General features: G+C 36.9%; 11 protein-coding genes and 1 long non-coding RNA gene across 19 annotated transcripts; 6 read left to right on the forward strand and 6 right to left on the reverse strand.

Moving 5' to 3' along the window:
• Window positions 1-24,646: 24,646 nt before the first annotated feature.
• On the forward strand, window positions 24,647-72,895 carry LOC6644861 (microtubule-associated protein futsch). 8 transcript variants are annotated; one of them, XM_023177097.2, is made up of 8 exons: window positions 24,647-25,639; window positions 47,770-47,868; window positions 55,793-56,188; window positions 56,253-56,411; window positions 56,473-61,646; window positions 62,385-70,800; window positions 70,858-72,303; window positions 72,368-72,895. In XM_023177097.2, the coding sequence occupies exons 1-8, from the start codon at window positions 25,180-25,182 to the stop codon at window positions 72,535-72,537; spliced, it is 16,320 nt and encodes a 5,439-aa protein (XP_023032865.1). In that variant the 5' UTR covers window positions 24,647-25,179; the 3' UTR covers window positions 72,538-72,895. The 8 variants fall into 8 exon arrangements, with proteins under 8 accessions (XP_023032865.1, XP_023032866.1, XP_023032867.1 ...); XM_023177098.2 differs by having other exon boundaries at window positions 70,876-72,303; XM_023177099.2 differs by having other exon boundaries at window positions 62,385-64,638; window positions 64,954-72,303.
• Window positions 72,896-78,479: 5,584 nt separating this feature from the next.
• LOC6644751 (putative gustatory receptor 2a) lies at window positions 78,480-80,629 on the forward strand. Its single transcript, XM_002067221.2, has 4 exons — window positions 78,480-79,481; window positions 80,231-80,299; window positions 80,356-80,445; window positions 80,520-80,629. The coding sequence occupies exons 1-4, from the start codon at window positions 78,480-78,482 to the stop codon at window positions 80,613-80,615; spliced, it is 1,257 nt and encodes a 418-aa protein (XP_002067257.1). The 3' UTR covers window positions 80,616-80,629.
• A 325-nt stretch (window positions 80,630-80,954) lies between these two features.
• Window positions 80,955-82,437, reverse strand: LOC111518893. Its single transcript, XM_023177023.2, has 3 exons — window positions 82,006-82,437; window positions 81,562-81,933; window positions 80,955-81,502 (listed from the first exon to the last, which is right to left on the reverse strand). Exons 1-3 carry the CDS (start codon window positions 82,168-82,170, stop codon window positions 81,098-81,100), a joined length of 942 nt encoding a protein of 313 aa, XP_023032791.2. The 5' UTR covers window positions 82,171-82,437; the 3' UTR covers window positions 80,955-81,097.
• Window positions 82,438-82,610: 173 nt separating this feature from the next.
• On the reverse strand, window positions 82,611-86,049 carry LOC6644750 (leucine-rich PPR motif-containing protein, mitochondrial). The gene is made up of 2 exons (XM_002067220.4): window positions 83,633-86,049; window positions 82,611-83,565 (listed from the first exon to the last, which is right to left on the reverse strand). Exons 1-2 carry the CDS (start codon window positions 85,938-85,940, stop codon window positions 82,661-82,663), a joined length of 3,213 nt encoding a protein of 1,070 aa, XP_002067256.1. The 5' UTR covers window positions 85,941-86,049; the 3' UTR covers window positions 82,611-82,660.
• A 398-nt stretch (window positions 86,050-86,447) lies between these two features.
• On the forward strand, window positions 86,448-87,594 carry LOC6644749. The gene is made up of 2 exons (XM_002067219.4): window positions 86,448-87,207; window positions 87,268-87,594. The coding sequence occupies exons 1-2, from the start codon at window positions 86,507-86,509 to the stop codon at window positions 87,473-87,475; spliced, it is 909 nt and encodes a 302-aa protein (XP_002067255.1). The 5' UTR covers window positions 86,448-86,506; the 3' UTR covers window positions 87,476-87,594.
• Window positions 87,568-90,947, reverse strand: LOC6644748 (solute carrier family 35 member E1 homolog). The gene is made up of 4 exons (XM_002067218.4): window positions 90,402-90,947; window positions 90,052-90,260; window positions 89,854-89,979; window positions 87,568-89,513 (listed from the first exon to the last, which is right to left on the reverse strand). Exons 1-4 carry the CDS (start codon window positions 90,733-90,735, stop codon window positions 89,013-89,015), a joined length of 1,170 nt encoding a protein of 389 aa, XP_002067254.1. The 5' UTR covers window positions 90,736-90,947; the 3' UTR covers window positions 87,568-89,012.
• A 338-nt stretch (window positions 90,948-91,285) lies between these two features.
• LOC6644747 (ADP,ATP carrier protein) lies at window positions 91,286-96,736 on the forward strand. The gene is made up of 4 exons (XM_015177919.3): window positions 91,286-91,402; window positions 95,421-95,721; window positions 95,860-95,987; window positions 96,060-96,736. Exons 2-4 carry the CDS (start codon window positions 95,425-95,427, stop codon window positions 96,532-96,534), a joined length of 900 nt encoding a protein of 299 aa, XP_015033405.1. The 5' UTR covers window positions 91,286-91,402; window positions 95,421-95,424; the 3' UTR covers window positions 96,535-96,736.
• Window positions 96,737-99,805: 3,069 nt separating this feature from the next.
• On the forward strand, window positions 99,806-101,447 carry LOC6644746 (ADP,ATP carrier protein 2). Its single transcript, XM_002067216.4, has 3 exons — window positions 99,806-100,246; window positions 100,342-100,469; window positions 100,533-101,447. The coding sequence occupies exons 1-3, from the start codon at window positions 99,926-99,928 to the stop codon at window positions 101,005-101,007; spliced, it is 924 nt and encodes a 307-aa protein (XP_002067252.1). The 5' UTR covers window positions 99,806-99,925; the 3' UTR covers window positions 101,008-101,447.
• A 217-nt stretch (window positions 101,448-101,664) lies between these two features.
• LOC6644745 lies at window positions 101,665-110,605 on the reverse strand. Its single transcript, XM_002067215.4, has 3 exons — window positions 109,958-110,605; window positions 102,538-102,705; window positions 101,665-102,457 (listed from the first exon to the last, which is right to left on the reverse strand). The coding sequence occupies exons 1-3, from the start codon at window positions 110,114-110,116 to the stop codon at window positions 102,260-102,262; spliced, it is 525 nt and encodes a 174-aa protein (XP_002067251.1). The 5' UTR covers window positions 110,117-110,605; the 3' UTR covers window positions 101,665-102,259.
• On the forward strand, window positions 102,699-108,382 carry LOC124460522. The gene is made up of 2 exons (XR_006954435.1): window positions 102,699-103,373; window positions 108,003-108,382. It is a non-coding gene; the product is annotated as an uncharacterized LOC124460522 (long non-coding RNA).
• A 1,987-nt stretch (window positions 110,606-112,592) lies between the features above and the next one.
• On the reverse strand, window positions 112,593-115,577 carry LOC6644631 (BTB/POZ domain-containing protein 9). Its single transcript, XM_002067214.4, has 4 exons — window positions 114,889-115,577; window positions 114,186-114,824; window positions 113,673-114,119; window positions 112,593-113,612 (listed from the first exon to the last, which is right to left on the reverse strand). The coding sequence occupies exons 1-4, from the start codon at window positions 115,510-115,512 to the stop codon at window positions 113,094-113,096; spliced, it is 2,229 nt and encodes a 742-aa protein (XP_002067250.1). The 5' UTR covers window positions 115,513-115,577; the 3' UTR covers window positions 112,593-113,093.
• A 440-nt stretch (window positions 115,578-116,017) lies between these two features.
• On the reverse strand, window positions 116,018-119,357 carry LOC6644630. The gene is made up of 3 exons (XM_002067213.4): window positions 119,077-119,357; window positions 116,565-116,702; window positions 116,018-116,507 (listed from the first exon to the last, which is right to left on the reverse strand). The coding sequence occupies exons 1-3, from the start codon at window positions 119,212-119,214 to the stop codon at window positions 116,034-116,036; spliced, it is 750 nt and encodes a 249-aa protein (XP_002067249.3). The 5' UTR covers window positions 119,215-119,357; the 3' UTR covers window positions 116,018-116,033.
• Between the last annotated feature and the right edge of the window lie 1,243 nt (window positions 119,358-120,600).

Below are 120,600 nucleotides of genomic sequence, written 5' to 3' on the forward strand. Positions count from 1 at the left end.
TTGCCATCGGAACCCAAATCACTAATGTGAGGCTCCTTTTGTAATCCAGTGGAAAGGAAACTTTTAATTAGAAAGCCAATTAAGATGATCCCAAAGAAGACATAAGAACATCGGTCAAGTGACCTCAATTATGATGTCCAAGAAAGTGACCAATTAGTATAGTTGGTCAGTTCGTATTGCAGTTGTAGGTAGATGATAGATTTAAAATAAGGAGAAAGAAAAGACCATCATCAGCAGATCGAGAATACTACAAATATTTGATAAGGATTGTAATTAATAAGGAAAATAATGCTATTTAAACAGCACAAGTTATGAGATGTTTTTAAATAGGGAAAAATAAGTTTTTAAATAATAAGGAAAAAATGATTCAGTTATTATCCGAACAGAAGGAAGTGAGTGAATGAGAAAACCTGTGAGTCGCTCCAGTATTTATGCCATTGACGAGACAGATTTCACCATGGCTACTTGATGAAAATGAAAATTTTTAATATTGTGCAACACTGACTTTTCTATCGATAACTGTAATCGATTGTGTTTGTATCTTCACTGTTCTTACTTACAGGTGTCATAAATGAGGCGATCCTCCCATCGGCATTTCTTTTAATTTGGTCCTTGTATGTAAAATATCTGTTTTCCCGAATGCACAATTTTACTATTTCCATAAATAAAGATTTTGGTATTCTTGTGTGCTCCAGTATCCTAGTCCATTTATTTCTGATTGTATTCAAGCATTTTATGCTAAATTTATGATATAATTAGCCACAAGCCGCTTAAAATTACAAGGAAAGAATCGTTTTCGTTTTTCTGGTCTTTTTCATTTATTCCTCCAAATAAATGTTTGGTAAGAGTTTACATTTTTAAACGAAATCACAAGGTGGCCCAAAGGCAGGACCCAAATGTGGCCCACAACCGAGCACTATATCTATACAGTATGAATATAGTAAATACATAATGGATTACACTTTATGCATATATGTATTACACTATAAATATTTTAAATTAATGACTACTAATCCGAAAAAAGCCTATAATAAAACTTAATAACTTAAGAAATTGAATAATGTTAAAAATAAACATACGAAAATATTTCAATAGTCTAAGCAAATAACTGCCTCGAATCACCTCAAAGTGCTAGACGGGTTAAATAGAATATCTAGATGGATAAATGATAGTTCTTTCTGTCGACTAAGAACTCGGGAATACACAATAATTTTGGAGTTTGAAAATTTAAGTGCATATGCAAATATTCGACATTAAAAATTCCAGTAAAGTCAATAAGTCATGAATTGCTCTTTCAATACCTATCAAAATATTATGCCAACTTATTGAAGCTTTGACAAGGAATGAAGCTAATTGTGTGTGTTTAAAGAGTGTGTTTATTTAAAGAGATTTTGAGTATATCTAAACATAATCGTATGATAATATTGTTTGGGTAATTTTGAAACAACTTGGACATAAGATTTTAGCAAAGATTTATCGGTTCCTTTTAAGTACTCGCAAGGACCTTCGACATTTGCATAAACACAGCAAACTAAAGAACATACACCCACCCGCACTCACACAAACACACACCCGTATATTATATTCCATTTACCCAAGGGACATCCACATCCACCCAATTAACATGTCCAAAAGGACTAGTAAAAACTTTCAACTACAGGACAAACAACAAAGCGTTCAAGCACTTGGCTCTTGCAGGACAATGCAGGACAAAGACGGGCAGTGTCAAGTGTTGATATTTAAGCTTCAATGCACCTCCAGCACCAGCTCATACTTTTTGTATACCTCCACCTCCACCTCCCGCTCCCGCATTACCACCTCTTCTACCACCTTCTTCCTTGCTATCTCTATTCCTTTTGCTGTAGCCCAGGCCCGACCATATTGGCCAACCCCTACTAAAATGCAATAAAATAAAATTTGGTCACCAGTGTTGAACGTTTTTCTTTATTTTTTTTTTTTTTTTCTTGTCTGTGTTTGGGGAGGGGGTGTCAACAACATGGTATGAAAATATGGCAACTGCATTGCAGCTGGCTCCCAGGGCGAAGGTGGAGATGGCCTCTGGTGGGGCCTGATGGAGGCATATGCCATACAAAAGATATAAACTCGACTCGAGCTCCTTGGATAGTTGTCGTAAAGGACATTAATACGACTGGTGAATTGCCGACGGGTTCTTGCAATTGCTTTCAATGCTCGTCATCCGGCTAAAACGCGCCAAAGTAGGCAACACTTCTTCATTCATTTTATTATTATTTTGTTTTTTTTTTTTCTTTTTTGGGTACAGGAAGTGGCATTTAAGAGGATTCGGTTAAGTAGTCACTGAACCATTTTAGCTCTCTCTTTTACCCCCTCTACATGCCAATTAAAGCAAATTATGCAATGCGATTTAAAACTAATTTGGGATGCTGAATTAAATTATATTTTATTAATAGTTTGGCCGGTTTTTGTTGGACTGTTTTTTTGGTGACCTTTTTAAATGATATCAAATATAGTTTGTTTGCAGTTGCTAGTTCTGCCCTCACGAAGAAGACGTTAAATTTGTAAATATATTTCTGAAGATGATCTTGGAAAGAGATGGAAATGGGCTTGAAAAAATGAGAGAAAACCCTGTGATTTTAGTATGAATAACAAATATTTCATTTCAAATTGTTAAAAATTAACATGAATACCTAAATTTGTATTAATACCATATTAGAATACTACTCATTAGAATTAAGATCTCCAACTAGTTTTAATTGAGTTCACAAACTTCGTGAAGTTGCTTTAAAATTGCATGTATGTATATTTCCAAAAATGTTTTTTGGGTTGACTTTTAATTTTCAAGAAAAAAATTTCTATATATATTTTGAATATATTTGTATGGAATTAGTACCTTAACAAACGTTTCTCTGTCTAGGGGCTTTATAGATTCGTACTCCTTTCGCGATGTGGTAGATAAACTGAACAAAAACAAGTCTTTAAGGTTATTTGGAGGAAAACTTTGCAAAGACTAACATACAATTCGATCTGCTTGTCCTAGAGAGAAACATACTTTGCACTTACTATGTGGGATGTCAATCTGTAATAGCTCTAGCTTTTAGACACTCTGGGATCTAGGTATTTATAAGACGGACGGAAAGCATGATCAAGAATCTTGTCTTATTTAAAAGGTTCAGAAACACATTTTTCTGCCATTAACATACATTTTGGCGTCCTAAATAGACCAATTTAGAAATTGTTTTAGAAACTTATAAATTTTGAATGAATTATGAAATATTGTATAATGCAAATCTTAAATCCGTTAGCCTCTAAAATTTGAGTGTAGATTAGAATTAAAATAAAGCTAAAAATACTAAATCTGATTATGTTTTAGTTCTACAAACTCTATTCTCGACCTATATAAAACCATATAATTGTTCGTTCGTCCCTACAGTTGTTTTATATTAATTATATGTATGCCAACTAGTTAGTTGTTTGTCCATTCTGTAGCAAATAATAGACTTAAACTAGACATATAACTCGCAATTATTATATAGCAGACATTTTATGCCTAGCCTTAAATAAATGAACCAGGAAATCGATTTCTATTTACGTTAAATTTTGAGCTAAATTTAGACACGAACCTTTAAGTAACTAACATTAAAGACTCCCTACAGGTTAAACCATTAAGGCAAAAACATAAAAATATAAAAGCCGTACGCCGAGACACTTACTATGTTATTTGGCTATACTAAGTTATGTATATGTATGTAGTTAACCCTTAGTCAAAGTCCATAAATGTTTTTTCCCTGATTTCATTACCAAAACGCCAACAACGGTGACAGGGACAAGGACATCAAATTTACATTGATGCCTATGAGGATGACGATGATGAGAATGAGGATGACGATGAGGCTGAGGATGAAAATGGCTATGATGATAATGATGAGTTGACAGGAGAGACAAAGATTTATCCATCTAAAGCATAATTCATAATTTTATGCGATAACTTAATGACATCAAATCCTCTTTTTGTTTTTTTATACCATACACCCATAGGGTGAAATGGTATATTAAAGTCGCCAAAATGTATGTAACAGGCAGAAGGAAGCATCTCCGACCCCACAAAGTATATATATTCTTGATCAGGATCAAAAACCGAGTCGATCTAGCCATGTCCGTCTGTCCGTCCGTCCGTCCGTCCGTCCGTCCGTCCGTCCGTCCGTCCGTCCGTATGAACACCTAGATCTCGGAGACTATAAGAGCTAGAGCCACCAAATTTGGTATGCAGTCTCGTGTAGTATGTACGCTTATCGAGTTTGTTTCAAATTTTTGCCACGCCCCCTTCCGCCCCCAGAATTTACATAAAACTGTTTTTCTTAAAAAGTATAGCAGATAGAAACATCAAATTTGGTTTATATACTCGTTTAGTTAGCGCGCAGAAAATAATTGTTCAAACTTTTTGCCACGCCCCCTACCGCCCCCGGAATTTACATAACTCTGATTTTCTTAAAAACTATGAAAGCTACCGACATTAAATTTGGTATGTAAGTTAGCTTAATAGACGCGCAGATATTGACTATTTAAAAATTTTGCCACGCCCATTTCCGCCCCCGAAAATTAAACAAAACTGATTTTCTCGAAAACTAACAAAGCTAAAGACACCAAATTTAGTATGTATATTGGCTTAGTATGCGCGCAGAATACATATATTTTAATATGTTGCCACGCCCACTTCCGCCTCCATAATTTAGAAAAAACCGATTAGCTCTTGCAATTTTTTGACCATCGCGATCAAATTTGGCAAACTAATAAATCTTATCTATTTCTATCAAACTACCAAATTTGATTGAAATCGGACTAGAAACATACAAAATATACGTATGAACGTATTTTGCTACGCGATCCATAAGGGCAGAATTGGCCGTTGGCTAGTGGCGGCGCTAGAGTGCTTGTGTGTTTGTAGAGTGAGCGAGATAGCAAATGGTATGAGGCATGTTAAAACAATTTAGTAGACATACATTTGGTTTTCGAAATTTTAAATATTTGTTTCACCTGGTGTATGGTATACCCAAGTCGGCGAGACGACTTACTTACTTCATTTCTTTTTGTTGTCTCTCTCATAGTCTGGTTACATATTAGAAGTGTCCACAGACAAAGGGGGGCAAGTGTGTTTGGGCTATGACATAATGTTACATCGCTGCAAGCAAGCTGCTGACTAAAGAGACATCCAAGAGAGCAGGAATGGATGGTCTGAGTTGGAGTCAGAGTGAAAGTCAGAGTCAGATTCGTCCTGCACACACACACACACAGACACACACATACTCTCATGTATGGTTGTCTTGCGCCTGCTCTGCCGGCATTTTTGATTTCCCAAAACGCCAAAATTTCCATAGCTTTTGTCTGTGGTTTTCCATTGGACAAGTGCCAATTTCCAATGCTATTAAAACAAGCCATGGGAAGTGCTTTTATATTTCCAACAAAAACAAAACATATGGGCAAAAGCTTAATGAAAACCAAACGGAATAACGGTGAAGGAGCAAAATATCCATAGACAACGGCAGGAATTCCTTTAGACAATGACGCCATGACTTGGTTGCGAATGGAGACAATACATTGAAATGTATGGCATACAAATAGGGAGGACAATAATATATTGTCTATACTATATACAATAGATAGATATCTCTTGTTTGTATGTATGTGAAGTACTTATACAAACATACATATATCACCATTCGGAAGTCTTCCTAGGCTAGACAAATAAGTTGTTGGCATTTGGAATGTTTAAAATTGAAAAAAAAGAACATACATACATATGTATGCACTCTTTCAATACATAATCCTGAAATAAAAAACCAATTAATCAATCAATTAAAAGTTGCTCAATACACTGAGAGAAAGAACCTGTTGAATTTCACTTTTAATTTTCAACAAAGATCTAACAAATGTTACTCATTCCTGAGATGAGAGAAATAAAATACAATCTGTCTTCCTGGTTATTTACCCTGTTTGTCCCATTTCTAGATTTAGTAATTTATCTAGACTTTGTTACTTTATTAACAATTTAATACTTGAAAAAGTAGGAAAATCATTTTATTCAAATGATAATAAATGTCTAGGAAACCAAAGAAGAATCTTTTATTATTCGTCATTTAGAGATTCAAAGAATGTCTTAACTTTGATTATTTTATATTTTTCCTCACTTTGTTATTTGTTAAGTTAATCTATTTCATTTGTTGATTGAAATATCAAAGAAGGTAACTTTTACTCACAAACAAGATATGTTATATAGCAATCGAGAAAGCATGCCGATTATATATATCTCGTCAAATATCTCGACGAAATTGGCTTTCTGAGAGACTAGCTAGCTTCCATCTAAAGATACACTTCTAATTTTAAATATTTACGAAATCTGTTACTGTTATTGCTAATTCAAAAAGGTATAATTTGATTTAATTCAACTTTTATTTTGGAATTTCATACACTTTTTCACTTGGCACAATTTCGTCTTTGTATTACATTTCTATTCAAAAAGGCTTTTCTAACAATCACAATACAAAAATTTGTTTTTAAATTAGATAAATATTTTCCATAAGAGTTAAAGCTGTAAAGGCAAAAAGTAGCTCGTAATGAAGTTGATTTGACAAATAGAACAATATTAATTGTTATCATCTATGGCAAATGACGATGAATACCATATTAAAGTATCAGAAGATGATTATACCATGCACCCTTAGGGTGAAATTGTATATTTAAATCGCCAAAATGTATGTAACAGGCAGAAGGAAGCTTTTCCGATACATATTCTTGATTAACATTAACAACCGAGTCGATCTAGCCTGTTTAATATACATTATCTTTACACGTTGATGACTGTTTCAGATCCGATCTATAGTGTAATAAGAAAATTTTCTTAAATATGCTTCGATTTCATAAGCCTTTTCTATATTATGAGTATTTCTTTATTTATTATTATTATTATTATTATTATTAAAGTTGTTAGGATATATCACTATATATATATTCTATCAACCTAACTATATTTTAGAAGCAATGGCAACTAACTAAGGCCTTCGGCTTAGACGAAACTACATCCATACACTAGCCTGGGATTCCAACCCAGATCCTCATATACCGAGGACTGCGAGTATTTTTTTATTAAGCCTATTCTAATAAGATTTTTTCATATTTCTGCATTATGAAACATAGAAATTTAGTGATGATTTGGACGTCTGCTGTATGTGAATTGTCATACTCTATCTTTATAAAAAGCTGTTGTTAGATTGGAAATATCGACACGGCTTCTCATGTTGATGAAGAACATTTATACTTCAGGGGTTTAGGAATGTCACTCACTTATTTTATAATATCCTGTACAAGGGTATAAAATGTATTGCACTAGAATCTTTACAAAAACCGCAAGGTTAGCTAAGTTAATTGCTAAACAAATTGTTGGCAGATAGAGAAATAGTTTTCTCAATTTAAAGAGAATAAAAAGGATAATAATAGTTATTTCTCTATGCCTTTATTCTCTTACTGGTCGACTGCCTGATCGATAGGTAGATGAAAATGAACCAAGGGCCATTCTGGCTCCTATTTGATATGCCTTTCTACTTCTGCTCTCGTCGTAGCCATAGTGTAGTTTTATTTATTCTTTTTTTTTTACTTTTCTTGTTGTTGTTGTCATGGGCGCCATATTAAGTGTGGTGTATATATGCTTTTACTACCCCCACTTTTTTGTTTCGCTTTTATTTTGCTGTAGTTTTTTGTAGTGCACTTGGTGAGTTGTTGGGGCGTTGCAATCATACATTTCTATGTAATACCCATGCTTGTAAATACATATATATATACATGTGTGTGTGTGTGTGTGTGTGTGTGTGTGTGTGAGTGTGTGTGTATAGTATATTTTTAATGGCTCCCATCATATTTTTACCTTTACATTAATATGGTCTTTGATTTCTGCGACCCCAACAAGGTGCTTTTCTATTTTCCGCTTTTCATTTTGAGTGCCACACAGAAATGAGTGAGAAAAAAAAGGAGAAAAAAAAAGAAATGTGTAAACACATTCCAGAAATGCGTTCATGGTTAGCAAAATCAACCCAATTTTTTGTCTGGAACACATTTTGGCATAAACATAAATATTTGTTAGCCTTTTTTTTTCTCCCCCAGGTTCTCCATGTACAACGGGGCGTAAAGTGACCAACAGGCCGTTAAATACGTCGTCACCATTCCTCTCTAAATTTTACTTCATGTATACTTGGTACTCAAACAAACTCATACACATACCTCCAACTCATATAGCCCTACTTTAACCCTTCATGGCAAAAGGTTTTAATTTTTAAATTAATATAAATTTCAACTACGAATGTACACAGAAAGCTTAAAAAGGCGCCACCATTAGGTTGAAAAGGGAAGAATAATCACAAGTTTAACTTTATGGGTATACACAAATGGGTATAAGGGTTATACTCATATTTATTGCGTATTTGCTTATCAAAATATGTCAAAAGTTTCTAAATAATGTCAAAAACTTAAGTCAAACGATCTTTATCTTACCTGTAAACAAAAACTTTTTATACAACCCTCTTAGTTATGCTGCAGTTGGGCTAAAATCATCGTTACCTGACCTTCTTACCTCACAATTCTCCATTCTCTGCCCTAAGCAAACTGTGTCTTAGCCATCATTTGAGAATACTGCCAAACAGCAATTTACCTAATGATTGATTTTCCGTTTTTGCCGCATTGCAATTGCAATTTTGAACCGTAAGCTTTGTAATTTGATCTAATTAATCAAGAAATCGTTAGATCCATTTCCCAATCAATCAATTGACTCAATTGAATTCTCAAAACTTGGCCATGTTTGACCAACCAGGCAAACAATCCTAAAGGGTGAAATGTTAAAATTAACTTTCTAATTGACTTTATGCATCATCAATCAACAGTTATTCGTATATAACATTTTCCATTCGTTAGCTATTTTTTCTTTTTCAAGGTATTTAAATGTTTCTTTTTATGTGAAAATCAATGGTAATATGATGTGAGATTCATTAGTCATAATTTAAGGTAAGGTTGAAACCTTTTTAGTTCGTTCGACTATGCACCTTAGTCATAATTTGATCTCGTGATTTCAAACTTTGTGACTTTTTTATGGAAATATTATATTTTCAGAAAACCAGCATAAAATTTGAACATTGCTGATATATTATTCCAAGTAAATCGATAGTAATCTCAACCGTTTTGAAAATATTCTTCTCACTTTTCATTCCAAATGTTTTGGTAATCGATTTGTATCTTGTTTGTAAATATCAATATATAATGAATATATAATTTGATAATTATTTTCAAACAAATTTTCAAGCAAACAATAAATTGTAAACCATTATTGGTATACAAGTTTAATATCTCATTTATATAATGACCATTTCGATTGAGAACATTTTCAAATTAACAGCAGGCCGATTTTATGTTCATTACTGTCAACACTTTTCTATCCTTAGGAATAATTATTGTAAATTAAAAACTACACTAAATTTAGCAAGAACTTTTAATTTCACTGAGTACATAACATTTAAAATTGTTTAATATAAAATATGACATATTAAATGGGGGGAAATAAATTTAAAAGTCGTCAAGCAAATGCAAATATTGATATTTAGTCTGATTAGGAATATGGGTTCAATGTAGTATTTTCAGTGATGTTTCTTTTTGCTCCCCTCCCCCATCTTAGATCCGCCACTGTGTGTTATATGTACATCGAAAGGACTGAATTTCTATCTCTTGATATATTTTATGTATAGTGTATTATGGGGATTTTGTTGCTGTGTGCCATTGATTTGGCTTTCTATTTTCTTCTGGCATTTCTCTGTGTGGCCTCTTGATCCATTCATATGCAAATGACTGCGAGGGAGGTGTGGGAATGCCCCAAGAGAGCGTAAGAGAGAGAGGGTGCTTGGGGGGGTTCAACAGGGGCATAAAATGTCAAGCATATTGCCAGGATAACCGCAGGCTCTAGCAATGTCTGTCGCAGTCTCGCAATTGTCTCTGAGCCAAAAAGCGAGTTCAAGCAAAATTCAATAAAGTCCAAGTCGCAAATTTTTGTGCAGCATTGTTAGTTGCCAAATGGCTCATGGTGATGGAGAGGCAGAGAGCGGAATGTTGAGGGGCGGCTAAGACCAAGAAAGATAGAAAGAGAATGGTTGATGGGCTGCCGTTTAGGAGCGGGTTGTACTGCCAGTCAAGCCGGTCGGTTGGCCAATTAAAGAGCAACCCAAATGGGTTGGCCAAACTAAAAACGAGGACGCACATTAGAGGGCCCTGGCCAAAAAGGATTTATGTAGTGCGACACACACACAGACACACACATACTTACACGCACTCTCACACATACTTACAAAGTGACTGGGTCATCAGTTGGCTAGCAATTGTGTCTTCTACTGTGCGTGTCTGTCCTGTGAGTGTCCTTAATATTTATTAGCAAAACCCATCAATAAATAAGCCATAAAACGCGAACAAACAAAACGTACGACATTGCAAGTGCAGTTAAAAACGTGAATATTGGTTATAACAAATGAATATGATCCAACTAAATATTCCTAATTGGTTAAGCAGTCATAGCCTTTAAATTGTAATAAAAACCAATCTTAAGGTTCATTGCTATAAAAGAAAACTATAAATAGATAAATGTTTCATTATATATTCGTTAGAAATTGGCACAAATTGTGTGTTTGTAACATATTTTTATAAAGAGAATACATACAATAAAATTTCAATTTCTGTCTGCATTTTTATTGCAATCAATCTTCAATGGCCAAAAATAATTCACTGACTTGAATGGATTAAGACAAAAAAGGAATTTGCCTACCTTTATCTTGCATTTCGCATAAAGCATTCAGCATACTTTTAGGCTTTCGCTTTAAATGTTAGAAAATAGATTTTAGCTACTAATTACGTTGCACCACAAGGATTGATATCACTTGATCTTTAATAATTTGACAAAGCTGAATCTAGAAACAACAGCATTTTTGTTTTGTAGGAGGTTTTGTTTATATAGTAGTAGATTTCTCTTTCAAATTGAATGTCCTTTAGTCGCGATTTGTCGATCATTATTGTTAAGTGGGTCTCTCATAAGAAAAGAGAATAAATATGCATTATATGCAATTAATTTTTAACTTTTTGTATGCAGGATTTTAGACAATTACTTTTTAATCTACAGGATCTTTCAAATCATCTTCATATGCATCAAAAAACGAATACTTGTAGTGCCTATTGCATTGGGAGTAAATTTTCCTTATTCTCCCCGCCAGATCTGCCATTGAAAGTATAAAACAAATACCTCATCAAAAAGAATTTTCAATGTTATGCCAATTGCGCAAGGGTATAAAAAGAGCTTCATATCTTTAATGCAGTTTGGTAGTATTATATAATTAAAATTTAGTTTCAACTTCCCCTAAAGTAGGCACCACAAAGCTCTCATAGACAAATTGGTCTTAAAATTCAATTTTTGCTAACATTTAATATGCCAAAATTCAAGGAAATCAACTTTAGTCAATTTTATTTAAGTGAGCCATTGCATTTCTTTATTAAAACAGCAGGTGACATTCCGTTCAATTTTTACCTTCCTCTCTCCCCCTGCCTGGCCAGTCGTCATCTAAATTTCCCACTCCATTCTCCAACGACAACTCTTTTTGCCCCGCAGGGGGCAGGGGGCAGGGTGGGAGGTGGGACCCATCGTTTGCTGCTAAGTGCCGCCTTGGGCGTAAGTCGCTCGCTCTCTCCGTCTCTGGGCCTAATAGATATGTACGGAGCGTTGTCGGCAGCATTTCAATTTACGTTACCACGTGTCAAAGCCGCTCAACCAACCAAAAAGTGACACTTGAAATTCTCAGCAAAACTGGCAACAGACAGACAAGCAGAGCCTGTCTTTCCTTTTTTCTCCGTTCTGGTTTTTTTATTTGCTACTCCACCCCATTGCCCCCCTCTTGTCCTTTTTCTATACTTATATATATATATGTATGGGTTGCCTTTTACTTAATGTCCGCTGTGGCTGGCGCATCGATTTACGTTCAAAAAAAAAAAAGGGAAGAAAAAAGAAGAGAAATGTACAACTGTGGGGGGACGAGAATGGTGAATAAAGGAAACTTGCGGCACAATGAGGGTTCTCAGGCTTTAGGCACACACCATACGATGTATATACATGTATACATATATATATATATATACTCAGCATGTGGCGTTTTAATGGCAACAAAAACCGGCAACAAACAACAACAGCAGCAAAGACATACCTTCAAACACGCTTGGCCCTAATACTGTCCGATGTGGTAAATGCCAGCAAGCCAGATTTTAAAATAAAAATGAGAGAGAGAGCTTAAGCCAACCAGATCGCTAGATTTCAGAATTCGAAAAAATAATGAAGCAAGGAAAGCACACAGATAGATTAATTTCTTTAAGCCTAGAGAAAATTTAAAGAAACTGAAAAGAAAATAGAAATTTCAAATTAAATTATCTAAAATAAATTTACACTGATTTCTTCTACTATACGTAAGTAAGTACTTTATCTCGACTCAATAAATTTTGTATATTTCAAAACGACATAAAGAAAAAGAGAGAAAGTGGGAGAGATAGATAGATAGAGAGAGAGAGAGAGAGAGGGGGAGAGAGAAGAGAGATCAATCATTTACATACTATGTACAATTGCATGAACTCATTTTTGGAAATGCTTTCTTGGGAGCGGTTAGGAAATGCAAACGAACTAAAATATTATATATATAAATTACCATTATGAGAATCCTTACTCGAGGTCCTTCCAAATGACACTCAGCTGACACATTTGTTGACCTGCAAATGCCATTTAACAGGGCAATTAGTTGGCATTAAAGACTCGAGAAAACAACAAAGAGGAAAAATAATTTAGAAAAGGAAAATGACAGACAAAAAAAAAAAAAGAAAATGTAATATAAGCAAAAAAAGGAAAACCCAGAAAGAAAAGGAGATGTAGATGGCATTTAGCTTTGCGTGCTGTCCGAAGAACCACAATAACCACATGAACAAGGATGGCTTGTAACCGGCTTGTGGCAGCTTGTAGCATGTTTTGTGATGCCTGACCTTGAAATTTATAACTTAATATAATAAAATACCCCAAAAAGGCAAAACAAAAAACAAAAATGTTAAAGGAAACGAAACGACGTAATATTGGTTAACAAAAATAAAACGCAATTCTGTTTTTAGTCTGAATGGATGGAGGCGGTGAAAGGAAATGAAATATTAATAACAATAAAAGCAACAAGAAGCCAACAAACAAAACAACAACAACAACGACAGCAACACCAACAAGAACAAGAACAACAAATCAAGGCATTATGACAAAGGAGAAGAAGCAGAAACAGAGCGAGGATACTAATATGATGGGAGGGTCTGTAGACAAGAGCCTTTTGTTTATCATAGAAATGACTGCAAATGAATATGAGATAGTGCCTTTGTATAAGAGGGTATATTAGTTGCCACAAGATTTTGAAAACACTTGAAAATGAAACGTTTTAAACATGAAATGACATTAGATGACCTTAGCTGACTGAAATTAAGCTAATTAACAATTGTGACTAAATACAGAGAGGGTATAGAAACTGTCCTAGTCGGGACACTCATTGAATGTTCCTCTTTGGTTTAGCTTATTGTTTGGCCATTTCATGGTCATATTGGTATAAGAGAGAAATCTTTATCCTAACATGGAAATGTACGACCTCGAGCTTTTCTATTAGTTTTAAGTGGCTTCAAGTATGTAGCTGAAGTTAATTGTAGATGTTGGCCAAGAAGTGGGTCAATATTGATTATTTGTAAATATGTGAAACTAATTACAATTGAAATCTTAACCATATTTTTATTTGTTCAATTTGCATTAACATCAAAATATTGTCAAAAAGGTTTATTAAATTCAATTTGAATGTTTGAAGATCTTTTATAAAATAATTATAAAACAGAAAAGACAAGATACAAATTGGAATGTCTTAAAGAACCCCACAAAGTCTAAAGGAAATGTGAGTGGTTTATGTCCGACTCAATAAGCTCTTAATGGATTTCAATTTTTGGTTTTCAATGTGTGAACTAAAAATAATGTAAAATATAGTTAAGGGAGGCCATGGTTTGTTTTTTTGTTTGTTTTTAGATGTTTATATGTTATTTATATGTATTTATTGTATGTTTTTAACATAATACTATACTATATTTATATTAATAAGTCTTCAAGTTTATATTCGCTTTTGTCCGGTTTTAGTAGCACCATTAATTAGAAGGTACAAGCAAATACATTATTACGTATACGCAATGTGGGTGGTTTCTTGCCAATTTCTTAATTATTTATTAGTCATATACATTTCAAGTCTTAGCTATTAAACAAAGTGGACTTAATGATATGAATGTGGGGTTGGGTTGGTGTGAAGACGAATGAGAAACGACGCTCTTATTAAAAACCTAAAGACGAAACAATTACCCTTCAATTCAATCATTTTTATAGTTACTAAAACCAATTATAATCTAAAATAAAACCTATTACCATATAACTAAATATAAATCTAAACGGGACTACTTATTTCTACGGAATCGGAACCCAGTCCCACATGAATTCAGAAATCGGGTAGTTGTAGAATTGATATTACAAATATATCCCAGGATAAAATGGCGATTTTAGAATTATTGAGCATGCAATATGTATACATTTTCCTATGTCATCAAAAAGAATATGTAAAAATGTGTTTCTGTGACTAATTAAGGCTATAAAAATATTCTGTTTTTGCGACTTACACATCAATTTACCAAAAAAAAAAGAAGTAGTTTTTGTTAACAAGAATTTGATAACAACATGGCTTAGAATCATTAAATATACATTTTTTGAATATATATTATCTTGCTGATGCCTTACTTTAATTCTCCATGCTGCAACAAGCGTATTAAGAGAGAAACATCGACATCAATTTCGAACACTCGTTCAAGCCAGTGTTAATGTTAAACCTGTCAAGTTCCAAGTGTATATGAAACAGATGATAAACAAACTTATATTTCTAGGATATCGGGCTAAAGCATTTCAATTTCATTTTATTCTTAGGTTGCACCAAAATGTATGCAACACATTTTTCCTCTAATACAAAAACCCACGTAGCGTATGCGCAATATCTTGTCTCGAGGGCGAAATATCGGTTTGTAGGCTGCAGTCATTGGTTCTTTGACTATTTCGCACAAACACTCAGACACCGCACACGACTTGCATCATAGTCACCTTGTTCCTGTATGTATGTGTGTGCAGCTCGTTTTAAAGGCGACTGGGACGCAATGCAACTTGCAACTTCCGTTTCCGATGGCATGCCAGAGTCAGCAGGGAAAAATCGATGGCGCAAAATGATCTGAAATTACTACAAAATGTTGCTTGTATTTTGCTTGAAATTTATTATAGTACCTAACGAAAAAAAAACACCTAGAAACAAAAAAAAAAAAAAAAAAACGACACCAGCAACAAAACAGAAAAGGACAAAGGTCCTAAATAGCTGGCAGGTGTATAGGCAAACGAAAGTACACGAAAAACGTTGCAAGGATACGGCTGAAATTAATCTAATACTCATTCTGAGTTTCTTTTTTTTGTTTTTTTGCTTTTGGTTTTTGTCATTTTGCTTTCAGCTTTTTCTAATTAATAAAATGTAATTAGTTTTCTTAACGCCAGGTGGCGCCAAAAACAGGAAATGAGCAAAGCATTGGACATTTTTGGCCAGAGCTGTTTACTTTCTAATTAAAACCAGGGACCATAACGATTAAGCCTTAAACCAGGCCGATGCCGAAGGAAAATAACAGAAATAAAAATTCAAAAGATCGAAGACCGGAAAATATGATTTTATTATGAATATTACAGAAAAAATAATATTTATGTACAATACACACAACAGAGATCGATCGTGTGAATGGAGAAAGACAGTTGTTGACTCGACATTTTGACTCAATTAGATTGATCCAGGCAAAATAGTTAACTAAACAATAAAATTATTTCTTTGTTTATCCTTTAATATTTTATGAACAATTTCTTGTCAATCGACTTGGTTTTTTATTGCATTTTAATATATCTTCTATATGTAGGCCCTATACACATAAATACATACATAATATGTATTACATATGTATGTACAATGTACATACATGCAAAGAATTTGTATCCCCCCAAAGTATGCAACGGCATTTCGTGTTAAGTCATAATTAAATGAAACTCAACTGGAAATTTACCTAGTCATAGAGGACTGCGTTTGCATGGGGTGTAGGGCAGAGGCAACAAGAAGAATAGAGAAAGAGGGAGAGACTACAAAAAGGAGAGTAAGAAAAAAAGAAAAAGAGTTTATATTGTTTCGATTTAATTAAGGCTGGGCGTGGTCTAGTCTAAAGAAAGAATATCTAAATTGGCTTTTTGTTAGGTTATTTTTGTCTCAATTTTTTCAATTGTTTGCAGGTTTAAATACAAAAAATGGCGCAACATTGGAAGAGGAATAAATCTCTTGAATAGTGAGTAGCCATACTACAGAAATTTGAATGTCTAGCATATTATAATATACATAAGTATCTGAACGATCATATACACCATATCATTTTGTATCAAAGTATTTAGGTCTGACTATTTTCAGGGATAGAACCAATTTGAATGTAGATAGTAAATGTTGGATCTACATGTACACATGATGCATTTGTGATGAGCCGACGGCAAAGCATTAGCCAAGCCAGCATATACAGCGGCATATTCATTTCATTTGATGGCATATCCTCTCGTCCATCAGCTGTTCGGTTTCAATGGCTTTTGGTGTCCTGATGTTCGGCTCCGGCTGATAATTGTTGTTGGCTTCGCCTACGCCTGCGCCACTGGAAGCTCTGTCACATGTTTTGCTGTTGGGAACGGAACGACCGACAAAAAAAAAAAACAGAAAAAAACATCGCCTGATGTTTCCAATGTGCCACAAAAACAAAAAGAAAGAAAGATAATAAATGTGTTAGTGTGTTTGTGAATTGGAAAAATTGTGCACGCCACACACACACACACACGCACGCACACAAATACAAAAAACATACGGACGAAGAGCACAGTAACCAACAGAGCCACAGACAGAGCCAGAGTTCAGAGTCAGCCAAGACCAAGACCAGTCAACGAGTCAGCCAAAAAATTACAAAAAAAAAAGAAAGAAAATAATTAAATAAAACGTACATACAATATATATCAAATATATATTAAACAATTGCCTAACAAACTAATTAATTTGTGCAACTGCCATTACTCAAGAGGAATAAGTGTGAAAATCGCTGGGGAAAAATTTGTAATGGCAATCAATCAATCAATTAACTAAGGGCTATACCCCAAAAAAAAGGGAGACGTCCCACAGACGACGACGACGACGACGACAAGCAGTTAAAAATCAATATCCGTCTAAAGTTTATTTCCCAAAATTAAAGTTGCTATGAAACAGTAACCCAAAAACCAAAAAACAAAGTCACATAACAAAAACTCAAGGAAGAAAAAATTACAAAAATACAATTTTTGCATAAAATTAAATCAACTGCTTCAACAATTAATCAATTTCGAATAAATATTTATTAAATACTTACAAAAACAAATTGTAACATTTTTTTTGTTGTGCTGCTTGCCAGATTGTATCCGCATTGTTCTATATATACAATTGATAATATATGATAAGTATATATATATACATATATATACATATATACATATAGATATATAAGCATAGATATGCAATAATGTCTGAAACAACAAATTACATACACACACACACAAGTCCATTTTGTGCTAATCCTATTTAAAAAAAAAAAAAAAAAAAAACGGAATTAAAACTTAAATTTACAAAACAAAACAAATATATAAGATTAAACTTGGAAAGCTTTAATAAAAACAAAAATTAACAAAATTAACTTGCTCCATCCAATAGTGCAATGCCAATGTGAAGTTAATTATACATAAACAACAACAATACAAATACAAAAAAGAAAAGAATAAAATTAACAAGAAATTATTAATCATCATCAAGAAAAAAAACCAAAAAGGTAAGCCATATTTGATAATGTTTATCACATTCTTCTATGGATTAAACCAATTAAATCAAATGTTTTATTTATTGTGTAAACGATAGATTCATATATAGTATAATTAAAAATTAAGACATATTTTTGGATTAGGTTCTTTGTTCAATATAAATTTAGAGATTTAATTCTGTTAGATCTCTAAAAAGGACTTACATATAGATGAGTGTTTAGATATTCGCTTCATTTAATTATAATTCTCAACTAGTTTTAGCATGATGCCTAAATTTGGTGGTTTTTGAAATGCAAATGCAGACAATTTGCTAATCTTTTTTGAAAAAAAAAAACCATTACAAAATGTCATTGACATTTAGACGGCTTATATTCCAAGTTGGCTTATATTCATCAACAGTTTAAAACAAAAATATCTTAAATTTCTTCAAAATTTGTTATTGTTCTGACTTGGATTCTAAATCTAACACATAGACCATATGATTTTTAAAAGTATTTCCTATGATGTACAAAGCAGATTGCTAAACACTTTTAATTTATGCGGCATCTTGTCGGTTGAAACTTTCCAACATGACCTTAGACAAGTTTGATTGCATTGCCAATTAAAGATCATACATATTTGTGCCATAAAAAGAAAATCTCTGCGTTTTTGAACGTACATGCAACTTATGGCGGGTGGCGTCCGGGGAGGTCACAACTCAGCATGTTGTCGCACATGCCATTTGGCATCCCGACTTCAAATCCAACGGCTGAATTGGCTCACAGCTGAGCGCCATACACGTACACACACACTGACAGAGCAGCAGCAGCTGTTTTTGGCACACATCCGTTTCAACGTTTCATTTTCTCACTGTCTATTCGATATACGGGACGGGTCGGTTGGTTGGTTGGGCCAATATCGTCACCACACACACGTCCACATCAAGTGGGAACAGCCGGCATCAAGAAGTAGCGGCAAAATCAATACTTCATTCTGTTAGCAGGCAGCTGTTTGTCAGATGATGGTTAAGGGGGAGTCGAGTTGGGTTAGTTGATGCCAGACTTTCCAGTCGATGTCTTTATTCCATTCAAATCTTCTATAAGACGAAATTGTCATGTAAAGGGATTTACATACATCATTGCAAATAAATTGGTGAAATATGTTTTCAAAATAATGTTTGGCTAGCTGAAGCAGGACAACTCCTTTTGGAATCCCAACTTAACATTATTGTAGTGTATTGAACGATCCGCCTCCCCAATGTTGTTGCATTTAACTGGAAATTGCGTAATTTCATTTGTATTGGCACATCTTACAACATTGGTAAAGAGAACGAGAGAGAACAAACCGTTTGGTTTGGCTCTGATAGACAGTCGGCCTCTCGCTTCTGGCCTTCCAGTCGTTGTGGAGGCGACGCCAAATTACCGAGCCTGCCAGCCGGACTGTCTCTCTCCTCTCGTTGTGCCTGTCAGTTTTTCAGTTGTATTCCGAGTGTCTAGTGCAATCCAACACTACTAGTGACAATTGCCGGCCCAAAATAACAACAATTTATTGTAAGATTGTATTATTATGTTTTTAAGACTAAATGGCAGAGGTAGTCGAGAGCAGGGTATATAAATGTGCATAAAACCATAAGAAATCAAGGGAAACATAGTACTTATTGAATGGTATCTATAATAACTCGTCTTTATAAACTTTATAAACTATTAACTTTGATCCTTTAGATCCTTGAATCTATAGCAGATTAGATCCCCAAAATGGTAACCAGATAATTTTATATGTATATCTGCAATTATCTAAAAATTGGATCAAGCCAAGTATATTTGAAACTGGTTATGAAAAATGTTTAATGTAAATCTGTTTCTGAAATAAATGCAATATTAAAATTTAATATTGGATGTAAAACAAAGGATTATAAAAAAAATAGAAGACTTTAGACGAATAATATACCCAACATACCTTCAGCGTAAAAACTGGTTGAGAATTACAACTAAATGATGTGAAAAAGTCAGACAAAGTTAACAACACTGGAGTTTACGTTTTTCTGTATAAGAGTTTTATTTTCTTTTTGAAATTCTAAAATATTCTCACTCTTGCAATGGTCAAAACTTTTCTGGTAACCAAATAATGTGACTTGGCTAAAATGGATGTGACTTAAGAGATTTATTTTGTTGATTTTTTGAATTCGAAATGAAGTTCGGTCTGTTGAGATATTGTTCTTGTTGAAAATGTAGATTGCGAATTAGGTTTCAAGTATTGTATCACAGAATTTTTGCAGTTAGTTAACTTTTATTGAGAATCTAAGTATTAGGTACATATGTTTGGCAAAATGCCCAAAAAATTTGCTTTTTCTTAATGCGGAGTACGAGGTCCTCCGTGGCACCAAACTTCTTGTCGGTTTCCTTACATATTTTGTTCCTTTTTGTTGTATTTCGTCTTTGGTTTTTGATTTCTCACATTTTGTTGATTTTTAAATGCCAAAGCGCCACATTGTCAGTTACAATGACTGGGCATAAAACAGTAAGTTAACGGTGGTGCCGGCGGTGCCGGTGCGGAACGAAACGAAATGAAATGAAATGAAACGAATTGAACTGAATTGAAAATGAAATGAAACGCATTTAACTGGAAGCCGGTCGAATAAAAAGCGTCGTCGCCGTGCTACAATTACGCAGTACCGAAGTCCTGAAGGTATCGGCTATAGAAAACGAGCACGACTACGACCACGAGGAGGAGTCCGACTAGGGACGACGACTAAGACGCGAGGCAAGACGAGGACGAGCCTTCCTTTGGCGCCAGCTGTGTTAAGGAAAGCTTCGCTTAGCGTCGCATTGCCAGGCAATTGGAAAATTGCTTCCAACAGCTTTGCCTTGCCACTGGACTGGCGAGTTTTGTCGGCGTTGTGGATGCCGCAAAAATGCTGCCACCGCCGCCGCTTGCCGCCGTTGCTATCCATGCCACTGCCACTGCCACTGCCGCTTCGTGTTGCGAGTTGTTCCGGCCAAAGATTCAGTCGTCGTCGAGCTTTCAAAACGTTAGCAACAAACTCAAAAGCGAATAAAATACAAGAAATTGTAAAGAAACCAAAGAAAAGAAAAATGAAATAAATAAACAAATTGAAAGCCCCCAAAGAAAAAAAGATTTAAAAGTAACAAAAATAAAAATTTTAATAATTGTCAAAAAAAAACAATGTTTGCTTTTTTTTTTTATAAATTAATAGAATTCCCTTTTTTTTTGTAATATTTTTTTTTGTGGTGTTGCTTCCTGCGGTGATATCATACAAATGTATCAAAGGGAAAGAACTCTTGTTCGCTACTTTTGTTCCTGCGTGTGTGTGTGTGTGAGTGTGTGTGTGTGTGTGTGTGCATGTGCGAGTGTGTGTGTGTGTGTGACCTATTGATTCCTCAACTTCCTTTGACAGTTTCAAGTTTGCTTATGACTTCAAGCTACTTATCCAGTTTTAGTCTAATTTGGCCATTCATAACGAGTGTTCTTCTGCCTTATCTTCTTCTTGCACTCATAAACACTTGTTTTTTTTTTTTAGTTGTGTGATCGATATAAGTGATTTCAGAGATTACTTTTTTCCTTTTTTCGTTTGTTGTTTCCAGTCAATTATCCAGTAATTGCTTAATACAAATTGTTAAAACTCTGAAACTGAAACGAAGATCTACGCTGTTCGTTTTCAGTTATTGATTTTCAACTTTCACTCAGTGAGATGAGAAAAATTAATGACAACCAACTATTGGCATATATCTTGTAAACTGTTATAGCAGATACTTATTCTAGTCAGTTTATTTTAAACAGTGATAATGGTAACAATTTAGTACATTTGGATGGACTAGTGAAACAAATATCAATATATATATATACATATATATACATATGTATGTGTTGAATTGATGTTAAATGGGGTTTAATACTTAATTATTCTAATGGACTATTTGGGTTATTTCTATTTGCATATTTTCAATATAAAATTTGATTTAATGTTGTTTCCCTCTTTATGGAACTCTTTGCTCTTGACTTTAGCATCATACAGCAGTCTAGAATCCGAAGCCGAAAATAGCAAATATCTACCATATATGTAAATACATACATACATATGTATCTGTCTACTAAATATCCATCATTATCCCCTTGCATGAAAGGCATATTGGTTTTGAATAATAAATCAAAATGTTTAATGGCATTTTTATATTTCTTATTTCCATTTTTGCAAAAACTTTTAAACAAATTTGCTGTGAATTGTGTAGGATTGTAGATCTCAAAAACTTATATTGCCACTAGGAGGAGGATTGGGGCAAAAAATTGGCAAGGGTATATGATTTTCGCTATATCCCAAGATAGCCGGGCCGTTCTGTCTTTTGCAAGGCGTGGCCAAGACCCCCAAAAGCAGATGTAGAAACAGCCATCGGGGCACTACTATTTTTACCATATATGCTGAGAGAAAGGCAGGCGAAAGAAATGAGAAAAAAAAACTAACTAAATGCAAGCCGGGTACTGCAGCAGCAGCAGCAGCAGCAACAGCAACAACAACAACAAATACAAAAAGAAATAACACTTCGGGTGAATCATGCAAACGCCAGCGGACCGAAACCCCCAAAAGCTGCCCGCCGTGTTCAAGGCACGCGACCAAAACACATTTGAAGGATTACAACAGCAATGAGGTGGGCCATGGGCTGGACGGGTGGGGAGTGTATAGAGCAATAGTGCAGTGAAATATGTGCATACATATGTACATATGTACATATACATCTATATAATATATATATCAAAAAAGGAGTTGCTTTTTATAGTTCCCACATGCAGTCAGTCCATGCCCCCGGAGCTGATGACGTCGCCTTCGATGTTGTTGTTGATGTTGCCGCCGCCGTCGCCGTCACTGCTGATGTTGTTGCCGTCTTCGTCGTGGTTGTCGTCGTTGCCATGGAGCGATGACGACATCTTTTTGGGGCGGATTGCAGTAGTCGGTATCGCACTTTGCCGCCTGCTGTTCTTTCAGTCGGTGGTGCATATATGTACATATATCCCTGCTATCCCTGCTACTTCTGATACTGGCTCTGTGCCTATTTCATCCACAAGACCAAAGTTCAATGCATTTTCATGTACTCAAAAATGGACTGTCTTTTTATAGCTCCCAAAGAGACACCGAAGGCATATATGATATGATAACTTACTTATTTTGAAATCAAACTTCAACTACCTTTACACAATATAAAGTTAACCAAATCATGTACTTACTTTACTTAAGATTTGTCAGAGTTCCAGATTGTCTTGTCTAAAGTGCTAGGCCAGTGAAATAAAAGTCTGAAATTATAAAATAATTTACAAAACAGAGCTTATTTTGCAATTTTATGAATGCTCTTGCAAACGCTTCTATCTTTGAAATCCATCTTCTTGATTATGAACAGGCATTAGTTTTCTTAGGCAGTCCTCGATAGATGAGTTGTCTAAATGGGCCAGTCGTGAAGGCAACTGAACTACAAGGATCCAGGCTCGAATATTTGGATATAGTTTTTGTCCAAGTTCAAGCCCAAAGACTTAAAAGCAGTAGTAATTGTTTCTCAGTATCGATTTATGTTTTATTTTGGACTGCTCTTTGTTTGACTTGTAAAATTTAATAATCCTCGTGGTGAGATTTCGAAAATAAAATTAAGTGAAGTAATTTGGTATTGCTTTCAAGTTCTGTTACCCTTTGCAAATTTTATTAAACATTTGCTGTTTGATGGGTCCTTTGATAGAGTTTAAAAAATGTTGGGAAACTTAAAAACCGAGTCTGGAAATTTTTGTAATATTCGACATGGATCGTATAAAGATTTTGGGGTCTCAAATGGGTAATTTCTTTTCGATTTTAAAGATTTTTAGCAGTTTAACAGGATAAAATCCTCCTTTTAACCAATTTTTAATAGCAGAAATAACTTCCAGATGTCTTTTTTAATTCCATTGAATTTCATGATTTGTATTTAGAATTGATTTTGGTTCGAAACTTTTTAATAAACACATTAAAATTAATCTTTTTCATGTTTAAAATTTTATTTGTTGCAGATCTGTTGCCCAGCAAAACGTAAATAGAGCTAAAAAAGAAAACCAAATCGAGTCACAAGAAACATTTCATAAATCAAGACTAAAAATTGAACAAAAAAGAAAGACACAACACATTAAATATTAAAAAAAAAGGAGGAAAAAAAACCAAAAACGAATTTTCATGTTAAAAACAAAAATCCAAAGACAATTATTATAAATTTAATTAAAGCTAAAAAGTAAACTTAAAAGTAAAAGCTAGTCCAAATCTACAGTAAAAAACCAAATCAACAACACTAAAAAAAAAATATATATACATATATATATATACCTATATATATATTTAATTATTAAACAAAAAACAACAACAGAACACGCTGCAATATATATATATATATATATACATATATATATGTATAGATAAATAATAAACACACATTTAAATTAAAAAAAAACTAAAAACAAAATTGAAGAATCCAAAAAGAGAAAAACAATCCAAACACAGCTTCAAAGTGTGCACAACAACGTAAAAATTAATTGCTAAAGAAAAACCAAATAACAGCAACAACAATTAACAAACAAACAAAAACCACAAAAGAAACAACAAAAACTATTCAGCAAACAAACTGTTTTTTTTTTGTCCAATTTTTGCAAATCTAAAAATAAAGAGCCAAAGTCACGGCCAGCAAACAAAAAGTACAACAACTGCAGCAAAAGAAGCGCCAGAAAGTGTGAATTGAAGCGGGGCAAGATTTGCAACGTGCCACACCCACACACACACACGACTGCACACCCCGCCCCATCCACTTCTTGGCCCCCAAAACAGTTCCTCAACGACCCCGCGCTCGCGTTAACGCTCCCCCGATTTTTTGAAGACTGATCGTTCCAACGTTTTGCCGCAACATTTTCCAAGAAAATTTGCGTGTGCCACGAAAGAAACGTCCGAAACGCAGCAAGAGAAACGAACATAAAGTGAGTGATAGACACAGAGAGAGAGAGAGAGATAGACAAATAGAGAGTGAGTGTGAGAGAGTGAGAGAGTGATAGCAAGTGAGCGAGTTTGAAAAACTCTGCAAATAAGCCAAGTCCAAAAAAACAAATAAGATAAAAACCAAACAAAACTAAAAACCAAAACCAACCTTATAACAACAACAACAACAACTGTGATGGGAGATCAGCCAAAAGTAACAACAACATCGACAACTTCAGCTGCCGCCGCTGTTGCAACTGCAAACGAAGGCATCGGCATGGCTGGCACTACCCAAGATGTCCCTGCTCCACCGCCAACTGAGCAATTGCCGGCCACTTCCACTGATCTAGCCAGTGGTCCTGATGCTAATGCCGATGCGGATGCGGATGGCGGTGCTGCTGCAGCAACGGCCGACGGTGGCATTGATGATGCGGCCACCGATGCTGGGGCAAGCTCATTGCCACCATCCGAAATTGGTGGCGGGGGACGTGCCACCTTGGATACTGCCTGTTCAGAGGGCGGTGGGCCAGCCTCTAGCTTGGCCGGCGGCATGGTGGGTCCGCCAAGTCCATTAACTGGCTGTTATTTGCTCATCATTTTGGGTGAACCGCATTCCGATGAGCACAAGGACAACATTTTGCAGCATCTGCTCAAAGGTGAGTAAATTACAAAACCAAAAATATACATTTTCTTACATGTCTTAAGTATTTCTCAATATTACTTAGTCTAATTTAAAAGATAGGTCGACTTCTATAGAAATTAAAGGGGCCAAAATCAAATGACTATATCATGTAACAAGGTCTAAAGACCGTTCTGGTCTATAAATATTTTTTTATTTTAATACCTTTTGTATTGAAAGATTATCACAAAAACTATATACAAACATTTCCCTTTACCTTCAACTTAAAATCACTATTATTTTCTTTCTCTATGTGAGTTCGCTTTAAGTTAATGCCCAATTAATAACTTATTATTGCACCGAAAGATGCAGATGAATGCAAATGAATAACAAAGTTAACCAACCAGTAAAAAGAAAGTCAATCACTTGTCTGCTAATCAGCATTCATAATTATTAGAAAGTCAAATCACATGCAAATATTTTCAATTGAAATGCTTCATGTTGCACGTCGTCCATTCAAGCATTGCAATCTCAATCACAATCGCAATCAAATCGCCGCCAGCAAATTCCTCGAAATTGAAACAACAATATTTTGTTTTTCTTCATATGCTCCAACTAGCTGCAATTAGCTCCAAATAGATTCAGCTGTCTAATTAGACAGTCATTAGTTCAATTTTTACCATTTTGATTTCAATTTTCGATTTATAAACCACAATTACAACACATTTGTTATCAGATTGTTCTAAAATTGAAATGTTATCTATGATTACCTCATTTCTGAGTCGTTTTCAATTGAATTTTAATTTAGTCAAAGCTAAGTTCAAATTATATTAAATTTGTCTAATAAGTAATATCTTAAACAGAAGTTTAGATACATAATTATTTATCAATTTGTGGATCAATTTCTAAACTGTTTTTAAATTAATTTGTTTTTTAATAAGGTATTAGGTAGGTATTTAGGTATTAAAAACAAGAACAGGTTAATTTCACATAGATTGTTGTGATTTGTTATTTAGACACAATATTCTGATGGCTTTAATGACATATCAAAAAACAGTTTAAAATTCATTGAAAAGTTCGAGAAGAAAATGAAAAATTTCTTTTCATTCCACTGATGATAAGAGAAATGATGCAAGTCCAAGAAGTTTGGCTTGGAACTAAAGCAAGAGCAAGTCTCAAATCCGATTTATTCGAAATCGGAAGCAAAAATTATTAAATTAATTTAATTCTGAACATTTATAGCAATGAAAAATTGGCATTTTAAGATTTTTTGTTTTTCAAGAACTATCTGAATGGTGTTAAAAATCAGGAAAATAAACCTGCATAGAAAAGCAAATTTAAATGTTACCTTGTGTCATAATCAAAAACCCTTTTGTATATAATAAAAATAATAAATTTGTAGGTAATCAAATAGAAAAATGATTTTTTGCATTATTATATTTCATTTTAGTCTAACTAGTTTATTTTTTTCTTTTTTTGCATAAACTGGAAAGTATATTTGAAATTTAAGTTAATTCTTAATAAGTGCATACTTTTAGGGGCAACGGTGTAGTTTAAACGCGCTTACATAGTGAAATATTTGATGAACTATTTGTTTTGTAAAAATTTCTACTCAACTTTGCGTTTTTGTGGTAACAACACCGACAAATCCTTGTTAACAAAATGGAAAATAAAATTGGAATCGATAAAAATCAGAATGAAGCTGATTTTTTACTAGATTATTAATCAACTGCATTGAATTGATACATAAATTGACCTTTAAGCTAAAAGATTCCAGAAAATATAAAACTCATTTATTTATAGTTCAAAAAACTTTTTCAAAAGTTTAAATACAAACAAAATGAAGCCTAAGAGTATGCAAAAAGACAGCAAAATTATAGTTTTGAATCAATAGGAATAAAAATGTTTATCCGATTTAAAAACCAAAATTCTATTTTAGTCTTACTAACTTGCTTAGACAATTTCAGATCTCTAGTATTAAAATTTTTGCCAAATAGATAACGATTCTTGTCCAATATGGCATAAATTCTCAGATTTTAGCATCATTTGATCCATAATAATATTTCAGCAGTCAACAAATTAGTGAATTCATGAATATGATTCACAAATCAAATTAGGAGTGTCTCTATTTAATTATGACAGGTTTTTTGGTTTTCTGTTTTCTAAATTGCAAATTATTTGCACTCATTGTCCTGGCACGAATTTGGGACCTGTAAGCAAAAACTCGAAAAAAGAGTATATTCGACATTTTCCGTTTTCATTTTGAAATGTAAATCAAATGGATTATATCACTGGGTATTTGATAGTCAATTTCCTTCTTTTGCACTTTTTGCCGCAAAATAATTTCAATTCAAATGCCGGTTGCTTGTAATTCGATTTAAGTAAATTGCGCGCATAAAAGTATGCAGCAGTCGTTGAAAGTTGAGGACGAGAACGGTAACGGGAACGGAAATGAGAACGAGGACTACATCGAGGACGATGCCCAGTCATTTAATTAAAATTGAAAACACACACACACACACACAGACACACAGAGAAACCACACAGACACAGTCGGCTTGTTTACTTTTAATTGTATTAATTATTTTCATGTTGATTGCATTACGGGGGCAGCAAAAAAAAAAAGGCAACTGGGTAGAAGATCATTTCGCTGGACAACACATACCGCCAGTTATACGGTAGGAAATAAATATTTGCTGCCGACCAGCAACCAATTTGGGGCGCGACTCTTCGCCTGACCGCGCCCTTAACTATGCTATGAAAAGAAACAAAAAAAAAAAAAAGAAATGGCGCCGGTGCGCCAAACAAATTAGTCGCTTAGCCGGAGGCATCTGAAGAAGCAACTAAATACTAGTGAACATAGTGAGACAGAGCATTGCACCATTCTGTTTTCACAAAAAATAGAAAAACGAATATTGCGAATTTGCAAATTTACTTTGGGCAAACAAAAAAGAGAAAAGTTTGCGAAAATGAAGCAGGTGAGGCCGCAAAATAGGTTAATAGCAACAGGACCGGATGAGTTCGATTACCTTAGAAGAAGATAGATTATATTTCTCTTTCTTGTTTCCTATTGTATTACTTTTCGTTCGATCGTTGTCTCTATTCCAACAACTTTATAATATCGTTTAAACGGGTTAATCTGCTATAACTTTTCCATAGCCTTTCGTTTTATTTTATTTATTTTTTAGTACCAATAATTGCATTTTATTGTATTCAGTACTTTGAAATTTTAGACCAATTTTGGGTGTGACTCAAACAGCTGACCCAACTTCCGCACAACCCAAACAAAAAAGTCTCCACTCATCTCATTTGGCTTATGCCTAGGCGCCGGTTTGGAAGAAATAAATTAATTAACTTAAAAACAAATCAATAGTAAGAGCAAGAGCAATATTCAAGGTCAGTCAATTGAGTGGAAAAAAAGGTGGTGCCGGCATGCAAGGGTAAGAGTAGACAGAGAGTCGCATAACATTATTATGACACCTGCAATGGGCGTGGCCACTGGGCCATAAGAAGCATACAATAGGAAAATGTGTAAAAATTAGAAAACACAACAAAAACTAAATGATAAAGTAAAGTCGTTGGGCCGACTTTGGTATACCATGTATCAAACATTTTAAATTCTGAAACTGTAAACTAAATTTTCAATATTTTTCTTCTTTTTAAAAGGGACCAAACTTGATATTTTTAGCCTAGTTATGGTTGGCTATTTTTAGCCCAATTTCAATCAAATTAAGTAAGTTGATAGATTAATTGCGTTAGCTTTTTTGAATAGACAGGGATGAAGAGGGGCGTGGCTCTAGCTTTTATATACCCTTTATAAAGTCGAAAAGGTTTTCTTCTGCCTATTGTATACATTTTGTTGCCTTTAATATACTATTGTGCTTTCTCGGTGCACGATATAAAAATCGATCAAATAACTAAACGAAAGAAAAAAGAACAAAAACAAAAAAGGCCTAACTAGCAAAGAAGGAAGGGCAAGAGAAGCAGAGGAACAAAATGCGTGACGTGCTTCGATTTTCTGCTTATTTTTAGCCAGACAGTTCCAAGGGATATACGAGATGCAGGTGGGTGATGGGAGGTTCGGGAGAGAGAGAGAGAAATGCTGATTGCGTGATAATGTTAAGCAGATATGACAGCTGAACGCTAACTGACCACAATACAGGATACAGACCAGGACATCTGTCCCTCAAACTGGCAACTGGGACGACACTGCAGCGTGCCACGTCAATGGCACTGACTACGTGACGGCTTCCAAAAAAAAAAAAAAAACGAAGAAAAAAAAGGGGGAAGCAAAACAACAACAAAAAACAGACAAGCGCACACAAACACCAGAAAATCCTTACTCCATCGTCCTTAGCCACCAAAAATTTAAAAAAGCCAACCCCATTTCTATGCTCCAAAGTCAGTTCCTCGAACCGGCACGTTTCTTGCCTAGTAGCAAAATCTTTTGACAATGCTCTGACATGATTGCAAGTTGCAGTTTCGTGGCATAGCCATCATCACCATTACCACAAGCACCACTATCACCACCTCCGCCACCACCAGAACCACCTCGAAAACATGACACTGTTCGCTCCTGATGACAAGGCAGAAAAACTTACTGATTTTGCAAACAACACGATATCAGGTAGGCAGGGACAGGGACATGGACATCACCTGAACAGAGAGCAGCCACCGACCACCGTCAGACCGGACCGGACCATCTATGTAAATTTAATGTATAGTAAAACTATTTTTGGTACTTGGCCAAATTGAATGCAATCCACTCTAACCACATGCCGAGCCTATTCAGACCCACTTAGTTGAATGTAAAACCAGAAAAAAAACAACAAATTGTTTTACGAACTTTCAATATTTGTTTTAGAAAGATGCGACTAAGAGATAAACACAGAGAGAAAGATTTAGCGTGAGAGAGACAGAGAAATTTCGTGAGTTCCCTTTAAACTTTTTTTTGAAAGGGTATCAGAGCTGTTCTTATTGCTAATGTTTTTAGTTAAGAGACTTTAAACGTTATTGAAATTTTTCTAATTCAAAGACAATTTTCACTAGTAATAGCAAATAAAATTCATTAATCTGCTTAGATTACTTTTTGCAATCTCGAGATCAATCTTTAAAAGAAAATTATTTTATTTACGATTTTGTTAGGCAGAACCATTATTTAAAATATTTATCTGAAAAAAATTCAAAAAAATTCATTTAATTAATCGATTTTTTAAAGTTTTGTTCAATTTCTTTCATTTTTATAATGCATTTAATGCATCACAATTAATTTCTTTTATCAAAATTAGCAAAGATATTAGTTTTTAGACCACTTTTCAATAACAAAGTAAAGCCATAAACTTTAAAAATTGGTTAAGAAATTAAAGAATTAAAAATTAATCAAAGTTAAGGGTCTTAAAGAATTATTATTTAGGAAATTTGGGAAATAATTTTTGGTGATTATTATCATGAGACTGTACTTTGACAAATTTGTTAACGATTTTAAAAAGTTTTAAATGTATCTAAATCAATTCAAAATTTATACTATTATAAATTTTATAATGACATCAAACACCTCATAATGCATATTTATCATCATTAATTTGAAGTTTTTCTACATTAAAATATAACTCGTCTCGTTTTTTCTAAATTATAGAGGAGTAAGTGCTTTCCTACCAAATTTTTAAACAAATGCCAAATTTAATGTGTCTAGTTGTTATAGCTTTTAAGAAAATCAGTTTTATCTACTAGATCGACTCGTCTGTTGATCCTAATCATGAATATATAGACTTTATAGAGGACGAAAAAGCTTTCCTCTGCATGTTTCATACTTTTTGGCACCCTGTGGGTGCATGGCATAATGAAACCACATCAATTGATCGATTTCACCGCACAAAACATATCTTTTTTTTCTAAAAAATTTGTATATTTGGTTTAAACTAGTTTGCTGATACCTTCAGTGGCAACTTAACCTAGCTTTACATTAAAGGGAAAATACAATAGATCACAGGTGATATTTACATACGATGAACAACGTTACATTCAAAATTTACAATATTACATTTTTACAAAATTTACAAGGCAGATTATTTCATTAGTCATGGGACCTATTAGGGAGATCCGTTGGGTGGTATCGCTTCAGTCTTCTCTTCCTTGGTTTGGCAGTGAGACGTCTGGCTAGGCTGTTTAAGTGACCACCGAGGCGTTGCAGATACTTTTCTGCATATTGCTTCATAGCATCACCCACCTTAGGGACGCCCAGGTCCCTTTCAATATCCTTGTTTCGTATATACCAAGGTACGTTGGATATACGCCTTAGAATTTTTGACTGCGTCACAACTATTTTCTTTAAATTGGATGTAGCTGCAATTCCGTATATTTGTACTCCGTATTTCCAAATGGGGCTTAGTATGGCTTTGTAGATTGTCACTTTGTTGTGCAATGACAATTTATTTGTAGGTGCGAGCAACCAAGCCATTTTCCTTGTTTTCGCCATTATAGACTGCTTGACCATGGTAATGTGGGATTTGAACTTTAACTTCCTGTCCAAAATGACACCCAGATATTTATAGGAGCTCTTGTGCTGAATTGTAGAACCCATCATTGTGATGCCTCCGCAGGACAAGGGTCTCGTTGTAAAAGTAACGGTTGCACACTTGCTGCTATTTACACCTATGTTCCATTTTGAAGCCCAGTCTTCAAAACTGGACACATATTGTTGTAGAGCTTCAGTGGCACAGGTGATGCTTGGGCTTCTGGTCAGCACTGCAGTGTCGTCCGCATACGTAGCTATCAGCACATTATTCTCGCCCAACCTGGTTATTTCTGTACTGGTGGGCATATCAGCTGTGTATAACATATATAGCGTAGGGCCAAGAACGCTGCCTTGCGGTACGCCTGCACATATAGGGCGCTTTGAGGATTTGACTCCATCAACAACAACTCTGAAATTTCTACCTTCTAGGAAACTGCGAACTAGTTGGAAAAGCTGCGGCGTTAATATAGATTTCACTTTAGATAGGAGGCCATCATGCCACACCCTATCAAAAGCTTGCTGAATATCCATAAAAATGGCAACTGTGTACATTTTGTGCTCCATAGCATCCAGGGCGAAATTTACGACACGATGAAGCTGTTCAGGGGTTCCGTGTCCTTGCCTAAATCCAAACTGCCACTTTGGAATGGTTTCAGTTACAGGCTTTAAATTCAAAATTCGGTTGAGGATCACCCTTTCTGTCATTTTGCCCAACGCTGAGAGCAGACTAATTGGTCTGTATCCATTGACTTCGGAGTGCGGCTTTTCCGGCTTTGGGATCATGGTGATTAGAGCAGTCTTCCAACAGTTTGGGAAGTGACCAATCCTTAAGATACTGTTTAATAGCAAGACTATAAACAGTAGAGCTCTTTTTGGTAAAAGCTTCAGGGTCTTGTTGTCAAGTTGATCCTCTCCAGGGGACTTCTTGACCTTGAGATTCTTAATTTGTTGCTCGACCTCTTGCAGCGTCACTGGATTTGCTGGTAAAGACATCTGAAACGGGATTTCTTGACTCTTCTCTACAGCCGCTCGCGTCTCTGTAGATGTAAAGTTAAAAGGCTTAAATCTTTCCTCTAGACTGTTTGCAAATACTTCAGCTTTCTGCTGACTGGAGTAACACCATCCTCCTGCTGGATCTTTGATTGGAATTTTCGGGATAACAACTCGCTTAAAGCGGCTCGTAAGCTTCCAAAGAGTATAGTTAAAGGATGCATCTGGCCCAGCAGCTTCTAAGATGTCATCTATATTTCTCTGTTTGATTTTCGCGAGAACCTTTTGCAAACGGTTTGACAATCTTGTGTAGATCTGATGGAAGCGATCATCACCGGTTCTCGCATATTCCTTTCTGACTCGTCTTTTCAGGCGTAAGAGCGCATCAGCACTTGCCGGGAGAGAAGCGTTTCGTTGTCTTGGTGGGCATGGATTGGGTGGTGTAGCATTGGAAGCAGCGCATTTTATGTTTCTCATGAACATTGAGACTGCATCTTCTATGTCGTCTGGGCTGTTGATGTCAATGTTAAGGTTAATTTTGCGTTCCAACTCATCTTTAAATGCTTCAAGGCATGCACCTCGAGGGAGCAGATTTTGCTTTCTGGCTGTAGCTTGAGGTTTGTGATGCACTGTTGCTATGATCGGTAGGTGATCCGAAGAGAGCTCATACTTGGTTTCAATCCCGAGCGTATTTAACGAAACTCCGTTTACTATAAAGAAATCTAGAGCGGATGGTGTAAGCCTTGTATTGTACGAGAAGAAAGTTGGCTCGCCAGTGGCTAAAATTTGGCATGTGGAACTAGCAATGGCTTCTTGCAATCGCTTTCCTCGGCTGCATGTTCTTGTGTTACCCCACCAGGGGACAAAACATATCAAAAATATCGATTGGAGTTCCATTGAAATTGTGGTTTTGTGGCCATCAGGCAATGTTCACATTGCGTCATCAATCAACGCGACAGATGAACAGAAATGCGTATACACACACACACACACACACACACACACACACAGCTGAATGTCATACACCTGGATGTCAACACACACACACACACACACACATACACACCGCCGACACACACGCATACTGACTAAAAAAAACATTAAAAATGGTTTTATTGCAAATTAATTGCTGTAAAGTGCATAAATGTTTTAGGCCAAGCAAACACACACACACACACACACGCACACACAACGCACGCACACGAAAAAAAGAAAGGAAACCTTACCTATACCTACCTATATGTATACAGATCATGTGACACAGATGTCCTTTCCCACCTCATCCCTAATCTGGTCAGCCTGACCAGTTCTCAGGTTTCGTGGTAAGGACTTTTTAATTTTAGCATTTGGCGTGTCATTAGGCTATTGCAATTATTTTAATTATGTCATTCCCTCAAGAGAGAGAGAGAGAGAGAGAGAGAGAGAGAGAGAGACAACAAAGAAAATCCATCCCAAAACTTGACTCAACCAAAAAAAATAATAAAACTGACAAAATGTTAATGATGAAAATAAAAGCACAAAATTCAATTTTCAAAACTAAGTTTCCAAGTTGAATGCGTGAATGAATTTCAAAAGGATTTGTTTAGACAAACATTCATCTAATTGATTGTTTAGCTGATAAACTCAATTGGGTGTAGAACGAAAAGTTAAATTCAAGTGCTCACGTATTCATCAGCACTTCAAAGTTTTTGCCCCCAAGGTCCTGGCTGATTGTAGGGATTACATGTGAGCGAAAAAAGGTACCAAATTATCATACATACATATACATATAATCATGCAGTACTATATCTCTTACGATTAATCGATTTCTTGTGTCGTAGTTTGTTTTACAAATAAAAATGAAATTTCGATTTAAGACCATTTCAACAGACTTGGAAAATTACTAAAAAAAATGTTCAGGACTTTCCTCAAAAATATCGTTTGTTGTTATTTTTTCACTTAGCAAACAGTGTCTGTATCTAGATTCATAATATCAACCACAAAATGAGAAAATTAATAATAATCAAACTTTCATTTAACAATTAATAATTATAATTGCTTTCCTAGCAATTGAGTTATTACCTTGATTGGTCATTTGTTGTATCTGATTTAAACAATTCAAACGCATCTGAGTGGTTGTGATTTTGTGCACTGATTCTGATTACTTGTCATCAACTTTTTTGAAGAGTCTTCACTTTAAATCAAGCCAAATGAATTTCTTTTCCATCTCTCAAAGTTTTTCAGTCAGCCATGGGAATTGTTCAAGTTTATGTGAACATTTGTAAAGATAAAGTTTATTGGCTACTCAACATATCTACATACGTGCATTACGTTTTGGCCTACAACAGAAGATGAAATTGAATAAACTCAAAGGGAAATAAGTTGCAACCAACCAAGAAAATCTACTTCTACTACTCAACCTCACTATATCCTTTTTTCTAGCTATGGATTGGCGCTCCCAAAACAAATTTAGTATCCATAAAAATGGTTTAACTCGTTACATTTAAACTGAAATACAATTCGGCTAATGCAATTGGCATACTTACATATGTGTGTGGGGATACACATACTTTCCCTGTCGAATTTTCCTGCACGTGCTAGTATCCTGCCAGAGTTCTGTCTGCATGACCAAATCGATAACCTTTTCCTTTTGATTAATATTGTAAAATGGGTTTTTATTGGTCTTGGCCGGCAATGCAAGAAAGAGAGATGATAGAGGAAGAGAGAGAGAGAGAGAGAGAGGAGAAACAACCCAAAAAAAATGTACAAGTAAATGAAGAAAAACTGCTAGCTGATGCATATTTGTAAATGGCGTTTGGCGCCCCTCATAAAAGTCATGGAAAAAATTAATTGCCAATCTCAGCTCACAAAGACTTCAGCTTGAATTTTCTTCCACGTTTCGTGGGGATTTTTGCTGAGCTCTACAGGAATTAATGTGCCGCCATTTTGTTTGTTTTCCCCCCACTCCTTTGGCGTTCACTTAAAGTTCACTTGCATAATTAGTTGCGCCTGTCCTGGCCAAATATGCAAATATTAAGAACGTTTTTTGTTGGAGTTAGTGGGCATGTCAGGAAAATCGGTCAAACGGAAGTTTGATATGAATGTGTGTGTTTTTTCCCTATTTCCTATTTGAAAAGTTTCTGATTGATTCGCTCATTGGGTTCAAATAGAAGAAAAAACTTTGTTGTTTCACTTTTTCTTACATGTACAGAATATTAACAAGTATAAGCTTTTACATATGTAAGACTAAATCAACTTGAAACTTTATGAGTCACATTTCAAAAGAAATAATAGAAAGTAAGCTTTAACTTAAAGCCTGAATTGTATGTGATTTCAAGTCTTAATTCGATCTATTTTACACAAATGGAAAAAGAGCTTTAGTTCAAAGTTCAAATTGGGTTTAAAAAACGAGTGCCAGATAAATTATGATTTTCTGTATCATCAATATAAGCTCAAAGAGAGATCATAATAATGTTTGATTGTTTTTATACCCCTGTTTGCATATCCTTTTGTTATGCATATATTGAAACAAATTTGCCTGCGAATCATTTAAGGAATTAGAAATTTGAGTTTTTTTTTAAGTTCTATACTGACAAAAATGAAAACAATTTTTGAAGCAATTCAAAAAATCAAAATTGACAGCTGATCCAAATATGAATAAGAATCCTATTATTAACTTTTTATGCAAGTCATAAAGTTTGAAAGAAAACCAAGAAAAACATTACCTTTTTTTTGGTGTAGAGAAGGTAAAAATGTCTATATACTTATATCCGTCCGAGAAGTCAAATTGTTATGTGTAAATCGTAAATAAAAATCAAGAAAAGCACTTAAAACCAGATGTAAAAACTAAAGTAAATTCTATTCGATTGCGAAATATCGGGTTTGTATAATAATATTGTAAAGTATGGCTTAGCTGATATCTGATTGAAACCCATTAAATGTAACCCTATGTGGGTGGGGCACAAGCCCATAAATTATTAAACAAAATGTTGAAACATTACATATGTCTGCTTTATGTGTAAGGAAATTGGTAATTGGCAGACAATTAGGACATACAAATGAAATTATTTTGAATCTTTAACTGCGGGGAAAGAGAAACGGAGAAATTATATGCTACACGTGAATTATTCAATTCCATTTTCGTGAGACGCGGAGGCGTGCGGAGGGGGTGTGGGATCCACAGTATTTGATTGGTTTTCCGTGTTTTGTTGTTTTGTATATTTTCACTTGGCAACGTAATTAATTGCCAGCTGACGTGAATCTCATAAATTCTCTTGACTCTCACCATTCGCCGTCAGTGCACGTTTTGCTATTGAGTTGCTGTTTGCCATATCGAGTTGAGAGTTTGATGTCAATAAGAATTGAGCTAACGACAAACAAACAAACTATAGCATACATTTGTGGGCTGCGTCAGCTGCAGCAACCACAAAATTCAGGTACATATGCCGATATGTATGTATATCTCGATATGTATGTATGTACATATTTTGTACTTTGTTCATGCTTTATGCCTAACCTTGCCTAACCAAATCAATTGAAATTCAATCAGTGGCCATAAATTCGTTTTTCTGTTCAGTTCCTTTGCATAACATTCATAAGATACATTTTTTGCCATTCGCTGCGCATAAAATTGCAATTTTTATGATGTTTTGTAATTTTTATGGCAGCTGCTGCCGCTTGCTTGCTGGCTTGCTTCCTTGCGTTGTGGCAGAAAGAACTTGGTAATATGGTGAAATAAAAAATGGGTTGGGTTGGGTTGGTTGGTAAGGACCTGGCCCTTCTGACTGGTAATGTTGAGGGTGTTGGACAGGCATTTTTATGCTGGGCGCATTTGCAAAATTAAAATTCTGCTTTGCATAATCATCAACATCAAATGATTTTTTCGAGTTTTTTTTTCCTTTTTTTTTTTTTGGTGTCTTGCCAAATGCGAACTACTAACCAAGTGAAGGGCGAGCAAGATACCCCTGCATGTGTGTGTGGGTGTGTGTGTGTCTGTATACAGTTGCCATTGACCAGTCCTGACTTTCAGATGCTTAGCGAAGGCTAATTTCAAAATTGTTCGCAGGACTTAGCCATGTAATATGGCTCATTATTATTATATGTATGCCAAATACTTATACATTTTGTAAATTTATATTAAAAATACCCATTTGTATTTAAAAATCTATGTTAAATTTTCATTTTCCAACTATACTCATGTCTTTTTTGTCTATTGTAACTAAGATAAGTAAAGCCTTCTTCGGAGAGAAGAAGAATTTCGATTTTTATTTTTTAAAACCAAAAAGACCTGCGAAAATTTTATACAGTAGACTCAATAGGGAAATCAGCAGAATCCTGATATATGCTATATATACTTATATATATATTATAAATATATATTTTAGTTACTTAGCAAAACCAATGCTAAGTAAAATTTATGGCAAGAATCTTTTGCAACTAACAATCTCATGGAAAGGCCACAGCGTTGCTTATGCCCCAGAGAGAAAGGGGGAGAGAGAGAGAGAGATAGAGAGAGAGAGAGACAGAAAGAGAGTGTGTAACTCAGTATGCCATAACCACACCCATAAAACATTTTCTTCGTCTAACCTTCTTTGCGCCCTCATCTGCCATTGTTAGATGCAGTTTTCCCATTTCGATTGCTTTTGCCCAAGAAAAAGTTTTTGGCCAACAATTCTCTTTGAACTGAAGCAAAAGATTTATAGAAATTTTTTTATATTATTTTATTTGTGATGATGATGATGTTGATGCCTTTGTCGGCTTCCGTTGGTTTGTAAATTTTTTTTAAGTCTTCTGGGAGTAAAACCATTATGGATATATCTTTTTGATGGAATTGATTGAGTTTATTTATTAGTTTTAGCCAGAGCACCAAAATCGCCTATTAATTTTGCAATTAAAAACCTAATTTTTGTTTTTTGTATGCTCAATTTCCTCTGTGTGGAGAGCAGTGATAGAGAAGAGAGGGGAAAGGGCACAAAAGGTGAATTGAAAATATGCAGGTCATGTTCGTGTGAATTCAATTTTGTCGCCTGTCAGGAAAAATTGCGCAAAATCGTTGACAAATTGCATTGGAGACGCCTGCCTGACTTTGCCTTCTGACTATATGCCTTCCTACTCTTGTTTCTGTCTCTTTTTCGTCTTATATCTCTTTCACCCTCTCTCTTCTTCTCGTTTGGTGTTGACTATCTACATAGCTTCTCAATCAGTTGCCAAGCAATCAATACAAATTCATTTCAATTCAATCTTAAATCACCTGAAAGCTGGCGAAAAAAAGACATTTGAAAAGCACTTTTATTACCTTCATTGCTAACGCTCTGGCACATTGCATTCTGTCTCTTTCGCTCTCTATATCTTCCTTGCTTTTCCATTTTGTATGTATGTATGCATGTGAGCTCGTCTCATAGATAAGACCGCAAAAGCCAACCACAGAAACGCCTTATTGTTGTGTCCTTACACTTGCTCCTTTTGCTCTGTCGTTGCATAACCCTTGACATTTCTCGTTTAACCGCTAGTCAGGCATGAAATTGAAATTTATAAGGCCAGAGCGTGAACATGTCTCCACCCCTTGATGGGCATAGACATAGGAAATAGAATATAAGAGCTGCCTAATAAAAATAAATTATGATCATGCCCCACATTATTAGAACTGCGATCGATAAACCCTTACTCAAATACTAAGATTTGCTTGGTTTCATTATAACATTCGTTTACCACTCGACGACATAGCATATTATGAAGTAAGTGAGTCGTTCTAACGACTTCGGTACACCCTGTATGAAAAGTGAGATTTACTCTCCATTCTGGGGATTCTTCTCTTACAAAATATATAACTTACAATTAGACATTTCAATACGACTAGTTATTGAAATGTTTTAGTACCTAAATAAATCTAGGAAAGATCGAAGAGAGATCTAAGAAACAGAGATTTAATTTGGTCTATCTAACATCTTAAGGGTCATAGGAAGGGCAGACAGCTGTTGATATATACTATACAGTTTGGAAAGCACTACCTTTTACCATTTCCCATGTCCTCCCATGCCCTCTAAGACTTAAAAGTGCTTCAAGGCACATGTTTTATAATGATTAATACGAACCATTTTTTGCTTCATTTGTTTATTTCCAACTCAAAAAAACGTTCATAATTTTCAAAAAAGTAAGAGATTTGATTTTCTATAATTCTATATGACAATCGATTAAAAACTCACCAGGATTAGAGAGATAATTTAAAGGTTTTTGTATAAGATTTTATAGAGAAAGTATAGAGTATATATATCGATTTAAAATATTGAATTCATGTGGCCATATTATATGATCCCATTTATCGGCTCTAAGAGATTGAATGGAACTTTAATGATTTTTACAGCCACTCAATTTGTTCTACAGATAATGGGCCTGGGCGTGGGAGATAGAAAGGCAAAAGAGATATAAAATGGAACGGTAATTATGCAATTAGTGATTAGTGGAAATTGCACTTGCCGTCTGTGTATGTATATGCACATGAACATACATGTGTGTGTGTGTGTGTGGGTGGGTGGTTGTGTTTCTGAGGGTGAAAGGCGTTGTGCTTAATTAGTAGTTACAATTTCAAATTGCAATTATAGAAACTTGTAAACTGAATTAAATTGTCCTTCAACAGGTAATATGACTCTCAGAAAGCATAGATAACTGACCTATAGACATCAACTTAGAAAGAGAGTGAGGAAAGGGAAAAATATGAGATAGATCTTTCTCTCTATTAAACACTTCAAAATAATGCCAAAATTAGTCCGTTTATTTTCAAAACTAATGCCTTAATCGAAAGTTATAGAAATTACTGAGCCGAACATTTGGATTATTTGATCGGACCCCCCTAAAGACATAGATCCGTCTATGGCTGTAATAATTATCAAGAATTTATTTATGATGATTTTTGTTATTTAAATTTTGTGGCTGAAACAAATTTAAAATGAATTCTTGCAGCTCAGAGTTGTAACTTTGTTGCCTTGTTGCCGACCAGATAAAATTCACTTTACCGCCATATGGGACTGAAAAGATATAGATATATATATACATATATATATGTGTGTGTGTGTATTTTTAAAACGTATCTGGAGATTTGCAGCTCCCTCTTGTCATACACAAAAGTTCCATTGCGTTCGTACAAAGACAAGAAAAGAGACAAAAAACAAAAACAAAATGCAAATTTATTTTTAGTAAGTTTTACGCTAGTGCAGTAGCAGGAACAACAAAATACACTACTGCAGCTGGTGGCGTTGATGAGATACACACACACATACACACACACAGACGCACAACCAGGCAGGTCGTTGTGACAGGCGCAAGTCTGTGTGTCAGAAATATCTCACACAAAAAAAAAAGGAGACAACAAAAAAAAAAGGACAGTAAAAAGTGTTGTTTCTCTTGACAGCAAAATCGAACGAATATAAACAAAATGTATATAGAGAAGAAGGGTAAACGGAGCTGTAGTAGGGGGCGTGGAGGCGGGGTGGGGAGCAGTAAGCGAAGTAAATGCACACGTGACAAGCGGCAGGAGATAGTAAAGGGATTGTATGCCATGCCCGATGCCGGTCTGTCCATGTCCATTTCCATTTCATTTTTCTCCTTCCCTTACCCTTAGTCTCATGTGGCTCTCTCTCTCTCTCCCTCTCCCTCTTCCTCTCCCTCTCCCTCTCCCTCTCCCTCTCTTCTCTCTCTTACTCTTACTCGTGTTCTCCCTCTGTCTGTGATTTATGCGCGAAGGCAATCCCCACAATCAAATTGCATGCGGAATGAGAAAGGTGAACTGCTAGGCGAATGCTATGAACTACTTTTAGGCCTGGGCCAGAGTGTCATAGACATGGTAATACTCAGCTCTCCACACATCTACCCCCTCACCAGGTACACACACACACACACACACATCATTCCCCCCTGTCACAAACAGTCAAAATTCTCGACATCATGGTACTATAGCTTTTGATGGGCTGAAGCTTTCCTATGACCCTGGAGACTTCAAATTCTCAACCATATTCAAAACGAAAATTTGAATACAAATTGGTGAAATTTGGAAACACTATAGAGATATTAGATGTGTATGAACTCAACTAGTTCATTTATTATTCACTTTTCTTTCTCATTTTCAGGATTTGTAATTTCATCTTATTTCCATCATAATTAGGAACTTTCAATCTGACTTATTCGCAATAAAATGGAAATAAAAGTCGAGGGTGAATCAATAAAAAAAATATATATAGAGGATTTATATATTATGAAAAACTTTGTCCACACACGTTGCCCCACTCTTCCTCTCTCTCTCTTATTTTTACTGGCATTCTTTTTGGTGGGTTTTGTCAGCTACTGAAATATTTACACAAATTTCCACTACCGCAGCCCTTATGTGCAATATTCTTGGTTCATTTCTATTTTACGTTTCTTTAGATCTGGCAATAACATTTTGCGGTTTACTTGCCTGTCCCTCACATTTCGTATTCTCATTTTTATGTCATATTTCTAGGTTGGCAGTGGGGTGGTTCTGTTATGTGGATGTCGGCCAGTCGGCAGGGAAAGTGCCATTTGAAGTTATTTTAAAGCAAGAAATAAAGAAAATACTATAAACATTGATTAGCTATTAGCCAGTTTAGTTGAGAACCCAAAAAACAAAAACAAAAAAGAAACGAAACAAAAAAAAATAACAGTTTTGACCAAAATATAACGCATACGTCATGTAGGACAAACAGGCGAATAGGCAAACACAATAAAGCACATCATCCAAATGACTCAACTCAAGCGAAATTGACACCATGACGCATAAAGCTGACGCAATTAACGATTCTCAAGATACTACCTAAGGATAGAAAGTATTTTCATACCTCTCTACGGATGAGATTGAAATATAATCGATAAGTTCACCATCGTCTATAAGGATACATATTGGATAATATATATATTTAATTAAGAGCTCAATTTATTGAAAACGAAATGAATGAATTGAACATTTTTAAAACTCGATTGCGATTGAATGAATGGGCTGATATAGAACTCAGTCAAACAAAACAAAAACGGATTGAATGAGTTTTAATGTAAGAGACTGAATCCAATGTATGCAAATCCCAATTCTGATTTTAGTATTTTTTTATACTGTATGCTAGAAATGTTTTAGTCAGTAGCTCAGTGGAGACCTATTCAAACTATCAGGCCTGATCTAGTTTCCGATTCGATTTCAAACTCAAATCGAGAGCAATTCCGCACCGTCCTCAGATCTACTGAAGCCTAGTTCGAAACATTTTAAATTTAAATTTACCATTTCAATTATTTTTACTAAAAAGCGTTGATTAATCGATAGCATGAATTTGAGTTGAATGTTTTTATAATTCATATTTGGGCCATTTAATTTGATTGAGCTGAGCTGAGCTAAGTTAATGAGATTGCTGTGCGTCATAATTCGAGGCATGTGGAAAATAAATTAAATTTCTTATCAACGAATTCGTATCGCTGGGCACACAGCGCTCAATCTGTCACTCTCGCACTTTATCTCCCTCTCTCTCTGTCAGTTCTGCGTTTGTCTCGTACAACCACTTTTAATTGTGTTTGTCACTCTTCCTCTGGCTTTGTTCTTGTATTTAGTTAGCTTATCCTCATCTCAGTTGGCTGCTTATCAACAGTGGCCAATCAAGCGCAGCATTGTTTCCGCTTTCGTTTTCATTTTTATATTGCTTCATGTTGCATGTTGCCCTATCTTGTGTGTCGAGTGTACAAATATGTTGCAACAATAGATTTTGCCATGTCCTTTGGCTTTGAGGCTTGAGGGCGAATTCAACATTTCAGTTTAAGAAAGTCTAAAATAACATAATCAAACCAGTAAAAAATTCTAAAGAACTGATACTTAAAGCAGCAAGAAATACTTAGAATCATATCAAAAGTACTTTTTTTTTTTAAGATTACATTAAGTAGGACATTTGAGATGCAAATTTGTTTAACTGTCAATTGAATGTAATGAAGTTTTTGTTCTTTTCTTATATTTTTTTTTTTTTTTGCATTTCTTTTTTTTTGTACTTGAATTAATATGCAATTAATGCAACAGCCAAGAGCCAAGAGTGTTTAATTTCTTTTTAATGTGTTTATTTATGCATTGCCAAGCATTTAGCTGAGGAGAGCAGAGTGGATGCGGAACTCAAGAGAAGACCACAGTGGAAAGAGCCGCATTCATTTGCCTGTGCAAACTTTTTCAACGCGCACAGAGTTGCTTTCGAGAGTTGCCAAACGACAAGTGCCATTTTAGCTACATCAAAATCAACACAGCAGCCACGCCCCCCCCCCATGCCTCATGCCTGATGCCTGTCCTGCCCTGCCCTGCCCTGCCCTGCCCTGCCCTATCCCACACCATCCGCTCTTTGCATCCGCTTTCATTCGAGTAGCTTTTAGCAAAAGGGTTGAGTGAAAATTATGCAACTATTTTAGTACAAACAAGTGCAACTCAATCAGTACAGAGATGCCTTCACTTGCATCCATTTGTTTGGTGAGGGATTGAGAAAAGAGAGAGAGAGAGGGGTTAGCAAGCCGATGGAACAGAGCAGAGAAAAGCGGGAAATGATAATTGTGATGAATCCGAGGCGTATGGCCATGGGGCGTCACTCATATCAGTAACTGACATTGCTTGATGCGATGCCTGGCTGATGTCTGATGGCAGCGGCATACTGCAATGACAATATATAGAGGGAATATAATCGAAAGCCTATGTCGGTGCACTATTTCCAATTTCCTTCTTCCAATTATCGACACTGGCAGTGTGTGCCTTTAAGGCTAAACATTCATAGTCCTATAATTGAGCAATCTGGCTTTACAACACCCATTTGACTTGAACACACCCAATAATTAATTGGTTTGTATTCCAACACTACTCAAATTGGATTTGCCAACACTGAAAACTAAGAAGGCATTTCTCAGCCCAGTCATATTATATTAGTCTAATGCCGCAAAATTCCTGATCAAAATTGAGTCTCAGGGTATTAAAGTATGTTTTCATGTGGTTGGAAGTTTTCAAACTCAAGTCGAGTTTATATAATAAATTAATATTTTATACACAATTTCAGAACACACAGGCAAAAATCCAAAGAGAAAAAAAGTTTAATTTTGTTTATTTTACATTTATCCAAAAAAAGAATCAGATTGTGCTGCTGATACTGATTTTGAATACACAATTCTATGTTCTTTGTTGCTTTATCGTCATTTATTTGTACTCTCTTCTTTGGTATATGAAAAAGACGTTTTTCTCAAAGTGTATGATTTGATATACAAACATACATACTTATTTATGTATGTATGTGTACGTGTGTGGCTGGCAAATTGAAGTCTCACTTGCAGATATCAACGCATAAATATTATATGAACATAAACATACACACACACACACACACATATACACCTACACCTATACAATGACGCCTTCTGACTGGCCTGAGGACTTAGAGGCGAAAAATTTCGACGGCGACATGGCCTCGACCAGGACCAAGCCCAAACAGAGGCCCAGGACCGGGCCATGTCTGAGTGGCTTCATTCGCCCAATGATTGCTCAAGAGAGCGCGTCCTATACATACACACACACACATTCACTCTCACACACACACAGATTTCCTGCGCGTTTCCTCATTATTTTTGTGCAATCGCTAAAGGCAGGACCTTTTCCATCTTAACGTTGCTTTTTTTCGCTGCCTTTTTTGTTGGTATATGTATTTTTTTTTTCCGCCCACACAATCCCTTCCCGAAAAGTGTTAAGATTTTACATTTTTATGCCGGTTTTTCATTTTTTCTTTTTTTTACTTTCCCTCTCATTTTTTTGTTTTTTTGTTTTGTTTTGTTGAGCTGGCAGCCATTTGTGCAAATTGTTCAACAGAACCAAAAGTAGGTGGTAGGTTCCTCCAGAAGTCAGCAGAAAAGAAAGCGAAAAATTAAATGTATGTAAAAAATTGTGAAAACGCAATTAAGCATGTCGACTCGTCCATACCCTATACAAGTTGTGTATAATTTTTACATCTTTTTTTTAACAGATTTTTCTACTCAAACTACTCTACTCTATTACTTCTACTCAAAGTCAACTTAACCAAATTTTTATCCAAAATTTCTGAATGTTGGAGCTTCTAATATGCTCGTTGTCCTACTGAATGAAGGGTATACAAAAAAGAAGAATCCTTGAAGCGCCGAGTCAGTGCTAAAACCGACAGTTTCCCTTCTTTAGGGATTTGGCAAAAAAAATTAAATAAAATAAATTTTTCAACACAAATGCACTTGAATTAAAATGTTGGTGGAACCTGGAAATCACTTAATTTGTCATTTAGCTTGATCCAATATTTAAGAATCACTCTCTGTCTCTCTTTTCCTCTCTCTCTCTCTCTCCCTCTCTCTCTCTCTCTCTCTCTCTCTCTCTCTCTCTCTCTCTCTCTCTCTCTCTCTCTCTCTGTCACTGTCATTGTATCCGCTTTCTTTTAGACTTTCCATGGCGGTAACTGTCAAGTTGACAGTCTCATTTTCATGAAAATCTTATGTACCAACATTAATGTGAGAACCGCATAAAAATGAAATTGAAGCACTCATTAAGGACATCATTATTATAAGTTATTCATGCCATTCAAGGAGTCCATGTTTCTCATTACACACCATGAGACGCCCTACACACACAATGAAAATGAAACGTCAAAAGACAAAAAAGCACCCAAAAAGTTATGCAGATAAATACGAAGAAATTTCCAAATTATAAATATTTAATTATTTGTGTAGCACTTATTCCAAATCTAATACAAAAATTTATATAATTTCAATATATAAATTTTAACTCCATTCTAATAGACTTCTAGGATCAAAAATGGAAGCAACAAATTGGTAAAAATTCTGAACCGCGCTGACTACTTTTCTGTATGATTTACTAATAATTATTAGTAAAAATTATAATTTTTAACAAAATCATACAAATGAATTGTTTTGCTTAGGTGAATTGATAGATAAAAGACATATAAAATAAAAATTGAATGTTGGCTTAAAATTCTAAAAGTCTTGATACTTAATCATTATTGTTTACTAACAGAATGCCCTAGCGATGTGTGTGTCAGATCCTATTTACAAACACTTATTTTAATTTGTTGACCAAATGACATAATATTTTATCTTGAGGGTTGGCTATTTATCAAATTACAAATACAAATTATTTATATTCTATTTTTTTGTGTTTCATTATAAAAATTAATGAAAATTATGCACGAGCCAAGAGAAAACTGTCCGCAACCCACACATACAATTTACATACACCTACATACATATGTGTTTATGTATGTGTATGTGTGTGCATGTAGGTGCATCGTTTAAATGTATGTACATATATATAAATTTCCCTATAGAGTTTGATAAATGAGCTAAATGTGTAAACATGTCACAGTGTTTACCACAAACTAGAAAAATATTATAGTATATGACAACCTTATTTTACCTCCCTTCGCTCAAATGCATAAAAAATATATATTAAGGCTAAATTTTTGAAATTTAAATTCTTTACTTAAGCATAGAGAAGACTCATTTAATCATTAATTCACGATCAAAAATGAATTTTAATCCATATTTAATATATGACCTATTTAAAGTCTTTATAATTGTGATTTTTCAACTTATATGTATGTGTAATATTTCATTTTATAATCCTTTTATATGTTATGTGTCATTGACAGGTTTTCTATCCTGGGATGTATCCGATTGTCATGTTGACTTGGAAGAGGAGCTTAATACAATTACACAACATGCACCAGAGGGCGAGGAGGCACGTCATGGTAAGTCATTAAAGAAGATCAAACAAATGGCACAACTTTACGAAAATTGCAAAAAAAAACCCACGAAATTGTAACAGAGGCAAAAGTTGGCAAATGAAGAAAATTGATTTCAGTTTGCTTCATAGTTCGAGTTCATCAAAAGTCAAACAACCAAAGCAAACAAACAAACAAAAAAGAAAAAGTACTAACTATACATAGTAAGGCGAAACGAACATAAAACACAAACAAGAAGAGCGGCCATGCAAATTACCAAGTTAGACTAACAAATTATGACAATTGTCTTTTCAGATGAAACAAAGCTGTAAATCTGAAAAGCTAAAATGCTTTTGTTCTGTTTTTTTCTCCTATGCGTATAGTTGGCATTAATACCCTGCTACTGTCATAGGCTTGAAGGCTTGATCGAGAGGCATTCTAAATATTTTCCAAAACCCTTTCAAACTCGAAAAACTTTTATACTCTATAAATTTACATTGAATGAGTTACAGCATCTATTCTACATAAGTTAAACGGATTAGATCTGTAATCTTATTTAACGTTTTATAATTTCAGTTCTTTTCTTGTCCATTTTCAAAAGTTTGCTTTAATATACATATCAAGTCAAAGAATACTATTCACAGTTTCTCAACCAAAAATTGAAATTAGAAGAAACAAAATAATGTCCTAATTAAGTTTGCTAATATTTCCCATGGCGTTTTCAAAATTACTTTTGAAATAAGATAATATGTTAAATTTTTAATGAAATTTCATATGTTGTTGATATCAATGGTTATTATTATGTTAATATCATATATTTAAAAGTTTGAGCACAGCCCTGAGATGGACCTATTTATTTGAAATCGGATATATAATAGGATACAGACATATAGACAGATATACAGTGAAAATCTAAAGAGACGAATATCGTCGAAATTTTGTCCTTTAAATAGAATTATTTGTCCAGGAGATAGTTAATTGTCTCAAGCACAAATTGACTATGACAGAAACATTGACAAGATGCTTTTGGCTAAAAGTTGTCTCTATTAAGATAGTTTCCATTGTATATGTACTAGATTTCAAAAGGTTTTTTCGAAATTTCGTTAGTATTTATCAATAACTGACTTGTTTCTAAATGTAGGGCACAATGTGAAGTAAAGCAAAATATTGTTAAAAATTGTTCGGGAATCTTAACTTAAGAGGGTATTTACAGCATCGATGCTTTAACTTTTTGCAACAACTTTTTTACAGTAATAAGTCAGGGAACGAAAGCAAGCAATGCACTATAAAAGCAGAATTTTCATTTGGCCAACACAAGCAGCGAGCGAACAGCGAGCAGCCAACTGCATTGGCAGGCAAAAAACAATAAGCCAACCAAGTGTCGACTCCTGCTCCCCCGCTGTTTTTTTTTTTGTTTTTTGTGTTACCACGCCACCTTTACCCGTATTCCCGTGCCTATTCCTTTTGCCCGCTCCCGCTCCCTCTCCCTCTCTCCATTGCCGGTCTGTTGTGTTGTCTTTGCGGATTAGAGACTAAAACGCTGTTGAAATGCATTCAAGTGGCTGCCGGCACAGTGCATCGAGCGAACAGATTTCTGTATTGTTGTGTGCGCACTTCGTTGGCTTACTTTTGATTGGTGATTGTTTGGTTGTCTCTGTGTGTGTGTGTGTGTGAGTGTGAGAGTATGCTTTCTTCAGTTATTGTTGTTTCAAGGCATTACTAAGTTTAGATAGAAATTTAGTTAATTTCACACTGATTGTGAGATACATTTACCTACATAAATAAAGTTATGTCTTGTTTCTGACAGCCAGAAACTTACTGCCAAAAGTATGCAATAAGCAGTTCAAGAATTCTCATTCGTTTGCTGGTTTACTTACTGAAAGCTTTCTATACCCTACATCTGCCCTTGGACATAAGATGTTTTTGATGATTTCAGAAATGGAAATCGGTTTTTTTTAAATTGTCACATAAGTAAAAGAAAATAAGTAATTAAATTAATGTGGTAATACTTTTCTGAAGAGAGGCAATCTCATATCAATCTGTATTTCAAAAACAAAGTCTTTATACCTTCTTTTAGCATTATTAACAGATGTACAGAATCTTTCCTTGTAGTTCACATAATAACTCAGTTAGGATACTATTTTATTTGAAAATCGTAATGAAGACATTCAAAATCCAATAAAATTTGAACTACAAATGATTGTCGAGATTAAATCATAAAACTAAAAATTTTCTCTCGCTTAAGTATTTATTGAAGATGAACAAAAAAAAAACCTAAAAGTATTTGAATGATGCTTGAAAATCTGTTCACATGGCAGCATTTCTAAAAGTTTAGTGAGCTTTTTCTGCAAAAAGCAGAACAAAACAAAAAATGTTAATTGCACATTGCATTCACAGGAGTGAGAAATACAAAAAGAAATATATAAAACACTTTAGCAATGCGTTTCAATGATATTATAGTATGCTGCCCTTGGAGAACCTGGTAAGTGCAACACCTGCGCTCAATGCCTTTTCTGTTTATTCTCTCGGTTTTGTTCTTTCGTACTTACCATTGTCCAGATGGCAAGAAAGTTGGCATCAACTATGGCATTCTCTCTTTTTCGTTTGCATTCGGCACATTTTTGTTGATTGTTCACTTTTCAACTGGCGAGGACTTCCGAACGCAAGTAAGTCCCAAACCGAAAAAAAAAAGTTTTCAGATAAAGCCATGAAAAATGAAAAAGAATAAAACACACCCAATAGGTAGGTACAAAAAAATCATACATCCTTTGCCGCCTCTAGCCTCTAGTTTCCTTCGTTCTTCGTCTCAATGAACGCCGCGAGAAGGCTCTTGTAATGCAATTGAAAGTACACAACATTTTGTAAATAAAATTCGCCTTGCTGGTTATCCATTGTGCTTGAGCGGTGAGTCGTTTGCTTCTCTCTGTGATCTAACCGAATCCACTAACCCACTGGCCAACGACAAAGACATCTTTAAGGTTTGTTTTCTTTTTTATTCAGTACTTATCTTTTCTTTATGCTTGTGCCAAAGTTCTCAAAATTTACAAGGTTTGTCGTGAACAAGCACATAATTCATATTTTATGGCTTACTTCTTCACTTCTTTCTTCTTCTTTGTGTTCATTTCCTTTAACTTTTACTCATCAAGCAAGCACAACGGTAAAGTTATGCCTGAATTGGCTTCCCACATTTTGGTTAAAAATTGAATTCAATGCAGTTTACTTAAGTGTTCTTGTGGGGCTTCAATAACCAAATTTTAGCCTTAAGAGATGAAAACTTTCTACTAAATGTCTGTCATGCTCCTTGGTATAGAGAGCATCGAAGACATAAAGGTAACAAAAGCACTTGTGTGCCATTAAATTTGACAAACTTGTGGTCTTGTTAAGATCTCGTGTATCCACTACATTCATTGTGTCTCGTACATGTTAAGCTATACATATTTAAGTTTTATTTTGAAAAATGTTGACTTCATATACTAATCAGAATCAACAATAAGTTTTCTAGATATCTAAGCCATTTCAAAGTCTATATTTTTGAAATATCGAATAGCAGTAAGGCTTTTTGAAATCGTCTAGAGAAAAAAAATTTCATATCAATGGCACCCCAGAAGTATGCTACAAAAAAGTTGATTTGCTTAAATATCTGCCGAACGTTTAATATGTACTTTACCTGGAAGGTAGTGTATTTTGCTGAAAGAAACACTATGACTTAGAGAGAGTTTTGCCAAGAGTAAGAGAGCGGAGAGTGTTAGTGGTTCTCGATAATGCGAGATGATTGATCAAACACATTGCAACCTTAACGTGATTACTTGGGGGCAATCTCGCATTACAAACCTACACACATTATCGTACTATTATGGACTTTTCACACACACACACACAAAGACCTTTACTCATCATGTGGCTTAGCCGGAGCCCTTATATACACACACAGACTTAGACCAAGTCGTTAGCTAACATAACCTTAAAAGCCATACAAATTCTTGAGATAAAACGTATGCAAAATTGATAGATAGAGTCCGGGCCATATACCCACACACAAGGTCGTATTGACAAAGTCTTTCTCTCTCTTTCACACACACACACTCTTTCACAATGCTTGTGTGAGTGTGTGTGTGTGTGTGTGTAAAGCTCATGCATAATTCAAGCACTGGTGAATGGCAAGAAAGAGAGACAATAAGCTGAAAACGCCTCACGCAGACAAAGAAATAAAATGTATGGAGAAAAAAAAACATACGAATAGAAAAGTTGAGCAAATACCAGATAGACAGACATGATTTGCATATGTAGTATGTATGCACTATACATATGTGCATATGTATATGTATTCAAATGTATGTAGTATGTAGGTGAATGACGCCTGCGACACCCCAGATAAGCAAATAAACTATGAAAGCAAGCAATAGAAGACGACGACGAAGAAGAGAAGAAGAAGAGCTTTGACACTTTTCAAAAAGATGGAGATGATGGTGGCGGTAGAAATCCTGATGTCGATACCAATGTCGGTGACAGTGACGATGACTGTGTCGTTGTTGGTGTCGGTTTCAGTGTCCATGTCACTGTCGGTATGTAAAATGCGTGGGCTGTTCGCATCGGCATCAATTAATAAATTTCAGCTGACGTGGGCCATTTACTTGAGGATTCCTTGTCATTCTTTTAGTTAATTATGCACAGGGCCAAAGCAGTGATGAGAGATGAGAAACTGCCTCTTTTGACACATACATGATGTTATTGGCTTTGCCCCGACACAAGGACATAGGTACCACTCATCGACATCATCATCATCATCATCCATTTATGTAACCTGTGCCACATTCTCCCACCGCTGAACTTTTGATTAATGACATTACTAAGCTCACGGCTTTAGGATTTGCTTCCATAAAAGACCAAAAACTCATATAAAGTAAGTTGTCGAGCCGGCTTTGGTATACCATGTACCTAATGAAACTTGGCTTACTTTGATCTATCAACTCGCATAATTAATAGGGAATAAAAAAAACGCTTCCTATCCTTTCTTTTTGTAGAATTTGGTGCCTTTAATATACAATGCAATCCAATAAAAGCATGGTATAAAAGCACACACAAAATGTCGAGTTGGAAGCATTAAGCTTAATAAAAAATTAATTCGATTGGTCTAATTAAAAACATAATGCCATAAATCGAGGGATTTATTTATATACATGCTGGCATTAAACAAATGAATACAAAGCCTATGGAAAGGTTAACCTAATATTATGATTATTTGCCAAATAAATTCAAAGAACTTTTAATCACTCACTAATCTGGATCCAATTGTTTTGTAGAAAAAATACTGTCGAAGATTTCTAAATTCAATTAGTCCCAATCTTAAATGTAAATCTATTCAGTTTAACTTTTCTCTTCTACTGCAATTTTTACAATTTTCCACAAAGGTTTGACAGGAAACTTTTTTCTGTGCCCGCCAGTGAGTGGGGTCAGATCGGAGTGAATGGAAAATTGAGGGTCTGACCGGCGCCAAACTGTAATTACTTTGCAGTCAAGCCAACACAGAAAAAGAAAAAAAAAACGAAAATAATAACAAAAAAGTTTGCGCCTGTTGGTATGCATTATATATATATATATGTATATATTTTTTCGGACTTTTATTTTGCCCTCTCTTAGGCATTTACCAGAGTTATTAACGGTTAATCTAGGTGAGGCTTAGGTGTGGGACCAAAGTTGCAAACTTTTAAGTGCACCTGAATGGCGCCCATTATTTGTTTCTGTTGCTTCTACCCTGTCTACGTAGCATTATGGGTTTAAAAGAGTCGAGTACATTAAATTCAACTTAATATATGCATATAAAAGAGACAGTTGGGACAATATCCTTTCGGTCAAACACTTAGATCTTGGAAATAAAAAGCTACCAGAATAGAGGCAGTTTAATTAAAGATTTCTAGTATTCACTTGGAAAGGGTACAATTGTGTCGGCATCTTGGCTCTTTTTGGTTTCTTACATTTTTGTGCGCTTTTCTGTTTCAAAGTTCCAAATTTTTTGTCAAGTGCTTTGTGTGGCTTTTAAAACTTTGACCATTTTGAGTGTTCATTCCGATTGTTTTCACCATATATAGATGTGGATTCGATTACATGCGGCTTTTGAGGCATATAAGCTTCTTATGTAACATTCCTAATCGATTTTCAATAGAAAAGTGGTGTAAGATTTTTTGGTAACTGACATTTGGCATTGACATATTGATGTCGATGTTTAATAGGTGTAAACTCGTATATTATTTAGAGAACTGTTCTGAATAAGAGCAACAAATTCCTGAGTTCGTTGAATTATTTTCCATTTCTTTTCAAGTCAATGACACACATTCTTTTTAATTACCAAATCAAATTCAACTGATTGCCCTTATGCAAAGAATAATATATTTTCACTTGACAACGAATTATTTCAATTGATTCAATTTCATTTTGACATTTTTGACTAATGTTGAAATTCAATTGATATGGTTAGATGGATCTTATGGGCACGTCTTACCTACCCTTCGGCGAACATGTTTCGCGTTTTGCGGTAATGAAATGCTAATACCTCTCATTTACCTAGACATACACATGCAAACATCTATATATATGGATTTATGTGTATGCATTGCATATATAGTGTGTTGTGTGTAATAAGTAGGTAGTAAAATATGTAGAACATGCGACAGTTGTCAGGCTAAATTTTTGCACAAAATTGCGTATACGCACGGTTGCCTTAGTCTGGGCCATGGGGTAGTGGGTGTAATATATGTCAACGCGTTTCATGTGCCAAGCAATAAATATAAGGCACACGTAGGTTCATATTCCATAGGGGAGTGGTGGTGGTGGAGTAGTAGTCTTCTGTTGGAGCGGTCTACGGTTCGGGGGCAGAGCTCGCAACGATTATCATTTATAAAAAGCACAAGGGGATACATGAGACTGACAGAGAACGAGCAACGAGCAAGAGACCGAGAGACCAACAGACCAACAGACAGCCAGCTGGACGAAGCCATAGGAAGTGGTTGGTCTTTGCCTCCATTCCCTCTACTCCCTCTGCCAGCCCTTTTACTTGTCTTTTTTACGCGTACGTGCGCATATTTGACCAGCACGGACCTAAAATACATACTCGTACGTAGTACATGTGCACATAACATGTGTGATGGGAGTGTACACGGTATGAAACCTAGGGTGTTCTTCTTCTTAGTTTTTTTTTTTCTCGTTACTCGGCCTTTGTCAACGACTATTTAGTGCAGAAAATGCAAAAAAAAACAATAGTTTTTTTTTTTTACTTACGCATGGTTATAAAAGCATTCAGTGCAGGGAGCAGCAACGCAAAAGCCATCGCCATTATTGTAGTTATCATGACAAGGTCATCGTCAAGGACGCTGACCAAAAATTACCCAAAAAGATGTGCATGCTATGGGGCACTTAATGAAGCCATCTAAATTAAAGATTTATGAAATAATTTCCAGCCGGGCCAACTAACAAATGTTAGTTCTTCTCCTTCTTCATTCTTATATTTTTCCACCTCCTGGCATCGTCTCTGGCAGGGTTTACCACCTATTCCACTTCCGCACTATCCCCATTGGAGACAATAAAACCAACTTAACTTAACCATGTCTGACAATTTAAATCCACTTGATTTCGTGTGCGTGCTCAACGCTTCAAATTCTATGGCCCGAGCAGGATGCTTTAACCAATAGTCTAGCCTTTGCAAGCCCCTTAAGCGCCTCTCGGACACTCGACACTTTAGTTTTCTATTCATTTGTGTGCCAGATGGTTTAGCCAAAATGGTCGGGATCAGGCTTGGGTTAGTCGTCGATAATATAATATAATGGCCGTTTGCTTTTAGAAAAGTTACACACAATGTAGTTTACATGAAGTAATAATTATGAGATGGGACGATAAAAATTCAACTGAAATAAACTTTTTGATGTGGAATTTATTCTGGTTTTTGTTCGTTTATTTTTAGGTGAACGTCTCATACAATATGCCAGCGAGAACTTAGTGACAGAGGTGCTCATCCATCCGCAATACAATACGCTCATACAATGTATGCGCAATCTGCTCAGCAGTTTTACGCGTCATCGTCATATAATACACGCTGGCTATACGTTCACCGGTAACGGTTCCTGGATATTGCAGGACGGTACCTTTTCGGTATCCGATTTTGCAGAGGCATTTCAAGAGCACGATGTACAAAGAGTTATTCGCGCCTATGCGGATACCATAACAATGAATATACACTGCGCAGATGCTGGTCTCTGGCATACATTACCGGATAAAGGTTTTGCACGGCAATGCAGGATCAGAATCAATCCGGTCGATGTCTTGGATACCAGTAGTGAGAGCATTAATGGCTTCTTAGGTAAGCTTGGATATGTTATTTGAAGTGAATTTTGATTGACTGTGTTTTGTTATTGGCATTACAGACTATTTAGCGCCCATGGTAGTGCCAACATCATTGCGGGAATTGCTAGAGACGTCAGATGTTGTGGGAAATATACGTTTTACCCATCCAACTCTATATGTCTTTCCTGGTGGTCAGGGTGATGCTGCTCTGTTTGGCATTAATGGCTTTAATATGCTAGGTAAGTTTTGGATTGCATTTGATCTTGCACATTGATACTATTGCTTATGTTTATCTTATAGTTGATGGCGGCTTTAATCGCAAGGCATGCTTTTGGGATTTTGCCCGACATCTAGACCGTCTGGATGCGGTGCTAATGACACGCCTTAACAACAGTAATGTCCAGGGCCTTGGCGCAGTAGTTGGGCGAAAACGTGAGTCACATGTTTATCCCCAGATTGGACACTTTTTTGGAAATGTACCTGATCGCAAGGGTTTGCCGAGTCCCGATGGCGACAAGGACCGCAATCCATTGCTGATTGACCTCTTTGAACGTGGCCATAGCTTGGTCAGCGATCTTAAATCTTTAGATCTGAAACCACAGAGTTGCTATCGCAATCAAGATCCAATTAATCTATATCACAAGGTAGGCCATGGCACCCTAGACATGTATGTGATTAGTCCGGCTCGGGACTCGAAGGAGGTCAAGGAATTTATGCAAAAATGGCATGCCGGCGATCAGCGACTTTTCGCTTCGCGGGACACCAAAGAGTTTAACTTTCCATTGCAGAATTTAGTCTCAATTTGCGCACTGTTGGTATGGCAACCGGCCAATCCGGATGACACCATTACGCGTATTCTCTTCCCGGGAAGTACTCCAGACTTTAAGATCCAAGAGGGTCTAGAGAAGCTTAAGCATTTGGAGTTTATGAAGCACTCGACATGTACGGCCAAGTCAATTGCGCCTGCCATTCAGACAGTAAGCAGTACCCGCAAGACGCTTAAGTCAGCCATCGAAGCAGCTCCAGCTCCACCAAGTGCAAGTTATAAACCTGTCAAATTTGGTCCCGTACCGAGTGCAGCAGTTGCCGTGCAGCATCAGCAAGACAATAAGGCTAAGGAGGCAGCTGCTGCGGCTGCTGCTGCCGCAGAGGAAGCAGCAGTTCCGCAAAGTCTTGGAATAAAGGTTGACTCGATTGATACAGATGAGCCAGAGCCGGAACCTGCAGTAGATACAGGCGATGAGGCTGTGCACGTTGAACCGGAAGCGGATACCGAAGCTGAATTGGAAGCAGAAACCGTTCCAGACACTGAAGCGGACAATAAGGATGCCGGTGAAGAGAAAAAGGTGGAAGTCATTATAATCAAACCCACAACTGGACAAAAAGACGCCGTCGACGCCGCGCATATTGAAGCTGCTGCACCTGGAAAGTCAGGCAAACCGCCTAAAGGTAAAACGGAGAAACCCCGCGCCGAAGTGAAGCCTGTAGTTCGTTCCCGGATCGACACCAAGCCACCGAAATCTATGGATCGCAAGCTGGTTAAGCGGGATGACAAGAAGAGTTCACCGACCGCTACGCCGGCCGCTTCACGCACTCCCGGTGGCCGTGATGTCAAACCTAAATTAATGACTCGCACCGCCGCCACCAGGTCTAGTCCAAGTAGCACGCCGGCGAAAAGCGCCAAGGAGGCCAACAATCGCAAGGTACTTGAATCAAAGCAGCAGGCAGCAGCGGCAGCCTCAGCTCGTCAGACAGCTGCATCTACAAAGCGGATTGCAGCCAGCTCTGCCACTTCTAGTTCAGGAGAAAGAAAATTCCAGCAAGCGGAAACAAAGACTTCAACCCACACAACAGTTGCACAGCGAAAGCCGATATCGCGACGTCCTCGTGGTGTATCGCCGTCAAAGCGTGCGCCAGCACCTGGTAGTCCCATCAAGTCGGCTAAACCAAAAGCGGAAATCAAAAAATCACGGTTAGACAAAGGGGGCACAACCGATTCAAGTCTAGTGTCCACACCCTCAGCAGACGATGCAACCGCTGCCAAAAAATTGCAGGAGCTGACCGCTTCCCAGGAACTGGAACTTGCGGAAAAGCAGCGCGAGCTAGACGATCTTAAAGAAGAGCAGGAAGTAGTGCGTGAGATAGAAGCTGTTTTCAGCCGCGACGAGATGAAACGTCAGCAACAGATTAAGGCCGAGCTCAGAGAAATGGCCAAGCAGGACAGTACAACAGAGGCCGACGAAGAAGAGGAATACTTGATTATCGAAAAAGAAGAGGTGGAACAATATACCGAGGACTCTATTATAGAGCAAGAGAGCAGCATGACTAAAGAAGAGGAGATCCAAAAACATCAGCGTGACTCTCAAGAGTCGGAGAAGAAGCGCAAGAAGAGCGCTGAAGAGGAGATTGAAGCAGCTATTGCCAAAGTGGAGGCAGCTGAGCGAAAAGCTCGTTTGGAAGACAGTCATGACCACCAAACAGTCTCTACGCCTGAGAAGTCGGAAATTAAAGCTGAACTACAGGAAATTATAGCCACTGCCAAAGATATTATAGTCAAATCCCGGACCGACGAGCAATTGGCTAAACCTACTGAGGAAGAATACTCCTCTCCAACCCCTGAGGAGAAGATAAGCAAGAGAACCTCTGATACAAAAGATGAACCGATTGAAATCCCGGAGGCACTGCCCGTTAACCTGCAAGAAAGTCTTCCAGAGGAAAAGTTCTCGGCAACAATCGAGTCAGGTGCTACAACGGCACCCACACTTCCTGAGGATGAGCGCATACCTTTGGATCAGATCAAAGAAGACTTGGTGATTGAGGAGAAATATGTTAAGGAAGAGACCAAAGAGGTGGAAGCCATTGTAACGGTAGCAAATGCTGAAGTGCCAGTACCAGCTTTAGCAGCTTCTATTGCCGCTGCGGACGTTGCCTTTGTCCCAATAGTGGCCACCAAGATACCCGTTCTTGCCGAGCCCCAGGACGCTGGAGATCGCGTGTTGCCAAAGAAAATGACATTTGAAGCTCAACAGAACCTAATGCGCGATGTCATCAAGACACCTGATGAAGTAGCCGATTTACCTGTCCATGAGGAAGCCGATTTATGTCTTTACGAGAAGGACAGTCATATTTCGCACAAAGAGGAAGCTGCCAAAGAAGAAAAAGAAACTGACGATGAAAAGGATGCCAAGGAACCAGAATTGGAGGTACAACCCCATTTCGAAGATGTAGCAACGCCCAAAACCGAACCCCCTAAACCAACTCAGGAAAATGCACAGCAAAGCACAATTTTAACGAATATTACCGAAACGAAGGAATTGACCGTTGAAACTGAACAGTCTATTCAAACGGCTGTGGTCACAAACACTGAAGCCAGACCCCAAGAAAAGGCAGCAGAGAAAGATTTAAAGAAATCGGTCAGTACTCCTGAGGAAAAAGAAGCCAGCGATATCACTTCCGAAGATGAGCTACCAGCCCAACTTGTTCAACCATCTGCATTGCCCACAAAGGTTAAGGAACGCGAAGACACTACTTCACTAGAGAGCCCGGATACAATTGAAGAAGCAATTGAAGTTGAGATGCAGGTAACTGAAACAGAGATCCAAAAAGAACAACCAGTTGCCCTAACGGAATCGGCCACCCCACAAACATCCATCCACGCCGAAAGTTCAAAAATTACCCAAGAAAAGAGTGTCAAGGACCAGACAAGCAACGAAAAAGTAACGGAAGACTCTCAGCCAGAGAGTGACAAGGACGAAAAGTCACCGTTTGCATCAAAAGAAGCTTCACGTCCTCTATCTGTGGCCGACAGTGTTAAAGATGAAGCCGTGAAACCGGAGAGCACACCTGCTGACAAATCCAAAGATCCGTCCAGAAGAGAATCGGTTGCTGAAAGCATACAAGATGAAAAGTCTCCACTTGCTTCTAAAGTTGCTTCACGCCCTCAATCTGTGGCTGACAGCAATAAAGAAGAAGCTGAAAAATCAGAGAGCACACCTGCTGACAAATCCAAGGATCCATCTCGCCGTGAATCAGTGGTTGAAAGTGTTAAAGATGAAAAGTCTCCAATTGCTTCTAAAGATACTTCACGTCCTCAATCTGTGGCTGACAGCATTAAAGATGAAACTGAAAAACCAGAACGCACACCTGCTGACAAATCCAAGGATGCATCTCGCCGTGCATCAGTGGCTGAAAGTGTTAAGGCAGAAAGTGTAAAGGATGAAAAGTCTCCACTTGCTTCTAAAGATGCTTCACGTCCTCAATCTGTGGCCGACAGCATTAAAGATGAAACTGAAAAATCAGATGGCAAACCTGCTGACAAATCCAAGGATACATCTCGCCGTGAATCAGTGGCTGAAAGTGTTAAGGTAGAAAGTGTAAAGGATGAAAAGTCTCCACTTGCTTCTAAAGATGCTTCACGTCCTCAATCTGTGACTGAAAGCATTAAAGATGAAACTGTAAAAGCAACGGGCACACCTGCCGACAAATCCAAGGAACCATCTCGCAGGGAATCGGTCGCTGAGAGTGTTAAGGCAGAAGGTATTAAAGATGAAAAGTCTCCACTTGCTTCTAAGGAGGTCTCACGTCCTGAGTCTGTGGCTGACAGCGTTAAAGATGAAGCTGAAAAACCAGAGAGCACAATAGCTGAAAAGTCCAAGGATCCATCTCGCCGTGAATCAGTGGCTGAAAGTGTTAAAGATGAAAAGTCTCCAATTGCTTCTAAAGATACTTCACGTCCTCAATCTGTGGCCGAAAGCATTAAAGATGAAGCTGAAAAACCAGAGAGCACAACTGCTGACAAATCCAAGGAACCATCTCGCCGGGAATCAGTGGCTGAGAGTGTTAAGGCTGAAAGTGTAAAGGATGAAAAGTCTACATTTGCTTCTATGGAGGTCTCACGTCCTGAGTCTGTGGCTGACAGCGTTAAAGCTGAAGCTGAAAAATCAGAGAGCACTATAGCCGACAAATCCAAGGATCCATCTCGCCGTGAATCATTGGTTGAAAGTGTTCAAGATGAAAAGTCTCCAATTGCTTCTAAATATACTTCACGTCCTCAATCTGTGGCTGACAGCATTAAAGATGAAACTGAAAAACCAGAGAGCACACCTGATGATAAATCCAAGGAACCATCTCGACGAGAATCAGTGGCTGAAAGCGTCAAGGCAGAAAGTGTTAAAGATGAAAAGTCTCCACCTGCTTCTAAGGAGGTCTCACGTCCTGAGTCTGTGGCTGACAGCGCTAAAGCTGAAGCTGAAAAACCAGAGAAAACAACTGCTGACAAATCAAAGGATCCCTCTCGCCGGGAGTCGGTCGCTGAGAGTGTTAAGGCAGAAAGTGTTCAAGATGAAAAGTCTCCACTTGCTTCTAAAGAGATGTCACGTCCTGAGTCTGTGGCTGACAGCGTTAAAGCTGAAGCAGAAAAACCAGAGAGCACTATAGCTGACAAATCCAAGGATCCATCTCGCCGTGAATCAGTGGTTGAAAGTGTAAAAGATGAAAAGTCTCCAATTGCTTCTAAAGATACTTCACGTCCTCAATCTGTGGCTGACAGCATTAAAGATGAAACTGAAAAACCAGAGAGCACACCTGATGATAAATCCAAGGAACCATCTCGACGAGAGTCAGTGGCTGAAAGCGTCAAGGCAGAAAGTGTTAAAGATGAAAAGTCTCCACCTGCTTCTAAGGAGGTCTCACGTCCTGAGTCTGTGGCTGACAGCGTTAAAGCTGAAGCTGAAAAACCAGAGAGCACAATAGCTGACAAATCCAAGGAACCATCTCGACGGGAATCTGTGGCTGAAAGTGTTAAAGATAAAAAGTCTCCACTTGGTTCTAAAGATGCTTCACGCCCTCAATCTGTAGCTGACAGCATTAAAGATGAAATTGAAAAACCAGAGGGCACACATGCTGACAAATCCAAGGAACCATCTAGACGAGAATCAGTGGCTGAAAGTGTCAAGGCAGAAAGTGTCAAGGCAGAAAGTGTTAAAGATGAAAAATCTCCACCTGCTTCTAAGGAGGTCTCACGACCTGAGTCTGTGGCTGACAGCGTTAAAGCTGAAGCTGAAGCAGAAAGTGTTAAGGATGAAAAGTCTCCAATTGCTTCTAAAGATGTTTCACGTCCTCAATCTGTGGCTGACATCATTAAAGATGAAGTTGAAAAACCAGAGGGCACACCTGTTGACAAATCCAAGGATCCATCTCGCCGTGAATCAGTGGCAGAGGATGAAAAACCAGTAAGCCTTAAGGATGAAAAGTCTCCACTTGCTTCTAAAGATGCTTCACGTCCTCAATCTGTGGCTGACAGCATTAAAAATGAAACTGAACAACCAGAGGGCACACCTGCTGACAAATCCAAGGAACCATCTCGCCGCGAATCAATATCTGAAACTGTTAAGCTAGAAAGTGTTAAGGATGAAAAGTCTCCACTTGCTTCTAAAGATGCTTCACGTCCTCAATCAGTGGCTGACAGCATTAAAGATGAAACTGAAAAACCAGAGGGCACACCTGTTGACAAATCCAAGGATCCATCTCGCCGTGAATCAGTGGCAGAGGATGAAAAACCAGTAAGCCTTAAGGATGTAAAGTCTCCACTTGCTTCTAAAGATGCTTCACGTCCTCAATCTGTGGCTGACAGCATTAAAGATGAAACTGAAAAACCAGAGGGCACACCTGCTGACAAATCCAAGGAACCATCTCGCCGCGAATCAGTATCTGAAACTGTTAAGCTAGAAAGTGTTAAGGATGAAAAGTCTCCACTTGCTTCTAAAGATGCTTCACGTCCTCAATCAGTGGCTGACAGCATTAAAGATGAAACTGAAAAACCAGAGGGCACACCTGTTGACAAATCCAAGGATCCATCTCGCCGTGAATCAGTGGCAGAGGATGAAAAACCAGTAAGCCTTAAGGATGAAAAGTCTCCACTTGCTTCTAAAGATGCTTCACGTCCTCAATCTGTGGCTGACAGCATTAAAGATGAAACTGAAAAACCAGAGGGCACACCTGCCGACAAATCCAAGGATCCATCTCGCCGGGAATCAGTGGCTGAAAGTATTAAGGCAGAGAGTGTTCAAGATGAAAAGTCTCCACTTGCTTCTAAGGAGGTCTCACGTCCTGAGTCTGTGGCTGACAGTGCTCAAGCTGAAGCTGGAAAACCAGAGAGCACACCTGCTGACGAGTCCAAAGAACCATCTTGTGGTGAATCAGTGGCTGAAAGTGTTAAGGCAGAAAGTGTTAAGGAAGAAAAGTCTCCACTTGCTTCTAAAGATGCTTCACGTCCTCAATCAGTGGCTGACAGCATTAAAGATGAAGTTGAAAAACCAGAGGGCACACCTGTTGACAAATCCAAGGATACATCTCGCCGTGAATCAGTGGCAGAGGATGAAAAACCAGTAAGCCTTAAGGATGAAAAGTCTCCACTTGCTTCTAAAGATGCTTCACGTCCTCAATCTGTGGCTGACAGCATTAAAGATGATGCTGAAAAACCAGAGAGCACATCTGCCGACAAATCCAAGGAACCATCTCGCCGGGAATCAGTGGCTGAAAGTGTCAAGGCAGAAAGTGTTAAAGATGAACAATCTTCACCTGCTTCTAAGGAGGTCTCACGTCCTGAGTCTGTCGCTGACAGCGTTAAAGCTGAAGCTAAAAAACCAGAGAGCACATCTGCTGACAAATCCAAGGAACCATCTCGCCGTGAATCAGTGGCTGAAAGTGTTAAAGATGAAAAGTCTTTACCTGCTTCTAAAAATGCTTCACGTCCTCAGTCTGTGGCCGAATGCATTATAGATGAAACTGAAAAACCAGAGAGCACACCTGCTGACAAATCCAAGGAACCTTCACGCCGCGAATCAGTGGCTGACAGTTTTCACGCAGAAAGCGTTACGGATGAAAAGTTTCCACTTGCTTCACGTCCTCATTCTGTGGCTGACAGCATTAAAGATGAAACTGAAAAACCAGAGGGCACACCTGCTGAAAAATCCAAGGATCCATCTCGCCGTGAATCTGTAGCTGAAAGTGTCAAGGCAGAAAGTGTAAAGGATGAAAAGTCTCAACTTGCTTCTAGAGATGCTTCACGTCCTGAGTCTGTGGCTGACAGCGTTAAAGCTGATGCTGAAAAACCAGAGAGCACATTTGCTGACAAGTCCAAAGAACCATCTCGCCGTGAATCTGTAGCTGAAAGTCTTAAGGATGAAAAGTCTCCACGCCCTCAATCTGTGGCTGACAGCGTTAAAGATGAAGGTGAAAAACTAGAGGGCACACCTGCTGACAAATCCAAGGATCCGTCTCGCCGTGAGTCAGTGGCTGAAAGTGTCCAGGCGGAAAGTGACAGAGATGAAAAGTCTCCACTTGTTTCTAAAGATGTTTCACGTCCTGAGTCTGTGGCTGACAGCGTTAAAGCTGATGCTGAAAAACCGGAGAGCACACCTGCTGACAAGTCCAAAGAACCATCTCGCCGTGAATCTGTAGCTGAAAGTGTTAAAGATGAAAAGTCTCCGCTTGCTTCTAAAGATGCTTCACGCCCTCAATCTGTAGCTGACAGTATTAAAGATGAAATTGAAAAACCAGAGGGCACACCTGCTGACAAATGCAAGGAACCATCTCGCCGGGAATCAGTGTCTGAAAGTATTCAGGCAGAAAGCGTTAAGGATGAAAAGTCTCCACATGCTTCTAAAGATGCTTCACGTCCTGAGTCTGTGTCTGACAGCGTTAAAACTGATGCTGAAAAACCAGAGAGCACATCTGCTGACAAGTCCAAAGAACCATCTCGCCGTGAATCTGTAGCTGAAAGTGTTAAGGATGAAAAGTCTCCACGCCCTCCATCTGTGGCTGACAGCGTTAAAGATGAAGGTGAAAAACCAGAGGGCACACCTGCTGACAAATCCAAGGAACCATCTCGCCGGGAATCAGTGTCTGAAAGTATTCAGGCAGAAAGCGTTAAGGATGAAAAGTCTCCACATGCTTCTAAAGATGCTTCACGTCCTCAATCTGTAGCTGACAGCATTAAAGATGAAGCTGAAAAACTAGGGAGCACACCTGCTGACAAATCCAAGGATCCATCTCGCCGTGAATCTCTAGCTGAAAGTGTTAAGGCAGAAAGCTTTAAGGATGAAAAGTCTCCACTTGCTTCTAAAGATGTTTCACGTCCTGAATCAGTGGCTGACAGCGCTCAAGCTGAAGCTGGAAAACCAGAGAGCACATCTGCTGACAAGTCCAAGGAACCATCTCGTCGTGAATCGGTGGCTGAAAGTGTTCGGGCAGAAAGCGTTAAGGATGAAAAGTCTCCACTTGCTTCTAAAGATGCTTCACGCCCTCAATCTGTAGCTGACAGTATTAAAGATGAAATTGAAAAACCAGATTGCACACCTGCTGACAAATCCAAGGAACCATCTCGCCGGGAATCAGTGTCTGAAAGTATTAAGGCAGAAAGCGTTAAGGATGAAAAGTCTCCACATGCTTCTAAAGATGCCTCACGTCCTCAATCTGTAGCTGACAGCATTAAAGATGAAGCTGAAAAACTAGGGAGCACACCTGCTGACAAATCCAAGGATCCATCTCGCCGTGAATCTCTAGCTGAAAGTGTTAAGGCAGAAAGCTTCAAGGATGAAAAGTCTCCACTTGCTTCTAAAGATGTTTCACGTCCTGAATCAGTGGCTGACAGCGCTCAAGCTGAAGCTGGAAAACCAGAGAGCACATCTGCTGACAAGTCCAAGGAACCATCTCGTCGTGAATCGGTGGCTGAAAGTGTTCGGGCAGAAAGCGTTAAGGATGAAAAGTCTCCACTTGCTTCTAAAGATGCTTCACGTCCTCAATCTGTGGCTGACAGCATTAAAGATGAAACTGAAAAACCAGAGGGCACACCTGCTGACAAATCCAAGGATCCATCTCGCCGTGAATCAGTAGCAGAGGATGTAAAACCAGAAAGCGTTAAGGATGAAAAGTCTCCACTTGCTTCTAAAGATGCTTCACGTCCTCAATCAGTGGCTGACAGCGTTAAAGATGAAGCTGAAAAACTAGAGAGCATACCTGCTGACAAATCCAAGGATCCATCTCGCCGTGAATCAGTAGCAGAGGATGTAAAACCAGAAAGCGTTAAGGATGAAAAGTCTCCACTTGCTTCTAAAGATGTTTCACGTCCTGAATCAGTGGCTGACAGCGCTCAAGCTGAAGCTGGAAAACCAGAGAGCACATCTGCTGACAAGTCCAAGGAACCATCTCGTCGTGAATCGGTGGCTGAAAGTGTTCGGGCAGAAAGCGTTAAGGATGAAAAGTCTCCACTTGCTTCTAAAGATGCTTCACGTCCTCAATCTGTGGCTGACAGCATTAAAGATGAAATTGAAAAACCAGAGGGCACACCTGCTGACAAATCCAAGGATCCATCTCGCCGTGAATCAGTAGCAGAGGATGTAAAACCAGAAAGCGTTAAGGATGAAAAGTCTCCACTTGCTTCTAAAGATGCTTCACGTCCTCAATCAGTGGCTGACAGCGTTAAAGATGATGCTGAAAAACCAGAAAGCACATCTGCTGACAAATCCAAGGAACCGTCTCGCCGGGAATCAGTGTCTGAAAGTATTAAGGCAGAAAGCGTTAAGGATGAAAAGTCTCCACTTGCTTCTAAAGATGCTTCACGTCCTCAATCAGTTGCTGACAGCGTTAAAGATGATGCTGAAAAACCAGAAAGCACATCTGCTGACAAATCCAAAGAACCGTCACGCCGTGAATCAATTGTTGAAAGCGTTAAGGATGAAAAGTCTTCATTAGCTTCAAATAAAGTTTCGCGTTCTCAATCTGTGGCTGACACTGGCGAAGATGAAACAGAGAAGCTGGAGATCTCGCGTGCTGACGAATCAAGCTCTAACCTCAGTGGTGCTACAGAAGAAATATCTAGGGTTTGGGTTGAAAAAACAACAAGTTCCGGTCCAGTCGATCCAATAGTATCGTCTTCAATGGAGAAGTCTGTTACTGAGTTTTCAGATTTTGAACTAATTGAAAAGTCCAGCCTTACACTCAGCCTAGAAGCAACTCAATTAAAGGGTAGTTTGTCACAACCAGAATGTTCAGAAGATTTGAGTGGAGATTTGGGAACAGCTTCTTCTCCCATAGAAGAGGCTCCCAAAGATTTTAATGACGTCGAGCTTGGACCAAGTTCAGGCCTAGCTTTGAGTTTAAAAGAAGCTAAAGGAAATCTTCCAACATTATCCAGTCCGGTAGATGTAGCAGACGGGGACTTTTCGCAGCAATTGATTTTAGATACTACAACAGAAAAAGTGTTAACTAGCCAGCCAGCGGAGCACTCAAAGGTTACCACAACGACTACCGTGTCTAGCCCAGTTGATGAGGCACCAGAATCTGCTTTGTGGAGTGAGGAAATATTTGGAACAGCCTCTTCTCCTCATCGTGAATCATCTGAAAGTACAAAGCCAGAAAGTGTCAAGGATGAGAACTCTCCGCTGCGTCCTCAATCTGTGGCCGATAGCGCTAAAGATGAAGCTGAAAAACCAGAGAGCACATCTGCTGACAAATCCAAGGATCCGTCTCGCCGTGAATCAAATGTTGAAAGTGTTACGGCAGAAAGTGTCAAGGATGAAAAGTCTCCACTTGCTTCTAAAGATGTCTCACGTCCTCAATCTGTGGCTGACATTGTTAAAGATGAAACTGAAATCCCAAAGACCACACCTGCAGAAAAGTCCAAGGAACCATCTCGCCCTGAATCAGTGGCTGAAAGTGTTAAGTCCGAAAATGTCAAGGAAGAAGAATGTCCACTGGAATCTAAGGAGATTTCTCGTTCAGGATCTGCAGTGGAAAGTATAACTGTTGGATCCAAGGAACAATCCCGACGTGAATCCATTAACGAAGCCTGTAAACAGGAGGATGCAAAAGATGCCCCTATGGAAGTTTCGCGACCCGAATCTGTACTTGAGAGTATAAAGGATAAATCAGAAAAACCCGAAAGTATCAGGGATGAAAAATCCCAAGAGACCTCTCGTCGTGAATCCACATCTGATATTATTCATCCCCCCATCCTTTCACCTCAATTATCAGTGGCGGCAAGTGCTACGGATAAGCAGTCTAAGGAATCCTCAAGACCTGAGAGCATTAAAGATGACAAATCTCCTACCGCCTCGCGACCGCAATCGGTAACAGAAACAGTCTCCTCGCCCATTGAAGAGGGTCCAAAAGATATTTCCAGTTTAAATTTGAACCTATCTGCCGGCGAAGATAAAGGAAAACTTCCGACACTATCAAGTCCCGTAGATGTAGCAGAGGGTGATTTTTCACAGAGTGGAGTGGCACAATCTTCTCCTAAATCTCCGAGTCTTTCACAACCTGCGGAGCTCTCCAAAGCAGGAGCATCGCTTACAGTATCAAGTCCAGTAGATGAGGCCCCGAAATTATTAGAATCAGATAGCGTGAAAGAACATATCATATCAACAGCGGTAACTGGTTCGTCAGATATAAGTGAAGCGAATCAAACAATCACTTCAATATTAGAAACATCGTCCAAAAAGTCAGAAACTTCTGTTGAGAGTCTATTAAATCAAATTTCAAAGAAAACTGAAGAGACACTTGTATCCTTGGAGAAAAAAACAGAAAGCACCGTAGAATCTGTGCAACAGTTTACCAAAGAAAGTAGCGAGCAATTAACAGAGTTAATGTCATTGGTCGACAACAAAGTCAGTAAAACGACTGAGACGATTGCATCCAAAATCATTGACACAAAAGAAGCGATCTCTGAAAATATTACCGAACTGGTCTCTAAGACCGAAACAACCACTGAAAGTACACAAGGATTGGATCTCAGTGGTTTCTCAGAACTGCGTGAGACTCACATAACTACAGTGGGTTCTCCGGAATTCACAGTTACTATTTGTGAACGCGATGAAACTATTTTACACGATATTAAAGAAGAAGATGAAGAGCATAGGTTTTCACCCCCGACAGATTTGGGAAGCACACTACCTCAGCAGCCAGTACGTCCATTATCGCCACGTGAAGAAGAAGTCGCCAAAATTGTAGCTGATGTCGCCAAGGTTCTGAAGTCCGATAAGGATATAACTGATATAATACCAGACTTTAATGAAAAGGAATTGGAAGAAAAGCTTAAAGGGTCAGAAGATATATGCTCAAGTGGAGAGTTTGATAAGACTTTGGAAATCGACACCATAAAAGTAGATATCGAGTCCGAGAAATCATCTCCTGATCAAAAGTCGGGACCTGTTTCTATAGAAGAAAAGGATAAAATTGAACAGTCTGAAAAGGCTCAACTGCAAGCTGCCGGTAATAAAATCACAACTGAATTCGTTGGCATAGAATCTTCATTAGCCTCCCGTCCAGAATCCGTGGTGGATCAGATTGAGGAAGTTTGCAAGTCATCCAAGGAACAATCGCGATCAACCTCTCAGACGAGTATTAGAGAAGAAACTAAATCAGTTGATTCCAAGGATATATCTCTTTCTGGCCCTGTAGCCAACGAGAAGGAGATTAAGACCTCTCGTCCCACTTCAAGCGCCAGTCAAGAAGAGACTTCGGGATCGCACTGTGCTGATTCCATTCTCTCATCTTGCCATGAGAGCAAAAAGGAAGAAAAGTCAACTGATTCAACAACAACCTTTTCAAAGACAGTTGTGAGTCAAACGCACCTTAAAGAAGAATCTCTCAGCGAATCGTTAAGCAGCAGCCTCAAAGTGGAGGACAGTTCACGTCGTGAGTCTCTTAGCAGTTTGTTAACCGAAAAGGAGCTAATCTCAAAAACAAGCAGCAAAGTAGCAGAGAAGGTCACCACTTCGTCAACCGTGCAACATGAGGAATTACTTACACAATCTGAGGAGTGTTCTTCTGAGTCGATAGTAAGTGAGATTCAAACGACAAGTACTCAAAAAGGAACCACTACTGGCATCACCAGCACAACTGATACCACCAACACCAGCACCAGCACAATTGAAACAGATGAAACTGTCAAAGATAACCTAAAAGAAACCGTGGCCGAGTTTCTTGCCACCGAAAAAATAGTTTCGGCAAAGGAATCATTTATTGCTGAAGCCACGAAATCAACCGAAGAGTCCATAAAGAAAGGTATTAGTATTGGCACCTCCCAGAAGCCCATGTTTGTTGGCACAGACGAATCCAGACGTGAGTCTCTGCTAAGTCACACGAGTGATAGTCGGCACACACATAGCGATCCCGAAGATGACGGCGGTGAAGATGAGGGCATTAATCTGAAAGAAGGTCGGTCCAAATCCATAGCTACCATTATGATGACAAGCATCTACAAGCCCTCCGAAGAGATAAGCAATGTTGCCACGCTTCAAGAGGAAGAATATGAGCAAGAGCAGGAGATAACCAAAACTCAAACCCAAACTCAAACTCAGACCCAGACAACAACTCTGCTAGAGTCGAATAAGCAGACAAGCTCCAAATCAAAAGTGGAGTCAATTACACTCACTCAAGTAGACATCCAATCTGAAGCAGAAGGCGAGTCTGAGAGTGAAGTCGCAGATCGCAAAACTCCGCCCACTGCACCAGTCAGTCCCAGTGTAAAGCCATCGACAGCATCAGCACCAACTTCAGTTGCAGTTTCCGCCAAGAGCGAATCCATTGCCTCCACCTCGGGTCCGTTGTCGCCCAAGGATATAAGTGGTAAGTCTAGTCCTGGTGCTTTAACTTCTGAAAGTCAATCCATACCAACACCGTTAGGACGGGAATCCCATACAGAATCGACATCCGAATCATCGCCGAAGCCCACATCTCCCTTCCCCCGTGTTAGCAAAGATGAGCTTAAATCGCTGACTGGTGGCGATAGCGATACCATTATTGAGGCAAGTGCTCCACGTGATCTAGAGAGCAGCAGTGCAGCTTTGGGTGGTAGCACCGAGAAGATCATTACCACAACCATAACGACAGTGACAAAAGTCATATCATCTGATGGAAAAGAGATAGTGACGGAACAGAAGACGGTAACCACCACAGACAGTTCCGAGCCAGATGGGGAGAAAGTTGTTGTTACTACTACACGCACCACCAGCGAGAGTGAGCGCGATCAGATTCTGCCTAAAGAAGTGGCCTTGCTGCGTGGTATCTACCGATCTAGCACTCCAGGCAGTGAAGATGATGAAGAGCTACCTGGTTCCCCGCGAAGTGCTAGCTATGAACTGCAGCACTCCAGCTCTGGCATTAGCAAGCGTTCAGATTTAGATGCGGACGACAGTCAGGATGATATAATTCCTCCACTATATGGCAGCGAAGAACACTCTACAGCACGGGCTCTACCAGTACGAACCGCCGATCCCATGGCCACTTCCTTCTATGGCGCACTACCCGATAGCTTTGAGTGTGCTAAGCTACCAAGTGAACCCATTCCCATACGTGGAAATTTATTGACAGACTCACCACCTGCGAGCCAATCATCCGAGAGTGTAGAGAGCTCTAGTCAAACCTGGGCGGGACACAAGTTCCTTGACGAAGCTGATAACGATTTCCAGAAGGCACTCGATGAGCATGTGCAAGCCCGTGGGGTTGAGGTAATGTCTTCCGTAACGGCTAAGTACTCATATTCGCCATCAAAGGCCGAGGAGGTAGAGCAAATTGTAAGCAGCACCGCGGAACGTCAACGTTTTCCACTTAGCGACGTTCAGCGAGTGCGGACAGGTGAAACCAGTTTCAGCAGTACGTCCGCTAGCGAAACTACCGGAATCACAACTGAGAGTGGCATCGTTACAACAACGACAACAACAACAACAGCAGCAACAACAACAACCACTTCAACAACCGGAACTTTACCAAAGGATCGGCTAGAAGAATGGGGCAAGCCACTGGGCCTACCCTCACCTGCACCAATTGAGGGAGGCTCTGATATACGCACCACCCCAAAGAAAGAACGTCGATTGGTGGCAACCAAGACACGTTTGAATAATGAAAAGAATTTACGCAAACGCAGCGAATCGCCAAACAAGGCCAAGAAACCGGCTCCAGTCTACGTGGACTTAACCTATGTTCCGCACAACGGCAACTCCTACTATGCCCATGTGGACTTCTTTAAACGGGTGCGTGCCCGCTACTATGTATTCTCGGGCACTGAACCCAGTCGCCAAGTATACGATGCCTTGTTGGAAGCAAAACAAACCTGGGAGGACAAGGAACTAGGTGAGTAATATACAATTATGCCGTTTAACATTTAAACACTCAACGAATCCCATTTTGCTTACAGAGGTCACCATTATACCAACTTATGACACAGACGTACTTGGCTATTGGGTAGCGGAGAACGAGGAGCTATTGGCTAAACATCGTATTGATTTATCGCCATCAGCTTCGCGTTGCACAATTAATTTGCAGGATCATGAGACCTCATGCTCTGCCTATCGCTTAGAATTCTAGGCCACGGGCTTGTTTATTGCATTTGACCACGACGACGACGACGACTAAATGAGTGGATCACTTGACCCCGACTTTTCCGACTCGAAACCCACAACAACAGCAACAACAACAACAACAGCCTATACCAACTAAACTATGTGTATTTTGGACTAAATGTATTTGGACAGCAACAGAAAAAATGCAATATCTCAAGCTTCGTGCGCTGAAATGGTAAAAAGATAAGAGAAATATGGCGGATTATTGGCTCATTGATGCCATTTTGTTTTGCAAATTGCCGCCTATTTATGCTTTCATTCTTTTTTGCCAAAAAAATAAAAAAAAAAAACATCAAAAATTGAACTCAAATTAGGTAATTAATTGTTATTTATTTTCAAAAAATTAATTACCAAAAACCAAAACAAACCAAAGCAAACGCTAAACGAAGCCAAAAGAATACAAATACAAATTATATGTTGCTTTTCCAAAATAAACAAAAAAAAAACCAAAGAACATAATTTAAATTAAAAAAAAAACATCAAGCTACCTTGCCTAGTAATCCAAAGATCAAAAAGAAAAAAAAATAGTAAAAATATACAAAGAAAAAAAATGAGAAAAAAGTTCTATACCTATAAAAAAAATGAAAGAAAATATTAATCATGTTTATTGTATTAGTAAAACTTTTACAAACAAAACAAAATATAAAATTTTTAATAAACAAAAAGAAAGAAACACGTATACATACATATACACACATATATTATATATTTATATATATATATATAAATATAAATTTGTGTAATCCGCAAAGCATTAGTATAAAATTCAGGAAAACCAAAAAAACAAAATCAAAGCATTTTCCATAATTACTGAAAACCAAACCAGCACCTTTCAAATAACAAATAATAAAAAATAAATTTGAAATGCAAAATATTTTTAACTTGACAATTCGTATAAACATAATTAATATATACACGAGATAAAAAACAAGAAAAATAAAAAAAAAACCTTACAATAAATGTGCCTCCTCCATTGTACCCCCAAAAACAAACAAAACCAAATGAAGATAATGAAACCATTTATATAATTCAAAACACAAAACTATCATCATTGCTAAAAAATGGAATGTCTATGATTTTCTTATAGTTTTTGAGTGTCATTTTCTTAGTTTAAATTATTTGAAATTGTTTTTGTTCTTTTTGATTTTGTTGTGGGAAGACTTGCTATACCTATTTAAACTATAATTAATGTTGAGAAACATTTAAGGAAATAGAAATACATAGCTTTTTCATGGGGTTTTTTTTTAAACCATGGACAAGTTTTTCATATTTTTTTAACATTTTTTGTTCACATTGCATAAACTGAAATGATTTTTTATATGTCTTTATAAACAGTCTGATCTAAAGGCAGATGTTTGAAATAATTGTTAGGAAAAATATTTCAAGATAATTCCTACAATTGTCCATATACATATAAAACTCAAAAGTTATAACCATTTTCTCCATTTCATGAGCTTCCATTTTGTTAGGTCCAAGGCAGAAAGATGGGTTAGGCGAAAAACTGAAATTCGAAATCCGATATTCTCACCTGAGTTTTAATTCAATCTTTTGTTTTTCAATAAAAAGAAACCCCATGGAAAAAGTATATACAAGTATATCAGATGATCGTACCATTTAAATGCAAAAACGATAAATAAGAAAAAACAATACAATATATAAAAACCAAAAAAACTAAACAAAAGTCTGGAAAAATAAAATGGAATGTGGAAAAGTATGGTTAGTAACTGTAGCTAGCAAAAAGAGGAAAGTCTTGATGAATAGATATTTAAGCGAGAAGACATGATGATGATAATAATAATGATGAGGCAGAGGAAAAGAGAGAAGAGCAGCAGCGGGAGTAATGACTAGAAGACTAGAAAGAGGATAAGGAAGAAAGAATATGTGTAGAAATGATAATAGAAATGCTGATTTTCCTTTTGTTGTTAGTGGTGATAAAGTTATATGCTGATGTTACTATATAAGGTTTTCGTGGGTCTGAGTGGGTTAAGTTGGGATCGGGTTTTTGGGTTGATTGAAATAGAAACATTGTGACAGCAACCAAAATATAAAAACCAAAAAAAAAAACAAAACAAAAATATACATACATATATATATGTTTCAAAGCAAAGCAAAATATAAAAAAAATATAAAAAAACAAAACAAAGAAACAAAGACAAACAATAAATGAGGAAAATGATACACAAAGTGAATGAGGGTTATTTTTCTATATTTTTTTTACTTTTTCATAGTCATAGAATAACAAATTTTGCAAAGATAAACATAAGAAAACAAAAAAAAAAACACATGAACGGAGAAACAAGAATATGAAATACTAACCAAAAGCAAAAATATTAATAAACAACAACAATTTTAAGAGGCCACTGGAAAAAAAAACTAATTAATAAAAACAAAGTCCATAAATCTAATATTTGACAAACAAATTTAAGAACAAAACAATTTTTTCGGCTAAACAGATCGTTTTTAGAATATGCACTCAAACAAACACACACACACACACACTATACACACTCATAAATATACACATACATACATAAATGAAGATTTTTTAGAGCAGCATTAAAAATATTGTTTAATTATTCAGAAACGATTTGATAATGTTGTTTCTGCTAGCAGTAACTTGGAAAACTATTCTCCAAAATACTGAAATTAAGAAAATTTCCTTAAATATATTTTGGTTTCGCTTTTTATACAAAACAAAAAAAAAACAACATAAAAACAAGCATTAAGACCGATAACTGGCTACCGTCCAGTCTACAAAATAAAACAAAAAACAAAAAAAGTGAAGTAATCAATCAATTTATTAAGCAACCGAAAACATTTACGATCTAAATATAATACAGCAATAACAACAACAGCAGCAACAACAAACAAAAAATAAAATGAAACATATACTAAGCGCGCAAGAAATGAAAATTTCTTTAATTTGATTTTTTTTTTTTTTGAAAGCGAACATTTTCCACATAATATCACATTTCCAATCAGTGATAAGGAAAAGGATGAAAAGTTTTTAAAACAAAAAAAAAAAAGAACCAAAAAAACAACTATAAAAATTTTAAAATTTTTGAACAGAATAACAAAACAACGGAAAATACACAAAAAGTTACACTTACACTCCACACATACATACGTACATATATTGAAATATATGTATATACAAACATCTGAAGAATATATAAATTAAAATTTAAAAAGAAATATGCAAATTTTGCTTACATGTATAATGTATACATACATACATTTACATATGTACATCATTATATGCAGGTAGCATGCGTACATTTTTCAAAAATCTCCCAAACAAAAAGAAAACAAAAACAAAGTAAATTTATGAAATTTTCGAAAGTATGTTAAATGGATATATATATATATGTATAATGATATATATATTTATATATATGTGACACAATGGTAAAAGGACAGTAATAAAGAAAGATGATCCTGTTTAAAATCAGTTCGATCAATAATAACTCTTAACTTGTTGCAAGGAAGTTATGAATACCTTAAAGGGCATTAAATTATCTGTGTCTTTGGCATATATACATACATATATTTACATACTTAGATTTATCTAAATTTGTTTGAAATGTTTGCGTTTATTGATTTTTATTGTTACATTCTTCGTTTCTTTTTTGTGGTCTCCCCCCATTGCCTTATCCAATACAAAAAGAAAAACAAAACAAACAAAAGAAACTAATATTATTGAGCATACCTTATATACTTACACACATATATAAAAATAAAAAAAAAAACAACAACACAGTATGTATGTATGTATATCTAAGAGAAACAAAATGAAAAATTGATATAACAACAAAAACAAAACCAAAAAAAAAAAAAAGAAAAATTGTCTGTTGAATTTGCTATATGAATTTGCTTTTACTTATTAGCAGCTTCGATTTAAATCAAATATACATATTACAAAATATAATGGATAAATATATATGTACATATATACATACACACATATGTATGTATATACATACATATATAAATATTTATTTGCATATATCTATATATATGACCACTATATAATCATTAGTAAAACCAAAGAAGAGATAAAAAAAACCCCCAAGAGAAGAAAAGCAAACTTCATTGGACATGAGCAAACAAAGAAAAAAGCTTGGGAAAAAATCGAAAATCGAAAAACGGAATACGTATGCTAGCACAAAGAGAAATCTTTAAACAATTGCAAACAAAAACTATACAAAAAATGCAACAAAAACAAAAAAAAATCAGTATATATATATATATATATATCTCTATGTGTATTACAATTTTACGAAAAACAAAAAATGAAAATCGTCAAATCAAGCTTATCTCCAGAACTATTTCCGAAAAGAAACAAAAAATCTGAAAAATTATAATAAAAATATTTATGTGAAACACTAAATAAAACAATTGACTTTTATTACACCCTAAGCGAATCCAAGCGAATAAATAAAAGTATAAAATTGGGTGAAGTATGCCCCTTAAATTATGCAACAGGCAGGCCAAGAACTTAATTAACGATCCTTTAATTCATGAAGCTCTATTCTATGTCAAATTTGGTAGTATTCAAAAAATTGATGTCTTTATTTGCCATTTAGAGTAATGTCTTTAAATCTGCATTAAAATCTCGAAAGCGAAACTAGGAATTTTCTTTGGGAATCATTTTTGACCAATTTTGACTCATGTTCTAACGTTTACATTGAAAAGTAACTCTTTATTTGCATTATGAACCCCAAAATTTGTTTATATTTAGGTTGTTGGATTCCAATAGGCCCGGTGCCGGGTGAATCTGGCACTGGTGACTTTTCCCCTTGTGTCTATTGCTAAGATCAGGTCACTTTTAATTCACTTTTAATACTTTTAACCACTGCATATTTACATACTTACATATTTTCATTTTTAAGGAAGTTAATTTACACACAAATTCTCTACACATTTTTGAGCAAGGCAATGGATGATGTGTTTATTTATCCTTCTATTAATATCATCTACAAGGCTAGACGTACCATCTGCTACTACTTCTAAGGAAAACCAAAAGGTATTTGCCGCCGCACCTTTTGTTGGCCTTGTCACCGAAAGATGTATGTACCGACTTAGTGCCAAGTCAGCATTGCTTGTTGACCTTGACGTTTACACTAAATGGAATTAATTAATAATGATTGATGTGTGGTTATTAATGCTAAAGTCCTTGGTGTCCTGCTGCCGCCTTAGCTACCGCCAGCTAACAGTTATCGGCCAACACTTGGTAAGTCGGAACCGGGAACCTGGTCACCGTTCGCACTTTTTTTGGTCAACAATTTGGCATCTCAGCATTTATGCTCACACCAAATGTATTATATCAGTTATAGATTATGATAATTGAGCTAATTGGCAATTATCTAGATTTTGATCAATGCAGATAACATTATCAGAGTGTGTACACAGTGAACTATGTGAAAAGTCGTTTCTTCTTCATAAATTCACTTCAGTTGTAATAATTACTTTTCTAACCCAATGCGTATTATATAAATACTTGATTCCGGTTTTAACAATCTTAGCACTTACAATATAATTGCAAATTCGTTTAAAACGAGTGTCTACTGTGCCATAACTCAGACTATTCTCTGAATATTCAGGAAGATAATGCTCTAATTTGTTATATAGTTACACATATATAATATTATTATAGATTAAGACCTACTAAGTGCATATGTTCTTAATCAAATAACCAACTAATAATACAAGAAATGTTTAAAGAAGAAAGACAAAATCAGCTACAACATATTTACACAATTTTTGAATCATAGCTACAGAAGGGTATTGCTGTAGAAGGGTATTTGAAAGTCCTTATTCCACATATCTATGTCAAATTTCCTCTCTCTAATCCGCAAATGAATATATATTTGTCTATTTCCCATTAAATTCAGTTTGCCATTCAACATGGACATATTGGAGGCATTAAGGCCAGTGCATCGGGTCTATCAGGTATGCAATTTGTGGCACTGGCATCTAAATTCCCATGACGGTCAATTGCAACACTTTCGCTGGCTGGAGATTTACAGTTGGACGGTTCTTGTGGCGGCCACTAGTTTCGCCGCCTACGGGCTCTTTGATAACACCCAGCTGACCAAGGTTATGGAAGTGGGCACTGCAGCCAGTATATCGAATATCGGGCACACTGTTGACTATATACAGCTGGTGGGCATACGTGTGGCCCACGCCGGAGCACTACTAGAGACACTGTGGCAACGACAGGCCCAACAAAATTTCTACACAGAACTGCATGAAATTGACCATCAGTTCAGCAAAGCTCTTAACATCAATGTTGTTAATAATCAGTTCAGGCGTTGCTCAATTCGTCGAGCCATGTGGATGTTGGCTGGCTATATGCTAAGTCAAAGTTTCATTTTGGTTACCAAAATGTTGGGATCGGACCATCAATTTCCCATATATTGGCTGTATTATCTATTGCCCCTGCTTATATGCGGCATGAGATATTATCAAATATTTACAGCAGTTTTGATTATACGCGAACGACTTGAACTTTTGCTGCAAGTCCTTCAGACATTACGTTTGAGTGGCTCGAGCGATCCTTTCGGAGTGGATTCAGATATTGGCAAACAGTGTATTGCGACCGAGATGAATATGCGAGCGGTGTCAGCTTCGTCTCTCAATCAATTGGTGGCTGTTCGACAACTCTATCAGCGCTTATGGACATTGGCAACATATTTGAATCGCTCCCATGGTCTATCCATGCTGCTGCAAGTGGGCAATGACTTCTTGGCTATTACCTCGAACTGTTATTGGATATTTCTAAATTTTCGCCAATTCGTTGCCTCGCCGTACGATTTCCTACAGATTGTGGCAAGCATTGTATGGTCGGCTCCCCATTTGGGCAACGTTTTGATATTGGCATTGATCTGCGAAAGAACCACACATTGTGTAAGTTTTGAGAAAATTATTGGTATCCTAAAGAGTTGGCTTTTTTCGTCAGTGTCGTGTCTGTCTATCTGTTTCTATGCAAACTATGCTCTCAGTGTTTAAGCTTTTGAAATTGAACCAGGAACCAGAACCTCTAGACATATATTTCGGATAAGGTCCAATCGAGAAATCAAAATAGCCCATTTATAATGTGAGAAAGCTTTTTTGCTATAAAGGAGAAACTGTAGAAATTTGTCAGCTAAACGATTTAGTCTAAAATAACGAGTCCTGCACGGAGTCTAAAGTTTGAAATTTCGTAGAGGGTCTGGAACACCTAGACCACCTGAATCGAACCGATCAAACAACTAAAGTTCGATCAACAATCAAAAATTCCGAGAGACATAGCTTACGTTTTTAGAAAGAACTTCTCTTTCTCGCAGTCTTATAGAGAAACCAAGCAACATAAAAGGCACAGCAAAAGTTTGCAATAATAATTTAAAATATGATAAAAAATATGTTTACTTATACATATGTGTACATATCTACCTTAAATACATAAAATACCAAAAAAAATATTCCTCAACCCAAAAACTTCAGGCTTCTCAGCGCGAGCTAGGAATTCGTTTTCCTATTGATAATTCTTGGTAGAATCCGAATATGGTGGACAATTTTTTGTCCCTCCCTAATATAAATATTCGAATCACCGAAAAAGTGCAAAGTTTGGCGTAGCCAAATTTGAATAATTTTATGTTTTCTTGGTTTTTTTTCAGGCAACACGTTTAGCCCTAAGTCTTCATCAGATTAACGTTGACTTGCACAATGAAAGTCACAATGCATTGGTAGGTGGAGCCCGTCTTATAATAATTTGTTATATAATTATAAATTATTTGTTCAGATCACACAATTCTCGCTACAATTGCTACATCAGAGATTGCGTTTTAGTGCCGCTGGCTTCTTTAATGTCGACTGCACATTACTCTACACGGTGAGTCTAAAATGAATGCAAAGGAATTTATTCGAAACTATTCTAGAACCATTGGGATTTCATTTTTTTTGCAGATTGTGGGAGCCACAACCACATATTTAATCATATTGATACAATTTCATATGAGCGAAACTAATTTAGAGAACGAGCGATCATTGAATGGTGATTAATTTGTGAATATTTCTATGAATATCGACTTATATTTTAACATAAACATTTAATGTGCTATTAAAACCATGGCATGTGCTATATATAATTTCCAATTTTCTTCCACATTTTATTTTTACAAGTGACAAGTTTCTCTTAAAAATTTTCCTGAATTTCGCGTCACGATTAATGAAACACAACACAGTCCGTATACGTAATTTTTGAAGAAGTAATTGGAGCTAATGCGACATACCGTGCGTATACGTAATTTTTGAAAAAGTAATGGGAGTTAATGCGACATAGAGTTTCATTGCTTCAAGTAATTATAAATAATATACGCCAATTTCGAGACTATACAAATGTCAATCGAAGAAATAAACAATTTTATTAAAATCTGTTAAGAGAAATGTATTTACTTACAACTAGTTATGTACGTACATATTGATATGTATACATACATCCATTTAAATTTTAACTAGTCATAAGAGTCATTTTTCGATTTCATTCATTTTATACGTATATCGGAGAGAACGCAGTACTTTATACAATCATCAAACGGCTGACCTTGAGCATCACGACAGACCAGACACCACTGAATACCATGTGCATCTAAATAATCCAATGAAGTTAGCAACTTTTTTGCAGCATAGCGAGCCCTTTGTAAAGCGCCCGGACGACGCAATGCGAACTCTTCCAAGGCATTCTTGACCCAGTCAATCAATTTTTGGACATCCTGTGGCAGAATACGAAAAAAACTAGCCGGATATCCATGAGTGAGAAAATCCCTTAGACCCTGTCCGCAAAGCAAAAGATGCAACAGAGTGCCTATGGAGCGAAGGAGGATACCAAAACTTGTAACATTCATCCTGGATACACAGACTTCGTTTAAAATGTTGCACAAGGTGGAGAGCTAACACATTAAGCAATTATTAAAACAGTTTTGTTTGTGTATAATTTTGATTGACTTACTTCACGATACTGATGGATGAGTATTTCAGTTTCTCCGCATTCATAAATTATGCTCCATAACAGGCAAACCGCTACTGCCTTTCCGATGGCACATTTGGTTGCTATATAGTTGGCAATGCCTAGCAAATGACTCGAATTCAAATGGTGTCCTGGTTGGAAATATTTTAATAGATTCTCTGTAAAATAATGCACCATCATGGGCTCTACGGTGGGCGCCAATTGGAATGATCGTCGCAGAAGAGTTGCTCTAGCCTTTTGTGTATGTTGGGTCTCATCGGGCAGTAGAAACAGCATGCTGCTCAATACTTGCATGGCAGCTAGCTCCTCGGTATTTAACAAATTACAGCTCAAAGTATAAAAAAATTCACAGCACTACAATGAGAATCACATGAAACACTCTTAACAATCCACTAAGAAAACTCTAAATGCATAGCATTGACTTACCTGACTTACTGGTAATTTTCCTAGTTGAGAGTGAACACGTTGATTTAATGGTGATTTCATTAAAATGCCCCAAAAACATCGCCAAGACAATAAACGGCTGCGTCCACGCATAAATAATTGCTCCATGGTCTTGATTTGAACGGGCTTCGCAGTGGTTAGAGACATTTGTATGAATCTTCAAGGGACCTCCGTCTAGTATAAACTTTCAATTTCGAATAGCGGAATCGTTTTGACATTTGTAGACATATACAAATCTCTATATATATTCGTTTGATCAGTGTTGTAAAATAAGCAAGGGTACGAAATGCACTTAAAGGCAACCTGAAACCTAGAGACGTCTTGACGTCGATTGGATCAACTCGAACGGATTGGCACCATAAACATAAATGTGACACCTATTATGTTTATATTATAGGAAATCAGAGAAATGAAAAGTATACAATACTGAAAAGAACTTTAGACTGAAATGCTTAAACCTAATACAACATGCTTTCTAATCTCCCAATCATCTAAAACAAAGTTGGCTTTAAAGTTTACAATTTCACTCAATTCGAAGGCATAAGACAAAAAAAATTCAAATGGTTAATAAAAATTTGATTTAAATTTATCTCAAACAAAACATAATTTTAAAAATAACTATATATGTACATAGTAATCATCTTATTTGGGCACGTAACGCTATATTGCTAGGAATCTCGATATTGTTGAGCCTCAGCAGTTTGACTAGATTACGCAGAAAGTCCTGCGAAACCTTGAGCTCATCGTCGGCCTCGAGTCGTTCAAACATATCCAAAGCGGCCTCATAGTTGTTTGACTTTACAAACTGGGACAGGAGCATATCATAGATGCGTTGTTCGTCAATTGTACGTTGGACACCACGAACACCTCGCGCCAAACGGAGAAGAGTACGCACTGCTCCCTCCTGGCCCAAGTGTTCACAGTTCTTTACCAATAGATCGTGATTAATGCGAAACTCTGGATTGATAACCAAGCGACGCAATTGATTCTCTGTACCGGATTCGGCCAAAGCCAAGAGTAATGCACTATTCATATTCGAAGCGCCATGAACTCGGCTAACTGTTGACGTGACCGCAGCCAAATGCTTTTGTGCCTGTTCTGCTGTTAGCCCTGGATAGCGAGCAAGTTCCTCGGCATTGCCATTGCCCAGGCGGACGAGCAGTGACAGCAACTCATACTGCAATGGTGTATGCTTGTGGTGGGTGGCCAAACGTTGAAATTCCGCCACAGCTGCATCCATATTTTTTCGGATTAGCCATTCGCGCACCACGGGACCCAATAGAGCATTGTGGGCCTGACAATAGCCAAGTTTCCGCATGAAATTGAATATCTCATATGTTAGATTTGGTTCCGATTCATTCGCATGGGGCAACTGAGCTACATTGTTTAGCAATTGCCAGACATTTTTGAGTACATAATCGCCCCCATTGATCTTATGTTGTTCGGCTCGTTGCTGGAGCAGCTCTTTGGCGACCTCCAACTGCTGGCCATGTACCAGAAGAGCAGCATAATCAATCAACTTATGCTCGTCGATTTGAAAGCCTGCATAGGGAAATAAGAATTGAAAAATGTTCGAAATATATTAAGCAGATTTTATGCTGATTCTTACCAGGATAGGTGGTCTGCAGTTGGTTGAGGCTTTTTTGGGCCTTCTGGAGATCTTTCCGCTTAATGTTTAAATCAAAAATGGACGCCAACATGCCAGGACTGGTCTGGACACCCAGAGCTTGACATTTAATTAATAGCTCTTGAGCTCGCTCCAGGCGATTATCTCTGACCGAAAGCTGCAGCAGGCGACGTAAGACGCCACGAGTATTCATCTGTTTGGCCTCCAATTCAATAAGATGGCATTCCAACTCATCGAGAGTCATGTCACGGGGATGTTTAATGAAACCACCAAGATGGATTGACGAATCTGCTGGCAACGACAATTGACTATTTTTCATCTTGTTTAATGTTTTGCCAAGGCTTTCCAATGATTGAGGATTCTTCTTAGAGCATTGTCGGGCAATGGCCATCAGAGATTCGGCTGCTGATGGCGATATTTGTAACTCCAGCCTTTGCATTTCATGTAAAAATCGCTGCAGCGAATCAAGATCCTGACGCAAACGTGACTGGGGTGAGCACATTTGCAGAAGAAGTAGTCCAACGAAATCCCCACTCCGTTCCGAAGAATGCTGTTGTAGAGCCTGGATCAATTTCGCAAAGATTTGAAAGCGTTTAGTTGCTCGAGCATGAACAGCCAAATTGGCCAAAGGTTGGAGTATTGGAACCAAATCTAGGCGGGTTGGATACAGCTCCAGCATATTTATGGTTGCATCAAACTCTTGTCTTTGGATAACTTGGGCCAACAGCGGACCCAAAACCTGAGATGGTTTCAGGCCCACTTCATTAAGCATTTGGATGCCCTCCACTGGCTGCTGGAGTGTCTGACAGAGATGCGGGAACACATATTGGTTAACTGTATCCTCATTACATTCCACTTTCATTAGCTGCATCTCTTTGAGAAGACTCAAGACCCCTTGCTCTCCCTGACTGCGATGCTGGCTGATTATCAATGGCCAAAAATAGTGTGGACGCAATTCCTCTCCCTCTGCACTTAACGCTTTCAGGCATTGCAAGGCCCATGCCGGTTGATGTGGACGACGCAAAGCCAACTCTGTGACCAAATGTAAAGCTCGAGGATTTTGACCCCGTTGTTTCAATTGCAATGCAAATTCCAAAGTCTTCTCCAATGGTATTCCCGAACGGAAACATTCTTGCAATATTAGAGCCGCATAGCCATCGACATTCTGATTCTCATTGAACTTGGGTGAGGGTAGCAGAGCCACAATTTCCATGACAACTTCGATTTCATTCTGATAGATCAATTGGATGCTTAGGCTACGCAATGCCTGGGGCATATCCAGACCATTTACATAATCACGTGGCAATAATTTAATCAATTGCTGTACAATATCTAAATTGATTTCCTTTGCCTTCAAAGCGCCCCGCAGCATCTGGACTATTTGTGGAGCAGTAAAATTCGTATTCTGCCTGAGAAGTTCTTTGGACTTGGCTGTTTCACCATTCTCGGCATAGCCCACAAACCGAATGGACTGCGTGATTGGATTATCTGTTGCTATGCCGGCGGCTCGCATGCTGGCCACTACGGATTCTGCTCCAGCTAGATTCCTTTGTCTGGCATTGCCCAAGAGAAGGGCATGGAAGTTCTTCTCAGTCAAGGGGAAATTTTTTTCTCTCATTTCGGTGAGTAGTTCGGTGGCCTGTCGCATATTTCCACTAGCACAAGCCACATCCAGTAGGGCGCTATAGAGGGCGGCATCCGGCGGGCCATTGAACACAGCAATTTCGGCCAGCAGAGATCGATGATCTGCTAGCTTAAGTTGGTTCTGTTGTCTAACTTGCAACTGGGTATGGTAATGGCTGAGAGTCGGTTGGGACACTTTTACTAATTGCTTCCAAATGCGCTGATAGAGCTCCATTCGCTCTTGGGCACTCTGGGCGGGCATTAGTTCAGGCACACAGGCGCCTAGCAGGAAATGCAACTGGCCTGCATTAAGTGATGACTGCTGCGAGGTGGTGGTGGACTCCAATTGTTCGAGCAATCGCACGCACTGATCATAATTCAGCAAACTGTGCTGCTGATAGTAGGCCTCCAATTTGGTCCATTGCTCCTCAAGACTAATCGGTGTCGCGGAAGAATTGTTACTGGCGGTAGGACGGGTTCTCTTCTCCCTTGTGCTAGCTGTGCCAGATCTCGCCGAGCTACTAAGCTGCAGCTGTTGAGGCAACGGACTTGGCTTAATTGCATAACGCCAACGAGAACTTGGAACAGGCCATGTTACAGCCGCATTTCGAAGATTCCGGCCTGACCAATGTACACATAAAGCTTGTAATAGACGAGCCCGCTGCATCGGATCTTATGGAATTGATGATGAAACCAAGTGGAAGAAGGGCGGGCTGGTTCCAGTTGAAGCAAAATAAGAACAATCACAACAACAACGCAACACGAGCCGGCAAAAGAACAGCTGATTAGCGATGGTAAAGAACGTGCACCAATATCGATAACTCTACCAAAAACAAAACAAAAAAACCTATCGATACGTTATTCATTTTAAATAAATATTTATTTATTTTAGAATTTAAAAAGTAACAAACTAACTAACTAACTAACTACAAACTAAGTAGCTAGACCCGGAATTCGTTGGGGTTAATCTGGGGAATAACCCAAAACACATTGAACATATAGTTTTTCAATTGCTTTAGCAACGCGCCCCTGTCTCGGTGGCAGAGAAATCTAATCAGGTGAATTAGCATTAAACTAGCAATACATATGTATTAATGTATATACATATATGTACATATCTGCATATGTATTTCTTCTAAATGCGACTCAATGTAAACTCACAATTATTAAACGGCGCACAGCCCAGACATACAGACCTAAGAATCCAGTAGTTTGTGATCGAGATTGAGAATAATGGCCGATAAGCAAGATAAGGATATATTGCGGCCATTAAACGACAGCGAAGTGGATGAGCTGCTACAGCTTTATCTATCAAAATACGGTCCACTCAATTTTCATTATCTTCTCTTTTACAATCAACGGAAGTGGGATAGACAGCTAGAAAAGGCGGGTATATCTGCAACCGATCCATCGTTTATATCATTAAGGAAAACATTTTACACACATCGCAACGGGGATTTTCGTCAATACGGCACCTACGTGAGCTTACATCGCGACGTAGTTCAAAGCGTTTCCTTCTTCACATGGCAACCAAATGAAATCGAGCTCTTTGAATGTCTGCAGCAGACGCAGCGCATCGAATGGCGTCAGGGCGCTTTGCTAACGAACGTGGATCCTGACTATTGTGATCGCATCAAATCCCTGGCATTGCAGCGTGGTGCTCCGGTATTACATCCACGGCAATGCTATGGAATGGTATTGGACCACCAGCAAGCTGTGGCAGTCCAGGTGCCAGAACTTTTAACCGACTTTGAATTGCGGCCCCTAGTCGATGAGGATGCCCAAGCGGTGCACAGCATTTGGCCCAATAAGGGCGAAGGATCTCTCGACTATCTCAAGGCTCTAATCAAATTTAATCGCACACTCGGCGCCTGTCGCAGTGACACGGGCGAACTTATCGCTTGGATCTTTCAAAACGATTTCTCTGGCCTGGGGTAGGTCTTATCATTCATTTCAAATTTAACTTAATCTCACCTGGATGTACATATATTTAGCATGCTTCAGGTATTACCAAAGGCGGAGAGACGTGGTCTGGGTGGTCTACTGGCAGCAGCTATGACCCGATTAATAGCCAAAACTGAGAAGGTAACCGTAACCGCATGGATTGTATCGAATAATTTTCGTTCTGAGGCATTGCTCCGGCGTATTGGCTATCGGCAGTCAATTATGAATGAATGGATCAAACTAGAACCGGCTAGTTAGTTAAAAATGAAGCCTTAATAACATATTTGGCATTTTGGATTTGGTTTGTTTTAAGTGAATAGTTCTTATGTGGTAACAAAAATACAAATGGATTTCAATTGGTCGAGTACATCTGCAAATTCCTCTAGTACATACAATTTATTTAATATTATTTTATCCCTCGATTTACACGGTAATAGATTTGGAAAACAACACGTTGTATCTGCATCAAATTCCATTTCAAAAAAGCAAAAAATTTATGTTAGAATTATAAAATTAATGAGATTAGATAACTAACTTTGTTGTTTCTTATAAATATTTTTAAAAATATGCATAAATTCTTGAATTTATATAATTTTTCGTCCGAAACGCATTTGCCATGTATATGGTGGAAAAAGGTTTGATTCTTATATCATGAAAATGAAATAATAAATTGGGCAATATTTTCAAAAAAAAAAAATAAAGAACACTAATATCCATCAAATAGATATAGTTTCGTTGGGCAATTGCATGATCTACTTGTAGAATTAGAATGTTGATTAAAAGTAATTTGGTATTAAAAAATTCTTTTGTATGCGAACCGATGACTTCAAAAACTAGACTTCGAAAACTGAAAATTGAATTTTCTTTTCTAGAAATCAGACTTGATTACCATTTATGTGAACGTAATTTAGTCTAGGGTTAGACAAAGGTCGTAAGTACAAGTATTTTGTGAAGTTGTGATTTTCATTTGCTTTTATTTCTATGTATATACACATGGTCAACAGTTTTCGTTTTTTTGGGACAATTTGTGTTCTGATTTCCTACATACATTTCTATATATATATATTATGTGTGTGTGTGTTTGAATACAATCTGCGGCTTAAAATATTAAACAAAATTATGCCTGCAATTATACTTATTTACAAAAAACACACACAAGTCACGCCACAAAACTAGAAACAAACAATTTTAAACAAAACTTAGACCAAAAAGGAAAAAAGGGTCGGAGAAACCGCAGTTAATAGTAATAATAATACCCCTGATATTTAAACGGGATTGATTCGAACTGAGTTAATTTGAAAAAGATGATGTGCCAACTAAATAAAATATGCATCTGATGCTTCTATTTGCCTTTTGTTTTGTTGTTATTTTTCTGCTGTATATAGTCGTCCACTTAAAAAAATAGCGTGAAGCTATATAAAACATATATACGTATATATATACAATTTGGCAGACAGATGGACTTTACAGATGCTAATCAAGAACATTTACATATATATATATAAATTATATATACAATTTGCTTACAAATACAGGGGTACAGAAGTGAAAAAAAGAACATTAACTAATTTACAAAACGAATTACATAGTAAATTTAGGGGCAGGCAACAAATAGGACCATGGAATTCAAAAAATATACTGAAGAGAGATTTAGAGAGCACAAAGCAAGGCAATAGATGTAAAAAGAACGCTACAAAACTTAATATCAATTGATAACACAATCCTAAATGAGACAGATACATATAGAAACTGTCTCTTTCGCTCGCTTGCATGTACATTTCGCTAACTAAATTAACTAAACAAAAAGAAGCCTTGTGGCTGCTGTTCCATTTGGCAAACTGCTACCATTAGCCAAAAGGCTGTTTGTGCCTCCATTTGACATTTTGTTGGTTGTTGTTGTAACGCTCGTGTTACCATTTCCTCCATTCATTACGCCACGATAATAGGAGTCCATCTTAGTGTGCTGCTGCTGCTGTAGCGGCGTATACTTAATATTATTGCTTTTCGCTGATAACGGCAACGTTGGTGGATCCCTTTGCCTTGTGATCTGTTTCGCTCGATTGTAGCACAGCACTCCGACAATTGCTAACGTCATGCCAACACAATTTACCCAGGTTACGGGATTGCCCAATATTAGCAACGAGACGGCTATCACAAAGATGCGTTTCGATGCACTGGCTACCGCATAGGTGAGCGGTGTCACCAGCGATAAGACACTGAAGGCAATTATATTTTGTAACCAATTTAGTACACCATCGGTGAACAGCAGGGCAATCACACGATAGTCAAGATTTTTCTGCAAACCAAATGAGAATTGAGATCTTATCAGTATGTATCATAGATGTAATCAATACACAAAACACTTAGCTAATTAATATTTAATAACAAAAAAAAAAAGAATTTTTAAAGGCAAAGAATTTTCTATTAGTTGGTAAGAGAGAGATTATAACTAATTGTATTTTATAGAATATATCTATCCGCTGCCAATCAGTTTGTTTGGTAGCACTTTGTTTATTACGAAACAAAGATAAAGTTTTAAATTAAACCGCATTCCCGTTTGGCGATTAAAAAACAACCCGACTAATACCCATAAGATAGCGATTGATGCATACTAGTCTAATGATTTGTCTACTTACTATAGCGGTATGGCGAAAGACAGCTAAGCTATCCATATATAGCCAAATGGGCAAGAATATGATGAGTGATAAACGTCCAAGCAAATGTAGCAAACGTAAATGATGGATATTTGTGTCCTTGAGAACCTAGAAATGATAAGACGAAATTAGATACAGATAAAAGATCTGGAGGAAAGAAAGGGGGGGAAAGAGACGAACCTTCTTAGAGAAAATATTCTGCATGGAGAAGCCCATGGTGGAGATAAGGGCACTGATCAGGCCCATCATATCGAATGAGATTTCCGTTACGGTAGCAATGCCAACTCCCGTTATAATGGGCAGCAAACTCAGGTACACAAGTGTTGGCTGTCTTTCGCCAAAAAATAGACGGGTCAATATAACCGTAAATAGTGGCATTGTGGCCTTAACTGCAACAGAGAGAAAGAGATGGAGAGAAACAAGAAGAAAAAAATTTAACAATAGTTAACTTTATTTGGGCTTGCTGACGTGTTGCAAAGACACGGATCAACTTTTTGTTGACACAAGTGCGTCGATTTTGAGAGACTTGCCTGTATGAGCATATGACACTGGAACCTTCCACAATGATATATGTGATGTTACAGATGCCAGCAACTTGCCAATGGCCAATGGTACGATCAGGCGCCAATAATAGTCTCTTGGTATATCCTGATATTTACGTATGCGCCACAAATTGAAAAATGGCCCACTGTATAGGGTGATGCTGGTTAACTGCACCAGGGTGACGGTCATCGGGAAGGGGAATTCGTTGAGCACCATTTTACCAATTACATTGTTGCTGGACGAGATCACGTACCAGAATAGGCACATAAGCAAGACGACAGCAACATGCCGAGAGCCAGTTCGTTTGCCGCTTCCCAGCATATTGGCGTTCCTTGTCCTTGTTGATCTGGCCCTTTTTATGCTGTTTGGCAGTCGTCAGCGGGATGACACGCTTGCGTTATTGTTGACCTTTATGTTTTATTGCATCGCGTTCAGGTTGTTTTGCCCTGTTTGTGTTTCTTCGTATTTTAAAACAACACAACGTCGCGACGTTGCCCGTTTCCCCCTGTTTGTTTTCTACGTGTACGCACAGTGTGACCAAGTGCAGGTGCCCCGACTTATCGGTGATATCGATATGTCGATAAATGAGCAAATTGACTAAGCGAATTCATCGACTTATCGGGCCTATCCCACCTCTAGATAGGCGGTTGTGTCGCCGTGGTTTGAAGCGAATATTTTGGTCAGGGCGAATTGGTGAGTGCAACTCAAGCATTCATTTTGGCTGGGCGAATTCGGTTTGTGGTTGTTAGAGTTGCAATATATATCGTTATCGTTATCAAAGGTATTGTTACCGACGTTATCGGAGCAGAGTTAGTGACGTTATCGGAGCAGACCTATCGTTATCGACACTATCGGAACCAATTTTTTTTCTCACTTCACGAATTTCATTTGTCAAGTGAGCACGCGGCAACGCCAAGTGGGAAATTTCTAATTCTGCAAAAGAAGTTTTTATTCTGTGACTTTTGTAAGAAGTTTAACAACTAAAAAGGTATTGTGCACATTTTTTTTTGTTTCGAAATACATTTGTGAATGCTGTAATAATTGCTAAGAAAATAAAAGGGAAACCTTGGATGAACAGTGCCCGCATTTGCCATTGAATTGATTTTTTTTTCCTTTTCACATTCACCTTGCGCTACTTAATTTTTTTTTAGTTATGTAATGTGCTAAATTTCTCTTACATATATGTACATATATACATCTTTTTAATTTTTGTGTTTTGGTGTTGGTTTATAATTAATTAACGTACAATAGTTCAACTTTTATATTTAAGTGAAAAAATGCAAAAAAAAAAAAAAACAGTGAAAATTATATAATTAAAAAGATGAATGAAAAATATAATAATTGCTCAGCAATGAGAATGATAGAAACAAAAACTAAAGAGAGAATTAAATTGAAAGCAACGTGAATTGAAAGGTCAGCAAGCAAATTCGTAAAAATGCGCCACGCTGGAATATTAGAAAATGCATATCATTTTTTTATGCCGAAAAATGGCATTAAAAATTCGCGACCACGCTGGAACTGCCAACTCGTTAGTGATGAACGAACATGTTGTCATGTGCTTTCTCATCTCTTGTGGCTTATGCAATTTCTTTAAGTTGACAGCCCTGGCTTATCAAAACGAAATTTGAAAACTATATATTACTTTGTTAATAAATGTTTAATAAACTATTTTCCCCCTCATTAATTTGAAAAATTGCGATGACGGCAACGCCATTTATCTCCCTCTCTTTCATTTATATTTTAAGAGTAGTTTTTCCCTTCTCTTTCTTTCTCTCTTTCTTTTTTTGACCCGTTTTCTTGCTGGCAAACGAAAAACCCGCTTGTGACGTCAAGACACAAGTTGTGTGTTATGTTCATGTGATTTGTTCATATACATAGTATAGACCATTTGTATTTATTTTGCCCTTTTGTATGGCCTTTTTTAGCGCCATTTTGTTGTTGATTAACAATTCCCCTTTAGTTGCCAAGTGGAAACAATATCGCATATCATAGCAAGAAAAATAAACTCACATAAATGGAAAATTTTCTGCAACTTCAGCTCAATATCTTCCTTTTGTTTAGTCTTGAAATCTCCAATTCCCCCCAAGTGTTTTTTTTTTTTTTTTAATTTCGGCTGATCTTGGCCTTTTCTGTTTTGTGTATGGAGGGCAGCTAAATTTAGCTAGCAACAACTTCGTCTCTGGGCAACAAGCCAAACACAAAAAAGTTAAGAAAAAGCGAAATGCCTTTTAATTTTTTATGTAAGTTTTCTACGCTATCATCGAAGAGACCTTGAAACTTCCTAACCAGACAGTCGTCAAAACTTAAAATAACCGTAATTAGTTTAATCTAATCATACAAGGAAGAGTATTAACAGTGCAGCGACAGTTAGTGAGGGGTAAAGAGAGAGAGGATTCAGTCACATGCCTGCCAAAAATAAGAGCAAACAATGTTTAGTTTTTTTTTTTTAGTTTTTCCTTTTGTTTTCATTTTAAACCTCGAAAGGGGTAAATGAAAAACAATTGGCCGAAAAATTTTGCAATTTCTTTTTGTATTGCTTGGGGTTTTGTGTCACAATGAAATTTCCTTAACATTTTCCTCGCTCTCTTTCTGTCTGTGTCATTCTCTCTACCTCACACACCTCTCTCTCTCTTAGTCGTTGTTAATGGTTATGTAATAAAAATTGGCATTGAAATTTTGTTTGATAAGAACAAAGACGCGATCGCAATTTGTTTTACCCTATCAGAAAACGAGAGCAAAAGAGCAGAGAGTGCGTGAGAAAGAGAGAGACAGGGAGGCCTAACGAAGAAAGACGAAGACAACGAACGTATACACGTGCTAGACGAAAGAAAAAAAAAAAGCTGTAGGAGGTTGGTTGGTGTGTTGCCAACTGAGCTTAAGCTTTCTCTCATTGCCTCTCTCTCTCTCTCAACTGTTGCTTGAACTTGACGGGGCGTGCGTTGGCGCTGACGCTGGCGTCGCCGTTGGCGTTAACGGTTTGCAGGCTAGCTGGCCCGTTAGAATTGAGCTAACGGTTCACAAGCAATTTAGTTGCCGTCCGGTACAGACCTTTCGCCAGGAATAAGGATAAATCAATTTAATTCTTTTTTTTTCTTGTGTGCTGTGATATAAAACAGAAAACAAATTTTGTACGTATTTGATAAAAAAAAATAAATAAATAATATCGAATAAACACCTAAAGAGCATTCAATCAATGCATAAAATCAAATAACGAATAACAATTCAACGAGTGCTTTACAAATTTTCGCTTACTATAACTGTTGTTACATAAACCACATTGCCGAATTGTGTTTTAGATAAATCGCACATTGAGAGAATTACGCAATCGGGATTTAATATACAGATTCAAATTAAATCAATTGAAATTAAACAAATTTAATCAATGTAAACCAAATTAATTCCCCACAAGCCAGCTTTCAACTTCAATTCGAATTCTTCCTCAACCTATTACATCACGGGAGTGCGCGTGCTCTTAGTAGAACGAAGAAAACCTCGCCTGCTCTTAGTCGCGCTTTCTGTCGGTGTCCCCTCTCTTTTGGAATTAGATAACAAAGAGCCAGCCAGCAAGAGCGAGTGTTACATAAAACAGTTTGTTCTTTCTTTTTTTTTTTATCTCTCTCATTTGAAAAATATATGTCAGTTTGGTCAATGAAAATGCTGCCTAGATGGTTGAAAATGGCCTCCTGCTAATTAAATAATATGAATCGAACCAACAGCCAAAAGCTTCAAATTCTAAATTTAACAAGAAAAAACCGAAATGAGAGTATAAAACAAACAACAATGCCAATGTTAGACAGCAGGCAGCCAGAGCAGCGCCGCCTTTGTTCTCCTCTCCTAATATTGTTTGCTCTTTCTAATGAGGTGAAACAAAAAAAAAATGTTTTTTTTATTGTCATCATTATGCAATCAAAATTTTGCTGAGTTTCTTTAATATTTTGTTGTGCCGCATAACTAAACTATCTCTTTAAATGTAACAAGCTTTACAAATTGATTGTTATTTATGCAAATTGAAAAGAGACAGAGAGAGAGAGAGCAAACTAGTTTCAGTTGGTTTTATTCCATTGAATTATACTGTGAGTTACGTGGCAATTGAAAATGTTTTTTTTTCGCTTTTGTCAGCAAAAAACCAGTTATACATTTTGCCGGTTAAGAGAAATAACACAGAAAGTGAGAAATAGAGAGGGATAGACAGATCCGCTAGAGCGGCTCCAATTAAAGTTCTTTCAACTTGGGGAAGAGAGAGAGAGAAAAAATGTTTGAATATTATGCTCTCCTCCTCCTAAACTCACTTTAAAGTTTTTTTCTATTTTGAAATGTTTTCTCTCAGTGTGTGAAGTATATTTACGAACATTTATAGTTTAACAATTGCTTAAAACATCCACATTAACAATTAACATTGCACTGTTAATATTAATCAAAATTATTTAGTTTTAAGTTTAACTTACATTGCATGTGTTTTAGTTGGTAGAATTCATTTAACACACTCGTCTATCGGCACTTTTTAAATTTTGTTTTGTAATTGTGTTTCATTCATTGTGGTGATTGGTGGTGATGGCGATGATGACTCCTTTGGGTCTATTCATTTTGCATGACATTTGGTCTCCAGTTGTGGGTGTGTACCATCTTGTGTGTATGTGTGAAGTGTTTGAAATAAAAAGCAAAAAAATGGAAATGAATCAAGAATGGATACGTGAATCACATCGTCATCTGTATACATATATTAATATAACAAAAACAAAACATAATTATCATCGACAAAATATCATCAACGTTCAAATTCAACATATATCGTAAATCGCAAATCATATCGTATATCGTTAAATATATCATTATGCAACCAATCCACACGCATGGGGATACAATGGTGTTTACTTTATTAATCAATCTCACCGGCGAATCATAATATAATATCTAAATATACCTATATGGCATGATGTAATCGACCACCGACTATGATTATGAATGATCGAACAAAATCTATCCAATTGTAAAATAATCATTAATAGCAAAATGGGCAAGGATTTCGATGCTGTTGGATTCGTCAAGGATTTCGCTGCCGGTGGTATCTCCGCAGCTGTCTCAAAGACTGCCGTCGCCCCAATTGAGCGTGTGAAGCTGCTTCTGCAGGTTCAGCACATCTCGAAACAAATCAGCCCCGACAAGCAGTACAAGGGTATGGTTGATTGCTTTATCCGCATTCCAAAGGAGCAGGGCTTTGGCTCATACTGGCGCGGTAACTTGGCCAATGTTATCAGATATTTCCCAACCCAGGCTTTGAACTTTGCCTTCAAGGACAAGTACAAGCAGGTGAGTTGAAAGTTGGTTGAGACGGGCCTACCTTGAATGAGAGAATCAAGAAGATGTACCCCATCCATTCGCCCCCCAATCGATGATACCGCGACAACCTGCTGATGATGATGTTTGTGTTCTTCTCTTGGCTATTAGGTCTTCTTGGGTGGTGTTGACAAGAACACCCAGTTCTGGCGTTACTTCTTGGGCAACTTGGCCTCTGGTGGTGCTGCCGGTGCTACCTCTTTGTGCTTTGTCTACCCATTGGACTTTGCCCGTACTCGGTAGGTTTTCGAAGAAAACAACTAATGATGGAAAAAATTTACTAATTTCCTTTCTTAATTTACATTTTTTAGCTTGGCTGCTGATACCGGCAAGGGTGGCCAGCGTGAATTCACTGGTTTGGGTAACTGCTTGAGCAAGATCTTCAAGAGTGACGGCATTGGTGGACTGTACCGTGGTTTCGGAGTGTCTGTCCAGGGTATCATTATCTACCGTGCTGCCTACTTCGGCTTCTACGATACTGCCCGCGGCATGTTGCCCGATCCCAAGAACACACCCATTTACATTAGCTGGGCTATCGCTCAGGTTGTTACAACTGTTGCTGGTATTGTGTCCTATCCATTCGATACTGTCCGTCGTCGCATGATGATGCAGTCTGGCCGCAAGTCCACCGAAATCATCTACAAGAACACACTGCACTGCTGGGGCACCATTGCCAAGCAGGAGGGCACAGGTGCTTTCTTCAAGGGCGCCTTCTCCAACGTTCTCAGAGGCACTGGCGGTGCTTTCGTGCTTGTGTTGTACGATGAGATCAAGAAGTTCTTGTAAATTAAATTATTAAATTATTCAAAAACAAACAACCAACCAACAACAACAACAATACAAATATAACAACAACAACAACAAAACACTACCAGCTAATTATATTAGATAAAACAATGAAAAAAATAAGAACAACAACAACTATTTGGCCAGAATAACGCCCCAAACGATATAATTATGAAATTATATTATATATAATAACTGGGAATATAAACATAATTTAATTGAATTTGCACTATCGATGGTTTTAGCTATGTATATATATATATATATAGCGTTAGCAGTAGCAGCGAAAGCTTGAAGCCACCAGCAACATAGAAAAACGAAAGAACCCATGTGTTCGTGGGGGGTCTATTGACGATATTTAATAGTATTCTTCATCTGTTAAGTTCGAATTAGGATAATCATTATTATCATGTTGCTGGTTGATTCCTTCAAGCTCCGCTCTTCTCTCTCTCTCTCTCTCTCTCTATTCGGCCCATTAGCTGGCTTTCCTTTCCGCCCTCGAATCCCCAACTTACGAGACGGTGGGAGGAGAGGAGATGGAGAAGGAGAAGGAGGAGGACACGATACGAAAAAAACAAAAAAAATATGCGATGAATCCAAACAACAGCTTCAGATTCCTCTATGTTAAAACAGAATAACACCTCCAACAACAACAACAGAAACAACAACAAACTAGAAACTCAACTTTCGTTGGTTTTTAAAAATATAAAAATTGATAAAAATAGTAGAAACTATGTGTTTTTTTGTTTCCATTTGTAAGAAAAGCAAACCTTTGCCTATATCGAAAGAGGGGGGAACACAGCGGGGAACTCGGCGAGTGACGCCTTGACTTTGGGTGTGGTAGTCCATCAGTCATGCTACATGTGATCCATGATCTTGGAATTATTCAATCGATTGACTCTGAACTGATGAAAGGCTTGACAAAACCAAAAACATTTAAGTGAAATTTTAAAATCGGAATCGAAGCAGCAAATTGAAATACTAAAAAAATATACATAAGAGCAGCCCTTATGTAACATTTTTCATCATTCTCTTGTGCCTATTCTGCCTGTGGATGTATATTTTTATTTAGTAAAATAATTTTACAGGACTACTGACTACATTAATTATAAGCATTATTTTAATTTAAATCTTAATTGATCAAATATTTAGACATTTGTATCGTTTTTAGCACTGATTTTTTAGCCGTGAATAGGTTTTTTCATCTACTTTAAGGGACTAACTATAATTTCTTCGATTCTTCGACATTCTAAGGTCTTTAGTTAGTAGAAGATTTTTGTCATTTGTCTTGAATTCCTAAAATAAGCACATCTTTCTGGATGGAAAAGGCATCAAAGATTGGCAATATTGTGCAAATGTGCAAACGAGTTTAGTCTGTCCGCCTAACTTAGTACGAAATACTGCAAAAGTTTTAAATCTACTTTACTGTGACTTTTGCACATGGTTTTATCTAGTAAGTCTTAATCCTTAGTCAAGGATTAAACCAGCGCAGGCCCTGCAGCTATCCGAACACTTATGTTAATGTAATTAAATTGGAATTATGTATATTTTAACATTTGGATATTTAAAACAATTATTTTCGACTCGATTTTTAAACAAAATTATGCTCATACCTTACGATTTTTTTTTTTTATACCATACACCCATAGGGTGAAATGGTATATTAAAGTCGCCAAAATGTATGCAACATGCAGAAGGAAGCTTTTCCGACCCCATAAAGTATATATATTCTTGACCAGCATTAACAGCCGAGTCGATATAGCCATGTTCGTGTGTCCGTCCGTCTGTCCGTATGAACACCTAGATCTCGGAGACTGTAAAAGCAAGAGCCACCAAATTTGGTGTGTGGACTCGTGTAGTATGTAAAGTGATCAAGTTTATTTCAAAACTATTCTAGCTAGAGACACCATATTTGGTATGTATATTTGCTCATTTTGTATGTGTAAAGAATTAGCCCCGCCCACTCTCGCCCCCGTAATTTGAAAAACTCGATTATCTCCCTAAATTTTCTACCTTGTGCAATCAAATTTTGCGCACGTAAAGTTGATACTAATATCCAGCAAAATACCAAATTTCATCAAAATCGGACAAAAAACAGTCGAGTTATGCATATAAACGTTTTTCCAAAAGGCCGGAGTTGGCCGTTGTCGTCTGGTGGGGGCGCTAGGGTGCTCGTATGCTTGAGTGAGCGATGTACTAAGATATGCTTGTAAAAAGCATGTGAAAATGCATTTGTTTAATAAATTTGAAATAGTTGCTGCACTGGTGTATGGTATACCTAAGTCGGCGCGACGACTTACTTATTTCATTTTTCATCGTAAATGACGCAATAAATAGATTTTTGGAATACTTAACTGTTGTTCATTAGCATTTTGTACCTAGCTTAAAAAGACAATGTGATAATTAGCATGATATACATTAAAACTACAAAAAAATTACATATCACTTGCAAAAATCGTATAAAATTAGGCAAAGTTACAGATTCGCAAAATTAAGACAGTTTAAGAATTTTCAGAATTTTTTGAAATTAAATTTTTGTCAATTTACCTATGTTTGATTTTACCCAAAACTGTATTTTGGTAAATGAATGAATATTAAATCAACTTTTCAGCGATTAAAAATCTTTACAGCGCCCTGATAGCGCGGGGCCCTTTAAGCATTTGGTTAACCTGCTAAATGACTAATCCGGCACTGGTTTTTACGTATTTATGCACTTCAATCTCTCGTCTTTAATCACGTCACTTTGTTTCTTTTTCATGGGATTATCTTTGACTTTTATTATATCTATTTTTAAATCATTCTAATAATTATTAGTATCATCTGCTAAGGCTTTATGGTCATCGATCAATTTATTGTGTTTATTCGTAAATAATTATAAAATCGGTAAGTACAACTCTGTTATGTAGTTTGTTAAACGACAAATCATAGAAACCCATTTCGAGAAACTTCATATTTCATTTTGTAATGTAGGCCCCCCCCTCTCCCTTTCGTCTCTCATTCATTCACATTCATTCTAAAATCTCTCAGCTTTCGTCTTTTAAATCACAGGCAAAATTTCAGTTTTATTTCGAAAAAACAAGCAAAAAAAAAAACATTAGAAAACACAAAAAAATACAAAAAAATTAACAAAATAAAAACAAACAAAAAAATATAAAAAAATAAAAATACAAAAAAATCAACAAAATAAAAACAAACAAAAAAAATATAAAAAAATAAAAATACAAAAAAATCAACAAAATAAAAACAAATAAAAAAAATAAAAATACAAAAAAAAAAAGAAAAGAAATTACTTAACAAATCTTGATTTAAAACAAATACGAACTGTATCCTTTTCATTGACACACTAATTTCCGATTCTAATAGGTGTGATATATAGTGTACGCCACGAAAAATGGGTGAAGATGGTGGTGGTCATGGCAAGGGCTCCGGCGATCTCAAATCCTTTCTCATGGACTTTATGATGGGCGGCGTATCGGCAGCTATAGCCAAGACGGCGGTGGCGCCCATCGAGCGTGTGAAGCTGATATTGCAAGTGCAGGAGGTATCCAAGCAGATACCGCAGGATCAACGATATAAAGGCATTATCGACTGTTTTGTTCGCATACCCAAGGAGCAGGGATTTAAATCGCTTTGGCGTGGCAATCTGGCCAATGTAATACGTTATTTTCCCACTCAGGCATTGAATTTTGCCTTCAAAGACGTCTACAAGTCGGTAAGTTACGTCCAGAAATCTCTCTCCGGATCGATCTCTCTCTCTCTCTCGCTCGTGAAGAAAAAAACCAAAACGATGGCATTCTCAATTTTTAGATTTTCCTTGGAGGTGTGGATAAGAATAAACAATTTTGGCGCCATTTTATGGGTAATTTAGCATCTGGTGGTGCAGCAGGAGCCACCTCCTTGTGTTTTGTATATCCCTTGGACTTTGCTCGTACACGGTAAGAGTAGAATGTGATTTATATAAATTGCTTACAGCTCTTACCAATGACAATTCGTTACAGTCTTGCTGCTGATGTGGGCAAGGGTGGCAATCGGGAATTTAATGGCCTCATCGATTGCCTTATGAAGGTGGTCAAAACGGATGGCCCCATCGGGCTGTATCGCGGCTTTATTGTCTCTGTGCAAGGCATTGTTATATATCGTGCCGCATACTTTGGATTCTATGATACATGCCGCGACTATTTGCCCAATCCCAAGAGCACACCTTTCTATGTTAGTTGGGCCATTGCCCAAGTGGTTACAACAGTCGCTGGTATTGCCTCTTATCCCTTCGATACAGTCCGTCGTCGCATGATGATGCAGTCCGGTCTATCGAAATCGGAAATGATCTACAAGAATACGGCCCACTGTTGGCTGACAATTGCCAAACAGGAGGGTGCGAGTGCCTTCTTCAAAGGCGCCTTCTCCAATATTATTCGAGGCACTGGCGGTGCCCTAGTACTTGCCATTTACGATGAATTCAAGAAGTACTTCTAAACGTCGGACGTGTTCGGGACGAATCACTCGGGAGTATTGGATCAGCATTATCATCATCATCATCATCATTAACGTTAGTTATCGTTGTCAATTAGCATCATTTGCAGCAGTAGAAGCTACCTCTATAAACCTCATGGCATTAGCAAGGATTATGTCCACTGAGAAGTGGTCTTTAGCTATCATCTTTGTTGACCCCAGCTCTTACGCCCTAACCTGGAATACCTTCACCACAATCATAACCAGACAATTAATTGACTCACCACTTAACCATATATTTTTGAATCCATTTCTTCGACAATACCGATCGCTCAACTTCAAATGCAAAGAACCACATAAAACCAAGTGACACAAATTTTACATAGATAGCTAAACACAATCCATCCTGAAATTTTTATGAACGATACCCGGAGAAGAAATATATATCATGCTAAAATCCTGTATATATCGTCACCATATGCTCTATGTATATATATATATTCTATTCTTATGTACATAGGTCTAAGTTTATCTTGATATTTAAGAAGAGCCTTTGAATTGGCAGTAGATCATATATTTAGTACTTAGCAATGTTTTAAACCACGTATGCTGTTAAATATTAACAAGTGTTGCATACTTTCGAGCGAATCTAGTCAATTTTCAATCAAAAATAATTCAATGGTTTTTTTTTAGAAAATAGAAATAATTTATTGAACTTACATTTTGCTTTGCGCGCTATTGTCGTTAAGTGTAAATGTGTGTGTGTGTGTGGGTGGGTGGGTGTATGTGTGTTTGTTTATTCAACTTAATGTTAGCAGCGTTAAAGATAAGCATTAAAATAACAAGTCACGCGAAAGAGAGCCGAACGAATGCAGCAAAACTTTTGCGCCTTTTGCTATTGAGCTTTTCGTACTACCATTTCGATTTGATTCTAACTTCATTAAAAGTTAACATTCGAAAAAAAAAAAACGAGGGATTGTGTAAAAAGAAGAGGAAAGTATAAGGGCAACAGGAAAATAACATTATTACATAAAAGAAGAGCATAAACAAAACGTACACACAATCAAAAATTGCACTTAAATATTGTTAAACAAAAATTACAAATTAAACTACGCTAAAACATTTTCTTTCATTTCATTTATAATTTGTTATTTTTTTCTTTCGTTTTTTTATTTATTTTTTTTTTTTTTAGAATTTGTTTCATTTAGCGTTAACTCTTTAGCGCACAACTTGCAGGCTTTCCGGCTGACTGGCCGGCCGAAAGGGCGGAGGGCATTTAATGCGTTGCACCCGATCGATGGGCCAAAAACAAGAAATATGTGCCGGCCGCATAGGCCAGAAAATTGAACAAGCCAAAGACACCGGCAGCCGTATTAGAGCCATGGCTAACATCATTAGATTCGGCCCATCTGGCCAGCTGGACAATGAAGCCAATGAAATAGAGTAAAGTCAACACAGCGGTGGTGATCAGTTCCTGCAGAATATTCAAAGAAATTTATAAATTCGATTTTCTGTATATGTGTGTGTGTGTTGTTATTGTTGTGTGGCACTTACCGAGAATATCCAATTGACGGCAACATTGAGAGCTTCACGTATGCCAAGGAAATAGGCTGCAATCAGCAGGATCGTAATTATAAATGAAATCACAATCACAAACATGAAGAACGAGGTGGCCGAGGCCAATGGCGGGGCGGCCAGGGCCATGCAAATAATGCCCAAGAACTGTAAACAAACAAAATCGATTTATAAATTAAAAAAAAACCGAAACTGTGGTAAAGAGTTTATCAACTAAAATTCTATGATGATTGACCCCCCTTCTCTCAAAAATAGAACAAACAGAGAATTGGAAAGTGAACAACAAAAGAAAATTGAAAATTTGCAAAAATTTAACAGTTTCCTATGCTAAAAAGATGAGCAGACGCCCATGAAATATGTTTTTTTTTGTCACTGGTGATCTCCCCAATTGACCGATGTCTGCCCTCTTGAAGGCCGTTCAGAGTGTGAACGCGGAATGAGCTCAGCTATGTGATGTTATTCATAATTGAATATCGTTTTAAGATTCGGTTGCAGCAACAAAAAGCAAAACCAATAACAAATCAAAGTGACATAAAGCCAAATAACATTATACTAATAAACAAAAATCATACTGATCAGAAATAGATATAAGCAACAATTAAACTGATCAAAGTCCAGGCCAAATGCATTAAGGAAGGGATTATAATTTTGATGTCATTAAATAGAAGACTTTTCTTTAGGATTATTATGATAACGACACGTTCAAATATATATATATATATATAGAAATTCCTTTGATTCTATATAAATTGGAATAACTTGCTGTTGGTAATAATGGCAAATGACATGATCTACCTCGCCATAAATGTAAATATGTATGTATAATCATTATTCTCTTCTAATTGTTTTGCTGGCAATTATAAAGCAATAAACATTAGCCGGGGTAAAACTCTAACAACAAAAAACTGATACCAAAAAACACAGAAACACAAAAATTTTAACAGGTGCGCTTCAACAAATTTGTTGCTGATGCCTAAAACAAAAGAGAGGTGAGCCGGTCGAAAAGTGAAAGCTGAAAGTTGTGGCCAAGCCAAAAAACAAAACAACCAACGACAACAAACAAAACAAAAGGCGACCTGTTGATGGCAACTTGTTGCTGCTGTTGTTGTTATTGTTGTTATTGTTTCTTATTACCTTAACATCAGCCAACGCCAAAACGGCATCAAGTTGATTGAACTCTATGCCAAACGCATACACATGTACATATATATTTCTGATCAGCATCATCATCATCATCGATTGCAATTCCCTGCAAGAAAATGGCATAGTCTTTTATACCCTTTAATGGATGGGTATATATGCATATAAGAAGCATGTGTCTGGATTTGCTTAAGATGCAAAATGAAGTCAATGCCTTTTGAAAAATCTTCTGCTGATATTTACAATTGTCATAATTAGGTCAAGATCCGATAAGATATGGCCAGAAGAGATCAGTGGCGCAACCTATGACAGGGGCAATTTTCTTATCCAGAAAAACAACAACTAGATAGTGCTAGTGCTTAATCGTATTCCAAAAGGGTATCTTGTTGTCGTTGATATTGGTTTTTAGTTAGTTTTTAGTTGGCCTTTTTTGTTTTGGGTCGCTTTTCCGTTTTTCTTTTACTTTTAGAATTTGCGTCACCTCATCAAATTATATATTTTTAGATAGATTTGCATATATGTCTATATACACAGTATATATATGTATATATACATTTTCTATATGTAAATTGGCTAATATACAATAATATACACGATCTTTATGTCAGAGAGTAGAACTTTTTAATGCTTCAATAGGCAAAGGGGGCCACGACCATCAACGCTATGGAAAATATATTTTTATGTGCCTATATGTACACCATTTAGTCTGCGTGTGTGTGTGTGTACCATGAATTCTGAAACAATTTTTTGGTTTCTGAAGCATGAAAAACAATGCGTGGATGCAACAATGTGGCACCAACTGGCCTGGTAATGCTAATTATTGCCTTGGTCAATGATGTGAAACCAAAAATCTACATATATTTAACTGTACCTACATATGTATATAATAGTATATATATAGTATATAAGGTACATCATATACCTATATAAAAATAGAACCTGAAACTGTATATGCTTGGTTTTTGACCTAGAGCATTCCATACCTAGTTCAGCTAGTTTAGGACAACAAATAAAATAATAAAAGAAAAGACATATGTGACACATCGAAAGTCAGGAGGTATCAATATGAAATTATAATCTAAGGGCACACCTGTAAATTAACTTTAATCTAATCACATTCAAGAAATTAATCTATAAAATGAAATTTGACTGTATAAAATTGAATGAATTGAATGTAGAAATCCACTATTAGAAAGTGAAAATTCTAAAAAATTCTATTGATTGCAAATTCAATTTGTGCTTAAGAGTTTAAAAATCCTTGGATTTGTATATCCTATTGTCAATATTCGCCGTCTGTTTTTGGAAAATATATAAGACGATTTTATGTGAGATACATAATTCAGTTCACAGTGCTAAATTGCCTTTCAGGTCCATTCTGTTTTAGGATAATTTTAAAAAAATCTCTCAATCAAAAGCATGATAATGGCTAAAATGTCGTCTAAATATTGACTATGCTCTAAAATAGAGAATTGGTCGCTGGATCCCTGAATCTGAAACTTTATGAAGATCTCTGTATAAAACAGAGTTCTAAACGAGTTCTAAAAAATTCGATTTTACCATGTTTAGTTATAAATCGCTATATTGGATACGCCATGGTGAATTTGTTCAATCTATGTTAGGTCAGCTGTTTAGATACTTTTATTACCTTCTTTTTGAGAATTTTTTGCACTTGTATAATTGGAACCTCTTTAATAGGGACATCACTGGAAATACTTTAAAAACTACCACCGAAAGAGATCTGTGCGGAGATTGGTCGATCATATTTAGTGAAATAATCATATTCATTGGTTCAGGGAATCTCCAATTCTCCCTTCATAATGTTTAGAAGAAGAGCAAATAAAGTTAACGAAGTGTAGAACAGGGTTTTACTGTACTGCCAAAATTACTCCCACTTTTAAGTTAAGCTCATTAGCTTAACTATTTAGTTGACTCATTTTGTCTAAAACATGCAAATAGTATGAAAATTGTAAGCAATCATTACAATTTTTATCTCTGTCGCTCTCTCTCTCTCTCTCTCTCTCTCTCTCTCTCTCTCTCTCTCTCTCTCTCTCACTCTCTTTCTCTGTCTATCTCTGTGTGCATTCATTTTAGCCGGGCTCTTTTAAGCTAAAGTGCCGACTGACTGACAACTCACAGATGAGCTCACACTTTGTCAATGGCAATGACTACGTCGGAAAAGGGGTAAGGGATAAGTGGAGGGGGGTACTTAACCACATACAAAAATCTAAATGCGATTGTAAATCTCAACCAGAACCTCAACCCACTCATAACCAAGATATTCTCCTCTGAAATTGTGTGTCATTATTTCCGTTTTTTTTTTTTGTTTTTTGACAAGAATTTAACCAAATTGCGTTTTATGGTGGGTGAAGTGGGTCAAGAAGTGCGATGAGAGGGTTAAAATCATCTTACGTAATGTTTTCTTTGAACATACATACAATATGTTCAGACAAAAGTTAATAATGTTTGCACATAATTTTTTGTTAACAATCTTATCGCTAATCAAACTTCTAAAAAAACACCACAAACAAACAACAAAAATTTTAAGAAAACTAAATGAATCAGGTGAAGTGGTAAGGGGTTGGTGGGAGGAATAGGACTAGACAGTACAAGAACCAGTAATATCAATTTTGGCCGATATATCATTACTCGTTCGATCGATCGATTAATCGTTGAAACTCTGATTGAGTTGCTCCAGCCATTTCATTAGGTGTTTCTGGCCTTATCTGGACCTCTCTTTTTTGTTATTATTTGGACGCAATATTAACATGGCTCATTATCAAAAATTCTAACCATCATGAGTCATAATGCGATTAGCCATTTTGTTGTTAATGACTCACTCAATTCCAAGTCCTTAAATTCAAATGTCTTAAGGGGGATTCAATTTTGCCATTTTGCAATGATTCATATTCCAAAATGAAATAAAAGAAAGGTCTAAACTACAACACATAAACAAAAAAGAAACTCTTTGTTATTAAAAAGACGTGTAGATGTGTAGATAGATCTTAATGCAATAAAATCTAAATTTTAATATTCAAGTAGTATTCAATTGAACAGCAAAAACAAAATTTACTATTATTTACTACTTGAAGTGTGACAGAATTTCACAAATTATGAAAAACAAACATTATATCTAAAATGTTAATAAACAAATACTTTTAGATTCCATTCTATTCCATTAATTTTAATATGAACTCATTAAATATTACAAAATCGATATGAAATAAGTATAAAACCTTAAGTTTAAGGTTTGAAGTCTAATATTCTCAGCTCCGACAAACTTTTTTCGCCGAAATTAATTGTAAATCTCAATTAGTTTAAACATTGAATATAAGGTATGTCAATTACAATTTTGGAGTTTGTTGATGATAGAAATGGAACTTGGTTCTTGAGTTGGTCGTTTTATAGAATTGATCTTGAGTTGGCTTAAACGCCAGTGTTAAGAAGGTGATATATGTGTGTATATATTTTTTTCTAGTATTATTTAAGATTTACCAAGTTTATGCTTATCAAATTTAAGGACGAAAAAATAAAGACCATAAAACTTCACTAAAACCATTCCAATTAGTCTAAAAATCACAGAGTCTAATGTAATGTAACGTCTTTCCTATTGTACTTAAATGAATGCCATCCTATTTTAACTCCTTACAATTCTATACATCTTTTATTTTTATATATATGGTGCATAAATGTATATAAATGAATGTACATAAGCAATTTGTAGATTCCCTTGTGAATGATTTATAATTGAAGAAATCATAAAAGAAGGGGACACAACAAAAAAAAGAAGAAAAACAATTAGAACTGCAACCAGTGGCGGATTTGAAAAAATTTCTTTAATTTTGCCCCACAAGCAACGTATTTTGACTTCTAAACTAGGAGCTAATGATGATATTGCTATTAAACTAGCGATGCAAATAGTTAAAATAGGTGATTGGAATTGATTTCAACCCCTCACAGTGGTTCTTAGTCCGTCACTGTAATTATGTATAACAAAAAAAAATTAAAAAAAAAACCTCTAATCAAAATTTTTAAAAGTGCCTCTCAAAGAGCAAAATATACATATGAACGTATTTATATTAGAGCTAAATTCCTTTGTTAACCCATTTGTGTTCTATGAAGAGGGTGAACGAGAGAGAGATAGAGAGAGAGAGGGAAAACGAGTCTATCAGGAGAGTTACTTTACTATTCGATAAGATTATTTCGTCTATAAAGTATATACATATATATATATAAAAGAAATGTTCATGGCACATTTTATAATATTAAGCGATTTACCTAAAGCATTAAAAATGATTTTATTTCAGGGCAGGAAGCGACCCTTGAAATCTTTCAACTGATCGAAAGTCTGCCGGACAGGCATCACGGCACGTCGGAAGCGTTTTATCTATATGGGTCTATCTCTGGTTGGAACATACCAATATGGCCAACTGTACTTGGTTTTGGTCATGACTGCCGTGCAGAAAATCAATATATATAAATACATATATTCCTCTATATGTATGCGTGTGTATATGTACATCTAATACCACTTAATGGAGCCAAACAGTTAATTGCGATGGTAATCATTATAGCCAAACCCCGTTCTCATCCCACCAATCAATTGGGCATACAATTATTATTGATTTTCTTGCAAAATAATAATAACAGCTGAACACGGTTCGGAACCTGGGCCGCGAAAAGTTAATAATGCATTTTTAATGTGTACTTTAAGCCAGTTGTCAATTGTCCTCCAAATTGTGTGTATATATACATACATACATATACATATATTTTTTTTTTACTTTTTAACCTTTCTACCACTTAACCTATACAAATGTTTTCAAAGCAAAATTGAAAATATATAAATGTATATGATAAGACATTGAAAAAAAAGAAATAATAATAATAATGATTGTGATAAGATCCCGTGACTTCTTTGCAATAGACGAAACAATTTTGCATTTATGTTGTCCTGAAACTTTTGGCCTAGCAACCATTTCAAAAAAATTCTACAAAATATTTAAGGGAAGAACTTAAAAATTTCAAAATACCTAACTATGTATCTTTGTATAAATGAGTTTAATGTGTGATTTGAGGTGATGGATCCTTTTTTACACGATCCTCAACAATAAAACAAAAGTTTGTATAAAATTTGTAATATCTTATGATAAATAATTATTGAAAGTTTAAAAAATCGTTAATGAAAAAAGGAAACTTTAAAGTTCTAAGCTATGATATCCCATTTTTCGCTTCATCTAGTTGTGATTCCCAACTTGTTCTAGTGTTAAGGTAGAAATATGGTCTTTAGAGGGCTAACAATTTTAAGTATTTATTTCTAAACACAATCTATTTAGAGCACATAGAATTCTATATAGATCGGCCAATTTAAGAATGAATAAATTTCTAGAGGTTTTTATGCCATTTGTAAAAATTAACAGAAATTCAAATGAACACAATATAAGAATCATTTAATGATCCTTGATTCTATATAGTAACAGAAACTGATGAGTAGGTACTTATATAATTTTCGCTTGTATAAATATCCATAAAAAATTTTAAGTGTTTGTGGATTTGTGTCGTTTGTCTGTCTATATATGTACAGATATCTATATACATACATAAATAGGGTATTATGCTATATGTTTAGGCGTCAACAGCTAGTCAACTGCCACTGTGGGCGAAGACTTGCAACAAGAAGTGGGTGGGTGGCTCAAAACAAGCAACGACGACGGCGACGGCGACGGCGACGACATTGGCGCTTAGAGCTATGTACATCCCACACGCTCTAAAGAGCGCTCTCTGATCAAAACAGCAGGTGGGAAAAAGAGAGAGGGGGAATATCTCATTGCATAATTCTTTAACCGCATTCTTTTGACCACATGTCCATGTCGAGAAACCAAAAACTGAATCCCATTCACATGGTTGTTGGTTAATTTCAATTTCAATTTCCAATTCTTTGCCTCATATCTTATCCGGGATACTCTAATGTCTGCATGGGTGTAACCTTGCCCCCTTCGCCTCGACTAGCTGGAAGTAGGTTAGAAGGGTTAGAGCCATTTCAAGACCCTTCCTACGCCCATGTTGTGTGTGTGTGTGTGCTTGCGTAAGTGTATGAATGTATGTATGTATATGCCGGCCAGTTGAAGCTATGGCGGAGATAGCTCATAAAAGTTGCGTTAAGAAATCTATAGATAAAAGCCTCAATTTACAGCAACACGATAACAGTTCGATATGCAAACAGACAGACAGACAAATAGACAGAACGCATGGGTCTACTTACAAATTCCACAATCTTTGTTATTCCTGGCAATGTTTTAAAATAATCCATATTGATGCGTATGGCACTCCAGAAGCCACCGTCATTTGGATTGCCGGTGCCGCCAGGTGGGCCAGTTGTTGTTGTTGTTGTTCGCTCAACGGTGACCACGGTCTCGACCATTTTGTTGCAGTTATTTTCTAGACTAGGACTGGGGATTCAAAAAGCCAAAAAAAAAAAAAGATTTGTGTGGCGGGCGTCTAACTTGGAAACTATTTTTAAACACTTGTCGCGTTCTCTGTAGGTTTTTTCTTTACTTTTTTTTTGTATTTATTCACAAACAAAAAATAATATACTTGTATATAAATTCGTATTGGTCTATATATGACACCCGCGATATTTGATTTAATTTAGTATTTTCCGTTATATGTATATAAAGCATTCAAGTGTCGTTGTGTTGGTGTATATATGTATGTATATCTGGCTAGTTAACACATTAGATATGAATGAACGAAATAAATGCGAGCAGAGAAGAAGAAGATAAAAATACTAATATACATATATATAAAATGTGGTCTAAAAGCCTCAGTTTTTCCGTTATTTTTCTTTTTTGTGTATGTTGCTAATTCTCGGAGTGTGTGTGTCCACGGCGAATGAGGCGCGTCTAACGACTGACTGCGACCGCAATAGCGCCATTGCCGTCTAGCAGTCAGTGCTTGCAGTAAGCATAACGGTCAACGTGTTGAGCGCTCAGCGCGCTCTCATCGCTCGCGCTCTCACACTTTTACTCTCACCCACAGTAAACACCTGTGTGGTCATAAGACCTTTACAGAAAATGGAGCTCAGTTTGTTGCGCCGGCGCTCTCCCGGCTTAGGTATCATAAGCCTCTCTCAATGCAATTTGAGAGTATAGAAACAGAGAGAGAGAGAGATCTCCCTTACTCTCTTCATTTAAATCTGATCATATTAACTGGTTTTTGTTTTTGTTTTGACTTTTATGGCTGCCTTTGATGCTGCTGCTGCAATGGCTTGTGGGTTGAAATTTATATTAAAATACAAATATACATACATACATACATTAGGTCATTATTAGGGTGGACCCAATATCCCCCTACACTACCCTACCCAGTAGGATGACTAGAGAAAAGCACTGCAATTGAGTGAGTACTCCATTCATATGTATATACAAATGTGAATTCGATTCGAATATAACTCAAAAACCAATACTTATCTGTTGAGAATTAGAGATATAAAGTTCTTTGTACCTGTGAAAGTTTGATGTATCACCTTATCAGCCAAAAATAACGTATACGCACGGTGTGACGGCTTGACTGGATGATATTAATTTGATGACAAACTTCATGATGACATTGGATGAACGAAAACAAATCAAAGTTTTAATCGTTAAAAATAATAGAAAATTAATGTTGAAAATAATGAATTTTATACTTAATTCTTCATTATAGGTAAGATGTAAAGTTTGTTAATTTATATAATCATGAAAAAAATACGGCTGTTAATTTGAGCTAAAAATGTCTAAAATTTAGATTTTACTAATTTCGAATTTTAAAATCTTTTTCTTTAAAAAGTATGTCTTTGGCCCACTCTTAAAGTATGCATGTGTGGTGAAAATGTGCAATGGGCGTATACGTATTATTATTTTTATGACGTCAAACGAGGCGGCAAGTTATGAGCCACGCTACGACATAACTGTGGAAGTATAAATGTTAAACTATATACAAACATACATATATTCTGTGATTTGTCAATTTGCAAATTACAAATTTTCTTTTTACAACTTATCGAATTCACTATATCAAAATGACTGCACTTGCACAAAGAAAAATTCTAAAAAGTGTTCAAATATACTTTAAATAAATTATTTTTGAAGAAAATTCATTTAACACAGGAATGGATCTAATATCTATAATTGATACCTGATACCTGGACCATCCTGGGTCTGGCCCTGATTTAACAAGTAACAAGAGGACTAACTTTATTTACTTATCTCTCTGAGAGAATGTTAAGCTGTATGTCCTCGATTTCATAAAGAAATATAGTATTTATGTAAATTCATTTACAATATTTATCAAATAAACTATTTCTACCTTTGCACAATTTAAATCTAATTAATGGTTTTACAGGAAAAGCTGTTCAAATACTGAAATACAATAACGAATTGTATTTGGGTCGTATATAGATAACCACGAGATACTCTTCTAAATTAATAATTATGAATTTTTAATATTTATAAAAGACTTTATCTTAAGTTTGTAATATTGTTATTAATTTCCATCTAATTTAAATTTTGCATTAATTCTATCCATCAATTGGGTTAAAGAAAATGAAAGATCCGATTTTCCAAAAATAATAAAGTCGTTGATTTGTGAAATAGTCTGTAAGTTTAAGTTGTTTAATCCCTTATAAAATGTCTAAACGCTCTCAGATTTGAAATTATTTCTTTCCTGCTCTTTTTCCACATTTCGTTTGATTTTCACACTCCTCTATCTCTCTCATTTTCATGATATATCTGATGCCAATTGTGATTGACTTAGAAAAATGTTCATTTGCGTAATGGTTTTCCATTTATTATTAAAAAGGTGCACTAAAAGGTATGACAAATGTATGTATGTTGTACAATTTGCAATCAACATTTAGGTTTTAGGTTATACAAATATCATATATTTAGGTATATAAGTATATAGCGAATAAGTGGTATACAAATTAGAAATTCTATATAACATTTCTCGCTTCATTCACGTAGACGTATACAAATTTTGGTTCGGCTGATTATCTAATTTTAAGTAGTTCGTATATATGTATTTCGCATAATCTCAATATTCAAATTATGTATGTATATGTTTTTTTTATGTATGTATATAATTTATCCGAATATAATTTAGTTTATCATATTGCTTACATTATAGATATGCTGCTTAGCAAACAAAAGGAATATTTATTTTTCACTTTATTTCGTTTTTCGTTTGGAGAATGTAATTTGTTTTTTTTTTGTTTCACTAATTGCATGGAAAGGACTAGATAACAAATACGATTAAACTAAAGACATAACAATATGTTTAGGGGTCAAAGGGCAGGGGCGGCTGAGGCAAGGGTGGGGCAATTATTAGAGTATTTCATGTTGCCACAAAGTACAAATTGATTAATTCTCATCATTTGTGTTGTCATCGGTAGCCAATTCAACCAATGGTTGTTCGATATCCTTTGGAACAGTCGGAGATGCATTTGGCTGGGCCGTTGGTTTTCCTTTAGCGGGGGTGGAGGATGAAGATGAGGATTTGGTGGTGGTGCTGCTGCTGCTGGTACTAGCTTGATCGCCGACAGATCTACTTTCATTTTCTTTTGCCCGACTTGTATCGGCTGCTGGGCTACTGGGAATACTTAAGGGCCATCGCCCAATGCCAGAAAAAGGCGACGTGGAGGAGTCTGCATTTGAAGTAGACGCCACTGAGGTTGCTAACGGAACGACTGCTGCTGCTGCTGCTGTTGATGATGATGATGACGATGCTGCGGCTGCTGCGGCCGATGTGGATGCCATATTGTCATCCGTTGCTCTATGCTTAAGCTCTAGTTTCTTTTCCTTTTCCTTTTCCAGATCGGCAACTTTTTTCAAATAACTCTTATCTTGACTGGGACACTCCAAATGCACGCAGTGAAAGATCTAAATAAATGAAGAGTCGATTAGTTCCTGTCTTTTAGGGTTTTACAGAAAGCAGTTTACCTCATTGGCCGTATTCCGTGTACCCACAATACGTATAAAGACCACAGGACGTGGGGCAAAATGGAAATTCTGCCATGAACGCGCTTTGTCATTTCGTCTATCCACTACCATTTGCCAGTCGCGTCGATTTGTTGACGTCTCGATATAGAAGCTATAATGCCGATCATCGCAATCCCACAAAAGCAAACGCATCGATCCCACATGATAAGGCTGGCCAAGACGTACGACAATCTCACCACTGCCCAATTGATGGCAAGTGTAACCCGAATCCCAATCGTAGCGTACATAGTCACCATTGATCAGAGCATTGCGAGAGCGACTGACGCCATCTGTGACAATGGCACTCATCTCAATGGTGGCCACATTGGCCTTGGGTGCCACAAAATGATCAATTAACTTCGGTACATTCGCTGTATGCATGGCCTCCAGACCGACCACATGGAATACCTGGTATAAAGGTTTGAAATTTCGTTAATGAGAACATAGCACATTATTTGTTTGGTCAAAGCTTACCCGATTTACGGTATTCTGGGTGCCCACGAGTCGTATATAGCGAACGGGACGAGCTTCGAAATATAAATACTGCCATGATCTGCAATGATAGTCGCTATAATCGACTACACGCTCCCAATTCTGTTGATCGCCCGAAACTTCGACGAAATATGAATAAGCTCGACTATCCCGATCCCAGAGTAACATGCGAATATGATTGATCATACTCATGGTGCCCAATTCGACCACAATGCCGGCATCATTGTTATCCGAGATGCAATGACGGGTATAGCCGTGCTCCATATCATAGGTGATTACATCACCATTTAGCAATGATGAACGGCACTCCCCCTGAATGCAACGTGATAAATACTTAGCCGTGGCGACATTCTCTTCCGGCCAAAGGGCCGCTCGATATGGTAATGTCTTTGATGTGCTTTGCTCATCGATGGCATCGAGTATCTTATCCGGTTCCAGTATGCCCGAGGGTCGTACCTTTTGCAACAAATCTTCGAGATTCATGAGTGGCAATCGTACAAAGTCCACTACCGATTTGATATCTACACTAGGATTGTATCGGCTCCATTTCCACACGGCTAGAAATATTTCCACTTCGGGGGCAAAGAAACAATCTCGACGCAGTACCTCCTCCAAAGATTCCTATGAAATATGGAATATAAACAAAGTGTTATAATTGATAGCACAATTTAATTGTCCCACAAACCTTCGAGAGCATTTTGAATGAATCATGGTGCAGTAGATCGGCGGCATTGCGATCCATAAACATTAGACACACTTGGGTCAGCTCCTCCAGATTGTACAGGCGTGCCGCATCTAGGATCATGCATACATTGTTCAATGCCAGATACTGCCGCAAATAATTGGATATGGACAATTCAAGATCCTGGAAACCATATTGATTGGCCATGCCCAGGACATCGATAACGGCATCCTCATCCAATGTGGCCAGCGACAGGGTTCCCGAATATATATAACGTAGCAGCACCTTGAATGGATCTAACGGCACATCCAGCGGTATCTGTCGTTGAGTAGTCTCCGACATACCACCATAGAGGAGAGCACGAAAATATTCGCTACGCGCTGCAAGTATAACACGATGTGCCGGCAATCGTTGCTCCTCGACGACAAATTCCACATCGGCGTATCTATCATTCATACATAGGCGGGCCATGTCCGACGAGAAGCGCTCCGCCAGATCGATTTCGTCCGTGAATTCCGGTTCCGAATTGGTGGTATTGTTGTTGCCTTTGCTGGAGCCAGATGCTGTGGATGAGGATATGGACATGCCACCGCATCCATGCATTTTGTGATGCCCCTGGCTGCTCATGCTTTCTTTGTTGTATTTCCTTATTTTTTTGCGTTTCTAACAATAAGCGATATGCGATAAATATGTCGCCGTTATCGGAGCAAGGTTATCAATATTATCGGAGCAAACGTATCGCAATTGACGTTATCGGAGCAAAACCTATCGGTTAGTCGTCATTATCGGAGCAAGCCTATCGGTTAATCGACATTAACGGAGCAAACCTGACTGGGCGGGCACATTTAAAAAAATAAAATATAGTTTTTGTTGCCATTGCGTTTATTTACTATTTTTTATTTTTCTAAAAAAAAGAACAAAATTAATAAAAATTATTTAAAAATATTACTCTCGTTTGCTTCCACACTTTTTATACACACATAAAAACATACATACATATATATATATAAATATATATATATATATATATATATATATATATGTATATATTTATACTTTTAAACCAATTGGCACTAATTCAATGCGTAATGGTTTTATTAACGGATTTATTGTAATTAAAAATAACAATTTCTATTTATGTTTAAGGATTAAGCTTGATTTATAACCTTGAACATTTCTTTCTCCGTTTTACGACCATTCACTATATAAGCCAATGGATCATCATTGCTAGATTCCATCAAATGATCACATGAGCTCTGATTAATGGGAAACATGAAGGACAAATCAATATGATAGGGTATTAGCTTCTCTCGCAAATACGTTATATAATTCTCGCCCAAAGTGGGCTGACGTGACAATAGCAAGGCGGATAGATATCTTGGATGTTTCTCCTTTTCGGCACAATGCATTATCAGAGCCCATGATGTGTAATCCGTATCGATGACATATGTATTGTAGATGCCTTTATATATATGCTCCGTATGAATCCAATGAGCCGGCGTCTCGATGCTCGGTGCCATGGGATCGGGATTCTCGAAACTGGGTATCATCCAAGTGATATTACCCTGAAGCTTTTCGCGCAACGGATCTTCAGCAAAGATGAAGCTAAAATTCATGGTTATCTAAAGGAGAATAACATGAATTAGTTCTCCTAATCAGTTTCGTATGCGCCTACTCACATGCTTATCCGCTGTAGAGAATCCAAAGTGACTCTTCATGCAGGCGTATTCAGGTAATTCCTCGGTGGAAGCATAATATTGGACGACATGCCAGCAGCCCATCATGGCTTCCAAGTTGAAATTTCGCATGGCTGTCACCTGTAAGAAAGAGACACAAAGAGAAAAGAAAAAGAGAGAGAGAGAAAGATATATATATAGAGAATGCATCTGCTAGCTTAGAAAGTTGACAACAACAACAACAGCAGTAGACGGGGGCTAAACAAAGGAGGGGAATTTGAATTTGAGTGACAGCTCTCCCCATTGAGAGGTCTGATTGATGCACCTCAAAGGCGTTTGGCCTCGACCTCGTATACCCTCCCTCCCCTTCACAACCCATTTTCACCTGCGTGTGTGCGTGCCTGAGTCTGTTTATTCTATGCACAAAACTGCAATTCGAAAGTGTGATTGATTTTTTGGCTAGCCTAGAGATGGTTAACCGCTTCATGATTTCTGTCAAGAAATGCTGCAACTCCATATAGACATTGGCCCATCTCTAGTCTGCGTCTCGGTCTGGACAAGTGGTCTATGTCTGGCATATTGATGAGTCTAACCCCCGTCACTCCCCCCAACTATACCCCACTTACCCCCATCTCGACCTTCTTGAAATACCTTCGGGTACCTGTTTGTTTGCCTCTTTCTTTGTGCTTAGAATTTTTGCTTTATTTCGTTTCTATTTCATCTCTTGCCAAAGAAAGTGATCCAATTTGATCTCTACTGTTTCTCTCTTTTTATTTTTTATATCCACAAAAACGTGCACAAATTATATTTATTTTTGGTTTAACTTCTGAAAAATTCGATACATTTTGAAGTGTTCCACTAACTTTAAAAGTTGTCCAAAAAACTATATCTTTACCATTATGAATTTGGAAAATTTTCAATTTATTTTCGAATCTTTTTATTGCAATTTTTACCATTAACATTTATGGTGAGGAATGTAAGATGATGCCCCAGGTTTATCTGGAATACTAAAGTTTCATTATATACATATGTGATTATATAGCCACTTGATTTCATTTATACCCTGTGTTACTTATATACTTGAATACTTATTAATATTACTCCAAAGTATTCAACACATACAAGAAAGCCTCTCGAGCCATAAAAAGTAGGACGTATGTATTCCTGTTCAGGAGAACGAAAAGAGATCGAACCTTTTGTTTCCTAGAAGGATTGCAAAGGTTTTTTCGGTTTTCTAAAATACGATATGTTTCGAAACTCGTCTATGGAGGTCGTAAAGAGGTGACTCTGTTTTGTCTGTCAACGCAAACTCTTTCTAGATTTTCCAAATAGTATCGAAACTTAACATGTATTACTTCAGTTTTTCTTGTCGGGAACAGTTGACTATATAATTTTGCTATTATGGAAATGGAACTTTTAATCATTTAGATCGAGATCATCTTTGACATTATATGACTTAGTATGATCCTAAAACTAGTTATTCTAAAACCCATTAACTTTTTTGATCAAGATCGGGAAACTATATTACATAATTTCAAAAATGTGGTTTTAGATCCAAAACTTTGCAAATTTTCAAGCTATAAATTTTATTCGACAGAGACAGTCTTCAATTAGTTAGTCTCAAATTTCATCGAAATTTATCGAGGAAAATAATTATTCTAGAAATATTATTATTATCAAAGTAGGATATAGTTTTAAACTATCAACCTAACTAAATTTTACAAGCACTAGCAACTATGGACTTTGGCTTAGACGGAAAACACATCCCTCGGATGTCGTTGTTAAGTTGTCCAATTCGTCAATTGACTAGGCCACTTAGAAAACTCATAGTCTAGAAATATATTAGTATATATGTATTATATAAATCTGGAATATGTTCATGGTTTCCTATATAATTTTAACCAAATTGGACAGTTAGTTAGATCAAAATCGAATACCTATAGTTATTATATTCCTCTCAAACGAATTTCCAAGAAAATTGCATTCTATTGGGCTGCCTTAAGGTCGGCTTAAGGTCATTCTATTGGAAGTTTTTAGACAAAAAGCTTTGCAGTAATACAAAACCTTTTAATGCTGTATAAACTTCTACACGGCCAAATTATACCGATCTACATATATGTACTTATTTATGTGGAAAATAAATGCTGAATAAGTTTACTTTTCCCTTAAACCTTTTAATTAGTTTTTACTTTGGAAGAATCAAAAAATATTGTGACGCGTTTACTCATTCCTAAGCGATCCCCCCAAATCTAATTCTGATCAGTTGGAAATCGAATTCTATAAAAGAAACACTATTTAAGAATTAAAAACATTTTCAAATGTAACAATTATCTATGTTGATTATTTCTTTAGGCTAATGTTTATATACATATGACATAGATGAGTCATTTAACCTGGATAATAGATTCATCTGAGTTCTGATGGAGAAATCTCAATTTATAGATCTTTCGTAGTGTTCTCTATGTAATCCATTTAATTGAAGGTTTATCCTTTTTCTGGTTCAATGCGGACTTACCTTTGGACAGAGTCGATCCATTTCCGAACTTTTTTTCATCATTGCCGTGTAACTATTGAAAGTTCTCCAAGGAACCCCATGGGACCAGTCAAATACTTCGATGAGTAGAGTTAATAGTAAAAAGGCGACACGTGCCATATTTCAAATACTATCAATCAGGTGAAAACTCTCTCTCTCTCTCTCCCACTCTCTTTGTCCCGTTTGAAAAAAAAAAAAACAATACGTGGGTGATGGATTTATGAGGGCGAGCGTTGTTTATGGCTGTTGTTGCTGGTGGCGCTGGAAAATGTCACTGCGCCATTCATCCCATTGCCTCAAAACGGATGCTTGTGGCATTTTGCGGATAAGACTCTGTACAATTACATTACTAAATATGTGTTAGTGTGTGCATGTGTGTGCGTGTGTGTGTATGCGTGTACATGTATGCCAACTTCAGTCTAGAATCTATAGATATTTTATTAAAATGCCATGCGTTTGTTTTTGCTCTTGTTGTTTCATTATCGTGCTGGAAATAAATGCACACTCATACACACACACACACACATGGATACAGACTCATGCCCTGAGTCCCACTGTGTTGCGCATTTAGCTATTTTTAAGCTAGTTTATAGTGCAACAGGTGCAAAATAAGCATTCGCGTCTAATTACTCATTTTTTAATGATTCCAATTTGTATATTAAATTTGAAAAAAATAAACCTAGAATTTTGCATTATTTTATAGCACTTTTAACATGTTATAATTTAAAAACAAAATATATAAACAAAAGCCTGAAAAACCTAAAATGAAATGAAATTTGAAAGGGCTTCAATATAATGTAGAAAATTATTCTAAGAAGCTTAAAACTCTCAAATAAATTAACAATAATTTTAAATTGTTCTTCAATCTTTAATAATTTGTCAAATTCAATTGATTTTTATTAACTTTGAGTTGTTAAATGCATTATAAATAAAGCTTCTGAAAGTAAACTTAACCCTTTAATTGCTCACAAGCAGTTTCAATAAACTGTAACTAACAAAAAGTTCGATTTGACTCAAAAAATTTGAGATTTATTTGAGAACTTTTGAAAAAGTCTCTAAGTTTAGCTTTTTTTCACTTCTTTTCGTTTCATTGCCATCTGTCATCATGTTGGGGATTTAATCATCATCATGGTTTGGGGAGGCTGGGATCAGGGATAGGGGGGCGGTGGCGGGAGGGCAGGGTATAACAGTGTGAAGTACCACAGACCACAGTGGCAATGGAAATACTCGGAATGGAAATCATTCCTGTTCTTATCAATTGCGGCCCGTCACAGCTTTATTACTTATTATTTTATTTACTTTATTTCAATTGCAATTTCAATTGTTCTCCTGCCACCGTGCAGGAAGAGGCAGGAAGGAGGAGCAGCAGGAGGAGTATCTGTGGAGGAGCAGCAAGTATTTTTGGATTGTGCACTTGAGTTTGGCATCTTGCCTGATGTTGTTGGTTTCACTTGTCGTCGTCTCCCAAAATGTTCCCAGTTCCAGCTCAACTTTCTCGCAAAGAAA

This window comes from Drosophila willistoni (genome assembly GCF_018902025.1).
Source record: "Drosophila willistoni isolate 14030-0811.24 chromosome XL unlocalized genomic scaffold, UCI_dwil_1.1 Seg142, whole genome shotgun sequence".
Taxonomy (NCBI): Eukaryota; Metazoa; Arthropoda; class Insecta; order Diptera; family Drosophilidae; genus Drosophila; species Drosophila willistoni.

Excerpts from the sequence above, each read along its gene's own strand:
- LOC6644630 (XM_002067213.4), bottom strand. The coding sequence starts at position 119,214 with ATGGCACGTGTCGCCTTTTTACTATTAACTCTACTCATCGAAGTATTT. Across the intron at positions 116,703-119,076 it reads TGGATCGACTCTGTCCAAAG|GTGACAGCCATGCGAAATTT; the intron begins GTAAGTCCGCAT and ends TCTTTCTTACAG. Across the intron at positions 116,508-116,564 it reads TCTCTACAGCGGATAAGCAT|ATAACCATGAATTTTAGCTT; the intron begins GTGAGTAGGCGC and ends ATTCTCCTTTAG.
- LOC6644746 (XM_002067216.4), top strand. The coding sequence starts at position 99,926 with ATGGGTGAAGATGGTGGTGGTCATGGCAAGGGCTCCGGCGATCTCAAA. Across the intron at positions 100,247-100,341 it reads TCAAAGACGTCTACAAGTCG|ATTTTCCTTGGAGGTGTGGA; the intron begins GTAAGTTACGTC and ends CTCAATTTTTAG. Across the intron at positions 100,470-100,532 it reads TTGGACTTTGCTCGTACACG|TCTTGCTGCTGATGTGGGCA; the intron begins GTAAGAGTAGAA and ends AATTCGTTACAG.
- LOC6644745 (XM_002067215.4), bottom strand. The coding sequence starts at position 110,116 with ATGGTCGAGACCGTGGTCACCGTTGAGCGAACAACAACAACAACAACT. Across the intron at positions 102,706-109,957 it reads TAACAAAGATTGTGGAATTT|TTCTTGGGCATTATTTGCAT; the intron begins GTAAGTAGACCC and ends GTTTGTTTACAG. Across the intron at positions 102,458-102,537 it reads CCGTCAATTGGATATTCTCG|GAACTGATCACCACCGCTGT; the intron begins GTAAGTGCCACA and ends AATATTCTGCAG.
- LOC6644748 (XM_002067218.4), bottom strand. The coding sequence starts at position 90,735 with ATGCTGGGAAGCGGCAAACGAACTGGCTCTCGGCATGTTGCTGTCGTC. Across the intron at positions 90,261-90,401 it reads AGTGTCATATGCTCATACAG|TTAAGGCCACAATGCCACTA; the intron begins GCAAGTCTCTCA and ends TCTCTGTTGCAG. Across the intron at positions 89,980-90,051 it reads AGAATATTTTCTCTAAGAAG|GTTCTCAAGGACACAAATAT; the intron begins GTTCGTCTCTTT and ends TATCATTTCTAG.
- LOC6644861 (XM_023177096.2), top strand. The coding sequence starts at position 25,180 with ATGGGAGATCAGCCAAAAGTAACAACAACATCGACAACTTCAGCTGCC. Across the intron at positions 47,869-55,792 it reads GGGCGAGGAGGCACGTCATG|GTGAACGTCTCATACAATAT; the intron begins GTAAGTCATTAA and ends GTTTATTTTTAG. Across the intron at positions 56,189-56,252 it reads GAGCATTAATGGCTTCTTAG|ACTATTTAGCGCCCATGGTA; the intron begins GTAAGCTTGGAT and ends TTGGCATTACAG.
- LOC6644750 (XM_002067220.4), bottom strand. The coding sequence starts at position 85,940 with ATGCAGCGGGCTCGTCTATTACAAGCTTTATGTGTACATTGGTCAGGC. Across the intron at positions 83,566-83,632 it reads ACTGCAGACCACCTATCCTG|GCTTTCAAATCGACGAGCAT; the intron begins GTAAGAATCAGC and ends TTCCCTATGCAG.
- LOC6644749 (XM_002067219.4), top strand. The coding sequence starts at position 86,507 with ATGGCCGATAAGCAAGATAAGGATATATTGCGGCCATTAAACGACAGC. Across the intron at positions 87,208-87,267 it reads AACGATTTCTCTGGCCTGGG|CATGCTTCAGGTATTACCAA; the intron begins GTAGGTCTTATC and ends ACATATATTTAG.
- LOC6644747 (XM_015177919.3), top strand. The coding sequence starts at position 95,425 with ATGGGCAAGGATTTCGATGCTGTTGGATTCGTCAAGGATTTCGCTGCC. Across the intron at positions 95,722-95,859 it reads TCAAGGACAAGTACAAGCAG|GTCTTCTTGGGTGGTGTTGA; the intron begins GTGAGTTGAAAG and ends CTTGGCTATTAG. Across the intron at positions 95,988-96,059 it reads TTGGACTTTGCCCGTACTCG|CTTGGCTGCTGATACCGGCA; the intron begins GTAGGTTTTCGA and ends TACATTTTTTAG.
- LOC6644631 (XM_002067214.4), bottom strand. The coding sequence starts at position 115,512 with ATGAGCAGCCAGGGGCATCACAAAATGCATGGATGCGGTGGCATGTCC. Across the intron at positions 114,120-114,185 it reads CCCAGAATACCGTAAATCGG|GTATTCCATGTGGTCGGTCT; the intron begins GTAAGCTTTGAC and ends CCTTTATACCAG. Across the intron at positions 113,613-113,672 it reads CACGGAATACGGCCAATGAG|ATCTTTCACTGCGTGCATTT; the intron begins GTAAACTGCTTT and ends TCATTTATTTAG.
- LOC111518893 (XM_023177023.2), bottom strand. The coding sequence starts at position 82,170 with ATGTCTCTAACCACTGCGAAGCCCGTTCAAATCAAGACCATGGAGCAA. Across the intron at positions 81,934-82,005 it reads GAAAATTACCAGTAAGTCAG|TGCTGTGAATTTTTTTATAC; the intron begins GTAAGTCAATGC and ends TTCTCATTGTAG. Across the intron at positions 81,503-81,561 it reads TCATCCATCAGTATCGTGAA|CTCTCCACCTTGTGCAACAT; the intron begins GTAAGTCAATCA and ends TTAATGTGTTAG.
- LOC6644751 (XM_002067221.2), top strand. The coding sequence starts at position 78,480 with ATGGACATATTGGAGGCATTAAGGCCAGTGCATCGGGTCTATCAGGTA. Across the intron at positions 79,482-80,230 it reads GCGAAAGAACCACACATTGT|GCAACACGTTTAGCCCTAAG; the intron begins GTAAGTTTTGAG and ends GTTTTTTTTCAG. Across the intron at positions 80,446-80,519 it reads ACTGCACATTACTCTACACG|ATTGTGGGAGCCACAACCAC; the intron begins GTGAGTCTAAAA and ends TTTTTTTTGCAG.